The 132,156-nt window shown below is 35.7% G+C and overlaps 1 long non-coding RNA gene and 1 pseudogene across 1 annotated transcript; one reads left to right on the forward strand and one right to left on the reverse strand.

Moving 5' to 3' along the window:
- Positions 1-48,218: 48,218 nt before the first annotated feature.
- On the reverse strand, positions 48,219-108,483 carry LOC141490226 (uncharacterized). The gene is made up of 4 exons (XR_012469098.1): positions 108,384-108,483; positions 99,319-99,486; positions 64,199-64,285; positions 48,219-48,307 (listed from the first exon to the last, which is right to left on the reverse strand). It is a non-coding gene; the product is annotated as an uncharacterized LOC141490226 (long non-coding RNA).
- On the forward strand, positions 90,749-96,950 carry LOC141487984 (4-galactosyl-N-acetylglucosaminide 3-alpha-L-fucosyltransferase 9-like; annotated as a pseudogene).
- Positions 108,484-132,156: the final 23,673 nt, after the last annotated feature.

Raw genomic sequence — 132,156 nt, forward strand, 5'->3', positions numbered from 1 at the left:
GGTCAACTCACACAGTTGTTATTAATACGTACAATGTTCTCTTGGTTCTGCTCCCTTCATTCAGTATCAGTTTCCGTAATTCTTTCCATATTCTAGAGTCTGACCATTCATGGTTTCGTATAGAACAGTAGTACTCCATAACATTCATATACCATAACTTGTTCAGCCATTCCCCAGTTGGTAGGCATCCCCTGAAATTCCAGTTCTTTGCCACTACAAAAAGAGCTGCTTTGAGTATTTTGGAACATGTGAGACTTTTACCATTTTTTATGATTTCTTCTGAATATAGGTCTAGTACTGGTATTGCTGGGTCCAAGGGCATGATCAGTTTTATTGTTCTTTGGGCAGAGTTCCAGATTGCTCTCCAGAATGTTTGGATTAGTTCACAACTCAACCAATAGTACATGAATGTCCCAATCCTCCCACAAACTCTCCAACATTGATCATTTTTCCTTTTTTTATTTTAGCCAATCGGGTGTGAGGTGGTACCTCAGAGTTGTTTTAATTTGCATTCCTCTAATAAATGATGATTTGGAGCCTTTTTTCATATGGTTATACATAGCTTTAATTTCTTCATTTGAAAGTCAAACTCCTTGTCAAGATAGTAGACCTGAGGCTCAAATTAGTTCAAGGAGGTGGATTGTGGATTGATGACTGGATGGCTCCTTGGAACTCTTGGATTCCAATCATCTCCTTTTACAAGGAAGAGGAATGAAACCCAGATCCTTTTCTGACCTGCATAGTAAGCAAATTATGAATTATCATGCAAATTGGACTTTCAGATAGGGTAACATAATAGTAATACCTCTTTCTCATTTAGGAAAATCCAAATGATTAATACCTACCAGCTGACAAAGATAACAGAACAGAAAGGAGGCTTGACTATCAGTTGCATTTTGATATTGCCCAAGTTCAAAGTACTTGTCTCTTTTAATTTTGGGGTGGGGATTGTAAGACAGCTGCTTTTTAATGTTTATATTTTTTAAAGGAATTCCATTGACAAGGAAGGTAAAGAATATGCCTTGAAACACTGTCTTTATTCTTTTTCTTCAATGCATCTTAGCTTTCAAAGAGGGCATTTGACATTTACTGAATGTCTGATGAAGCTTTAATTATTATCGTTTTTATTACATTTTAATTGTTCAGACTGGAATGGTTTCATGAGCTGCTTTGAGGAAAGGATAATAATCAGTTGCCCTATTAAGTCACCTTCTCTGAAATCCATGACTTGAAACAATGACATCGCCATGACCTTGACTTAAATAAATGAGTTTCTTCTCTTTGGAGGGGGAAGAGGAGGAAAGAGGAGGAAACTAGAGCAATGATGGAAGAATAGATTGCTTTAGAATCTGAGAACTGTAGACTGGGTGGGGGCTTTGCATATCATGTGGTCCTACACCTTCATTTGTAATGAGAGGGGAAAAAAATCAGTGTCCTAAATTGCTCTGACCAAAGTCATGTAGTAGCAAAGGATTATAGGATTATAAATTTAGAGTTGGAAGGGACCTCAGAATCCATCAGAATTGATCACTTATTATCCTGGAAGATGAACTGGGACAAAAGGAGGTTATAATGACCCTCACAGGCCCACCCAAGTAGCAAGTGTCAGAGAGTTGGGATGTAAACCAAAATTCTTTTGTTCAAAAGGCAATCTGAACACATTTTTCACTCTGTAGGGAAAGAAAAAGACTTTTTCTCATTATCAGATAAGATAATTTTAATACAAAATGTGCAATTTAAAATCAAAACAAACACTAGAATAGAAAACAGGGCCAGAAAGTTAGTAGTTGAGTTACTGCATTCAGTCTGTGGAGTCTATTTCAGTCCATAATGAGAGTATGTGTAACCTTGCTTAAGATATAAGATTAGATCTTACTTTAATTCATTGCTTTCCTAATTTTAATTTAATTTATTTTTAGTAAGTTTATTTTATCTTTAGTTGTCAACATTCATTTTTGGTATGATTTTGAGTTCCACGTTTATCTCTTTCCTTTCCTTCCCTCCCCCAACTCCAGGACAACAGGTAATGCAATGCACATATGCATGCACATTCATATTAAACCTATTTCCATATTAATTAAACATATTTAAACAAATTTCTATATTAGTCATGTTGTAAAAAAAGAATCAAAGGGGAATCAAAAAGGAGAAAACCATGTGAAAATAAAAAACACACACACAACAAATTTTTAAAAGTGAAAATGGAATGCTTTGGTCTGCAATCAGGTTTCACAGTTCTTTCTCTGAATGTACATGTCATTTTCCATCATAAGTCTTTTAGAATTGTCTTTGAGCACTTTACTCTGAGGAAAAACTAAGTCAACCAAAGCTGATTATCACATAATGTTATTGTTGAGGTATACAGTGATTTCCTGATTTTGCTGAATTCACTCAGTATCAATTCATGTAAGTCTTTCTGGATATCTCTGAAAGCCATCTGCTCATGATGTCTTACAGAACAACAGTATTCCACAATATTCATTTACAATAGATAGCTTGTTCGGTCATTCCTCAATTGCTGGCCATTCCTCAATTTCTAATTCTTTGCCAAGCCAAAGAGAGCTACCATAAATATTTTTGTACATGTGGGTCCTTTCCCCTTTTTTGTGCTCTCTTTGGAATACAGACCTAGTAGTAGTAGTACTGCCAGATCAAAGACTAGGCACAGTTTTATATGCCCTTTGGACCTAGTTCCAAAATGCTCTACAGAATGGAACCTAGAGGTTTCACCTCTCAAACAGAAAACTAGAAAGAAAGAAAGAAAGAAAGAAAGAAAGAAAGAAAGAAAGAAAGAAAGGAAGGAAGGAAGGAAGGAAGGAAGGAAGGAAGGAAGGAAGGAAGGAAGGAAGGAAGGAAGGAAAGAAGGAAGGAAGGAAAGAAGGAAGGAAGAAAGGAAGGAAGGAAGGAAGAAAGGAAAAGAATTGTGGTAGAGCTTGTAGAAGGCTAGGCCCAATTATGCATCGTTGGTGGAGTGTGATTTAGCACAGTTGTACAATATGATGTGGTATTATAAAGTTCAAGTCTACAAAATAGCCACAGACTTTGACTCTAAGATCCCATTACTATGGCCCAAGGTGGTCATTTTAAAAAGAGGAAGTTTCCATATACATCAAGATATTCATAACTTTCTCTTTTTTTTTTTTGACTTAGCAAAGAATTAGAAAGAATGTAGAAATCAATCCACTGGGAAATGCCTGAACAAACTGCACTACATGAATGTAATGAGGTCTTATTGTGGTGTGAGACATGATGAGTATTATAGGTACAGATAAACAGGAGAAGGCTTCCAAGAACAAAGGCAAACTGCTATAACACAGCAAAGAAAACAACTTCAATGACTCAAGTAATATAAAGGGACAGAAGGTCAACATTGGCAACACCACAACCAAATCCATGAAATTGAATGGTACAAATTAGATCAAACTTTCCCTCAAAAAGAGTCATGAAAAGATATTAGGTGTGGGGCATTCCATATAAAGCCCTATGTTTTAAATGTATTATCTGATATGGCTAATTCGCTCTTACTCTTTTTATTTTTTTAATAAAAATCTTCATTATACAACATAGAGAGTTCTCTGGGAGTTGGGGATGTAATATAGGAAGGAATAGACTTGTTTTTGGAAGCAAAAATATCAGTAATGATCTATAATAAAAACACTCAGTAAATTGTAACTCAAAAGACAGATACTTCATTGAGTGGGTTTGTCTTACTTGTATTCTTATTATGTGCCTTAGTACCTATAATATCATGGTAGTTTTGTGTGTGTGTGTGTGTGTGTGTGTGTGTGTGTGTGTGAACATACAATATAGTATATAATTGTGTTTATAATATATATTATATGTAATATATATTATATATAATATATACATATAATACAATATAATATATTATATAAAATACAATATATTGTATAAAATACAATATATTATATAATATATACACACAATGAATATATAATGCAATGTAATATATAATATATACATATAATACAATATATATAATACAATATATTATATAATATACACATATAATACAATATATACAATACAATATAATATATTTTATATAATATATACTACAATATATAATGCAATATTATATAATATATGCACGTACAATACAATATAGTATATATACATACAATACAATGTAGTATAAATATAGTATATAATTTTGCTCATAATATAATATAAATAGTACAGTATGTTCAGAAAAATCTACTATGTGTCCATCTATCTACTATATATAGAAGTTTAATAAATGTTTGGTGACTAAAAGTATAAATGTATTCTCTAGGAATATTTGTTCAGTTTTGGGTAGAAAGACAAAGAGTTTCAATAAAAAAAATCAGTATCTTTTAAAAGAACAACTCTGAGATAGAAATGGAAAGGATTATTATGCTCATCTTACAGAGAGCAAAACTGAAGAGTTTTGGTGTTACAATGGAGTCAGAAGGCCGGAATTCAAGGCCATTACTTCCTACAATGGCCTCTCTAGCTCTCCACAGTCTCAGTTTTCTTATCTGTGAGTCAACATAAAAATGGTAGTGCTGTCTCTCTCAAAGGGCTCTAGTAAAGGAAGTGCTTTGTCGCTTGGGAAGCATTATATAAATATCAGCTCTTATCTTTGAGGGTTTTCCCAGAGTGTCCCAGCTAAGGAAGTAACATCAGCACCAAGATTCAAATCTCAGGGTCCTGACTCACATAGGTATCATGGAGAAGTGAAAACTCCAAGGGAACTGAAGTTGAAAACCCTTGGCTTAATTGAATCCTCCTTTTGCCATGAACTACCCCTATCATTTACCATCAGTCAAATAGCTTTATCAAGCAGCCAGTCACTGTTCTAAGCACTAGGGATTCAAAGGACAAAAATAAACTAAGAAACCACCACAACAAAACATCGTCCCTGTTCTCAAGGAGTTCCTTTCTCATAGAGAACAACATGAAAACATTTATAAACAATCGGCTTCCAGACAGAATACATTGATAATGCTCAGAAAGAAGACAGTAACACTGGAGAAGCCTTTCTTAGAAAGGTTTCTAGAAGAAGGTGAGATTTGAACTGAAATTTGAAGGAAGTTGGGGAAAGCAGAAGGCATAGATGAGAAGGGAGAGATTTGAAGTTTCGGGACAAGCCAGTGAAAATTCAGAATCTGAAGATGGGCATGTCGGAAACTAGGAATCACTAGGAGCCCAACATCACTGAATCCCAGAGGATATGGAAGAAAGCAAGGTCTAAAAAAAGACTAGAAAGCAAGGAAAGGTGCAGCTATGAAGGGCTTTTACAGTCAAATAAGAAATAGATGTATGTAAAGAATGATTTTATGCATTTATACATAATATACACATATTTTTATCTAATGGTAGCTATCTTGGAGGGGGGGTAAGAAAAGAAAAAAATAATGGGAAAAACCATGTAGAAAGTAGACCTGATTCTAACAAATTTGTTAAGATGAAGGAGGAGACCATTCTCCACTTCATCCTCATTTACCAGTGGTACTCATTATGCATGGGTGGTGTTCTTTGCACTAGTCTTCCCTGCCCCAAAGGACATGACCTTCAAGTCCAAAGTGACATTTTCCTATGCACTTGATTACAATAATCAAGTTATCTTTGTTTTAAGACATGCCTAATTGCAAGCACATGATCTCTAAGATCCAGGAGATAACCATAGATATTTCTAGAATGAATACAGAATAAGCAGAAAAGGCCAATGAAAAATTGAAATAATAAAATCTAAGAGAACAAATAATGGTAAGTAGGTGTTTTTCCAAGAGAACATTTCAAGGGAAAAGTAAAGGTCCCAGATTAGTACCTGTATCCATGGTCAACACCATGACCAATTCACCTTGGATGTATTGAGATCATAATTTCAGGACAGGGGAGCAACTTTAGAAATGACTAGGTCAATCCCCTTTATTTGCAGATATGGTAATTCAAGCCCAGAACTTTAAACTACTTGCATAAAAAGTCATTAAAACTATTTAATGAACTCCAGAGACTCTCCATTATCCTCAGAAACAAATACAGTATCTTTTGTTTGACTTTTAATGAAATTCATTGTATTTTTAATTTATGGAATAAATTTATAATAAATTTTAATTTATGGAACAAAGCCAGTATACCTTGTAATAAAAGAAGATGATTGCCCATGAAACTGCAAATCTATTATGTACAACTTGCTAGTCCTTTTAAATATATAAGTAATGATCTATGGTCTGTGAGTGACCATAGGCACCCTTTTTTGGCTGGAATTGATCAGAGCCCCAGCTACCCCAAAGGTCCAAGCTGTGGTGAGCTAGTGCTCCTCTACCTTGGGATTGAGATCCAGGACTTTGACCTAGACCCATATCTGGGCGATGCAACAGTCCCAATACCTGGTACCAGCAAAGGGACCCCTGTAATGTTTCTGACTAGTTAATTGACCCCTTACCCTAGGTGGGCTGAAACATCAGAAAACCACCACTGCTGCCACTTCTTGTTCAGTTGTTTCTACTGGTTTGTTGGCGTTCAACCTATTGTGAACTATGTTCCTGTCTCACCTAAGTACAACAGACCTTTTTTTTTTTTGGCTGATCTTCTAAGTTGTCTCAGGCTGGAAACTGTTCAACTCATCCTTTTATGGGTTCTGCTGCTCCAAGAATTATTTCACAGTTTTTGGAGAGGTTTTGGTGAGAGTTCATGGAAGTCTCTGCCTTTTCTCCACTATCTTGAGGATATAAATGTAGATGTAAATGTTACATCTGAAATGTTTGAGTTTTGAGGCTAATTTTCTACCTCCACAAAAGTCTGACATGGAGAGCAATGTCTGTCATAGGTAATCTGTGAGAGTAAAGAAACATGGGAAGCAAGATGAGCCAGATTGAGGCTAGTTTGACCATCATCCATTTGATTTCTGTTCATATATAATTTGTTGACACCCAAATGAAAGAAATCTACATGGTAATGAATGCTTAAGAAGAATCCAAAGAAATGGACCTAGGACAAAACCTTTAGATCTCTTGGTTTTTATTAAATGAAAGAATAAATGAAAAAATATTTAGTAAGTGTTTATCATATACAAAATCCTGGGTCATAAACTCCAAGGAGTTCCTAGTTTAATAGGAAAAAACAGTATGTAGAGAAAGAACATGGAGGTGTAAGACATTCAGAAGCTTGGGTAACTGGGATAATAAATATTAGTGAAGCCTCAACATATATCCAGCATTCCAATTCTGCAGGAAGGTCTGGTAAGCACTAGTTAGATTGCTGGGTTGAACTTGAGGCAAACCCCTTTACACTTGCTGGTTTGTCTGGGGTCTCTGCCTAAATCATTACTTCCTACTAGAAGTCTAGCTCAGGGGCAGCTAGGTGGTACAGTGGATAGAGCAACTGGCCCTGGAGCAGGAGGACATGAGTTCAAATTTGACCTCAGACATTTAATCATGACCTAGCTGTGTGGCCTTGGGCAAGCCACTTAACCCTATTGCCTTGCAAAACCCTAAAAAATAAATAAATAAAAATAAAAGCTAAAAAAAAAAAAAGAAGAAGAAGAAGAAGCCTAGCTCCCTGCTTTTGGAGCTGGGGCCATAAGAGGTTAATTAACTTACACAAAATGATACAGCTAATGAAAGAGACTAAGCTGGACTTCTTTGGAATTTTCTTTAAACAAAGAAGAAGCCTTATTTTAATTCTAATAAAGGATTCTTAAGTAATGTGGGGGGAAAAGAACCAAAGAATTATTATAAAAAGAGATATTTAAATAGCCCTCCCCATTAATGGAAGAGAAGAGAAGATTTTTCTGGCTCAGAAAATTATCAGATAAGCTTTCTGTGTCAGATGGTTTGGCTTAATTTTTTTTTCTTTGATATGAGAGAAGATTACTTTTGAATAGGGAAGTTGAAAGTGTGATATAAAGATAATAAGTATCAATAAAAAGAAAAGGGTGTTGTTCATTATAAATTCTGCTCTGAGAGATTGGGGTTCCCCTACCTCCTCCCATTCTTATCTCTGAAGGAATGGTTATTCATCTGCTAACTCCCCATCTTACCCTTTCTCCCAAATCACATTACATTATTCTAATGTTGCATTTCCAGTGTGTGTGTGTGTGTGTGTGTGTGTGTGTGTGTGTGTGTGTGTGTGTGTGCGAGTGTGTGTGTGTGTGTGTGTGTGTGTGTGTGTGTGTGTGTGTGTGTGTGTGTGTGTGTGTGTGTGTGTGTGTGTGTGTGTGTGTGTGTGTGTGTGTGTGTGTGTGTGTGTGCCGCAGAAACAAGCTTTGGAGGATAAAGTTGTAGTTAATCTTATTTACGACTGTGCACACTTCTTTTTTTCCCCCTCCCCCCACTAATGTCCTTCACCACTCATCCCTAACAGCATAAGTAACACCTAGAGCCACAGCTGCCGGCTGGCCGAATGAAGGAATTCTTTGGAAATATATAATGTGTTTCAGAGGCTGGGCAAGTATCATCCTGTCAAGGATTGGATGAAAAGGGCTCGTGTCACTTATTTTTGCTACTTGGGAAGAATGTGTCTGAAGCAATTGATTTAGTGTCTGACTTTTTGCTTGAAGAATCAGCTAGCTACTGCAGAATGACCTAGACTCAGTCCCTGATGGCAGTTGCAAAGAGCAAACAAGCTTCCCATGAAATGATTGAAGGCAAGTTACCTAGGTATTCCTTCAGTCTTTGTACTGTCAGAGCTGACCCAGATTTGGGGGTGTCGAGACATCCAGCAGGGAGCATCAGGCAGAAGGAGGAAGCCTTTGCATATGTCATAACTGATCCCAATTAATTGGGAATGGAAGAAAGGCAAGAAGGGTGCTCCTTATTTGACTTGCATTCAATTGCCACAAATGAGAATGAAAGTTTGATTTTACATGTCTGGGAAGGTTTGGTCTTGAAGCCATCTCTGGAAAAATAAGATTTGTATTTGGTCTTTTTGTGTAAGAAAGCATAGCAAAGAACCTATTTTGGTGTCCGCTGTCACCTAGAGGGGAATTCACGACACCTCAAAGAAAGTTGTTCCCTAGACAATTCAGAGAAATCTTATACCTGTCAGTGGACATGTAAAAAGTGAGAACTGGATATTTCATTTCATGGATTTGGACCATCACATTAAATTGTTTAATGTTCATTGGATCTTTGACTCTGTACTAGGAGAGATCACTCCAAAGACAGATGAAGAGTAATAGATAAAAAAGAGAATGAGTTACATATAAATGACTTATTTTTTGTGTTTTTTAAAATAAGATTTATGGTATTATTATTGTTCATTCATTTTCAGTTGTATCTGACTCTGTGATTCCATTTGGACTGAAGTGGTTTGACATTTCCTTCTCCAGCTCATTTTACAATTGAGGAAACTGAGGCAAACAGGTAAGTGACTTGCCTAAAATAACACAGTAAGCATCTAAAGCCAGATTTAAATCCAGGAAGAGGGGCTCTTCCTGACTCTAGGCTCAGCACTCCATCTACTCTTTCATCTAACTGCCCCACAGTATTATTCCCTCTTTGAAATTTCTAGTCTTAGACAGTTGTCTGAGAGGTCAGACAATGAATTTTTGTATGAATGAATGAATTAATGTATTTTTCAGGGATCGGACAGTTAGTACACATAAGAGGCCGCATTTAATCTGGATCTTTCTGGTTGTGAGACCAGCTCTTCCTTCACTATGCCACACTGGACTCTTCACTATACAGATATCTGATAGAAATTTGACCATGTGAACATACCTTTACTGTTTGGAAATTAATAAAAATAAAAGTGATTCAGCAGAATTGACTTTAAATCCTCTCTTTCTTCCAAATCTCAAGGCCATCCAAACTTTCTTGATAAATTCAAATGCAGAATTAGCTGTCATTAGTGACCATTTAGAGGGGTAGCACATTATAATGGAAAGAGTTTGACCCTTAGAGAAAATCTGGGCTCAGATTTCATCTCTGACTCTTAAATCTGATGACATCTTGGACAAGATTGAGACTCAGTTTCTCTCTTTGTAAAATTGGGGGGGGGGGGGTGATGTGATTGACCATCTCTCTCGTTTCTCTGTTCTCTTTTTCCTAGATGATATCTAAGATCTCTTCTAGTTCTGGATTTCTGTTCCTCTCTGCTAGGCAGTGTGCAGGGTACGATGATTGCTGAAGCCAAACATAGCTTTAGTGCTGGCAGGGATCTTGGAGTCCATCAAATTCAATCACTTATTTGACAGATGAGTAACTGAAATTGAGGTGGATTTAGTTCCCCAAGATCCTTTAACTAGTATATATCTGAGGCAGGATTCAGGACTCGGGTCTTTCTGATTACAAGTCTAACACTCTAACCACCATACAAGCCTGCCCGCAAGAAGCTTACATAGTCTTTGAAAAAGCTTATAATTAACTGAATGACATCTGTTCTATCTCCTAACTCCAATTTTCATGTTCTTCCATTGCAAGGCCTCCTCAAGATTCAGTTTCCTTATCCATTACATGGGGATAATAATACCTGTACTAGCCTTTTCACAAGATGCTTAGGGAGTTTGAATGAAATAGACCGTAAAGCATTTTGGAACTGAAAGATGACATGTAATAACAAGTTTTTAATTATACTTAATTTCTCAGTTTATGCATATGGGATAACTAAAAAGGTTTTGCACAAATAAAATCAATGCAGCCAAGATTAAAAGAAAGACAGAACTTTTGTGTGAGGAATATGTGGGTGTGTTTGGAATTAAAACAGATATGAGGTATCACTTCACACCTATCAGATTGGCCAGTGTGACAAAAAGAAAAGGGAAATGGTCAAAGTTGGAGAGGATGTGGGAAAACTGGGATACAAATGCATTTGTTTGGTGGAGTGGTGAACTGTTCCAACCATCTGGAGAGCAATCTAGAACTATACTCAAAGGGCAGTAAAACTGAATAGACTTTGATCCAGCAATATCAGTAGTAGTTCTGTATTCCAGAGGTTATAGAAAAGTGAAAAAGATTCACGTTACAAAAAATATTTGTAGCAGCTCTCTTTGTAGCAGCAAAGAATTGGAAATTTATGGGATGCTCATCAATTGGAGAATAGCTGAGCAAATTGTGGTATATGAATGTGATGGAATATTATTATTATTCTGTAAGAAATCATGAGCAGCCTGACTTCAGAAAAGTCTGGAAAGACTTACATGAACTGATATTGAGTGAAGTAGGGAGACCCAAAAGAACATTGTACCCATTAACAGCAACATTGTTTCACAATCAAATACCATTTGAACTTCATTTTCCTCAGCAGTATGATAATCAAAGACAATTCTTAAGGACTAATGATGGAAAATAGCATCCAATTCCAGAGAAAGAATAAATTGAGTTTGAATACAGACCCAAAGCATACTATTTTCCATCTTTAAATGTGTTTTATGCTTTAGGGTTTTTTTTTAACCTTCTCAAAGTTTTTTCTTCCTTTTGTTCTGATTTGTCTTTCACATATGATTAATGTAAAAATTAATATAGTTATACATGTATAACCTCTATCAGATTATAAGGGGGATTGTGGGAGGAAAAGAGTGGAAAAATATGGAACTCAAAATCGTATGAAAAATGCATTTTTGGGGGCAGCTACATGGCACAGTGGATAGAGCATGGGCCCTGGAGTCAGGAGGACCTGAGTTCAAATCCGACCTCAGACACTTAATAATTACCTAGCTGTGTGGCCTTGGGCAAGCCACTTAACCCCATTGCCTTGCAAAAACCTAAAAAAAATGCATCTTTGCATGTCATTGGAATTATAAATAAATAAATTTAAATTAAAATAATAGGGAATAACAACATCATTCACTACTTTTCTTCACCTGCCTCCCCCAGAACATCATGGAAGGACATTATTAGATGGTTCTAAAGACCTAAGATTTCTCCAGAAAGTAGCTTATATATTGGATAGTCAAGGACTGAATTTCTGATGCATCCAGTGAATTTTCAAAACTGCCTCACTGAGATGCACAAAATATACCTTCTTTGGGGGGTGTAGGAAAGACCATTTTTCTATGTGAAGAAATAGGAGTAAAGTCTCTGCTCCCAGATTTGATGAATAGAATCCACTGTACAGCATGTAATTAGATACAACTAATTATGCCAGTGGGGAGGGGGTAATACATGCAAGGGTGCAGACATCTCCTTTCAGTTAAACATAATCTTGTAACAAATCACCATTTATTCAGTCACTGGGGTATTTTGATTTTCTAATTGCTTTGCCCAATCCCGTGACTCAGATCTCCTACTATAATTGCTCTGTAATTTAGCAGCTTGAATTCCCTCTATCTGTCTTTCATCCTTCCTATTTTTTTTCCTTATCATTCTCACCTTTTCTAGATCCTGTCTTACAACTGGAATAAAAGATAGGTACTGGTCCTGAAACCAATGAAGTGGGCAAAAACATAAGCTAGGGAGGTATCCATACTTAAGGGTGCTTTATATACTAGCTATTCTGTTGAATATCTAGCATATATAAAAATGTATAGACAAATAAACATACAGAAATTATGCCTGGGTTCTTCATCTACTATCTCTTCCTATTCCAAACATTTGTTTCCCTTTAACCAATGAGGGCAAAGAGAATTCAGTTACTCCAGAGACCAAAACATTAGCATCAATATCAATTCAATTGTAATACTAATTATAAAATAATCTGATGAATAGAATTCCCCAGTGGGTTATTTGCATATACAGTTGTTATTCAAAGAATATTCATTTCTGGAAGGAAAGGGAGAGCACAGTCTTCTGGGAGTCAGCTATAGCCTTTCTGACTAGGAGTAGCAAGGAATGACAAATCCCCAGTCCTCCAACTACTTCTGTAGAAATGCCTAGAGGAAAAGAAAAGTGTGCCAGGCTCCTCTTGAAGAAAGGTGGAAGGCCCCAGGAGGGCACAATATTACCTTAAGTGAAGACAAAGCACAGTAGACAGGAATCCCAGAATTAAGACTTTCAAAGACTCATCTATGAAGATGCATTGCTCCATAAGATTTCAAATCAAAGAATCCCAGACTGAGAGTTGAAAGCCTCATCCCTCAATTTAATCTCTTCATTTTTATAGCGGTAAAAACTAAGCTTCATAGAGATAAAGTGATTTGTACAAGGTCAAACAGGCAACAAGTGGCAGAAGTTAACCCCAGAATTTTTTTAATCTAGTCCCTGGACCTGTTAAACCAGTGCTACTTCTGAGAGGTCATTCAGTTGCCTTTCTAGGCTACTTCGACTCTCCTCCTTTTACCCAGAATATTTCTAGCCATTGTTGATACTCATATTCCATTCAGTATCACAGTCCATAACATCAAACAGGAGGAGAGAATTTGTCTAGAAAGTTCAAATCTATCACCCTAAGGGAAACTTCCCATGGTTCTTTGACCTGGTCTCTCTTGCACTGACTCCTCAAGTCAGGGTCCCACTGCTTATTCAGAGGATCACAGGATCCCAAATGAGAATTGAAAGTGATCCCTGGGGCAACTAGGTGGCACAGTGGATAAAGCATCGGGCCTTGGAGTCAGGAGTACCTGTGTTCAAATTTGACCTCAGACACTTAATAATTACCTAGCTGTGTGGCCTTGGGCAAGCCACTTAACTCCATTTGCCTTGCAAAAACCTAAAAAAAAAGTGATCCCTGAGGATATCTGCTCAAAGTTCCTTCATTTTAATAGAATAGGAAAAGGAGACTAAGAGAGAAGAAACTTGACCAAGGTCAAATGGGGGTAAGTAGGCTTCAAATTCCTATGCAACCATAGGCATTCATTCTGAAAATGTCTGTATTTATCTCCTGGAGTCTTTGGGATCATGAGCTCATAATAGTATGACTTAAAATAAAGATAATCTGATTATGGCAAAGATAACTTGATTATACCATAGATGAGTGTTCTCCTTTTTGTCTCTGGTAAAATGGGAAGAAGGCTCCAGCATAACCAAACACACACTGCCAGACCATGTTGCAATGCTCCATTTGTCTATTCTCCTTGAAATGGTGGCACAAACCCCAGATCCCACCTGCTATCAGAGCTAAGGTAAAGATTGGAAAAGCTGGGAGGGAATAGAGAGTTTCCTCCTCAGCTTAACAAATTTATGAGAAAAGCTCATGCTTTTTCCCATGATGTTTTCTCTAATTACTCCCATGTAAGGAGGGGACCTAAGAGTTTTCAAAGGAAATGCCAGCAGCACACAAGGGAAGAGGAAGGAAACAAGAATTTATTAAATAGCTACTCTGTTTAAAACACTGCCCTAAATGCATATTTAAAAGTATTATCTTAATCATATCCTCAGATTTGATCCTCAGACAACCCTTGAAGGTAAGCATCACTGTCACCCTCATTTGACAATTGAAGAAAGTAAGTAAACAGGATCACCCAGCTAATCAATTTCTCCACCTGGTTTTGCGTGACCCTGTGGCTGCTATACTGGACCAGAACCATGTGTTACAGGATAATCAGAAGACCTGGACCAGACCTTCTTCAAGAAGAGGGCACAACTCTCTTAACATGAGGTACAGCTCTAGGAGGAGTGCAAAGTATAGAGGCATGTAAGCCTGCTTTTATCCCAGTCCTCAATGCAGTCCCCTCCCCCGGCCCACTACCTATTGGCAAAGCATTTCAAGCCTATTTGCATCATTATTCAGATCCAGTTTTACCCTATAAGAGAGATAATTCTGCATCTTTCCATATATGGGATCAATAGGACACTGTTATGTAATCTTTGGTACCCCTTGACCTTGGGGAAGGGGAAACTTTGCACTTCCTTCTGACATGGCCTTGGGGGAAAAGGGAGGATCATCAAAACCTTGAGGGAGGTTTTACTTCATTATAATCCCATGTACCAGTCCCACCCTCAAGGAACTTGCATTCTAAGGATGACTACCTAAAGGGGGATCAAATGGGAGGGAGTAAAAGGAGTGTGGAAGGCCCCAAGAGAGAAAATTTGGATAAACCTTGAGGGGGCTTCACTTATATGTATCACCTAGCTTCCAAGGAAGATTTGATGATTCATACTAACAGAGAACAGGCCTAGTGAAGGATTGTGCAATGTTTGAGAACCTGCCTTAACTAATTTCAGAAAACGTGCTGTGTTAACTGGTCGCCAAGAGATCGAATTTGAGTGAGGAAGAGTACATTGTAATATAAGACCATCTCCTGAGTCACTGACTGGTCAGCAATCTGCATGGGCAGAGGGATCACCTACAAGGACAAGGTCATGGCTATTGCATCCATACCACATCAAGGTGCTAAGGCACCCATTTATCACTGAAGCCAGCTGTCCTGCTTCAATATCTAGCCATGTGCAGACTTCAGTATATTTCATTATTCTGACGTGGCCATTTTGCACTTCTGGGTATGACCCGCTCTGCTTTTGTCAATCATCTGCCCTCACAATCCTCATGACTTTCCTGACTAAAATTGGGTTTGACTAAAGTGGGTTTGTCTCCCACTTCTTAGAACACAAGCTGCTTTAGGCAGGCTTTGTCCCTTTTGTGGTAGTGTCCTTAGAGTACCTGACATCCTCACCATAGAAATGTTCTTTTTTCTCATGTATCCCAACTAGGCTCTTATCCTCATGTTTATCATTCTTTCTGGAAGGGCTTTCATCTTCTTACAAGGATCTTCCTCAGCTGAAGGTTAGCCCTAGAATGTTGTGCAGAGCTGTCATGGAGATTAGCAGTCATTATGCACAGTACAATAGTCACCTGAAAGAAAAGTTAGCCACTAGCATGTTTTTTAAATTTTAGAATCTTAAAAAAGAATAATAATATACTTTCTTCTCAGACTCTAGCTTGGAATTTCTAACTTCCTCCACAGCTCATATAATATCACTAAGCGAGATCTTGCTTCATTTCCTCTACACAGGGGTAATACTCTCTTATTCTTGAAATTATGTCATCTATACATTGCTTATCTGTAACCTCAGAGCAGCCCACCAACATGGAATCAACTCTTCAAAGGTAAGGAATATACTGTTTCCCAAATCTTGCCTTAGACACTTAGAAGTTGTATGACCCTAGGTAAGTCACCTAACCTAATTCTACCTCTGTCTAGCATCTTCATCTATAAAAATGCGGGGGGGGGGGTGGTAATAGGACCCAATTTCCAAGGTTATTGAAGAAAGAAAATGAGATAATATTGGTCAAGAATGTTGACCAAAGTTCTATTCAAGGCTTATCCAGTAGCAGCAACAGCAGACAGCAGCAGTAGTGAAGGTAGCAGTGGTAAGAGTAGTGAGGGCAGTAGTGTGGCTGTGGTAGCTGCCACCCTTGCACTTGGCACTGTGCTGGAGAATATTTCCTTCAGTTGAGCTCATTGGGTTTAATTCTCCTTTGAATGAATTTCAATAGGTATTGAAATCATTTCAAACAAATATTTCTGAAATGGCTGATGTATGACAAATCCTGTGTGATGAGCTACCAAGTTGAGATAAGAAATCATTGGAGCCCATACTCCAGAGAGGTTTGATGGCAGTATCCTAGAGAAGCAGACACTTTTCTTGGGTTTCTTTCTGGATTTTGCCATTTTTCTCATTGAGTGATCAGTGAGTGCAAGAAAAAAAATCACTTTTTTTATTCATTTTTTTCTCTTTCCTATTTAATCTCAGCCTTTCCCTAAACTCCAAGTTAACTGAGATCTCCAGGATTTACCAGGCCCACACCAACCTTTAATTGTTCCATTTTACCTACATGATAATCAACCAATCACTAGACATCAATAAAACCCAAAGCACTATGTTATGCACTGAGGATGCAAAAATTGATCCTCTAACTCATGACCTCTGAGTTAATGGCTGTCCTTCATGAGTGAAGAAGACCATATTGTCAGATTTAGGATGTCATGACTTCCACATTATGTTTATTATAATGAGGGAAGTGTACAAAGATATCCGTCTCATTCCTTTTTCCAGAACCATTTCACTCCATGGTCTGATTTGATAAGAAACAGGGCTATCTGGATGCTGCAGAAGTCCTTGGTCTTCTGAATATAGTTCATTCCCATATCAGTGAAACACTATGATATTCCAGAATGCCAGGCAAAGTGCCAGTATGGAATTTTCTGGTGAAAAATTTGCAACAACATGGCGATTGAAACTTGTCTTTTGATGGTCCAGTCATCAATCTGTCCTTTCCTGTCAGACCTGTGACCCTATGACCCAAAAACTTAGGTTTCCCATAAACTGCCCAATGGTCATGGGAATAATGCTGCTGGATCACAAGTCAGCATTATTTATGGTCAGAACTATAATGGTTTTGATTATCTTTGAACCTCCATACATTAATCAATTTCTTGATTAATAAAAACATTTTTTTTTATATTTTTTAGGTTTTTGAAAGGCAATGAGATTAAGTGACTTGCCCAAGGTCACAGAGCTAAGTAATTATTAAATGTCTGAGGCCAGATTGGAATTCAAGTCCACCTGACTCCAGGACCAGTGCTCAATACACTGGGCCACCTAGCTATTCCTAATGAAAACATTCTTAACAAATGCTTTCACTCTGGCCCATCTTGCTCTGTTCTGAAATTTTCACCTATAATGGCACATATGAATGATCCCAGTCATCTCTGCTTCCAACCCTTTCAACTGTATCTCTACCACTTTCAATTATTAATGCTTATTTCTAGAAACACTTTTTTCATCCTTTCTCAAGTATAGAGTATATTTTTCTGCCTTTCACTTTTGTGAATGTTGTTCTCTCTATTGGAAATCCTCGACTTGTCTCCCTGCCTATCTAAACCTTTCTCAACTTTAGTTTGGTGATCATGTAGTCAGGAGACACTGTGCTGATGTCCTCTTTCAGGGGAACAGCCTGACATTACATTTAGTGCAAGTCTTGAAATGAAAAGACCTGGGTAACAATTTTGTCTCAGAAACTGGAGACAAATCTCATCATATTTCTGATCCTCAGGTGGTATGGATCATGCAAACCCCTGGCTGTTGAGTCAGGTAGACTGGAGTCCAAATCCAGTTTCAGATTGCTATGGAATGATGGGCAAACCATTCAACCTTTGTTTCAATTTTCTCATTTGCAAAATGGAATAAGAATTGTACCTTGTTGTATTTCAGTCATGTCCAGCTCTCCATGACTTCATTTGGGGTTTTCTTGGCTGTGGTTTGTTATTTTCTTCTCTGACTTATTTAACAGATGTAGAAAATTGAGGCAAATAGAATTAGTGACTTACCCAGGAGCACACAGCTAGTAAGAGTCTGAGGTTGGCTTTGAATTCATGAAGATTAGTCTACCTGATTCCACACTCAGTGTTTCATCCATTTTACCACCTGTCTCATAATAATATCTACCTCCCAGGATTGATTCTTTCAAAATCTTTAAGACATCAAATACATATATATATATATATATATATATATATATATATATATATATATATGTATGTATATATGTATATATATATATAGTATGTATGTGTATATGTATATATATGTATATACATATATATAGTATGTATGTATATATGTGTGTATATTCTGGCTATTGTGCCTATCAAAATGGAAATAACAAAATGCTTAACTGAGTTTTTGTGAAGACCAAATTAAATTATACTTCCCAATCAATACCAGACATCATTACTGCAGGTTTGTTTCATAAATGATTTTCACAGATCAAGCTGGGGAAAGGTTAAATGACTTGACTTGGATTATATGGCAAAGTGAGTTTTGTAGGCAGGATTTGAACTTGAGTCTTTCTGACTTCCACTCTAGCACAAGACCCCCAGTGCCAACGGGCTTCCCCAGGCATGGCATGTTTCAGATGGGGGGAGCAGTTGAGATCTAATGTAGAAATGAGTCAGTGATGAACTTCTTTACCCAGGAAGAAAAAAAGTTTCCTTTTGAGCATCTCTTTTGGTTTCTTTGGTGTGGTAACTCAGGACCCTTTGCAGTCAGGTGTCCTATTTGTAATGCCTTGTGGGGTTTCCTGGGGGTCACTGAGTAAGGAAGGGACTTTCCCAGATCATAGATCCTAAAAGAATCAGGGACAGGACAAGGGCTTATGACTTTCTGACTCCATGTAGGGAACTCCCCCCATTATACCAGTATTGCCTTCTCTATTTCCCCTCACAACAGCTCACTTTCCTCTGTAAAATGAAGTTAGAGATCATCTTTAAGGTCTCTTCTAACCTTCAATCATGTAGTCCAGCAGCATTTCCTAAGCATCCCTAATGGACCAGATATTGTGCTGTGAGTACAAAAATAAATGAGGGGGAAGTCTATACCCTTAAGAAATTTGAAGTATGGTGAAGATATCATACATATAAACACATGCAGAATATTAAATATATCCATACGCATATCTATATATAGATATATATGATAACTGAAAGGAATCAGCAACTAGAAAATATTGAGGACCTCCTATATGAAAATCTCACCAGTTTGCTAAAAGGTATAAAAATGAATATGTCTTTACTCGCATCCCCAAGTAGTTTTCAATCTAGAATGGGAGATGAGGTTTGAAAAGAAATAATTATATGGCAAATTAACATTTTTTTCCTATTCTATTCATCCAAAAAAAGAAGATTCAATTCTCATCAGGATTGGAAAGGTTCTACCTAAGAGCTGAAAGAGAACTGATAACTCACCTTGTCTAACCAGCTTCTTTTACAAACAGTCTGAGGGGCTTAGCTCTGCATCTAACAAATAGCAAGGCTAGGGTCTAAAATTCAGGCTTCTGTCACCCAAACCAGTGGGTCTGCCACACCCCCCATGCTGCTTCTCTAAGGGAAAAAAGTCAATGAGCAAGGATAAAGAAAATCGGGGTGGCATCAGGGCACACCTCCTGTGCATTAGGTCTTATGTGATGCACTTAGATTACAGAAGGAAAGGCATAAACTGCAAAGATCCAAAAATCATCTTATTTCTGTATGCCTCATTTCCTTCATCTGTAAAATCAGAATGGTCCATATGATGTCTGAGATCCTTTCCAGCTCAAAGCTAGGGTCCTTTCGACATCTCAAGTCATGGAACCATGGCTTGATCAATGGCAGTGAGCTGACTGACAACTTTGCTTAGAATGTAACAAGGTGAAAGGTTTTTAAAGTCAAGTTAATGATAATAATGGCAATAACAGTAAGTAATAATACCAATGGCTAACATTTATATAGCGCTCACTCTATAGCAGTCTCTTTACTAAATGTTTTACAAATATCATCTCATCTGATCCTTACAACAACCCTAGGAGGTAAATGATAGTATTATCCCCCCATTTTTACAGATGAGGAAATTGAAGTACACAGACTTTGTGATTTACCCAGGGTGAAAAAATTAGGGTCTGAGGCTAGATTTGAATTTCAGTCTTTTTGATTTCAGCTCCAATGATCTATGCCCTAGACCATCCAACTATCCCTAGAAGAACTGGGATTGACATTTTCAGAAATATTTGTCGACTCTCCCCAACTATTCTAGAAACTAAATGAACATTGAGTTCATGCCTCTTTACATTCTTAGAACCGAGATGTGCAATAGCTAGATATTGGATGGATATATACATACATACATACATACATATATATATATATATATATGTATATATATACACATACAAATATTTATATATATATTTTTTAATAAAAACTCAAATTCATCCATAATAATTGAAAATTCATTTAATTCAAGGTTCATTTTTCCAAGGTCTTTCATGTTTTGAATTAATGAGATTTCTCCCCACCTTCCCCAGTGGGAGACTTGCATAATCAAAACATGCACAAAAAGAAATGAATACAAAATGGGGCTCAAAGGAGCATTTCTCTGTTGTTTTTTGTATTTGGTTAAAATAATCTCCAGGATTTTCTGTTATTATTTTAGTAGTATTTTAAATAAATGCAGTTCCTGGTCAAAATAACTACATTTGGAACCAAGAGGAGATTATAAAAGGGAAGGTAATGACAGTCCACTGACTCCATTATCTGTAATGCTTTTTCTCCAAAGGAAATGAGCATTTAGGAACCAAAGGATTCAGAAACTCTCTATTAATTTTTCCCTCTATTTCCTACTGACTGTCTTATTATCTCTGTCCTCCACTCTTGAGGTTACCTCATCATTTATATGGAGACTGATGCCTTTTCAATATTCATATCAGTTTTCATGGCAGGTGGTCCACATTAGGAATTTTTATTTCTTTATTTTTATTATCAGACCTATACATTTGAGTCATTCCTTCTTTAGTTTAGAGGTCACCCAATGCATCTACTTTCCAAAAATGGACAGGAAGCCTCCTATATGGTTTTCTTCATCATGCATGTTTATCAGCCTGCTGGAGAATTTGTTTCACTATACACTATTTATGATCTTAGCATTTGATGTAGAGGTCTCAGAAGATGATTCACATCCTGCAGGGGATCTCATGTCTTTAGCATTCAAAGCATCAGACAACAGCCATTATTTTTCTGTTAAGAGCAGCATTCTACATTACAATATTGAAGTCTAGATTGGGGAGGGAGGCAGACCAAGAGTTTATATGCATTTCCCAATCCAGCTGGCTCAGCTCTTATTGTTTTGGGCCCCTGATTGACAGTCCTGATTCTCAGGCTTTGCCTATTTCCCAGCTGTCTTGATGAATCTGCAGATGCAGGGAGTTTAAGAGGCCTGACAGCGACAACAGAAGAAATGAGAGGTGCATGGTATACTGAGAGCCAGCTATTATCATAGTGCCTTGAATTCAGGGAGCTCTCCATCAATGCTGGTGCTAGGAAATTAAATCCAGAGAAAGGGAAACTGGTTATTAATGTCTACTCAAGATGTTGGGCAAATTCCCAAGTGGTTAGATCATCAGGTGGGAAATCACTGTTTTTCCCTCTCCTAGAAAAAAAATCTAAGACGATTCCATATTTTGGGAGCTGAGAAAGGGCTAGAAGATAAAGATGGGAAGTCAGGGAAGAAAATGCTTCCTATGATACCCTTCTTCATATGTCAAAAGGCAGCTCCCTTTAGAATCTTGAGTTTAATCTACGTTCCTCTCAGTCTGACAGTGAAGAACCTCAGTCTACCACAGCTACCACAAATGACTTCTCCACCCAAATCAGCACATTTCTCAATAAATCCCAGAAACACATGTAAGGAGGACTGACCAACTTCATGATCATATAGGCTTTATTTGTTCCCACATCTATGGCCTTTCTCATGCTACTCCCTGTGCAGAAAATATCCTCTTTTCTCTCCCCATGCCATGTTCTATCCTGTCTTCCCTTCCCTTCCCATCTCATCTCATCTCATCTCATCTCATCTCATCTCATCTCATCTCATCTCATCTCATCTCATCTCATCTCATCTCATCTCATCTCATCTCATCTCATCTCATCTCATCTCATCTCATCTCATCTCATCTCATCTCATCTCATCTCATCTCATCTATCTCCTCTTCTCTTCTCTTCTCTTCTCTTCTCTTCTCTTCTCTTCTCTTCTCTTCTCTTCATTTCTTCTTTCTTTCTCTCTTCTCCCCTTGTTCATTTCCCATCTCTCTTCTTCCTTTTCTCTTTCCCTTCTCATCACATGTCTGCTTTTATCTTCTCTTTTTTCACCATTTCTATTTCTCTATTTCATGTCTATGATATTCTTTAGAAAGTTACCCCCAATGAGATATCTCCAGCACTTAGCAGCTGTGCCTCTTTTTGATTAGCAATATTCCTAACCCCATTCTCCCCAAGCACAGTTCTTTTGATCCTCTTCAATTCTCAATATTGTCAAAACAATTCTGCACATTTTTTAGCTTTTCTTAGTAATCTTAACTCTTTCTTTCCCTTAGTATTATTGGTAATTCTGGGTGACATGCTTAACCTACCAAGAGGAGAATGTGTACCCAACATACATGGCTTGCCTTTGAACACATACACACACACACACAGAAGAGTCCTAATACCTGAGTTTTCTGTGCATTAATATCTTTAGACCACTTCTCCTTTTAATCCTTATTTCAATTATTTCTCTTTGTAGCTTCAGATTTTCACTCTTGAGAAATCCCATCCATTTGGGTTAGATTTCCCTGTAGAATATTAACTCACCAATTTTTAACCAGATCATCATCCAAACCCAATTTCTTCTTTTTTTTTAACTTTCTCACTTTTTATACTGTCGTTTATGTTTTCAATTATCTTAGCTCCTATGAAATGAGGGTAATTCTATTTGGATGACTTTTTCCTTCTATTTCTATTTCATAGCATTGTGTAGTGATGGACAAGATAACAGACAGAGGAAGATCATCCATCAGAGAACACTCATCTGTTTTCTACAGCAACCAAATGGAATAAGTTGAAAAGATAACAGATTTAAATGGGAGAAAAGAGATTAAGGGCTATCTCCTCTGCCCTTTCTTCATTTAAGAGATAAAAAAAAAAAAAGCTGAGACCCCCAAGGGATTAGTAACTTCCTTAAGTTTAAGTAAAGTAAATGGGAGATAGGGCTAGGAATCAAACTCAAGGTCTCTGACTCCAATCCAGTGTTAAGCCACCATTCTAGAGCTAGCCAGAGCAGCTTCTTAAACCAGGGTTTTATTACTTCAGTCTTAGTCATGTTTATTTCTTCAACAAAAGAAGTCTTCTAATCATTCCTGGCTATTCCAATAGCAGCCTTGACCTCAAATACGACCTTTTTCAACCAGCCTTTCCATGCTTTTAACTCTGGAACAATATAACTCTTTTCTTGGAAAACAGTCAAAATCCATTCAAAAATGTGGATCTGTTGTTCAGTTGATCCACTAAAGTCATACTCTTCATGACCCCGTTTGGAATATAGAAGTGTTTTGCCATTTCTTTTTGTAGTTTTTTTTAAATATAAAAATGTGTATTTTATCTGTTTAACTCTTCCAGGCTCATCTGCCTAGATAAATAGAAACTTTTTTTTCAATCCATCCCCTTTAAATTAATATTCTTTGGATTCTCTGTGATAATAACTGATGCTATTCACCAGTCTTTGAGCTGATTTTTCTATTTTGGCTTCCAAATATAGCTGCAGTTATTGTTTCTGGAGTTGGATTCAGCTCAAATGATTGGTGATGTGGACCAGCCTCGAGGGTGGCAGGCGATTTCTGGTTGTTAATGATGGGAAGATTTTCATTTTATAATGCAAGAAAGCACATGTCTTGAGATTATGGAGTCTCATAAACACAGAAACTGACAACAAAGAGAAAAGGTACATGATGTGTTAGACCAAGGCATGGGAAACATGATTCTTGGTTGTAGGTCTGACTCAACACACGAATCAGAGGTATGTTCTCAACATATTTAAAAAAAATGGAGACGGACCACCCCAATTTTCAAAGGAACTACATAGCAAAATTTCATTGTTATACTGGTTTGAAACTTACCATGGCAAATTATATGATCTTGGGCAAGTCAAGTCAAAAAACCATGTATTAACTTGTTACTATTTATCTGGCCATTTCCTAAGTATAATTCCTGAGTATAAATGAGAGGGAAAACAGTCTTTGCCCTTAAGGAGTTCACATTACAAAGGAAAATAACTGGTACATGCAAGATATAGACAGGAAAAAGGGAAGTACCGTGGGAAGGAATACTTGGAGCTTCCTTTCATTTGTCAGTTAGACTAGACTTAAATTCTATGAGTGCTACTATTCTAAAAGCTTTCCAATTGGATCCCCCAGTCTCTTCCCCTTTCAAATCTACTTCACAACTGCCAAAGTGAAATCCTGACCGTATCAACTTTTTTCCCCAGTAAACTTCATTACTTCCCAATTGTCTCTAGGATAAATATAAACCCCTTCATTTGACACCTCTATTCACTCTATGATACTGCTACACTGGTTTCTGTGACATTTCAAACAGAGGCTTCCCTGTCGTCCATCTGCATCCCTTTTCATTGACTGTCTTCTGTTCCTGGAATGCTTTCTTTTCCTATCTATGCCTCTTAGTTTGCCCAAGATCACAGAGGAAGTATGGTACAGTGGGTAGAGCACTGGCTCAGACACTAGTGACCTTCAGTAAGTCACTTAACCCTAATTGCCTCACATCCAAGACTATTTTGAGTCATCTGATTCATAGCTGGCTAGTAGACTCAGTTGACTCTGGAGGATAAAGTGATTCTGGTGACTTAGCACAGCATCCCCTGCACTCAAATCCAATTCATGTGCTTGACATGGCACGATCTCCCTGAAGTCATATTCTTCTTTAATAATGAAGGAAAACTATCATCATCATTATGTCTCTCGGCATAGCTAGTTTGTTTCCAGAGCAGGGTTTTGTGCAGGAGGCTTTTCCAAGTCCCCCTGGACAGCTATAATGTCTTGCCCTCTGGGCTTGTATCATATGTACTCTTTATATTTCTTGTATATTTTTCTGTATCATTTTTCTCTTGATGTTGATGTTGTTGCCCTCATAAGAATGGAAGCTTTTTGAGGAATGACACAATTTTGGTTTTTTTCTTGTCACGCCCAAAACTTTGCATAGATCAAGAAATAATAAAAGCTTAATAAAATAATTGAAGGATTGATTCTATCTTAGGCAGTGAATAAACATTTATATAACAACCACTAGGCCCCAGTGACTCTGCTTGGTACTGGTAAAACAAAAAAATACATAATCTAATGGGGAGGCAATAAGCAAACAGATATGTCCAAACAAGTTATAGACAATAATAATGAGTGGAAGAGCATTAGAAGTAAGAAAGGTTGGGAAAGATGACTGGTAGAAAACTGAATTGAATTGAAAACACAGACATCCAGTAAAACTCAATTATGGAAATGAAGAGAGAGAGAATTCCAAACTTGGGGACAATTGGAAAAAATTCCAAAGTCCACCAAGAGATGGAATATTTTATATGGATCTGCAAGAAGGCTAATGTCAGTTGATTTAAGAGAATTTGGCTGGGAATAAGATAAAAGAAAATTAAAATGATAGGACAAGACTAGGTTATGACTGTGAAAACAAATAGAGGTTTCTATATTTGCTTCCGGACGTGATAGGGAGCCACTGGACTTGATCGAGTAAGTAGGGGGAATGTTGTTGTTGAACCCACACTTTGGAAAAATGACTTAGGTGATGAAATGAAAGATGGAGTGGATTGGAGGGAGAAACAGAAAAGAGAATATCAATGCATTTCCCATGCTCCATTCTGGCTTGCAATCCAGGGTGAGCACTACCAGGAACATGGAACCTAGTTAAAATTCAAGGATGGAAAAGAGTACTTGTGGTTGCTCATAGGCCAAATTACAGGCCAAGAGAAGAGTGATCACACCTCTCCTCAGGTCATATGACCCTGAAAAAATTGAAAACTCATGTACCCTCAGAACTAGCTCTGAAAACAGCAGCTTGAAAAACATGAAACTTGAAATAGCACCCCTTCCAGCCTGGAAGCAGAGTTCAATTTTAACAGCAAGTTTAAAGTCAAGAGATAGGATTGAAAATGAGCAAAATAAAAAAAAACACCACCCAGAAAAACTCTCATCATAAAAAATTACTACAGTAACAGGGAAGATTAAATACAAACCAAGAAGAATAAACAATGTAAAAACAACTATATTCACATAAAGCCTCAAAGAAAAATATAAACTGGTCCAAGATAAAAAAAAAAAACAAGAATTCATGGAAGAATTTTAAAAAAATTTTAATAAAATAAGAGAGGTAGAGGAAACATTGGGAAAACAAATAAGAATGAAGAAGAAAATCTTGAAAACAATCAACTTTTTCATAAGTACAATGAAATATTGATACAAGTTAACACCTCTAAAAAAGAATGTCAACTGGTTTAAAAAAAGGCACACAAATCCTCTGAAGAAAAGAATTCCTTAAAAATCAGAATTAGTCAATTGAAAAAAAATGTACAAAAATTCACTTAAAAAAGATATTTAAAAATAGAATTGTGCCAATTGGAAAAGGAAAAGTCTGAAACTGGGGAAGTGAAAGCTAATGATTCATTGAGACAACAAGCAACAAGAAACCAAAATCAAGAGAATTTTTTTAAAAAGAAAAAATATGAAATATCAAAGTCAAGAACAGATAATTTAAGAATTATTGGACCACCTGGAAGCCATGATTTAAAAAAAGAGTGTAAATAGCATCTTTCAAGAAATTATCAAGGAAAACTTCCTTGATCTTCTATAATTGGATGACAACATAGGAATCACAAAATGAATACTTTCAGAAGTATTATAGTCAAATTCCAGAGATCCCAGGTCAAGGAGAAAATAGTGGAAGCAGCTAGAAGTTAAACACTATGAAGCCACAGTTCGGATCAATCAAAATTTAGTAGCTTCTAAATAAAGGATTGGAAGGCTTAGAATATGATATTTCAGAGGGCAAGGGAACTAGGATATAAATCAGGAATTATTTTTCCAGAAAAACTGAGTAGAATCATTCAAGGGGGAAAAATGTGTTACTTACTGAAACTGAGTAATTTCAAGCATTTCTGGTAAAAAAATCTTAACAGAAATTTTTACTTTCAAACATAAAACTCAAAAGAAGCATAAAAAGGTAAACAGAAATAATAAGGGATTTGATAAAACTTTATATTTTTATATGGGAAAATTATACTTGCAATGCCTAAGAATTTTATCAGTATTAAGACAGTTAGAAGGAGTATACATAGAAACAGGAAATGGCTATGAATTGACTTGCATGAGATGATAAACAAAAACAAAAATAAATAAAAATAAAATTAAAGAGTAAGGAAGAGGGATTCAATGGTAAAAAGTAGAAGGGAGAAGTAGAATGAGGTAAATGATCTCCTATAAAAGAGATATGAAATAGTTTTTACAGTGGAGAGGAAGATGAGAAAGTAGAAGATAATGCATATTCTCATTAGAAATGATTCAAAGAGGGAATAACATCTCACTCAGTAGGGTGTTAAAAATCTATCATAATATATATCAGAAAGTTGGAAGGGAAGAGGATATGAGAAGAGAGTCCTGATAGTAAGAATGGCATTGGCATTTGGGGGAGGCAGTGGTCACAAGCAAAATACTTTGGGGGATGGGCAGGAGAGAGAGAGAGAGAGAGAGAGAGAGACAGAGAGACAGAGAGACAGAGAGAGAGAAAGAGACAGAGACAGAGATAGAAACAGAGGATAAGCAGAGCAAACAGAATGGAGGGAAATAGTCATTACAATTGTTGGGGAAAAAATATGAATTTCTCAGATAAAGATCTCATTTTGCAAATAAACAAAGATCTGAGTCAAATGAGATCCCAAGAATATGAACAGGCAATTTCCAGATGAAATAATCTAAGCTATTTATGGTTATATGAAAAAATGTTCTAACTATCATTGAATAGGGAAATACAAATTAAAACAACTCTGATGTACTACCTCATATCTATTTGATTGGTTAATATGACATAAAAGAAAATAACAAATATTTGAAAGGATGTGGGAAAATTGGAACACTTATGCACTGTTGGTGAGTTGAACTGATCCAACCATTAGGAAATACAATTTGGAAAAAATAGTGCATACCCTCTGAGTCAGCAATATTACTATTAGATCTCTATATTAAAGAGGTTATTTTTAGAAGAACAGAAAATGACATCTGTACACACACGTGCACACACACACACACACACACACACAGACACAGTTGGTCTTTTCTGGGGGAGAAGAATCACAAATTGAGGGAATGCACATCAATTCAAGGCATCACAACTGAAGAAGTTGGAATAAGAATGCCACAGAATATCATTGGGCTCCAAAAAACGATGAGCAGAATGCTTTCAGAAAATCCCTGGAAAGACTTAGATAAACTTCTGCAAAATTAAAGGAGCAGAACTAGAACAGTGTACACAGTAACAGCACAATGATGACTATGACTGAATTAGCTATTCTTAGCACTACAATAATCTAGAAAATTTTGAAGGACTTATGCTCGAAAATACTATCAACCTCCATGGAAAGAACAAATTATAGAATGCAGAATGAATCATGCTTTTTTAGCTTTATTTCTCTTTTATTAGCATTATTTCAGCTTGTGTTTTCTTTATAATATGACAAATGGGGAAATATGTTTTACGTGACTGCACATGTATAACATTTTAAATTGCTTGCATTCTCAGTGAGGGGGAGAGGGTGGGAGGGAGAGAATTTGGAACTCAAAATTCAGTAGAACAAATGTAAAATTTTGTTTTTATACATAATTGGAAAAAAATAAAATATTTTAAAACTCCTCCCAAAATATAGACGTTACTCCATTTGGGACATATATAGTCAGATTTGATATTAATCCATTGTCAATTTATTTGCTTTCTAATTATTTACATTGGTAATTTCTACCAAACTTTTTTTGCAACATTTTGAATTTTACAAATTTTTCTCCTTCTCTCCCTCCCTTCCCTCTCCCCCTCCCCCTCCCCCTAACAGAAGGCACTTCAATAGAGTGTTTACATTTGTTTCCATGATATGCATAGATTCAAGTTGAATTTGCTGAGAGAAAAAACAGATCCAAAAGGAAGAAAGAGATAGCAAAATTACATTATTTATATGACAACTTTTAAAAACTGAAGATAATAATCTTTTGTCTTCATTCAAACTCCACAGTTCCTTCTCTGGATACAGATGGCATTCTCCATTACAGATCCCCCAAAATTGTCCCTGAGTCCTCTCCTCCCCTCTTATAATTGTGGGGGAAAATTTATGAATTTCTCAGATAAAGGTCTCATTTCTCAAATATATAGAGACCTGAGTCAAATTTATGGAAATAAGAAGCTGATAAATGGTTCAAGAATATGAACAGATAATTTCCAGATGAAATAATCTAAGCTATCTATGGTCAAGGTTTTATCAGGGCCCTATGTTGTTGTTAAGATGTGTAATGTTCTTTTGGTTCTGCTCATCTCACTCAGCATTAATTCATGCAAGTCTTTCCAGGCTTTTCTAAAATGCCACCCCTCTGATTTCTGAAAGAACAATAGTGTTCCACCACAATTTCTTCAGCCATTCCCCAATTGATGGGCATCCTTTCCAGTTCTTTACCACTATAAATAGAGCTTCTATGAATATTTTTGTAAGTGTAGGACTTTTTACACTTTGTCATAATCTCTTCAGGATATAGACCCAGTATGGTATTGCTGGATCAAAGGGTATACACATTTTTATTGCCCTTTGGGCATAGTTCCAAATTGTTCTCCAGAAAGGTTGAATCAGTTCACAACTCCAATACATTAGTGTCACATCTTTCCCACATCCTCTCCAATATTAATCATTTCCTTTCTGGTCATATTCGCCAATCTGAGATTTATGTGATGGTCCCTCAGAGATGCTTTAATTTGCATTTCTGTAATCAATAATGATTTAGAACAATTTTTCATATGACTATAGATAACTTTGATTTCCTTGTCTGACAATTGCCTTTATATATCTTTTGACCATTTGTCAATTGTGGAATGACTTGGGATTTTTTTTTTATAAATTTGACTCAGTTCTCTCATATATTTTAGAAATGAGTCCTTTGTGAGAAACACTACTTGTAAAATATATTTCCCAATTTCCCATTTTCCTTTTGCTCTTGGTTACAGTGGGGTTTTTTGCGCAAAAGCTTTTAATTTCATGTAAATAAAAATAACCAATTTGTTTTTTATAATGTTCTCTGTCTCTTCTTTGGTCATATACTGTTTCCCTTTCCATAGATCTGACAGATAAACTATCTCTTGTTCTCTAATGTGCATGTAATAGTGTCTTTCAGAACTAAATCCTGAACCCATTTTGACCTTATCTTGGCAGAGGGTGTGAGATGTTGGTCTAATCCTAGTTTCTGCTATTCTATCTTCCAGTTTTCCCAGCAGTTTTTATCAAAAAGTGAGGTCTTATTCCAGAAGCTGGAGGCTTTGGGTTCATCAAACAGTAGATTACTATAATCATTTCCTGCTGTCTCTTTTGCACCTAATCCATTTGAATAATCCACCATTCTATTTCTTAGCCAGTACTAGAAAGTTTTGATAATCCATACTTTATAATATAATTTTAGATCTTGAATGGTTAAGCCACCTCCTTTTGCATTTTTTTTATTAAATCCCTTGATATTCTTGACTTTTTGTTTTTCCATATGAATTCAGTTACTATTTTTTCTAGCTCACTAAAATAATTTTTTGGAAGTTTCATTAGTATGGCACTAAATAAGTAATTTAATTTAGGTAGAATTGTCATTTTTAGTTTATTAGCCCTGCCTATCCATGAGAAGTTCCTATTTTCCTGGTTATTTAGATCTGATTTTATGTGAAAAGTGATTTATAGTTGTTTTCATACATTTTCTGAGTCTGCTTTGGCTGGTAGTCTTCCAAGTATTTTATGTTGTCTGAAGATATTTTAAATGACATTTCTCTTTCTACCTTTTGCTGCTGTATCTTATTGTAATATATGGTAATTCTGATGATTTATGTGGTCTTATTTTATATACTTTGACTTTGCTAAAATTGGTAATTGTTTCCAGTAGTTTTAAGATTATATTTTAGGGTTCTCTAGGCATTCCATCATATCATCTGTGAAGAGTGAGAGTTTTGAATCTTCCTTCCCGATTCTAATTCCTTCAATTTCTTTTTCTTCTCTTACTGCAAAAGCTAACATGGCTAATACAATATTGAATAATAGTAGTGATAACAGGCATTCTTGTTTCACCCCCGATTTTATTGGGAATGCTTCTAGCTTATCCCCATTGCATATAATTCTTGTTGATGGTTTCAGATACTCATTATTTTAAGAACTCATCCATTTATTCCTTTATTCACTAGTGTTTTTAGTAGGAAGAGGTGCTGTATTTTATCAAAGATTTTTTCAACATCTATTGAGATAATCATGATTTATGTTGGGTTTATTATTGATATAGTAAATTATTCTGATAGTTTTCCTGATATTTACCAACTGTGCATTCCTGGAATAAATCCTACTTGGTCATGGTATATTATCACAATGATAATTTTCTATAATACCTTTGCTAATATTTTATTTAAAATTTTTGTATCCATATTCATTAGGGAAATTGGTCTATAATTTCCTTTCTCTGTTTTGATTTTTCCTGGTATGGGTATCAGCAGAATATTGGTGTTATAGAAGGAATTAGGCAGTTTCATCTTCACCTATTTTTTCAGATAGTTTATATGGAATTGGAGCCAATTGTTCCTTATATGGTTGATAGAATTCACTTGTGAATCCATCTGATCCTGGAGATTTTTCCTTAGGGAATTTATTGATGGTATGTTGAATTTCTTTTTCTGAGATAGGGTTGCTTAGGCACTTAATTTCCTCTTCTTTTAACTTTTACAATTTATATTTTTGTAACTATTCAGTTATTTCACTTATGTTTTGAAATTTATTGGCATATAGTAGGGCAAAATAATTCTGAATTATTACTTTAACTTCCTCTTCATTGGTGGTTAATTCACCTTTTTAATTTTTTGACACTAGTAATTTGGTTTTCTCCTTTCTTTTGTTTAATCAGATCAACCAAAATGATGCATTTTATTGTTATTTTTTCAAAAAACCAACTCTTGGTTTTATTTTTTAGATAAACAGTTTTCTTGCTTTTCATTTTATTAATTTCTCCTTTAATTTTCAGAATTTCAAATTTGGTATTTAATTGGGGATTTTTTATTTGTCCTTTTTCTTTTATTCATATAAATATTTAGAGATTTAATATATCCCCTAATAACTGCTTTGCCTGAATCCCATAAGTTTTGTCATTGTCTTGAAGTCATTAATTCTTTCTATGATTTGCTGTTTGATCCATTCATTCTTTAAAAGTTATTTAGTTTTCAAATAGTTTTAGGTCTATCTCAGTATAGCCCCTTATTGCATGTCATTTTTATTGCATCGTGGTTAGAAAAGGATGCATTTAGCATGTATGCCTTTTTGCATTTGATTATGAAGTTTTTATGCCCTAGTACATGGTTAATTTTTGTGTAGGTGCCATGGACTACAGGAAAAAAAAAAGTTATAGTGCTTTCTATCCCTGTTCAATTTTTTCCAAAAGATTTATCATGTCTAAGTTTTCTAACATTCTATTCAACCTCTTTAACTTCCTTCTTGTTTATTTTATGGTTAGATTTATCCAATTCTGAGAAAGGGAGGATGAGGTCTCCCACAGTAGAGACTATGTCTCTCCTATGCTATGTCTTCCTGTAGCTTTTTCAGTTTCTATCTAGGAATTTGGATGCTATACTACTTGGTGCATATATATTTAGTATTGAAATTACTTCTTTATCTATGGTTCCTTTTGGAAGGATATAGTTTCCTTCCTTATCTCTTTAAATGAGATAGGTTTTTGCTGCTGCTTTGTCTGAGATAAAGATTGCTACCCCTGCCTTTTAAATTATATATTATATTATTTATGTTATATATATATAAACTTTATATATAACATATATAATATAGTTTTACATAAATAAATAAGTTATATGATATATTCTGCTCCAGCTTTTACCTTTACTGTATATATATATATATATATATATATATATATATATATATATCTACTTCTAATGTGTTTCTTGTAAGCAGCATAGGATAATAGTTTTTGGGATACTGGTTTTTAATTCACTCTGCTAATTCTGTTTTATGGGAGAGTTCATCCCATGCATATTCAAAGTTATAATTACTAAGTGTTTATTGCCCTCCATGCTATCTTCTCTTCAATTGTATTTCTCCCTTTTTTATATACCTTTTCCCTATTTCCCAGTAGTTTGCTTCCGAGTACCACTTCTTTAAGTGTATTTATCCCCTTCTATATACTCCTCCCATATCTTTTCCATTTCCCTTTACCCATTTTTCTTTCCCTTTCTTCTGTAAGTACCTCCTTTCCACCACCAACCCCTCTTCCCCTCTTAATATTTGAAAGATAAGATACATTTCCAAACTGAATGTGTCTGGTAATCCCTCTTTGAGGCAATTCTGATGAGAGTAAGATTCAAGCTATTCTCATCTCTGTCCTTATTCCCCTCTATTGCAATAGGTTCTTTGCACCTGTTCGTGTGTTATAATTTACCCCAATCAATCTCCCCCTTCCTCCCTTCTCTTTACTATCCCCTCCTTTTTAAAAAGTTTTATTTATTTAATGCAATAGGGTTAAGTGACTTGCTCAAGTTCACACAGGTAATTATTAAGTGTCTGAGGTCAGATTTGAACTCAGGCCCTCCTGATTCCAGGAGGGGGCTGATGCTCTATCCACTGCACCACCTAGTTGCTGTCTCCCCTTTTTAATGAGATATTATTGTTGAATCATTCCATCAAATTCATAGATATGTTATGCATGTCCATTCCTTCCAGCTAAGTATATTCCCTCTAATATAATTACAATTTTCAAGAGTTACGACAATCTTCCTCCTAGGTGGGGATAGAGCCAGTTTAATCTTATTGGATAACAGGTTTTTTTCTTTTCCCCTGTTTACCTTTTCATTTATCTCTTGAGTCTCCTGTTTGAAGGTCAAATTTTCTGTAGCTTTGGTCTTTTCATCAGGAAAAGTCTCTTATTTCATTAAATGTCTATCTTCCCCCCTAAAAGAGAAGGCTCAGTTTTGCAGAATAGTGAATTCTTGGTTTTATTCCAAGCTCTGCTGCTCTCTGGACTATCATTTTCCAGGCCTTCAGTCCCTTAATGTTGATTCAGCCAGGTCCTGTGTAATCCTGACTGTGGCAGCTTGGTGTCTTAATCTTTCTGGTTACTTGTAGCATTTTTTTCCTTGATCTGATAGTTCTGAAGTTTGGCCACAGCATTCCTTAATGTTTTCATTTTTGAATCCCATTTAGGATGGGATTGATCTATTCTTTCAAAGAATATTTTACCCTCCAATTCCAGGATATCAGGTCAATTGTCCTTCACTATATCCTAAAGTATTAGACCAGGCTTTTTTTCCCTTTCCATCAAAGATTTCAGGAAGTCCTATGATTCTTAAATTGTCTCTCCTGGATCTATTTTCCAGGTGAGTTGTTTCTTTTATTTTTTCATTTTTAAAATTTTTGCTTAACAGATTCTTGATATCTCATGAAGTCATTAGTTTTCACAGATTCCAGTTTTTATTTTAGAGAAGATTTTTCTTCATTTACCTTTTGAATCTCCTTTTCCAATTGGTCAATTCTTTTTTTGAAGGAATTGTCTTTTTCCATTTGCCCAATTGTGTTTCCTTGAGAGAATCATTTTCTTTTTGCACTTGTCCAATTGCATTTTGAAAGGATTTGCTTTCTTGTAAGATGTTAATTTTCTCTTGCATTTCTTTCCCCAATTTTTCCATTTGATTTTTAAACTCCTTTCTGATCTCCCAATCCATTTTATAGGTGAGTTCATCCCATTCTTAGTCATAGTTATGAATTCTAATGGTTTACTTTCCTCTGTCCTTTTCTACTAAAGCTTCTCTCTTTTTTTTAAACCCCTTTTCCTTCTTGAAAATTCTGATTGTTTCTACTCACTGGCTCCCTTCATCTGCTCTCCCTTTTATCCATCCTGCTTTCTATTAACATCTTTCATTTTCACTTTCTTTTTGGATAAGATGAATTTCTTTACTGCATGTCATATAAAGTATTCTTTCCTCCTTACCAATAGTATAACTGAGAGTGAGGTAAAAGTGTTTCTCATTCCCTTCCACTATGTGAATTCTTCCTTGAGCGCTCCATTTATGTAAGACAATTTTACCTATTCTTCCTCTCCTTTCTTCCATCTTCCATCAACCCACTCTTCTATTGCTGTTTTTAGATTACTTAGAGTTGAATCTTATTTAGGCTCTCCATCTTTGTAGGCTTCCTCTAAGAACCTTGGTGGTGACAAAGTTCTGAGGAACAACATGTATCATCTTCTTATGTAATATTGGAAAGAGTTTAGCATTTTTGTCCTTTGTGATTTCTCACCTGTATACACATTTTTGTTTCTCTTGAGTCCAATATTTGAATGTTAAATTTTCTAATTAACTTTGATCTTTATCAGAAATGCTTAAAAGTCCTCTATTTCATTAAATACTTATTTTCCACCAGTAGGATTATACTTGGGTTTTGCTAGGCACATTGTTCTTGGTTAAAATCTCAGATCCTTTGATTTCTGCAATTTCATATTTTAAGCCTTGTGTTCCTTGAGATTTTGTGACTTCTAAATATTGTGTGATCCTGAAAGTGACCTTTTGGTATTTGAATTCTTTTTTATTGTCTTTTTTTTTTGCCTTGACCTGGGAGTTCTAGATTTAACTACAATATTCCTGAAAGCTTTAATTTTGAAGTTTCATTCAAAAGGTGATGTGTGTGTTTTCATTCTAATTTATTCTCAGGTTCTGAGATAGGGCAGTTTTCCTCTCTTATTCTTTGAGTTATGATGTCTAGACATTTGTTTTTTGGTTCATGGCTTTCAAGAACTCCAATGACTCTTTCTTTCAAATTTAATATTTATTTTTTCTCAATTACCTATAAAAAGTTTTTAACAATCATTTTTTTTAAATCTTTGAGGTCCAGTTTTTTCCCCTCTCTCCTTTCCCTTTACCCATTGAGAAGGAAAGCAATTTGATATAGGTTGTTCATGAGAAGTCATACAAAAACATATTTCTATATTAGTCAGGTTATAAAAGAAAATATAGTCAAAAATAGACAATTAAAGAAAAATATGCTTTGATCTACATTCAGATATAAGTTCTTTCCCTTGAGATGGATAGCAGTTTTCTTCATAAGGTCTTCAGAATTATTTTAGATTATTGTATGGCTGAGAATAGCTAATTCATTCATAGTTGATCATTAAACAATAATGTTACAGTTTACAATGATCTCCTCAATCTGTTAGCTTTACTAAGTATCAGTTCTCATAAGTCTTTACAGATTTTTCTGAACTCTGCCTGTTCATCATTTCTTATATCCCAATTGTATTCCATCATATACAACTACCTTTTCAACCTTTCCCCAACTGATGGAAATCCCTAAAAGTTTCAATTCTTTGAAATATTGTCTATAAATATTTTGTATATATAGGTCATTTCTGTTTATTTGAATTTCTTTTAATCTCTTTGGGATACAGGCCTAGCAATGATATTCTTTGGTGAAAGGTATGCATGGTTTCATACCCCTTTGGACATAATTCTAAATTGATCTATAGAATAGTTGCATCAGTATACTACTTTACTAGCAGTACATTAATATCTCAATTTTCCCCACAACCCCTCCATTTGTCATTTTTCTTTCTGTCTATAAGTTTATCTGACAGGTGTAAGATGTTTGCTCAGAGATGTTTTAATATGGATTTCTCTAATCAATAGAGATTTAGAACATTTTTGCATGTCTGTAGGTAGCTTTGCTTCATCTGGAAATTGCCTATTCATATCCTTGAACAATTTATCAGTTGAGGAATGTCTCTTATATTCAAAAATTTGACTCAGTTCTCTATATAATTCAGAAATTGAAAGCATTATCAGAGAAATTTGATGTAATGCTTTTTTCACAATTATGATTACTTTGCATTTTTTTCATCCTTTTCCCTGCTACCTCTTTATCCTGTCTGTCTCTGTCTCTGTCTCTCTCTCTCTCTCTTTCTCTCTCTCCCTTCACCCTGACCATTCCCAAAAGTATATTGCTTCTGATTTTTACTTCCCCAATTTTACCACATCTTTTATCTCCTCCTCCTTTCTTTATGCTTTGATAGATTTCCAGACCCAAATGAATATGCATGTTATTCCCTTTTCAGTCAGTTCTGATGAGAGTAAATTTCATGTCCTGCAAGTCACAGCGTCTACTTTCCTCTGTACTATACACATAATTTTATGCCTTTTTATGTTTGATAATTTACTGAATTCTACTCTTTCCCCTTACCCAATGCATTCCCTTCCCACCTTAAATTTTACATTTTTAGATAATTATGCCTTCATGTTCAGCTCACATATTCTCTATGTAGATTTCATCTAACTATTCTAATAATGAAAATTTTTAGGAGTTATTAGTATTATTTTCCCATGTGGGAATACAAATATTTTAACTTTATTGAATCCAGTATGATTTTTCTTTTCCACTTATCTTTTTATGCTTCTCTTGAGTCTTCTGTTTGAAAGTCAAATATTCTGTTCAGTTCTGGTTTTTTCAAAAGGAATACTTGAAACTTCTTTAACTGATTATCATTCCCCCCCCCCCCCAAGGATTGCATTCAGTTTGGGGGATTAGGTGATTCTTGTTTATAATCCTGTAATTCTAGAAAGTCCTCCACTCCTTTGATGTGGAAACTACTAAAGTTTGGATGATTATGACTGTAACTCCATGTTATTTGTTTTGATTCTTTTTGACTGCTTCTTCTATGTTTTTCTTTGATATTGGGGCTCTGGAATTTGGCTATTTTATTTGTGGGAGTTTTCATTTTGGGATTTCTTTCAGGAGATGATTGATGGATTCTTTTCATTTCTCTTTTACCCTCCAGTTCTAGAAGATCAAGGGAGTTTTCCTTGACAATTTTTGCAAACATCATTTTTATGCTCTTCATTTTATCATGGCTTTCTGCTACTCCAAAAAATCTTAGATTATTTCTTCTAGATCTGTTTTTTTCCAATGAGATTTCTCACATTTCTTCTATTTTTTCATTCTTTTGACTTTGTTTGTTTCTTGATGTATCATTGAGTTATTAAGCTTCTAATTTTTTTTTCAAGGCAATGGGGTTAAGTGGCTTTCCCAAGGCCACACAACTAGGTAATTATTAAGTGTCTGAGGCCAGATTTGAAGTCAGATCCTCCTGACTTCAGGGCCGGTGCTCTATCCACTGTACCACCTAGCCACCCCTACCTCTTCTGACTTTTAAAAATCAATTGAGTTCTTCATGACCTGAGACTAATTTGTGTTTTTTTGATGCTTTGGATGTAGCAGTTTTGACTTTGTTTCCTCTGAGTATGTGTTCTGATTTGCTCTATCACTATGTTAACTTTCTATAATTAGAATATTTTTCTTTTGTCTACGTATTTTCTAGTCTATTTTGAGGTTTTTATCTGTATGATAAAGTGGAGCCCTACTTAAGGAGAGCTGTCCCAAACTTTGAAGCTGTGTTTGTGAGTGTCAGTATATGTGTGGGAGAGCTTGTGTGTGGATGTGTGTGGGTAGGGTGCAAGCACACATGCAGTTGTTTTCAGAGATAATTCTTGGCATCTATAAGTTCTTGGTTCTTCCAAGATGTTATGATCTAGGGAAAGGTGTATTTGCTAATCTCCTGACCTGTACTCTGGTCTATGAGCAACCACAAGCATTCTTTTGTACCCTAGAACAATGACCAAGATCCCAATTTCAATGTGACTGCAAGTTTTTGTGTGTATATATTCCTCCTCATCCTAAGACTGAGACCCAATTCCAAGTATAGGCAAAGCAACAGAGACCTGCCTCTGGAGCTAGCAAAATAACTCTTGTTATCTCCTGACCACATGTCTAACTCCATCTTTCAGCTGAATGAAAATGTCACTTCCATCTCTCCATTGAGTCACATCTAATGCATATTGATAGCTTGGTGGGATTTGGTTTTCTCTGGACTGAATTTCATTCTTTCACTTTGATGCAATATATCTTTCCTCCTAACCTTCTAAGTTGTCTTGGGCTCAAAAATGAATTCACCTCATTATTCTGTGGGTTCTTTCACTTCAGAATTTGTATTAGGCATTATTTAAAGTTGTTTTGAGGGGCAGCTAGGTGGCATAGTGGATAGAGAACTGGCCCTGGAGTCAGGGGTACCTGATTTCAAAGCCCACCTCAGACCCTTAATAATTACCTAGCTGTGTGGCCTTGCGTAAGCCACTTAACCCCACTGCCTTGCAAAAAAAAATAAAATAAAGTTGTTTTGAAGGGTTTGGGGACCTATTCTCTTCCATCTTGATTCTATCCTTTCCAAATGACTTTAAAATTTTCTTTCTTTTATATTTTTTTAATTTTAAAAATTTAAAAATTTAAAATTTTCTTTTTTTATATTTTTCAAGATCAGTTTTTTGTCATATATTTCATATTTTCTATTGTTTCAGCCTTTTGAATCTTTTTCATTATGTCTTTATACCTCATGGGGACATTCACTTTCATTTTTCAAATTCTAGTTTTTAGTGATTATTTACTTGAATAAGATGTACCTTTTTGTCAAGTTGCTAAATCTTTTTTCATAAACTCTCTTAGATAGTTCTTATTACTTTTTACTTTTTTAAAAAACTTACCTACTCAACTCATTTTTAAAATTTTCTTCCTTTTTATTTCTTTCTTTATATCTTGCTTTAACTCTTTTAGGGATTTTTGTTGGATTTGTGTCCAATTTGTATTTTTCTTTGAGGCTTTCATTGTTGACATTTTAAAATCATTATTTTCTTTCATGTCTGTGTCTTCAACTTCCCCTTCATCATGTTATTTCTTTATTGTTGGGTTCTTTCTTCTTTTTTTGATTGCTCATTTTCTTACTCTATTACTTGGAATTTATGTTAGTGTACTGCTACTCAGGTCTGTGTGGATATCTGGGCTTAGTGTCTGTTACCTTCACAGCCCATTCTGGGTTCCTGCTCTTTTTCAGTTCTTCCACAGTGGCATGCTTCACAAGAGGATAATTCACTGCCCTCTGAGCTCTGCAAGTTTCTGATCCAGGTTTGGGTCTGTTGACTTGTGTTTGGTTGCATTTCATAGATGGTTGCTGGAATCAGCAGTTGTCAACCTCTGTAATGTCCTGCAGGTACAGAGAGATTGAACTATTGACTTCCCTTTGGTCTTGCATTTGTGGCCTGATTTTCCATTGTAGGCTTATGTCTGGACTAAAGATTAGAAGTGAATTAACTTTGCTATTGTGCCCAGAGACAGATAGATAAGTTTCTGGGATGTGTTTTATGAACAGTATTTATTTGGGATCCTTTGCTCAATCATAGTCATTCCTCTTTAGCCTGGATCTGTGACCTGAAACTACTAAATGGGTGTCACATCTGCCAGATGGAACTCATTCCTGCTCCCAAAGTTAGATCAAGATTCTCCAGGGACCTCTCTCCATTCTAGTATTCCTTTCCACATTCCCTTTCTGTTCCTGAATTCTGGAATATAACCATTTCCCCCACAATAATGACTACCATGTTTTGCTACTGGCCAAGCCCCACCCCAATGGTGACAGAGCTTCCTGTGTCTTTTCCTAAATTTCTCTGAACTGAAAGAAAAAAACACACACTGTGATTTTTATTGATTTTCCCAATGAGAATTCTGTTTAATGCATTTTCTAGGTTGATGTGGAAGAGGTGTGTTACCTAGATGAACTAGGTAAAATCACTGATTCTTACCCACCATCCTGACTATACTTCTTCAAATGATTTAAAAACTGTTTCCAAAACCCCCACTCTGTGATGAAGGTATTCATTGTGACAGGTCATCCAGGGAGATAAGACCAAGCCCTCATGCTCAGAGGGCATCCAGGAGCATTAGGATGATTCCACCATCCAAAACAAACTGGAAAGTCAGCCCTTTCCTTACATGGCCAGGATGCTGCTGCCTTGAGAAGCAGAGCTGAGCCAATGCCGCCCTCTGGTGTTATTATCATCATCTGAGCAGCACAAAGTAGTCTGGGGATTCAAATGAAAATCATTCAGCAAGCTCTAATTGAGTGCTTCCTGTGAACCATGAACTGTGCTGGTTACTCTGGTTACAAAGAGGAAAAAAAATGTTAGCACACCCTCAGAGACCCTGAATTCTATGAAGGAAGAGAGCAAATGCACATATACATATATTTGCAATGGAGAAATGGGCACTAGACATGTGATTTTATTGGTTTAGGGAACTCCCTGCCAAGGAAACTCCTTTTACAACGGCCTTCTCAGTAATGGATGATCCTAGAGAGAAAACACCAAAAGTTACATAGAAAAATAAAGCCAAGATAATGAGATGTGAGGAGCAACCAAAAATGGGACTGGAAGTTGGGAGGACTAAAAGTAGCTTGATGGAGGAAATTTGAACTGAGATTTAGAATAAATTAGGAATTTTAGGAAAGAAGAAAATAAAATGTATTCAGCAAAAAATAAATCTAAGACATGGAATAGTTCTGGAGATGGAGATGATTATGGACCAGTAAGAAGATTAATATTTCTAAATTATAGAATGTCATGAAAAAAGGAAAAGATAATAAGACTGTAAAGAAAATACCAACAGTTCATACTTTGAGTTTCTTGTGCCCAAAAAGACAGGGTCAGAGCTGTGCTTCGGGAAGATACTTTGATACCTTTGGAAGAAAGGAATAAACTGGAGATGACCTAGAAATAGAAAGATTAATTAGTCTAGGAAAGAGGTGATGAGAATCAGGACTAAGATAGGGGTTGTGTGAATGAAGACAGAGAAAGAAAAGATGTGAGAGTTTCTGGGGAAGCTGAAGCAGCAAGATATGGCAAATGATTGGGTATTAACTAAATCATTCAGTGTTTGGAGATACAAGCTTCTCTTTCCTCCCTGCTAATTTTTAGATGAACTGATTGCTTCAAAAATAACAATAAAACCTAAACTAGTGGAATGAAGTCTCAAAATAGATCCAAAATGGACAGAATGCATCAAAAAGAAATGGTGAACCAACTTTTCAACAAGATACAGCACTTATTCCTATTAAAAACAAGAGAGAACACAGGAATAAATGCAGTGTTACTTAAAACCACAAGCAGTATTTATCTAAAACCATTAACAAACATTATATGTAATGGAGCTAAGCTAAAAGCATTCACCATAAGGTCAGGGCAGAAACAAGGATGTGCATGATCACTGCTATCATTCAAAATCAAAAAGACAAAAAAAAGGGGGCGGCTAGGTGGTGTAGTGGATAAAGCACCAGCCCTGGAGTCAGGAGTACCTGTGTTCAAATCCGGGCTCAGACACTTAATAATTACCAAGCTGTGTGGCCTTGGGCAAGGCACTTAACCCCGTGCCTTGCAAAAACCTAAAAAAAAAAAAAGAAAAAAAGAGATTGAAGGAACCACAGTAGGTAATGAAGAAACAAAACTCTCCCTCTTTGTAAATGACATGATGGTATACTAGGTGAACTTTAGAAAATCATCTAAAAATCTATTTGAAACAACTAGTAATTTTAGCAAAGTTGCAGGTTATAAAATAAACCTACAAAATCATTAGCATTTCCAATACTATTAACAAGGCACAGTAGCAAGATAATAGAAAGATAAATTCCATTTAAATTATGTGTAGGGAATGGAGACAAGATGGCTACATGAGAACAACTTTTCCTAGGAGTTCTCCCAAAAATATTCCCAAAACCTTACAATTAAGGCTTTCACTAAATTTTTGAGAGATAGAACCCACAGAAACATTCAGTGATTCTCCAGCCTGAGGTAATCTGGAAAAATATGGAAAAGCTCTGTTCCATAGGGGTGGAGGGGGTGGCAGTATGGCATTGAAGTGAAGGAGTTCCAGTCTTCCTGGAATAGCCTGCTGGGTACCTAGATGCCTGGATCACAGAGCACTGCTCCTGGCAGTAGAAGTAGTTTCCTGACCTGGCAACCCAGTGAACACCAAACACAGTTTTGAAGATCATTGGGGAAACCTCTACCAGAATGAGTGGAAGCCAGTGTGGTCCTCAGCACAGCTCAGATTACAAGAAATGGAAGCAGGCACCCAGAGCCACCTGGCATTAGTCCCAGAGTGCTCAGACCACAGAAGAGAAGGGGTTTGAAGGAGACTATCAAGGTCTCTCCTCTGGCACTGGGACAGGACTCTCAGGCTTTGTCCATATTTAGACCCTGGTCACAGTCTGGGGGCCCCCTATTGCCATCCACAGACCAGAGCACAGGTAGGAGAGCAGTCAGAGCCTCACATAAGACCTTGAAGAAACTGAGGTCCTTGCAGAGGTGTCTCAATAATTCTCAAAAGTTCTGAGGCATCCCAAACCAGGCACAGGCTGGGGAAGTGAGTCAACAGAAAGGAAAAAAAAACCACCAGGAACCTGACCATAGACAATTACTTTGGCCCCATGGATAACCAAAACAAAATCAGAAGATGAGAAGGTTCCAGCTTCTGCATCTAAATCCTCCAAGAAATACAGAAGTTGGTCACAGGCTATTTCAGCACTCAAAAAACGATTTTGAAAATCAAGTAAGGGAGGTAGAGGAAAAATTGGGAAGAGAAATGAGAGAGATGCAGGAAAAAACATGAAAACCAAGTCAACAGTTTAGTCAAGGAGATACAAAAAATGCTGAAGAAAATAACATACTAAAAACTAGTTTTGGTCAAGTGGGAGAAAAAACAGTTCAAAAAGTTAATGAGGAGAAAAATACCTTAAAAAGCAGAATTGGCCAGATAGAAAAGGAGATAAGAAAACCCTCTGAAGAAAACAAATCCTTCAAATGTAGAATGAACCTAAAGGAAACTGATGACTTTGCAAGGAATTAAGACACAATGAAACTATATCAAAAGAATGAAAAACTAGAAGAAAACATGAAATATCTCATTGAAAAAAACAGCTGTTTTGGAAAGCTGATCCAGAAGAGACAATTTAAAGATTATTGGGCTACCTGAAAGTCATGATCAGGAAAAGAGCCTTGACTTCATTTTTAAAGAATTTCTACAGGAAAATTGTCCTGATATCCTAGAAGCAAAGGGAAAAATAGAAATTGAGAAAATTCACCAATTTTCTAATGAAAGAGATCCAAAATAAATAAATAACCCCCAGGAATATTATATCCAAGTTCCAGAACTCCCAAGTCAAAGAGAAAAATACTACAAGCAGCAAGAACAAAACAATTCAAACATTGTGATGCTATAGTCAGGATTACCCAAGATTCAACAGCATCCATATCAAGGGCTCATAGGGCTTGGGATATAATATTCCAGATGGCAAAAGAGCTTGGAATGCAACCAAGAATCAACTACCCAGAAAAACTGAACATCTTCTTTCAGGGGAAAAGATGGATGTTCAATGAAACAGGAAAATTTCAAATGTTCCTGTTTGAAATGACCAGAGCTGAACAGAATGTCAGGTGAAGCATAGAGATTGAAGGAGAAAGGTAAATTATGAGAGATTTAATGATGAACTGTGTGTATTCCTGCATGGGAAGATGATACAGATAATACTCAAATGAACCTTCTCATTTAATAGAGCAGTTAGAAGAAGCTTTTATAGTCAAAATACAGGAGACAGACGAAATTGAAAGTATGATATATTCTTAAAATGGAGTCAAGGAGTGAAAAGGAAATGTACTGGGAGAAAGGAGAGACAGAGTAGACTAAGGTATTTCATGTAAAAGAGTCAAGAAATAGCTTTTGCAATGGTATGGAAGCGGGGTGGGGTAGGTGAAGGCTTTGAGGGAGCCGTCATTCTCATCGTAAATGCTTCAGGAAGGAAACAACATATTTATCCTTAATAGGGCATAGAAATCTAGAAGGAAAAAGGAGAGAAAGGGGATGGGGGAAAGGAGGGGAGAGGTAGAGAATAGAGGAGAGGGTAGATCATGGGAGAGGATAGTCAGATATAATACATTTTCTTTTTTACTTTTTTGCAAGGTGGGATTATGGGGCTAGGTGGTTGCTGGGTCTCTGGGGTGGGATGTGGGCTTGGGGCCTCTTGTCCCTAGGGCTGGTGCTCTGCCTGCTGTGCCACTTGGCTGTCCCCCAGCTGGACAGAGTGAAAGGAGTGAGAAAATATAATAATTGGTAGTGGGGAAAAATGGATGGAGGGAATTATAATCAGCAACATCAGCTATGGGAGTAACTTCTCTGATGGACATATGATAAAGAATTGATCCACTACAGAGACAGAGCTGATGGTATCAGAACACAGACTGAAGCACAATTTTTTTTCTTTCTTTCACTTTATTTCTCATGAGCATTTTTATTTTTGTGGGGGGAGGGGGATTATGTTTACTTTTACAAGACTATTTTAGTAATGTGCAAATAAATTTTTAAAATATAAATTAGATTGCACCTTAGAAAAATCACTTTGGAGATTATATAAGAAGATGAGCATGTTAATTCTTTGTTGGTTGAGTTCTAAAATAGCACAACCATGTTGGAAAGCAATTTGTGGTTGTGCAAATAAAATTACTAAAATGTGAAAATAAATAAAGTACCTATAAAGACAACATAAAATACTTGGGAGTCTACCTGCCAAGACAGACTCAGAAAGGATATGAAAACAACTATAAAACACTTTTCACACAAATCAGATCAGATCCAAATAGCTGGATATATGTCAATAGCTCATGAGTAGACCAAGATAATAGAATCAAAATCACAATTCTATCCAGATTAAATTACTTGATATTCAGTGCCAAACCAATTATACTTCCAAAAAATTACTTTAGTGAGCTAGACAAAATAGTAACTAAATTAATGTGGAGGACGAAAGATCAAGAATATCAAGGGAATTATTGAAAAAATGCAAAGGAAGGCAATCTAGCCATACCAGATTTAAAATTATATTATAAAGCATGTCATCAACACTGTTTAGCTAAGAAATAGAGTGGTAGCTTAGTGGAATACAATAAATACAAAAGAAAAAGCAGTTAATGCCTATAGTAATCTCCTGTTTGGTAAACCAAAGAATCCAGCTTCTGGTATAAAACCTCACTTTTCAATAAAAACTTCTGGGAAAACTGGAAGATCATATGGCAGAAACTAGGCACAGACCAACATCTCATACGCTATACCAAGATAAGGGCAAATGCCATGCAGAATTTGGACATAAAGATAATTTTATAAGTCAATTAGGAGAACAAGGAATACTTTACCTGTCAGATCTATGGAAATTGGAGCAGTTTATGACCAAAGAAAAGATAGCAAACATTATAAAAAACAAACTGGATAATTTTGATTACATTAAATTAAAATATTTTTACACAGACAAAATGACCACAATCAAGATTAAAAAGAATGCAGTAAGTTGGAAAATAATTTTTATAACTAGTGTTTCCAACAAAGAATACATTTCTAAAATAAATGGGTAACTGAATCAAATTTGTAAGAAAACAAATCATTCCTCAATTGATAAATGGTCAAAGGATATGGAAAGACCATTCTCAAAGAAGTCAGTTATTTTTAGTCATAAGAATTGTTCTAAATCTTTATTGATCAGAGATTAAATTAAAACAAATTAAAACAACTCTGAGGTATTACCTCATACCTATCAGACTGGCCAATATGAATAAAAAGGAAAATAATAAAGGTTGGAGGAGAAATGAGTAAAATGGGATACTAATACGTTGTTGGTAGAGCTGTGAACTGATCCAAACTTTCTGGAGAGCAATTTGGAATAATGCCCAAAGAGCAATGAAATGGTGCATACCCTTTGATCTAGCAATATTACTACTGGGTCTATATCCTGCAGAGATGACAAAATAAGGATAAAAATTCTACATGTAAATTTTCAAAGCAGCTCTTTTTGTAGTGATAAAGAATTGTAAATGGAGGAGGATACCCATCAATTGGGGAATGGTTGAACAAATTGTGGTATATGACTGTGATAGAACATTATTGTTATATAAGAAATCAGGAGGTAAGGAACTTCAGAAAAGTCTGAAAGGTTTGTAAGAACTGATGATGAGTGAAATGAGCAGAACCAGAAAAACATTAAACACACTAATAACAATATGGGTTGATGGTCAACTATGTTGTACTTGTTCATTGCAGCAGTACAATAATCAAAGACAATTCTAAAAGACTTGGAATGGAAAATACCATCCCATATACAGATAAAGAACTGTGGAGTTTAAATACAGTTAACTATTTTCAATTTTTAAGTTATCTTTTGCATTGTCTTTTTTTCTTTTAGTTTTTTCCTTCCATTTGGATTTGATTCTTTCTTTTCAACATGAACAATTTGCATCTATGTTTATCATGGTTACAAGTGTAGAGCCTATATTAGATTGTTTCCTGTCGGGGGGGGGGGGAAGAAGGGAGGGAGAAAAATGTAAAACTCAAAACCTTGAAAAAAAGAACCATTGGTAAAAACTACTGTTGCACATAGTTGGAAAAAGAAATGTATAAAATATTCAAATAAAAAAGGCATGTTGGAGGAACTTCAGGAAATGTTCTGTCATGTAGGTAAAATAGAAGTATAGCCCAGTGTAGGTAAGAGAGCTGGGAAATCAAGTCTCTGCATAGCTCTACCCAATATAAGGTTCCCCACCCCAGATCAGGGAACAAGGATTAAGGTCCTAGGAAACTATTGTGGCACTGGTTCACCCTAGGTCCAAGAACAAACTGGTACACTAGAGTAAAAAGTCAGAGACAAGAACCCTGGTCCCCAGGGGGAAAAAAAAAAAGCTTGGGAATATATACCCTATACCACAGGAATGGAGTTAACCTAAAAAAATAAACAATTTTTTTAAATGGCTAACTATTGGCAGCTATTTTTACGATAGGGATGATAAAAATGCCATCTCAGAAAAGGAAAGCAGCGACAAAATGCTTACATTTGAAGCCTCTAAGGGGTTGATGAATTGGTCTCGATTCCATCTCCAATCCTATCTCAGCCCTCTTGGATGAGTTCTAAAAGAATTCTAAAAATCAAAGAAGAAAAGAAGAAAATTGAGAAAAATGAGAGTCTTATAGGAAAATTATGAAAATTTAACTGAAGAAAGTAATAATTTTAAAAGTAAAATTGACCAAATAGAAAATAAAATTAATAACTAGTAAAGGAAACAAAAAAAGCTAAGTGAGGAAAATAAAACCTTTAAAAACTAGAAATGGACAATTGGAAATGAATGACTCTGTGAGACACCAAGATTCCATCAAAGAAAACCAAGACCAGAAAAAATAGATGAAAATGTAAAGTACCCCTTATGAAAAATGATTGACCTGGAAAACAGAACCAGGAGAGATGATTTATGAATTATTGGTCTGCCTTAAAAGCCACAATCAGACAAAAAGCTGCACAGCATCATGCAGAAAATTATTTTGGAAAACTTCCCTAACATCCTAGAACAAGATGATAAAATAGTCCTTGAAAAAATTCATTGATCACCTCCCAGAAAGAGATCCTCAAACAAAAAACTACAAGGAATATTTTTTCTAAATTTCAGAATTCTCAGCAAAAGAGAAAATACTGCAAGCAGCTAAAATGAAGCAATTAAAGCTCAGGAAGCCATAGTCAGGATTATACAGGATTTATCAGCTTCAGTATTAAAGTAATGAATGGTATAGAATTTGATATTTCAGAAAGCAAAAAAGCTAGAATCAAGTACCCTACAAAATTCAGCATCTTCTTTCAGGGAAAAGATGAACTTTCACAAAACAGACGATTATCAAATTTATCTGACCAAAAAGACTAGAACTGAACAACAAATTTGATCTTCAATTATAAGACTTAAAAGATGTACAAAAAGTAAATGGAAGTAAGGGTGGTAATGCCAGTTAAAAAATAATTGTTGGGGGCGGCTAGGTGGCTCAGTGGATAAAGCACTGGCCCTGGAGTCAGGAGTACCTGGGTTCAAATCCGGTCTCAGACACTTAATAATTACCTATCTGTGTGGCCTTGGGCAAGCCACTTAACCCTGTTTGCCTTGCAAAAAACCCCAAAAATCCTAAAAAAAAAAATAGTCTACACTCCTATACAGGAAGACAATACTTGTAACTTGTAAGAACTATATTAAGGGGGCGGCTAGGTGGCATAGTGGATAAAGCATGCCTTGGAGTCAGGAGTACCTGGGTTCAAATCCAGTCTCAGACATTTAATAATTACCTAGCTGTGTGGTCTTGGGCAAGCCACTTAACCCCATTTGCCTTGCAAAAGAAAGCCTAAAAATTTTTTTTTTAATTTAAAAAAAGAACTATATTAAGAAAGCTTGAAGGAGTATATCTAGACAGAGAGTGTGGGAATAAATTGACTGTTATGTGATCAAACTTTTAGCTCTATTGGGTCAATGGAAGGAAGGGTACTTGCAAAGGGGATGTGGGTATGAATTGACTGTGATGAGAACAAATTCTTAACTCTTCACGGTTGTGTTTATATTGGGATGGTTAGAGGGGTTATTCTTGAAAAGAGTGTGAGTTTAAATTCACTATGATGTAAGGATGATTATCTTTCTTGATAACTGGACTCCTATCAGGACTTTGATAAGGGGAAACATAAAGCAATTAATACATTAGAAAAAAAGATTATGCTGAGATAGGAAGGCAGAGGCAGTAGATGAGAATTTTATTTCTAATGGGACAGTTGAGTAAGGGTACTTGGATAGAGGGTGTCAGTATAAAGTGTTTATAATGTGATGAAGCCTATAAATCAATCAACCTTGAGAATTCCATACCTATAGGGACAGATAAAATGAGCATACTTTGACAGAGGTTTTAATATGACAGGCATAAAACAATTAAGAAATGAAAAAGAGGACTATTCCAGGAGAAGGCATTACAGGATAAGTATCACATGATGAAGCATAAAGAACCAATTATAGAAAAGGAAAAGAAGGGAGGGTAGGAACACTGAGCAAATCTTACTCTCAACAGATTTGGCTCAAAGAGGATATCACAAACATTCCTCACTGTGTTTATAAATTTATCATATCCTATAGGGAAGTAGGTGGGGGGGGAAGAAAGGAGAAGGGGAAGCTAACAGGGAAGAAGAAAGCAGAGGTAAAGGTAAAATCAAAGTAAAAATACAAAGTAAAAGGAGAAATTGAGAAGAAAAAGGAAGATGAAGGGAGAAGTGAGGACACATTGAGAGATGCAGCAAAAAATTGATGTGGAGGGATAAGGGGAAAGGAGAGAGAGAGAGAGAGAAAAGTAAAAAAGGGAAAGATAGGATGGAGGGAAATATGGAATTAGTCATCCTCACTGTGAATGTTATTGGGACGAACTCTCCCCTAAAACAAAAGTGGATAACAGAGTGAATTAAAAACCAGCGTCCTACAATATGTTGTTTACAAGAAACACATTTGAAGAAGAGATACATACAAGGTAAAATAAAAATCTGGAACAGAATAAATTATGCTTCTGATGAAATTTAAAAAAAAATCAGGCATAGCAATCCTGATCTCAGAAAAACAAAAACAAAAACAAAAACAGATCTAATTTAAAAGGAATAAAGAAAGAGAAAGACACTGTAAAGTTAAGGCAACTAAAAGATGCAATTGTAAAATTTTGCAAAGTATCCTTTTAATGCCCATCAACTGGGGAATGAATGAAGAAGCTATAGTATATGAATATTCTGGAGTAGTATTGTTTTGTAAGAAAGCATGAGCAGTCTGAATTTAGAAAAGCCTGGAAAGATAGGGTAAATTGATGCTGAGTAAAGTGAACAGAACCAGGAGAACACTGTACATATTAGTAACAAGATTGTGAGATGATGAACTTTTAAAAAATTTCTTTCATATCTTTTCTTTCTCAAGGTGTTTTCTTCTTAGTCCTAATTCTTCCATCACAATTTGCCTAATATGGAAACATATTTAAAATGATGTACATTTATAGCCTATATCAAATTGTTACTACCATAGGGAGGGAGGGTAGAAAAAATGTAGGATGCAAAAACCTGTTAAAGGATGAATGTTTAAAACTATCTTTACATGTAATTGGAAAACAAATAAATTAATGATTAAAATAACCTAGCTAAATATAAAGTGAAATTGAGTGTTTGTCCTGTGCATATATGTCAAATGGATGTCAATTAATTATTTCATGTTAATTATTTCTATTTTTAAAGGAAAATGAGAACAGTTTTTAGAGATTCCAATGACTTACTGGTCAAAGCTGGGTGATTTTTTTCAAGGGCATGCTTATTATAATATCTCCCACTAGCTCAGAAAGCAAAGCTTATAGTAATTATAGCTTTCCTTGGATAGAATAAAATGAACCATGATCTCTAAAAGACCACTGAACTGACACAGACCTTTTTTTTTTAATTCTTAGTTCTTACACTAACTGTGTGACTTTGGTCAACAAATTCAATCCCTCTGTGCCTTTATATATAAAATTAAGGATTTGGTCCCTCCCATCTCTCACTAAAATAATCTATATTCCTAGCACCCTAATTTAATTTTCTTCTAAAAAGAGGACTTTTAAAAGTCAATTACACTTGATATGAGCCATGAAATTCAAGAGAAACACATGTTAACAGGATCCAGATGAAATTAGGGAAGGCCTACAGAAGAGAAATTCAGTAGCAGTTCTAAAAGTCAGCTTGGATTGGCTAGACTCTCTCTACTATTATCTTATATTTATAAATATATATATATTATATATATATGCTACATATACTCTACTATTATATTCATTTTCCAAATGAGGAAACTAAGCCTCAAAAGAGTTAAATGACTTATCCAGATTCATGGAGCTAGTAAGTATTAGAAGTGAAATTCAAATCTAGGTCTCTCTGATTTAAAAATACAGCCTTCTTTCCACTGCTGCAGAGGATCTCAGTTCATCATGTTTTCAATTATGAATTGGTAGGCATTTTCATATCCTACATAAATAAGTTTTGAGACTTGTTAATAGTTTTATATGTTTCCATATAATATTGGGTTTTTGAAATATCTTTTAGGATGACATGGGAATGATGTTCCTCTAAGGAGTGAAATTAAGAGAAAGATGCAAAATCAAAATTAAGGACAAGAACTAAAAGTTTTTCATTAAACGAAGTACTAGAGGTATGTAAATATGATGTTTATGATGCTTCAAAGAGATATTTGGGTTTTGATTTTGTTCTAGTAATGATTTTTCAGCACTGGATTAATTTTTTACACATAAAACTACATGAATAATTATGAAGAGGGTGAAATTTGAAGTATTTTTGAAGTATTATTTGTAATATTAATCTGATGAATTTAAAAGAAAGAAAGATCCATTTCACAAATCAGACCCTCAGAGATTCTTTTCTAAGATTCTTCCTTCATTCAGTTGTTATCAAAATCTCTATCACAGGGGGCAACTAGGTAGCACAGTGGATAGAGCACTGGGCTTGGAGTCAGGAGTAGCTGTGTGGCCTTGGGCAAGGCACTTAACCCCATTGCCTTGCAAAAAAACTAAAAAAAAAAATCTCTATCACAAGGCTTAAGTAAATATAGAAGCAGCAAATGTTATCTAAAAAGTAAAAATTCTCAGACGTTTCAGACAAATTATGAGTTCCTAATTTTATGGTCTCCCGCCTCAGGAACTAGTTATTGCAAAAGAAACATTTGGAGGTTGTATTAAATTGCATTGTGTGTGTTGTTACTGGCAGGTTTTAGCAAAATTATCTAGGAATCTCTGTAACTAATTTTGAACCAGAGTAGAAAATCCATTTAGGAGGAGGATCCTTCAAAGCTGCCTTGAAAACAAAAGTTTTTCCAGAATGTCAAAGAGAAGATGATAACATGGCACACTGGAATCCAAGATGAAAAGTGCTCATTAAATATATCTTGGGCTACTATGATACAGGGAGACATAAGGTAATTTAATATGGATATCATAATTGTATTACTTTGACTTTTTGTTTCATGGTATCTATTTTTGCTGAATTTTCTGTGTTACCTTGCTGACATGTGAATTTCCCTTCTAAAATTAGTTCATGGTTTTAAACGTCCTTACTATGATTTGGGATGCAAATATTCAAATTTGACAGTCTTTCTTTAACTAGTTAGGAGAAATTATTATCAATATTCATAAATTTTGACAAACGACAGCAGAAATGATCTCTAATGAAACCCTTCATCTTGGTACATTTGGCTTTAGGAAAATGGAATCTTTTGTTCTCCATCTTATTTTGTTTTTAGATTTTGCTTTAGATTCTGTATTAAAACATATTCTACACTTTCTCCAGAAAAATTTAAGTTAGTTAAGGTAGTGATTATGTTAAAAATCTTATTGAATAGTTTATTGATAAGTGTTTTATGGAGACAAATCTACTATCCATGGAAGTGGGGAACTGAGAAAATCAAGGAACTGATTTCATTTTGTGATTGATTTTATTTTGTATCACTACCAACATTATGTATAACATCCAAAAGTCACATTACTTTGTTCAATTCAGAAATTTTCAGGTTTAAAGATTTCATCTTCCTCTCTAATTTGAATTGAAAAGTTCAGATTTTCTATTAAAACACTTAAACTAAAAGAAGTTTTCTATCTTTAAGTTTAAGAGTTCAGTTTACCTATAAATCACTTTTAATGGAAGGAAATCTCTTATCTCTATAGCATTGGTTGTCCTTGGACAATTTGTGGAAATGTGTTATTGCTTAGGTTAAGAAGTTTAGCTTTCCTGTGATTTGCTCCACTTCAAAGGATTCTCCTATCCCTGTTCCACTAACAAGAAGATGGACTCTATGAATCAACTTTACCTTTCAAATGAAATCATTCAACTAAATGAACCTAGCTTATTTTTTAGGTTCTTTTTTTTTGCAAGGCAGTGGGGTTAAGTGACTTGCCCAAGGCCACACTGTGTCTGAGGCCAGATTTGAACTCAGGTACTCCTGACTCCAGGACCAGTGCTCTTTCCACTGCGTCACCTAGCTGCCCCATGAACCTAGTTTATTTTTCATTATATCTGCTGCAATTTTTACCTTATATAATATTGAGTTCAACAAATATGTATTAAGCATGTACAGCATATAAGTCTTTGTACTGACCTTTAATTGGAGAGAGGGCTACTGAGGTTTTTTCCAATTCTAAATTTATGATCCTAAAGCCACACTGATGATAACTTTAAATATCCACCTATCTTACCCTAGAGAAAAACTGAAAAGAAAGGGATAGGATAAGGGGGAGGGGGAAGGAGGAGGGAGAGTAGGTGATAGGAGAGGTGATAGAAGATCATGGGAGAGGGTAGTCAGATACAACACACTTCTGAGGAGGGACAGAGTGAAAGGAGAGAGAAAGAATAGAATTAATGAGAGTAGAGAGGAATAGAATGGAGGAAAACAAAGCTAATGATAGCGACTGTGGGAAAAGATATCGAAGCAACTTCTCTGGTGGATTTATGGTAAAAAAAAAAAAAAAAACTTATCCCAGAGAAAGGCCAATGGAATCTGACCATTAACTGAAGTACACTTTTTTTCTCTCTCGCTATACTTAAGATTTCTCTCTTTTTGGGGGGAGGGAGGTTTATGTTTACTTTCACAACAAGGTATAAAATGAATAAACCATAAAATTAAAAAAAGTTTGGGCCACATGGAAAAAGAAGTCCAAAAGTTCAATGAAGAAAAGGATGCCTTAAAAGAAGCAGAATTGGTTAAATGGAAAAGGAGATACAAAAGTTCTTTGAAGGGGTGGCTGGGTGGCTCAGTGGATAAAGCTCGGGCCCTGGAGTCAGGAGTACCTGAGTTCAAATCCGGTCTCAGACACTTAATAATTACCTATCTGTGTGACCTTGGGCAAGCTACTTAACCCCATTTGCCTTGCAAAAACCTAAAAAAAAGTGCTTTGAAGAAAATTACTCCTTAAAAAATAGAATGGAGCTAAAGGAAGTTGATGATTTTATCAGAAATTAAGAAACAATAAAAAAAAGGAATGTGGGGCGGCTAGGTGGAGCAGTGAATAGTGCACTGGCCTTGGAGTCAGGAGTACCTGGGTTCAAATCCAACCTCAGACACTTAATAATTACCTAGCCGTGTGGCCTTGGGCAAGCCACTGAACCCCATTGCCTTGAAAAAAAAATCTTTAAAAAAAAGGAATGCAAAACTTGAAGAAAATATGAAGCATCTCACTGGATAAACACCTGGCCTGGAAAACAGATTCAGGAGAGATAATTTAGAAATCTTTGCTCTACCTGAAAACTATGACTAATAAAAGAATCCAGATATCATTTTTTAAGAAATTGTCTAGAAAAAAATGCCCTGATATTCTAGAAGCAGAGATAGAAATTGAAAGAATTCACCTATCACCTCCTGAAAGAGATCCCAAAATGACAACTTTCAGGAATATTATAGCCAAATTTCAGAACTCCCATTCAAGGAGAAAATATTGCAAGCAACCAAAAAGAAACCATTCAAATACCATGGAGTCATAGTTAGGATTGCCCAAGATTAATAGCTTCTATAACAAGGGATCATAGACTTGGAATATGATTTTCAGGAAGTCAAAGGAGCTTGGATTACATCAAAGAATTAATCATTCAGCAAAATAGAAGATAAGCTTTTGGGGAAAAAAGATGAACATTCAGTGAAGTAGGGAATTTTCAAAATTCCTGAACAGAACAGATAATTTGATCTTCAAAAACAAAATCCAAGAGAAATATAAAAAATGTAAACAGGAAAAAGCAAAGCATATGGGACTTAATGATGTTAAACTGCTTATATTCCTGCATGGGTAGATGATACTGATAATTCATATGAACTTTCTCATTTATTAGGAACATTAGAAGGAGCCTGTCTAGGCAAGGCAGAGGGAGGAGTTTAATTTGAATGTATACTATATTAAAACAATGGATTTAATGAAGGAGAAAGAAATGTACTAGGAGAAAGGGAAGGAGAGGTAGAATGAAACGTTTTTCATAAAAAGCAAGAAAAAGATTTTACAGTGGAGTAGAAGAGGGGGGAAATGTAAGAAGAAGTGAGAGAGCCTTACTCTCATCAGAATTAACTCAGAGCAGGAATAACATACACATTCTATTGGATATATATCTTACCATAGAGAAAAGTAGGAGAGGAAAGAGAAGGGAGAAAAGAGTGAGAAAAGGAGGGTAGAGGGTACAGATGTTAGAAGGGAGGGAAGATTATGAGGGGAGTATTTAGATGCAAAACACTTGAGGAGAGACAGGGTAAAAGGAGAGAGAGAATAGAATAAATGGGAGGGGAATAAGATGGAAGAAAATACAGCTAGAAACAGTAACTGTGGGGGAACTATTGGAACAAATTTCTCCAATAAAGCACTCATTTCTCAAATATAGAGAACTGAGTCGAATTTATTTTTTAAAAAAGTAAGAGCTATTCCCAGTTGATAAATGATCGAGAGATATGAACAGTTTTCAGATGAAATTATCAATGCAATCAATTTAAATCATTTTTATGAGTTAACTTTTTTTAAATGTCATAACTCACTTTTGATAGGAGAAATGTAAGTTGGAACAATTCTGAGATACTACTTTATATCTATTGGATTGGCTAATAGGACAGAAGGAGAAAAATGAAAATATTGGAAAGGTTGTAGGGGAAAATGTTGGAAGAATTGCGAAATGATTCAACAATTCTGTAGCACAATTTGGAACTATGCCCAAAGGTCTATAAAACCATGTCTACACTTTGATCTAACAGTGCCAATAGTAGGTCTATATGTCAGAAGAGATGAAATACATGAAGAAAAGAATCTTTAGCAACTTTTTACTGGTGGTGGGGAACTGGAGATTGAGGGGGATGTCCAGCATTTGGGGAATGGATAAACAAATTGTTGTATGTGATTGAGTTGAGATGCTGTTCTATTATGGGAAAATTTCAGTATTATCAGCTTTTTCCAGTATGACCACCTTTTCTGAGCAATGCTGTGACCCAAAAGAACTCTGAAGGATTTATGATAAAGAATGCTCTCCAGCTCCAAAATAGAGTTGATATTGTCTGATTGCAAGCTCACTTCATTTTTCTTGAGGTTTCTCTTTTTTGGGGGAGGGGGGTTATGTTTACTTTCACAACATGACCATTGTGGTAATGTTCTTCATGTCTGCACATTTTTAACTTGTATCAAGTAACTTATTTTCTCAAAGAGGGGGAGGGGTGGGAGTAAAGGAGAGAATTTGAAACTCAAGGTTTTGGTGAATGTGAAAATTGTTCTTCCATGTAAATGGTGGTGGGGGGAATAAAATAAAATAAATTTTAAAAATCTTTACTAATAAAACATACATTTGTGCTTTCTTTTTGTGGATATAAAACCACCCAAACCCATGATTATTAGAAGTATCTATTACACATTTCATGCAAGTATTCATCACATAGTTTCACTTGACTACTGAAGGGTTTATATGTTGCTCATTACATTTTTATATTGTGTTGAAATACTTTTGTTTTTTTCTAAATCCAATGTAATTATTGGGAATTTTGTTTCCAAGATGTGTCTTCTTTCCTCTTTTTTAGTTCAGACCAGACCTCTAGTAGTTCTCTGATATTTTCTATTCATCATTCCTTATAGGATAGTAACATTTAATCATTTTTATATACCAGTTTATCTAGTTTTTCCATTTTCAAGCACATTTTTGTTTTCAGTATTTCGTTATCACAAATCATCCTGGGTATTTTTGTACATATGGGTCTTTTTTTTTTTGCTGTCATTAACCTCCATCTGGTACAGCTCTGGAACAGGGCGCTCTCGGTTAAATAGTAAAAACAATGTAGTAACTTTCCTGCTTAATTGTATTAATTTGTTGTTCAGAATGATCACCAATAGTAAATGAACATACCTATTTTCCACAGTCATGTTACAACTGATTTTTTAAAAATCATCTTTGGGAAATTGATGAATATTACTTTTGCCTTAGGGATGTTTAAATTTGCATTTCTCCATTATTAATTATTTTTTTTAAAAACTTCCCAGATGGTTGCTAAGAGCATTTTTTTAAACCATTTGTTCCCATATTTTACAAGCCTCTTTATGTAACAAAGATTTGTCCAGTTGATCCCTGTATTTCATGAATTATGCCAAATTAAATAAGTTACCAATCACTGCCAAGGAACAGCATCTCCTAGACTAACATAATTCATATGTACCACCACATCCCATACCCCTGCTTTGTCTACAGCTCCCTCATTTCATATAGGAGGAAACAAACTGGTGAGAAAGGTGATTCTGGTGAGTTCAGATGGGAATGCACTGAGTAGCATGGCTGGGGGGGCCTGACCAATAGCATTCTGTACAGTCTCAGCAATGAGAAGAACCGGACTGCAGATGAAATCATTCAAAGGAGAGCAGGGTAGTTCAAGGAGGGGAGGAAAAATACCTAGCCTCAAGCTGTTTACAATGTAATAACAACTCACAATTATGCAGTATTTTAGGGATTGCAATCTACTTTAGAAGAATGATCCTACTTAGACTTCACAAACACTACATAAAGTTAATGCTATGATTACCATCATTTTATAAATGAAGAAATTAAGGATGGCAGTATTGGAATGATTTGCCTAGGGTCAAATTTTCATGTATGAGAGGTCCTTCGGCTCCAAAGCTCCACTTCCTGGTTCCAAGTCCTAGGCTCAATCCAGTAGATTTCAGAACCACTACATTTTCACTCCAACCTCCCTTTACAGCCTTATTTCACATTGCTCCTGGTACCCTATATTTCAGCCAAATGAACTATTGTTCATTCCTTCAGTTTGCTATCTTCCAAGTCAATGCATTTGCAAATCCACCAATGGACTCTTCCTCACTGCAGTATTTCAGAACCCTTTTATTTCTTTAACACTTAACTCTGGTATTATCTCCTTTTCATTGTTTTCCAAATTCTTGTTTTGAAACTGGTGAAAAGTTTTGCTCTGTTGCTAAAGATTCAGAACCCCCAATATCTAGCAAAGGGCCAATATGTAAAGCTGGCTAAAATCGACAGGAATGTGAAGGGAGGATTGTCACTTTACATTATAGAGACTGGGGTTGGCCTCTATTGTTTCCTATGGGCAGATACTGAGTAAGGATAAAAGATTTAGCCTCCATTTGATCAAAAGTTGCCCCACCTGTTTTTAAGTTAGCTTAGTCTTGACCTCCTTTGTGCATGGTCAAGGAGATAGCTGTTCTTGGTCATTAGTATAAGAAGCAGGGCAGGGGAACTGTATGGGGGATCAATGAGATGGGTCCACTTAGATTGTGACCCCAGCCTAAGGTTGTCATAATGGGGCAGGAACAAAGCCTTTCAAAGTGAATAAGAGACCTTGCATTTGGGGATTCCCCCCGGCCTCTCTTTCCTATCTTGAGAGGTGCACCATTTTGTTAAGATATCTTAATAAAAATCATTTTAATCACTCTGGACTAAGTATTCAGGGGTGATTTATAATGCCTCTAAGTCCCATATTGCTTTAATCTTCCCTGAATCATACCTTGGTACAAGATTAGCTCTAAGATTGGATGGGAAAATTTTAAGTAGCCCCAGGCATTGGAGCCACAGGTTCTAATACCTGTGCTCTGGTTTGTTTCCCTGACCAAGTCTTGTTTTGTGTTTACATCTCTTGTAACTGAAGCCTTTCTTGATTCTTTATAACCAGGTCTCAATTTCTCATTCCTCCATCCAGGGACCCATTCTTATTTTTTGTTGTTGTTGTTGCTTTTGCAAGGCAATGGGGTTAAGTGGCTTGCCCAAGGCCACAGGGTTAAGTCATTATTAAGTGTCTGAGACCAGATTTGAACTCAATTCCTCCTGACTCCAGGACCAGGGCCCTATCCACCGTGCCACCTAGCTGCCCCCTGACCCATTCTTATTGACTGATTACTTGCTACCTTCTCTTCATTCTTAATGACCAAGCCTTTCTCCTATGATAACAGCATGCTAGAAAAATTTCTTAGAGCTGGGAGAACTCAGAGATCATTCAGATCATAACATACAGGCTGTGAGGTCTGAGGCTTCTACACACAACAAGGGAAAGAACAGCTCTCCCAGTCTTTGCCTGGTGCTGGCCAAGTTCTGTACAATTGTTGTCTCAGTTTGTGCATCAGTAAAATGAGCACATCAGACTGATCCCTCCCAGCTCTAAGTCAGTGATTATGCAATCTCAAAGATCTCAGCCTGGGCCTGAGGTAGGGAATAGCACTTTTAGCCAAAGAAATCAGGACCTGCTTCATGGTCATTTTGCCATTTCTAGGATATCCTGGTCCGGCATTAAAGATGGGACTCAATAGAAGACTATGGCTTTCCACTTTTAATCAGGGTCTTCTCTCTGATGAAATGTAGAAAGCAGCATTTTACAGTAAAAAGAGTGCCAAATTTGGAACCAGAGACCTGATCTTTCCCTCTCTGCCACTGCTTCCTGGGTAACCTTGAGCAATTCATTGAACTTCTTTGACCCTCATTTCCCTCTTTTGTAAAATGAGGAATGTAATTAGGTGTATTCTGAGATTTCTTCTAGCTCTAAATCATTGTAATGGGAGCACAGTGAAACAAGGGTACAATCCTTCAAACACATCCTGCCTGTTACCAATCCATGTGGAAGACTGATTAGTCTGTTTATAGGTATATGCAGTGGCAGAGCCCTTCTCTCTACATGAGAGCATGTATTTTCTGTTGGTTTAATGGTGGTAAGGAAAATCTTTTAATTGTTCATGGAGATAGAAGTACAAGGCAAAATATTTAGAAGTAGCCTCCCTCTTTAATTGTGATCTTTGAGTAAGGAAGAATAACTTTGGTGACAGAGACCATTCAGCCTTCTATTCTACCAAACATCTCTGTGGATGGGAATGTATCACACCTCTGTTTTTGTCACTGTGCTGATTCTTTTCAGACCATACGTTAATGGTTATCAAAGTTGGAATAGGTCAATACTCTTATGACCTTCAGAAGGTGGAAAGAATCACAGGAGTTCCAGTAAAGGGAGTTGCTATCAGAGTCTGTAGTTAGCTAGAATCACTGAATCTAGTGAGGAGCCAGATACTGATCAAGGATGGCACTTGCTTACTGGCTATGGCACACATACAAGTGAACTTAGGGTGGGCTCCTTAAGGGTAAAAAAGAACTCCCAGGACCAAAAAGTATCACCTCCACCTTTGGGGCAACTTTTTAATTAATAGTCAGTCATTTCAGGTTTTAGCTTTCTTTTCCCAAAGATGAAATGAAGTTTAAAGGGGAGATGGTTCCCCCATTTGGGGGGATGTTGTTATACTAGCTACACTTTTTTCAGCAAATATCTCTCCATACAAAATTATTTGATATTCATTCCTACATGGATATTGAGGGCATATTGTTAAAATTATATCAGGGAAAATGCAGGAAAAAAGCAGGGGGTTAATGGTATCAAAAAATCTTTCCAACCCTTCAAGATTATCCCAGGACCTTAAGAGCAGTTAACAGTCACTGGGCAGTTAGGTGGTGCCACAGTGACTATAGCATTGGACTTGGAATGAGCAAGATTTATCTGAAAGAATTCAAATCTGGCCTTAGAAACTTACTAACCATGAGACCCTGGACAAGTCACTTAACCTTGTTAGCTTCAATTCCTCATCTGTAAAATGAGCTGGAGAAGGAATAGTGAATCACTTCAGGATCTTGCCAAGAAAACCCTCAGTGTAGTCACAGAGAGTTCAATATGACTGAAGCGATCCAACAACATCAGCCGAAAGTCAATTACTATTTGGTGCCCCAAGCTTTCAGTATTGGTGATGGTTTGTAAATGGTTCTAGAGCCTATTATCTGGGAAAGAGCAGTTAGGTGGCACAGTGAATAGAGCACAGATTTTGGAGACAAAAGGACAGAAATTCAAATTCAGTCTCACACACTTGACAATTACTAGCTGTGTTACCATAGGCCACATCATTTGATCTTGATTGCCTCACATCCAGGGCCATCTCCAGTTGCCATCATTCATATCTGGCCACTGGCTCCAGATGGCTTTGGAGGAGAAAGTGAGGCTGCTGACTTAACACAACACCCCCTCACTCAGATCCAAGTCATGTGTTTATCATGACACTCCCTCCCCGATGTCATAGTCTTCTTCAATAACAAAAGACAAACATCATCTGGGAAAGGAACCTATCCCTGATTTTTAAATAACTATAACAAAAATGTAAATTGGAAGGGACCTTATAGATGGCTTAGGCCATCTCTAAGTTCTGTCATTCAAAGTGGCAGAGTGATATTTTTTCAAGTAATATGTTGATGTTTGTCTTTTGGACAACTCTTATACTGCTGTTGTTGAAATTGAGGTTCTCTGACCTGGATATCTGAATTCTTCCAAGTCTGAAGGTGATTGTTGTCTTTTGTAATCAAAGAAGGACATGATCTCGAATGAATGTTGACATGATGTGCACATTATGTTCATTATGATGAGGGGAATGTTGTGCAAAGACATCCTTCTCACTCTTTCCAACAGGACCTAATTTAATTGGAAACAAGTGATGGCCTGGATTCTGTAGGCATCCTTGGTCTTAACAATGTGGGTCCCTCCCATATCAGTGAGGCAAGAAGTCTTGCCTTGATTATCACTGACCTTTTCTACTTCATTCTTGATGTCTGGGTTTCCACCTACTTGCTTCCTGAGCTCATCTTCCTGGTATCGTGACCATGTTTAGTTATATGACCCCTAAAGCAGAATCCAGCAGCTTGTTGGATTATTCATTTTCAGCCTTTTAGACAGCATTGCCTGTCTTTCTTAACTTTGTTTTAATTATAACAAGTGTCTAGAACCAGCTCTAAGGACTGATAGAGATTTAGAGGTCATCTAGCTCAATCCCCTCATTTTACATATAAGAAAATTGATTTATTGTATGAATCTGGGACTATCGTTGATAGCCTGTCCTGAGGCTCATCCTAGCCATCTCTGTTTGGATGCCCTATAGGAATTCATGGATATAATATCCAGTTACCTAGTTTTCTGCATTATTCTTCTATCATCAAGCCTCTGACAAGTTTCCGATTTCCCTAGTAATTTGTCTTACAGCCAAATATCTTTGATTATGATTTCAGTTTCTCCAGAAACTCTATTTCTGTCATCTTAACCTTGGTCTTTGCACTATTAAGTCCCTTTGCGGTATGTTTAAGGAAGACTAGTACCTCTGGTATGAGGGCTTCCAAGTCCTTTTCAGGGCTGCTTTTCATCTTTGATGTCCACCTGAGTCACCTCTCCCCTGTGGCTCCAAGGTGCTGCAGCATGCATCTTGGCCACACCCTGATAAACCATTTTGGCATATGGGTTAAACCAGTTGGAGAGTAACGAAGAGAGTCTCAAACTCATCAATGAATTGTCAGGAGTGTTCACTTCAAGCATGTGAAGAAAGAGTTGAGGAACAGTTGATATGATGTTTTCTGCCTAACAACTCCAGGAAGACTGCCAGACACAGAATAGAGGTCTATATGCAATGTTTATAGATCTGACCAAGGCCTTTAATACTGTCTTTTGTGTGGGCTTATGGAAAATTATGTCAAAATTTGATTGCCTAGAGAAGTTCATCATTATTGTACATCTGTTCCTGATGGCAAGCTTGCCTGAGTTCTGGAGAGTGGATGATGCTCTCAAGATTTTGGTCACCAATGCAGTGAAACAAGGTTGTGTCCTTGCTTCCAGTCAGTCATGTTATCAATCAGCTTCATTAAGGATGAACACAGCATCAAGGTCAACTACCACACTGAAGGTGAATTGTTTGACTTGAAAAGGCTATAAACCAAGACCAAAGTGGAGGAAGTGTTAGTGCAAATGATTGGACGCTCAGTGCAGCCTCTGAAGCCGAGATGCAAAAAGTATAGATCAATTCTTTGCTGCTTGTGCTCATTTTGATCTAATAACTAACACCAAGAAAATACAGATGCTCCACCAGCTAGCACCAGATCATCCATATGTGGAATGGAGAAAGCTTGAATACCATGGACTTACCTTGGCAGCGTCCTTTCCAAGGAGGGACATATTGATAATGAAGATGACACACACACATTTGTCAGAGTTGGTTCATTTTTTTGGAGACTACAAAAGAAAGTATAGGAGAGAAGAAGTATTAGGCTATGGAACTGAAGGTCTACAGAGCCATTGCATTGCCCTCATTGCTATATGCCTACGAAACCTGGACAGTGCCATGTCAGGAAACTGGATCACTTCCATTTAAATTGTTCTAAGAAGTTTCTGAAGATCACCTGAGAGAAGCAGATATCAGACCCTGAGAACCTTTCTCAAGCTAAACTGCTAAGTGTATTAAGGTTACTACAGAGAGTGCAACTACAAAGGACTGCTCATGTTGTTAGAATGCCAGGCATGGCATACACTTACCAAAATGACTATTTTATGGAGAAGGGCAAGGGCAAGCACTTACAAGGCAGTCAGAAGAAGTGTTATGGGACACTCTGAAGGTCTTTCCTAAGAACTTTAGAATTGGTTGTAAGCATGGGAGACACTGGCATAGGAGTGCCTGGCATGGTGTGCCCCCTTCAGTGAGGATGCTGCACTCTGTCAGGAAGGTAGAATTGAAGCAGTTCAAACAAAGCATGAGATACATAGGTTTACAGAAAGCACCCTAGGTGTTCACATGGATTCTTTGTGTCTGACCTGTGGTAGAGCATTCCTAGCTCATATCTGTCTGATCAGTCACATACTGTAATTTGTCTCAATCATAGTGATGCCAATTTGTTCTTCTTTGATAATGAAGGACAAGAACCAACCTTCCAAATCACTTATGAGTAATGTCACAAACTTTGACTACCGATCACATTACCACTTTGTTTCTCTCTTACTCAAATGGGTACCATGAATCTGAGAGCATAGACTGATCTGACAGTATGTGTAATGTTTCATATCCACAACCCCCAACTCTCCATTGTAGAGAGATGGGTATACTCAGTTTCCTTTGGGACCAATATGGTTCCATGGTTCCATGGCATTATTTAAAAACAATTCCATTTACATTGCTTTAGTAGTTGTGCAAATTATTTTCATGGTTCCTTCCCCTTGTTTGAATCTGGATCAATTCATATAAATCTCATCTTCTGTGAATTCTTCATATTCATCATGTGTTGTGATACAAAATTAATATTTCATGTTTAGTTACTATAACTTGTTTGGCTATCCTAAAATTGGTGGGCATTCCTCATACTCTTTGTAGCAAACCTTTCAAATAACATATTTAAAGTAAATTCTAGAGTAAAGCTATAACATGGAAAACACTCTGAATATTGAAATATTAAACCGCGGCATATTTTTTTGTAAATGAGCTATAAATGAAACCCATCTTTCCTTGAATTGTTCAATTTTAAAAGGTTTACTTTATTATTAAGCAAAATTTATATTTGATCATTGAGTTAATAGTAATCTTAATTTTTATTATGGAAACCAATGCAAAATATGACTTAAAAGAAATATATTCTAGAGTCAGCTTCACTAATTTTTAAATGTAAAATAAAGTACAGTACTTATCTCTGTGGAAGCCTATTCTCTTTTTTTCTTTTATTAAAGATTTTATTTGAATTTTCCAATTTTTCCCCCAATCTTACTTCCCTCCCCCACCCCCACAGAAAGAAACTTTTCAGTCTTTACTTTGTTTCCATATTGTACATTGATCCAAATTGAGTGTGATGAGAGAGAAATCAGATCCTTAAGGAAGAAACATAAAGTATGAGAGATAACAAGGTCAGACAATAAGATATCTGTTTTTCCTAAATTAAATGGAATAGTCCTTTAACTTTGTTCAAACTCCATGGCTCTTTGTCTGGATACAGATGGCATTCTCCATTGCAGACAGCAAAATTATCCCTGATTGTTGCACTGATGGAATGAGTAAATCCATCAAGGTTGATCATCACCCCTATGTTGCTGTTAGGGTGGCCAGTGTTTTTCTGCTCATCTCGCTCACCATCAGTTCATGCAGATCCCTCCAGGCTTCCCTGAATTCCCATCCCTCCTGGTTTCTAATAGAACAATAATGTTCCATGACATACATATAACACAGTTTGCTAAGCCATTCCCCCAATTGAAGGACATTTACTTGATTTCCAATTCTTTGCCACCACAAACAGGGCTGCTATGAATATTTTTCTACAAGTGATGTTTTTACCTTTTTTCATGATCTCTTCAGGGTATAGACCCAGTAGTGCTATTGCTGGATCAAAGGGGATGCACATTTTTGTTGCCCTTTGGGCATAATTTCAAATTTCTCTCCAAAACGTTTGGATGAGTTCACAGCTCCACCAACAGTGTAATAGTGTCCCAGATTTCCCACATCCCTTCCAACAATGATCATTATCCTTTCTGGTCATATTGGCCAGTCTGAGAGGTGTGAGGTATTATCTCAGAGAAGCTTTAATTTGCATTTCTCTAATAAGTAATGATTTAGAGCGATTTTTCATATGGCTATGGATTGCTTTGATCTCCTCATCTGTAAATTGCCTTTGCACATCCTTTGACCATTTGTCAACTGGGGATTGGCTTTTTTTTAAAATATGACTCAGTTCTCTGTATATTTTAGAAATGAGTCCTTTTGTCAGAATCCTTAGTTGTAAAGATTGTTTCCCAGTTTACTACATTTCTTTTGATCTTGGTTACAGGGATTTTATCTGCGCAAAAGCTTTTTAATTTAATGTAATCGAAATCATCTAGTTTGTTTTTAATGATGTTCTCCATCTCTTCCTTGGTCACAAGCCACTCCCCTTTCCATAGATCTGACAGGTAAACTAGTCCTTGATCTTCTAGTTTGCTTGTAGTATTGCTTTTTATGTCTAAATCCTGTATCCATTTGGATCTTATCTTAGTAAAGGGTGTGAGGTGTTGGTCTGATCTAAGTTTGTTCCATACTAACTTCCAATTTTCCCAACAGTTTTTATTGAAAAGAGAGTTTTTATCCCAATAGCTGGAATCTTTGGGTTTATCAAACAGCAGATTACTATAATCATTTCCTACTAGTCTATTCCACTGGTCCACCACTCTATTTCTTAGCCAATGCCAGACAGTTTTGATTTCTGATGCTTTCTAATATAATTTTTAGATCTGATAGGGCTAAGCCACCTTCTTTTGCACTTTTTTAAAGTAAATCTCAGGAGATTCTCAACTTTTTTTTATTTCTCCATATCAGTTTATTTACAACTTTTTCTAACTCATTAAAGTAATGTTTTGGAATGTTGATTGGTAGGGCACTAAGCAGGTAGTTTAGTTTTGGTAGAACTGTCATTTTTATTATATTAGCTCGACCTACCCATGAGCAGCTGATGTTTTCCCAGTTATTTAAATCTGATTTAATTTGTTTGAGAAGTGTTTTGTAATTGTTTTCAAAAAGTGTCTGAGTTTGTCTTGGCGGATAGACTCCCAGGTAGTTTATATTGTCTGAGCTTACTTTGAATGGGCTTTCTCTTTCTAGCTTTTCCTGCTGTATCTTGCTAGACATTTATAGAAAAGTCGAGGATTCATGAGAGTTTATTTTATATCCTGCAACTTTGCTAAAATTGCTAATTGTTTCCAGTAATTGTTTTGGATGATTTCTTGGGATTCTCTAGGTCGACCATCATGTCATCTGTAAAGAGTGAGAGTTTTGTCTCCTCCTTCCCAATTCTAATTCCTTCCATTTCTTTTTCTTTTCTAATTGTTGAAGCTAACTTTTCTAATACAATATTGAACAGTAGTGGTGATAATGGACATCTTTGTTCCACCCCTGATCTTATTGGGGATGTGTGGCAGCCTATTCTTTAGTGATATGCTTTACCAAAGATGTAAATACTACTTCTGGTATGCTCTCAACATTACTTCATTTCTTCACTGGTCAGACTCTTCATTGTGAAGTCCAATGGACATTTCAGAGAATGACTGAAATCCTCAAAGGTCGAGACAGCGCTCTCTAAATATTTACAGTTATGTGAAGGAAAAAATAGTTTTATGTAGTTTAAAATGCTGATAAAGAATTGATTACTTAGAGGCAGATTCCAATCCCAAATAAGCATGTGCTTTCTGATCATGAGAGCTCTTCAACAGTGAAATCTTCCCATTATTGAAGCAAGTCAAGTTGAGTCCATCTATCAAAAGTATTAAACAGATATGCTTGTACTGGGTGAAAGTTGAAAGTTGTTAACCTCTAAGAAGTAATTCATAAACATCTAAAAACAAAATGGTAGATGAATGAGAAGAAAAGATGACTTTGTAATATATCCTAGGGGCAGCCATGGTAGATCTGGAAGACACCTAAGAGATAATCCAGTCCAACTCCTTCATTTTGCGGCAGACATTTATTAAATATCTACATTGTAGATTGGGACCTGGAATATAAAGACAAAAATGAAGCCTCCCTGCCCTCAAGGAGCTTACATTCTATCGGGGGTAAAATATTCATTTATTCATTGCTTCAATATTCATTTTTCAAGTGTTTACTATTCTGATTATGTCTTAGATCCTGAGGATCCAAACACAAAAATGAACCAGTTACTGCCTTCAAGGAGCAGCTATTCTAGCAGAAGATCAAACATTCATTCATCAACCATTTGCCATGTGCTCAATCTGTTCCAAGCTCTATGCTAGGTGTTGGGGTATAAAAGAAAGCAGTTCTTGCCTTGAAGGAGCTTGTGTTCTATAGGTAAAGAGGAAGGAAGTCAACAAACATGTATTAGTTGCCTACAGTGAATCAGATACTGTGCTAAATGGTTTATGAACATTGTCATTCTCACAAGAACCCTGTGGGTGAGATATTATTATGGTCTTCATTTCATAGTTAGAGAATTCAATCACTGGCCCAGGATCCCACAGCGAGTAAGTATCTGAACCTAGATTTCAGTTCAGATTTTCCTGACTCCAGGTCAAGTACTCTACCCCTGAACCATTTGACCACCACAGAAAATGACATGTATGGGTATAAGTAAATTTAAATCTATAAAAAATAATTTCACAAAAATGAGAACACTAAGTTAGGGGTAAAGAATGGAAGGATGCCTTGAAGAGGTGACACTGATCTTTGCTTTGAAGGAAACATATGAGACAAGAGGGAGGAAGTATTCCAGGCATGAAAGACAACAGTTTCATTTATTTCCTTGGAATTTTAAGGAGCTTTAAAAGTAATCCTCATTTCTCTGCTTTAATGTATTTCTCCATAATCTTTCCCTCTAGATATTAAAATACCTTTTGATGTCTTAAGACGAAGGGGAAAATAATCATGGGAATTTTGGCTCCAGAATAATAGGAGAAATATATTAGGACTGGAAGCCTTTCAAGGGGCCCTGCAAATATCACTACACATGAAGAAACCTGATGACTAGAGCAGCTACTTAGTGAATAATCTAGATCTTACAGCCAGGTATTAGCCTAATCATGTTCCTATACTTGGGAATCAATGAACATTTTGGAAGAGAAAGGGCATAATCCATTCCCCCTTTTTCTTGACACTAACACTTTGTGGGAAATTTCTGATCCTTTTTACAAAGAAATCTGAAATAAGAGCCATTCTTTTGATTTCAAGACAAACTCCCAAGCAATTAGATCTTTGACATGCCCTGGAGATCTCCAAGAAGGAGCTGAAATACCATTTGTAAGGAATGTTGCTAAAGAGACTCTTAAGTACAAGTTATAATGCTCTGCTTGGAAGTTTCACCAAACCCAGCAATTCTCTGAATGAAGCCCTGGCTGGCAGTGTTCTCCTTGCACTAAAATTAGCCATAAAGGAAGAAGGCAAGTCTGAGCTGAACAATGAGCTGTCCAAGGTAGAGAATGGTTTAATTACCCTGTAATGACTTTATTAAGAATAGAGACAAAACATTCATTTGATAAAGTTATTCTAGAAACAGGAGACTTCCTTTCAGTGAGCTGTGGATTCCTAGAATTTTTTCAAACACCACAACTCAGGGACACTTAAAGAAAATAAAAGGGGAGAGAAGAGGTCTTGGAAACAGATGTTTTACCACAAAATATAAATTATTAATGAGACTGTGATCCTACTGCCCCATAGTAGAAAAGGCCTTTCATTTGTACAGAGCTCCCTGGATTTAGATCTGACTCAATCTCTTGTAATTTGTGTGACACTGGGCAGGCTGGATTCTGTTTCTCTCAGATGACAAAAGAAGAGATTATATTGGATGATATTCCTAGTCCTAAAAATTATGAAAATCAATCAAGAAACAATATTTAGTACCTACTATGGGCTTAACCCCCATACTAAATATGGAGTATAAAGGTTAGAAATAAAATGGGTTATTCCCAAAAGGAACTTTTACTGGGGGAGGGGAAAATGCCTAGCATCTTTTTAAAAAGTATTGACATGTCTACTAGATACTTTAGAAAGAAGGTCACTAAGCCAAGAGTGAGGACATGACCACTGGCCACTGAGGGGGGAGAATACAGTGGAAAGAACACTAACTCTTAAGTCTGAGAATCTGGGTTCAAATGCTACCTCCACTGATCACAGATGGGTACATTGCCCTGCCTAGTCTTCAGTTCTTATCTATAAAATGAGATATTGGTCTAAATAACCTCTGAAGTCCTTAATTACTTTAAATCTATCAGTCTATCCTTTTTTGTTCTTAGTTTCTTCATCTGTAAAATGAGGGAGATGGACTAAATGGAGTTATTAAAATAATTGAAAAAATCAAACAACTGAGATATTTCCTAAAGGCAATCCTGTTCACTTTCCTGCTCCTGTTGAGTCCCAAGTCCAGTTCAATGTTCATTTGTAGTGTCTAATATATGTTATCAGATAGCTTCATTCACTATCTGCATCGTGTCATTCACCAGGCATGTTGCTTCCAGGACAACATGCACCTGATGATGCAAGGAATAGAATCACAGTTGAGAGAAATAGAGAAATGTGGTGAAAATAAGGAGGCATCCATAGATAGTAAATAAAGAATTTTGTGGGAGAAGGGATATAAAGGTTGGCAGAGATATGCAAGGGCAAGGGAAAGAGTTGCATAAGATGAATAGATATGGAAGGGTTTCAATCTTCATCATTAATTGAAGTATCCACATGGTGGAGATTAATGCTTATATACAGTAAATAATGCATTTCCTAGCATATAGCAGGTGCTCAATGACTGCTAATTTTTTCTATCACTGATGAAGAGATTTAAATATTAAAATTATAAAATGATTTTTCCAATGGCCAGGTCACTTAAAAATGACTTGAAGTTATAGGTACATGAAGGCAATGATATTCTTAGTGGTATCAATTAGGAGTGGTTTATTGATTGGCTATTATTTATGTTATTATTATTCTCATCCTCCTCATCATCACTATCATCATCATCACAGGGCTATTAAGCTCAGTGGATTAGTTGGATCCCAGAGAGGATCTCCCTCTACTGATTCAATTCTACCTCTCTGCAAATTGTCTTAGAAATTTTCCTGTAGCCTTGAGAGTTCAAGTAATTTATCATTACAGCCAAGAGCTATAAGAAGCAAGACTTGAAACAAAGTTTTCATGACTCCAACACTGACTCTCTATTTACCATGTTCTCAGACTGGTTATCATAGATTTTATTTAAATATTTAATTTAATTTAATTAATATTTGATTTAATTTAAATATTTAAAAATTTAAATATTCATTCATATCTTCCAAAATTGTAAATGCCTCTGGTGTTCAAGGCATTTTTGTTGAATCTGATGTTAAAATAATGGTTCTTGCCTTCAAATAAGTTTCAGTCTAGTGGAGAAGTCAAATCGTATGCATGAAAAATTCGGCTCCCATTCTTTGCCTATGATAATAGAGACACTAATGGGGAAATGCAGGAGGAGAGGAAGAAAACACCATGGAGGTTTGGAAAGATTCCTTCCATCTGAAAAACAGGGAATGGTTCCCAAATTGGTGGGTTGTCTTTGTCCAATGAGGTTGTTTTTGAATGAGTGCTAAATAATTTCTGGTCATGATGCATCTTCAAATAAAACCTTTTATCTTTTTAAATCCAGGAAGAACAGCTGTGAGTAACAGACTTATCTGAGACATGCTCAAAACAAATCTCTTGTTTTACCATCCTTTATGCCATATCATTTTGTTTTCTGGACACTAAATGTAACTCAGAAAATGTTCATATATTGGATAGAGATCTGGCCTCAGAGACAAGAAGACCTGAGTTCAAGTCTTCCTTATGATATATTAAGACCCTAGACTTGCTTGACTTCTTAATACTACCCAAGGCACTTTCTAAGATACCATTTGTGAAGCACCTGTCAATTTGCAATGGTAGGTCAAGTTTCCTTAATAGGAATTCCTTGTACCAACGGAATAATAGGTCCGATACAAAAGTAATAATACCTAAGCATCTAAATGATGATATGAGTAAAGGTGTTTTTGAAAGTGTTTGTGCTGCTATTGTGTAATCACTTAATGAAGAGGACTTGGATCCAAAAGATTCCTGAGGGCTACAATATTAAATGATAAGGTTGGTCAAAAAAAGAAAGAAAGAAATCTAGCATCACATTCAGTGCTACTCATCTCTACCACTCCACAGATCTGGCAAAAGAAAATAGCACTAATTGCTGAAACATTAGCATAAAACCCACTGTATCCCAGCCTGCTTTGGACTAATGAAGGTATCATCTTTTCAAAAATAATTTTCAGTTTCCAAATGTGAAATTTAACATTAAAGAATAAATACTCATATGGTCTAATTTTTTTAAAAAGGCAGTTACCATATTGGAAATTTTATTTTCTCTGAGAATGGCCCACAAAATATCAGATAAAGCAATAAATTCTATTTTTGTGGAACAAATGTGCTGAGATCATTTCTTCATAACCAGAACTTTCTGGTTATGAATTAGATTTCAGTTCCTTTTTTTAGAAAAGGTTTCCTTTAATCTCAGTAGGAAGTCAGTTTTTATTTTTAGACGACAGCTGAACCAAAACTTCACCATTAGAAATTTACAAAAAGCAACTTCATCGATGAATTTTGCTTCCATTTCAGCAGAAAGGTCAAATTACAATTTGTGCTATTTTAAATATACAATTGCATATATATTTATAGAAGTATGAGTTTTGGCATTTGTGTGTATGTAAAATATTTGGAGAACAACTGAGGCTGAGAAAAGTCAAGTGGTGATGGAAGGCGTAGGAAATAGGAAAAGTGAAATTTGAACTCAAATCTTTGAACTCAAATTTTCCACTCTCTATCTAATTCTTTTGGGATCTAAGACTTGAGAAGGATAATTAGGTCATCTCTTACTGTATCCCTGCTGATTTAACCTCTCAACTTTTAGACTTCTTACTTCGTTACCCTTTCCAACCCAAAGGTTTCCTCCATGATAAACAGAAGCAAAAGAAGAACTGTAGCAGCATCTAGTAGCATTTACTCATAATACCCTAAGCAGTTATCAGTTACCTCCCTTGATCCCAGTCATTTCCTCAACAGGCCTAAAAACAGTATCTTCTGGTTGCTTTCCTATTCTCTCACCAGCATCAGCCCATTCTGATCTCTAGCACTCTTGGTGGTGCTATTGCCCCAAATTCACCTTAGTGAATTTAAAATTTGTGAGACTGTCTTGCAGAAAATTGATGATGCTTCTTTCTGCTTTGCCTCAAAAGGGAGAGGTGGAAGCAATGGGTAAAAGTCTCCTGGGGCATCTTTCAGGTTTTTGTTTATTTCATTTCATTTCATTTCATTTTATATTTTTATTTTATTTATTAGAAGAGACTTCCTAATAATTAAAGCTTTACAACAATTGTAAAGGGCTGCCCCCTGGAGGGGTCTCTGTGATTATTAGAGATCTTCAAATAAGTTGGATGAAACTTGTCTGAGATGTTGGAAAAGGGAAACTTTTCAGGGTATGGCTTTTGCTTGATGAACTGGTGCTAAAAGTCTGGACTCTTAGTGCCCGAGATGCAACTTGAATCCAGGTCTCCTTCTCTTTGAGTCCAATTTTTTCATCTCCTACTTTGGCCTACCTCTCTGACCTATACAACCCTTGATAATTTGTAAAATCCAGTTTCTTAAGGAGAAAAACACAGGTTAATCAATCAATATTCTTTTATTAAACTTCTACTTTGTGCTAACCATCAGGCTAGGCACCTGAATTACAAATGAAATAATGAAATAGTTTCAAGTTTACCTTACGCTTGGGAGTTGAGCAATTTATTGAAGGTTTGTACTCCAATCCGTTTTCTTCAATCTCATAACAAAACTATGGAATGGACATGTAGGTCCATTTCACAGCTGAAGAAACTGAGGAAACCACTGCTCAAGGGTAAAACCAATCCAATATTATTTCCAGGAGATCACTCTCATATCTACTTTATATAATAAAAAGTAATCATAGGAGTAGGAGCAAACAATAACACTTAATATCACTTGACCCTTAACAACCTTGTGGGATGGGTTCTATGATTATAGATAACAAGGATTTTAGGGATAAGGCAAATAAGGTTTTAAGAGATTAATGGGAAAAAAAGAATTATAACTTTCCCAAGATCAGGCAACCAGGAATCGTCTAAGACCCCATTCAAACTCAATTCTGAGTCTACAGCCTACCCACTACACTGCCTTGTTGTCTTAGTATTATGTCCATCACACCTGTCCACAAGCATCTAACACATGACTGTTGGAAAATGGAATTCTACCTTGAAAAAAGCCTTTTCAGATACCACCAGGGATCCCAAAAAACCAAATGAATAGAATGTATTTCATCCTATCTCTTCTCAATCTGAAGCCTGCCTAACAATGAGGCTAGTTCTTTAAAAACAAATGTTTAATTTTTGATTGCATACATATTCACATCCTTCCTTAAATTTAAGAATCCTCTGGCTTTCTGACTCTATTCATTTGTTATTTTTATACAGAAATTGAAGACATAGTATAGTATAATGTTTAGATCCTCTTGTTTTACTAAACAGTCATAACACTTCAACTGCATTATGGAGAAATGTATTTGTATGTAATATATACTTAGACACTGAATGACATGATACCCCATTCACAACATCTCCATTTACATCACATGGCTTATTGCCCTTCCTCACTTTGACCAATATATCAGAACTGAAGCAGGTCAAATTAAACATGGCATATTTAAGTTTAGAGTACCCACCCCAGGTGTACAATGGACCATTTGTGCCCAGCCTGTGGTAGAGTATCCTGAGCTCATATCGGTCTGATCCACCACAGTTGGACACATTGTAATTTGTCCCAAACATAGCGATGCCATTTTGGTCATCTTCGATAATGAAGGACAAGAATCAAAACAAACAAAACAAAAGATGCCTTTGGATTGGAGACCTACTCCCATTCCACTCTGGATTCTGCCAGTCTGATCAGCTTTAGCTGATACTAGGTTGTGGGATGATATCTATTAAAGTTTGGAATTCTGTTATTTTCCAACCTGGTTTGAACTCAATTTGATTAGCACTCTGCAAATTCTACTAATGGCACCATCTGGCCCCAAGTGACATGGTTTCATTAAAGGAAATGAGTTAATGAAAGAAATTCTAAGAGCTAAGAAGGGACTGGAGCAGACCATGATCAAACAATGTTCCTATTCCTTTCAGCTTGCACTCAGCTAGTGCAAAGAGAAATTTCACTTTCTCCACTTCTCTGGGCTCCAATTAAACACTAGCTCTAGATATATAAAGAGTAGACTCTGATTAGTGCTGAACTGCAATTAACGTAATGCCCCTGCAAAGTTCCATCACATCTAGACTCTTAAAAAATAAACCGTCAATCTAAATCAGAGTGGTAATGGCCCCTTTAACGAGTCTTCCTCCAATCTGCTGAGATATGCACTGGGTAAATTCTAGCCACTTTCTTCAAGAAAACAAAAATTCAATGAAAGCATCAGAGGCACCAAATAGCAAGGGAGGCGTTATAATATTCCATATAGATCCAGAAAACCAAAATGGCATTTCACATAGAGAGTATAAAGAAAATATTTTGATTTGGACAAATGGGAATATAACCAAAGCCAAAATGTACTGTCATCCTTATATTAGATATGAACCGCATCCCCTCCTCCCCTTCCTCATCATCATTTATTACTACATTCAGGAAGACCTAGAAATTGGTCTGTGAAGCAGGAAGGTAGCAGTCATGGAAAATTACAATAACTCTGAGGAGAGTGTCATGCTGCGATCTGTACTCCAAGATGACAGAATTGTTAAGACACAGCACACATCTACTGGGACTGTCACAAGATCAGCAATATTTATATCATTGAAAATATCGAATCTCTCTGTTTCCCCAGTCATCCTTCTGATAAATGCTTGAAGAATTCTGGTACCTAGAGATCCTGGCACCATGATGAAAAATCAAATATTAATCTTTCTCTAAATAGCTTTCTCTTCAATATACTTCAATGCTGATCAAGCCCCCACTGTGTTCACATCACTGCCACTGGGAGATGTGTGAAATACAAAATTCAGAAAAAACCATGTTCCTTGACCTCATGGATCTTACAATATGCAGAATAGGATACATACTCAAGGAAATATAATATTCATTTTTTTCCTGTTTGGACTTGGGATTTCATTGTGTAGGAATCATCCAGTATGAAAATTTCCTCTATCGATACACATAAACAACCCTCACTAGAAATTTGAGGGGGTAGTTTAGGGTTATGACAGTTTTTACAAATTGATCATGCGTCTATGGAATTTGCCTGCTAATGTGGGCTAAAAGCAAGGCTTTGATTCCAGGTCTCTTGGATGCCAAAGCTGACTTTCTAACTACTATTTTGCTACCTCTGATAATATAGAGAACATATGTTAGTAACTAGAGTTGGCATCTATGGAACTGGATCATTTGAGAAAACTTCCAATTAGATCAAATAGGAAGAGACAGCATCTATTAACTATAATATGACGATGTGAAGAAAAGTTATAAAGGATTTGGAGAAGGGATTGACTGGTGCCTGCCATGATGAGATCATGGATCCCTAGTTCTGAGTATGACCTAAATTAACCATTCATTACAGATGTAAGATCTGTGTCCATGGCTGACAATTACACAGAGTCCATCCCTCATCCTCAAAATCCATATGATCTCTCCACCCGCCACTCTCCATTTCTATTCAAGTCCTGCTTTCTCATTGGCTCTGGAATTTCCTTTCTGTCTAGGACAAAGCCAGAATGTGATCAAATATAATCCAGGTACTTAAAGTTTTCCTGGTTTTGCCAGACATTTGAAACTGGGGCCTCTAGAGAACAATATTTGAGACTCCTCTGAATTGAATCCTACGTGAATTGAATTTGGAGAATTGAATTTAGAGAATTGCTTTAAATGAATACCATGATTTGTAGTTTTAAATAAATGTTTGCACCTATGAAAGTAGATTAGTCTCTATACCTCCATCAAATCAAACACAACACAGCAATGTTTTCCCCAAAAGATGAATGTTTGTAGACTTGCCTTTGGTTTGAATTGGTTTTACCTCCCTGGACTCTGAGAACATTGGAAAATGAGCTAAGAACATTGGGGAATTAGGTCAAATGATTGAATACAGTTGATGTTTCTCCCCCACAGTTTTCTTCCTATATTTAATAGTGGAGAGAAAGTCTCAGAGTAGTTTAACTCAGCTTGGGGGTACAGGAGGCATTGTTGATCTGAGATTGAATTGTCATTATAGACTACTATAATTGTCATTATAGACTACCAACTGGTCAGTGGTTTAAGTAGTCCAGACCTCAATTCTCTCTAACCCTTAATAGTGCACTCTAGACACATAAAATGAGCAAAGAGTAATATAGGACAATTCCTTTTTTGGAAACAGAAAACAGACCATGTCTACCCAAAGAAAAGATCCACATTTATGACTAGGATATAAGCACACTCAACCCTCCCCCACAAAATAAATGACATGGGGATCAAGCATTAGACTTTTAAGTTTAGAGTATGTTTAGGCATCAGTGACAAAAGCATAACCATCACTTCTTAAAACTTTATAAATGTCTACTTGCTTGGAATAATTTGTTTGAAGTAGAGTAATCTTATGACCCCAAGGCAGGGCCTGACAGTCAGTAGATCTGAGGAAATGGTGTATTATGGAGTCATTGTGGTGAGGATTGGCCTTTGTGGGCCAGAATTTTCCTCACTATTCTCTAGCCCATAAGGCATCATGGTATAGCGAGGAAATGACGATACTTGAGGTTGAATCTCAAATTCTATTGGTTGATTTGCAAAAGGTTTTAAAAGGTCTGATTAGAAAGGGCAATTGGGAAAACCTATTCCTCTCTGTTTCTCACTGCAGTTCTCTGATAGCTCAGGTACTGTGTATGCCCATTCACCCTGGTCCCTCAGAGCCTTATTTTAAAAATAAATATTCCAAAATTATTTATTACAGAAAATTATATATTGCCTGATAAACATGAGTCAATTTTTCTTTCCATTTTTAATGATTATATATACATATATATTATACATTATTTTCTTAATTCTGCTTGCATCCATTCCTTTACAGTGGGACATATGAGTTTTTCCCATCTTTTTTTTGTATTCATAATTTTCATCATTTCCTGCAGCATTATAATATCTATTATGGACACTGCATATGATAATTTGTTTTCACAATCCCCCAAATGATATATATGTTTCCAGTTCTTCCCTACCACAAAAATAAATATTTTCTAATGTCCTCATTTTATAGATGATAGAACTAAGGCCCAGAGAGGTTAAATAATTTCCCTAAGGTTCAATATTATTTGATTCCCAAAGAATATTTTAATTTGTCCAAATCTTTTCTGAACATTGGGTCTACCCTCCAGAGATTATGATCTTTCCCAACATTGTTCGTCTGCAAATTAGATAAGTCTAGTGGGCAGCTGGGCACTACCGTGGTTAGAGTGCCAAAACTCTCTTCCTGAGTTCTAGCTTGGCTTCAGACATTTATTGACTATAAGATGCCGGGCAAGTCACTTAACCCTGTTTACTTTAGTTTCCTTATCTGTAAAGTGAACTGGAGAAGGACATGGCAAAGAACTCTGTATTTTTGCTACAATCACCTTAAATGGGATCATGAGGACTCAGATACAACAAACAACTGGATACAAATGAACAACAAATATCATCCAAGCATTTGTACGAGGACCACCTAGGCAGCACAATGCTGAGACTGGAGTCAGGAAAACCTGAGTTCTAAGCAGAGTTGCCTTTCTAAATTAAATGTCTCATCCCAAATTTTGGGAAGGGGCAAGGAGAAAGACAGTGTAAGAGATGAACCAAAAGGGTGGAGTGTTCTTATGTGAATTTTATAGGCATATCTTGTCAAATTTCCTTCAAGCCCGGACAAAATTTGGAGAACAGAGATCAAGGGTTATTTGTATTTTGTCTTTGCAGCCCCAGAGACTATCACAGTTTCTGGCAGATAATGCTATGAAATATGGGTTTATTGAATTTGGATTGGAAATACCAGCAGCTGTGATCCTGGGATTGTTGGTTCATCTATGATATACCTATTTTTTTTAAAGGTTCAGGGTTAGGTCTTTGAATTCAGATCCACTGTCAGTGACAAATTCATTGCAGAACTCACTCTTCTCCCCCCTAGTTGCTTATAATTCCATAAAGCACATCAAGCCCCTTTCCCCTTTCCTTTGAATTGACCCACTGTCTATCCTTTCTGCCATTTCCTTAATTCCCATGATTAAACCATGTGCTCAAATCAGTTCAGACTATTTGCTGTTCCCTAAGCAGAAGAAAATGTAAGATAAATCAAGGAAAGAACAAACTAAATGCCCACTGTTTTATCAGCAAAAGAAGCATAAGAGGAAGGATCTCCATGCCTTTATGTTGCTCCCTTTTTCTTGAATGTCCCTCCCCCAGCCTATGATACCCCTCTCTATTCAAATCATGACTGTCCTTCAGGACCCAGCTCAAGTGTCATCTTTTCCCTAAAAATAATCACATTTCCCCTTAGTTGATTGTAGTCTATCTCCATGTTTTCAGAGAATTGTGTCTGAACCTCACTAATTTCTTTTCAAATTATTTACTATATTAAAGCAGCTTAGTATCTTAGAGCTAAAGGGATCTTACATTGACTCCAAACATGAATTCTCATTGTCCGGATGATCATAGCTGTACAGCTTTAAGGGTGCTGAGAGGTCATCTAGTCCAGCTTTATTTTACAGCTAAGAATACTGAGGCACAAGGAGGTTTTGTGACTTTCTCTAGATCACATAAGTAGTCAGCATCAAAGGAGACATCTAAGACCAATTCTTTGTCTCCAGTGCTGTTTAGATTGTACCAAGTTTCATGCTTTTCTTTGTCTACACTGCACAGATTTTCAAAGAAGACCAAACCTTGGAATTTGTAAACAGTTTGGGGTTAGAATAAACGGTAGGTGCAGTAACCTCATTTACTCCATCCTCCCATCCCTAGAAAATGCCAGACTAATGTATTAGTTGCCAATCTCTGAGTCATGAATTGGCTCTCTCACCAGTCAACTCCAGATGCTCCAAGCTCTAGGGATCCTTTGTGTCTGCTTTCATTGCCACAACAAGAAGCTATGCACCATTTAAAAGCAGAGAAAATTAAAGGATTTAATAACCCTCAGTTAGATGATAATTTGCAGACCATTTTCACTCTTTGCAATCAGCCTTCCCTGTGCTAACCCCATTGAAAGCACACTAGTTTCTTTTTATGACTGAAATTTGGATAATTAAAAAATACATTTTCATTAGAAAATGTAAATCATGTGGTGTGATTGTATGTTCATTCTGCTGAAATCAATCCAAAACCTCCTTGGAAAGACACTGAGAATGTCTCCGAATCTGAGATTTGCTCTGTATCCTGCTGTCTGATGAGCATCAGAAGGACCAGCTACCTTCATTTGCAAAAGCCAGAGTTGCCCAACTGTTTCTCACACATTTTTTTTTTTACAAATGTGACTACTTTGCAAAAAGACACTGCCTTTCAGGACACACTGAGAATTTACAAAAATATATGAAAAACAGTTATTATCCCCAATAGTTACATGGTCAAATATATTAATGGATTCACAAATATTGCTTACTAATGACAACTACATAAAAGGATGATTCAAATAACTAATCACGCGTATCACATCAATGCCAATGAAAATAATACTGAGATTTCACCTCAGAGCCAGCAAATTCACAAAGATAACAAAAGACCCAATAAGCAGTTTTGTAATGGTTACAGAAATATGGGGACACTTATCCACTATTGGTGGAAATTCGAATTAACCCATTCTGGAAAGTAATTGGGAAATCTGTTAAGGAAGTGATCAAATGTTCATGCTCTTTGTCCCAGAGGTCCAGCTGCTAGTTAAAGATCAAAGATGGAATGCAAGATCTCATATACAATAGCAAAACCAAAAAAAAAAAAAATAACATTTTTGTGGTAGCAAAGAACTGGAAATAACGTATATACCCATCATTTAGGAATAGATTGAATAAATTATTGTATATCATTTTTCTATAATGTAAGAAAAGGTAAGCATGCAAAATTCAGAGAGGTATGGGAAGATTTATGAACTGAAGAGTAAAGAAAGTAGATCCAGGAAGATAGATGATAGATAGATAGATAGATGGATAGATTAGATAGATTAGATAGAAAGATAGATAGATTATAGGTAGATGATAGATGATAGATAATAGATAGAAACAAAGTAATAGAAGGGAAAATAGGAAAATATTTGCTATATTAATGTCATGAACCAAATAAGGAAGGTGGAAGTTCAGCTTCTCTGCCTTTATCATAGTCTATATTTTATGTATGGAAGACTTTATTTTTAAATTTAGTTCATATGTTCATATAATATTTTCTGAGTTGCTTTCTTATGTTTATTTTTGTCCTTTGTTTGGCTTGCTAAATAGGGGAAGAGGGATTATTCAAAAATGAAGATGATATAAAACCAAAAGATCAATGATGCTTGAGGAAATCCTCTCAACTTTCAGCTGGTTTCTTTTAAGGAAAGAGGGAAATAGGAAAAAAACCAAAAGTCCTTTCAGGCAGAGAATCATAGAACCCCAAAGTGAGAAAAGACCTTAGAGGTCATCTGGTCTAATCTAAAGGGCATGAATACTGACTTGGGCTCCTGAGTCTTCTCACTTCAAATTGTAGAAATTGATGGTACTGCAGATATGACCTGTTTTAATGTAAAATGAAAGTAAGCCTGGGCTTTGTGAGATGAACACTTGGGCTAGGATGAGACAAATGGTGAAAGAACAAAAATGAAAATCTGTATTGTGTATTAATAAATAATTGTTACACAAGGGAGAAAAATCTATGCAACTGCCTTCATCTAAGTAGAATTGAAATAGAATGCAAAATTAAAAAGAAAAGGATGCTGTTCAAGACAGGCATATTGTCTAGCTATGTAAATCAATGTAGAAGACTTGGGGAAACTGACTTCCTACAGCTAAAATTCCCAGGAGTCCCTTCTATTCCCTTTGGCTTTAGTTTATTGCCCAAACAAAACAAAACCCTGATAACAAAAATGACAGATCTCCAAGGACAAGTTCATCATTCATTCAACAGGCACTAATTAAGCACCTACTATGTGGCAGTTGCTGTAACAGAATGGTGGTGTTACTCAAAGAAAAATTAAGGTCCTTTTCCCCCATCAAACTTCCTTTCTATTGAAGAAACCCATCCCATATGCAGAAAAATAAATCTAAGACATATCCCAAATAAAGAGGAAGCCCTGGGTTAGAGTAGCATCCCTGATTGTGTGATACTAGGCAAGACTCTATCTGAGCCTAGATTTTCTCATTTCTGGATTAGGAGAATGAACTAGGGCATTTCTAAATTCCCTCTCAGCTTTAGAGCTAGGATATAGGATCTTACCTCACTTGAGGCCCAAAGTTTCCAGCAATTCTATAACAATTCTCTGTAGAGAATCAGAGGATTTGTAACAAAGGGATGGATTCTGATTGATTCCTGCCATTCCTATGACTCTTCCTATAGGGTTTTAAACTATCAGGTCAATGGACTCTAGAAAGATCAAACATGAATGAGCCTTGTCAGACAAGCCTCTCTGTTGCATTTATCCAAGGAGAGTCTCAATAACTCAGAATCACTGAACAAAAAGAGATCAGCAAAAGTAGCTAGCATCTGATCTATATGAAAGAAAATGATAGCATCGAATACATCTCTACTCAAAAACCCATCATAACTTCTTTGACTGATGTTAAAAAATTAAATGAATTGAAAGACCTTAAAAATTCATCTTTTTATTTTATTTTATGAAATAAAAATATTTCCATAACATGGTATAATAAAATAGATGATTTTTCATGGAACTGCCAATCTATTATTCACAACTTGCTATTCCTTCCAAATATACAACAAAATTATCAGATAAATTTCTCCCTCCCCATTAGACACACACACACACACACACACACACACACACACAGAGAGAGAGAGAGAGAGAGAGAGAGAGAGAGAGAGAGAGAGAGAGAGAGAGAGAGATGGAGAGAGACAGACAGAAACAGAGAGACAGAGAGGAAGATAAATGGGGGAACTAGGATGCTAGGATGGAGGAAATAAAAATAATTGTAACTATAAAGTTTCATAGATAAAGACTCAATTTCTCAAATAGAAAGAGCTGAATCAAATTTATTAAAATAAGTCATTCCTCAGTTGTTAAATGGTTCAAGAATATGAAGAGGCACATTTCAGATGAAATAATTAAAATAGGGGCGCTTAGGTGGCACAGTGGATAGAGTACTGGCCTTGGAGTCAGGAGTCCCTGAGTTCAAATCTGACCTCAGACACTTAATAATGACCTAGCTGTGTGGCCTTGGGCAAGCCACGTAACCCCACTGCCTTGCAAAAAAAAAAAAAAAACAAACAAACAAACAAACAAAAAGAAATAATTAAAGTTACCTATAGTCATAATAAAAATACTCCAAAATCACTTTTTTCTACAAGGCAATTAGGGTTAAGTGACTTGTCCAGGGACATGCAGCTAGTAAATGTCAAGTGTTTGAGATCAAATTTGAACTCAGGTCAGTCTGACTCCAAAATCTGTGCTCTATCCAGAGCACCACCTAGCTGGCCCTCTAAATCACCTTTGATCAGAAAAATGTCAATTAAAACTAATCTGAGCTCTCAGATTGTCTGATATGCCAGAAAAAATTGACATATATTGGAGGAAATGTGAGAAAAGTTGAGACACTGATTCAATCATCCTGCAGAGCAATTTAAAACAATGTTCACTGGGCTATAAAATTATGCATACCCTTTGACCAAACAATACCGCTCCTCCATCTCTATCCAAAAGAGATTAAAAAACAAAAAGGAGAAGAACCTACATGTACAAGAGTATTTATAGCAGCTCTTTTTGTGGAGGCAAAGAATTGGAAATTGAGGGGATGTCCTGCAACTTGGGAAGTGAACAGGTTGAATATGACGTGATGGAATCCTATTATGCTATAAGAAATGTCAAACCAGATGCTCTCAGAAAAATCCAAAAAGCTGAAAAGTGCAGTGAGCAGAAGCAGATCATTGCATGAAGTAATGGCAATATTCCATGAAGATCAGCTGAGAATAACTCATCTATTCTCTGTGATCCAATGATCCAAGTAATTTCTGAAGGACTTTCAAAAAATGTCCCCCATCTCCAGAGAAAGAAGTGATAAGAGTCTGAATGCAGATCAAAGCACACTTTTGCTTTACTTGATTTTTCTTGAGGTTTTGGGGTCTGTATTTTCTTTCCACATGTGAATAAATTGGAAATATATTTCACATTACTACACATGCATAACATATCAAAGTGCTTGGGTTCTCAATGAGAAAGGGAAGAGAGGGAGAGAGAGAGAGAGAGAGAATTTGAAACTCAAAATTTGGAAAAAGGGAATGCCAAAATTATTTTTATGTGTAATTGGGGAAAAATAAACTATTAAACTTAAAAACTTATAGGGCAAATGTATAGACTTCACTTCCTTTATACAAACCAACCTAAACACTCACACTCATAACCCAAGAAATTCATTTCAACAGACATTTTTGAGTTTTCGCTAATATTCAAGGGTCTGACTAGATAATGAGATTCCTCATCCCTCAAGACTCTACCCTTAGGAGTTGGCCATTTAATTGCACTTTCTATTACTAACTCTTCATAAAACTTCATAATGCTCTCCCTGTTTAAGAACATTTTCCCCAATTTTTTGCAGCTGTTCTGTACATTAGGCATTAAATGATTTGAGGAAGAATATATCTGGTGGAGAAGGAGAGCAAGGTTGGAGTGGGGAGCTCCACTCCATGGAGACAGTGTTCCATAGTTATGACCTGACTGTTTTCTGTTTTATACTTTATATAAAAACATATGTAGAATGCTTTAGGCAGCTCAAAGGAGATGTCTGGCACTTATTTTAACATCTCTGACCCAATTTAATTTTCACATTTGCAATCATTTCTTGAGGGCACATGCATATTTCAAAATACCTCAACAGGAAATATTCTCCTTTGAAACATTACTACCTTGGAAAGCTTTAGGTGGCCTATGCAAAATCAAATCCAACCAAGCAATAAACATTTTTTTTAACCTTGGTCCAAACTCTGGCTCTGCTCCCTATGATTTATGGAATGTTGAGCAAAGCAAATCTCTTTTCTGGGTTCATTTTCTTTGTCTATAAAAAAGGGGGTTGGAATAGATGACCTCTGCTAAGTCCTTTCCCACTCCTAGAGCAGGGAGTCTGTGCTCTTATGATGTGAGTACAAGTCATCTGACCCCAAAGGAAGGCTTGTTTCTTCCATACCACAGCACCTCCTAGAAAACAGCTGTTCTCTATGAGTCATAGAAGTGCTGCAAGGAGAAAGTAAGACCTTAGGGAAAAGCTTTCTGACCATAAAATGGTGCATAAATGCAAGTTGTGCAAGAAAACTAGCAGGGGAGAGTGAGTAGGAAGAAATCTGTGGAACAGAAGTTTTAGGTTCATGGCCCAACTCTGACCCTTACTGGTGCTGGGACCCCAGGGAAGCTCCTGGTCCTCTCCTCTGAACTCTCCAAGCAATCCTTCAAGGAGACTAGTTGAGAAGCATTGGCAGAGGGAATTTCTTCATTGGGAGCTTCATAGAGCAGAGACATCTCATATGGAAGACAAAGGATTAATAATTAACAATTAACTAATTAAAATACTACAAATACATACCAATTTGAATTTATCTAGTTCCTGGAAGTTTGCACTTTACAAATATGATCTCATTTTGTCCTCACAGCATCCTTCAAAGATAAGGGCTATTACTTCCATTTTATAGATGAAAAAAACTGAAGCTAATGGAGGCTAAATGACTTGCCCAAGGTCACAAAATTCAGTCTTGCCTTACTTAAGAACAAAGATGGTTTCCTATTGCTGGTTTTCTCAATGAGGAGGTGGGCTGGGAAGAAGGGAGAGAATTTGGAACTCAAATCTTGAAAAAGGAATGTTAAAAATTTGTTTTTCTGTGTAACTAAACTAAAATATTAAATAAAAATAAAAACCAAAATGGCTCCCTATTGATTCTATGACCACATATAATTTTACCTTTTTCTCATTTTTTTCGTATTTCTGAAAGATTGTATCTATTTTGAGTTTTACTAATTTACCCCTATTCTTGCTTCCCCCCCCTCCCAGAAGGCGGTCTGTTAGTCTTTACATTGTTTACATGGTATACATGGATCTAAGTTGAGTGTGATGAAAGAGCAATCAGATCCTTAAGGAAGAAACATAAAGTATAAAAGATAGCAGAATTACCAAATAAGATAATGGGCTTTTTCCCCTAAATTGAAGGTAATAGTCTTTAGTCTTTGTTCAAACTCCATAATTCTTTCTCAATTTTTTTTCTCAATTTTTTAAAAAAAAATATGTTTTTATCTCCAGTTTCATGAGGAAGTTAATTATTAGTAGAATAATACATTGCTCTCATTTACAAATACATACATTTTCGGGGTACATGCTCACATTTTATTTTTGCTGATAGGAGGGCAAAATCAGAAACTTGGAGCCTAATGCCTATAACAATATGTTCACATATCTGATTTTCTTTAGATCTCCCCATGACCTCATTGCTATATCTGAACAGCCAGCAGTTATCCTTTCTCCCTGTTTAAAGGTGACCTACTTCTGATAGAAATCAGACTTTAGCTTACTGCAGATAGACTCCCATTCCCAGGTTTTATTGATGCCTTCCCAAATGGACAGGAAACTGCACACCGGATCTGGAGGGAGGCTGATTGCTGAGTGAGATGGTGTGAATAAGGCCCAATCTAGGGAGGGGGGGAGCCCATGAGCGATCAAGAATGCTGAAGAAATATCCAGATGCTCTTGACTGTCAATGAGTCACATTGTCCCTAAAGCATCACAAGACTCTTGTGAGCCTCAGTTCAGGTGCCTCCTTCCGCCAGAGGTTTGGTGCTACTGCTAGAATCTTTTCCACTCCTCCCCCACCATCACTTATGGATGCTTTTGTATCTAGCTAATTAATAAATTTTTGTCAGTCATTCTTATTTGAATTGAAGCTTCTTGAGAACAAGGTCTGCCTCATTTTTTTTGTATTCACAATATCTCAAACAGGGCCTGGTACTTAATAGGTGAGCAATAAATGCTCATCAATTAAATAGGTAGGAACTGGAGAAGAAAGAGACCTCTGAGACCTCCACACCCAATACCCTAACATTAAAAAAGGTATAAGTACTTGTCCAAGGCACCCTAGGCTACAAGGGACATCAACTCCATTCTAACCATGAAAACTCTACAAGACGGGCCTAGACCATGGCACAAGGAGGTTAGATTCCTCAACAGTGACACTGTTTCCAGGAAAGTTGAGGTGATAACTTCTCAGAACTGAAAGCTAACAAGAGGATTCCTGATTAAACTGGAGTTATACTAATTCATTTCCAAGGTTCCTCCCTCCAATTCCTCCAATATTGTGATTTCTATTTCCTGGTAACAAAATTGACACTGAGTCCATTCTCAAATTCAAGCCTATTACATCCCAGCATCTGTGGGTTATCAGGTACTGAGGCATCTAGACTGGTCACGTCTCCTCCATTTGAGGGGTCCAGTGACTAGCACTTTCATTTTATTTAACCATTTACCATCAGCTTAACTTGTCCAAAAAACAGTTACTTAACAGATGTAGGAAGAATACATATATAAATCGTCTCCCCAACACTTTAGAGGCATAACCCCTCCGCGTATACCATTTGTGTCTTAGGTAGGACCAGGTAGAGATTAGCCTCTCAGTTTACCTCATTTCCTCCAAAGTGTTTGCCTCACCCTACTCCATTCTGCTGCACTGCCATCCTGGGAGTCCTGGCTTCTCAGATCATCATTTCTGGGCTGGTTATAACATTCAATCTAGATTTCTATAGATTTCCTGGCTAGATGAGAGCTTATGTTCCCTATATCTAAGACATGAAAAGAATGAATGAAGAGTCCAAAGACTGAGAACTCACATAGCTTAGGGCAAGGGAGAAAGAAGTGCTAAGATGATGCCCCTTACCAGACAGATGGTTTCTCCTGGCTCCAAGTGAAGGAATCTTTTCACTTTTGTAGAGAGGCTGACAGCAAAAGCCATTGTAACTCTAGCCTTTCAAAGATTCCATCAGTTTGGGCCGGGCACCTGTTGGGAAATTGTTTCTCCTAACTACAGGGTAGTCAAACGTAGAAATGACATGCATACTCCAGTCTTCCAATCTTTGAGGTGGATCTCCTTAGTATCTTCCACATGCATGAATGTGGAAGCAGGGAGCAGAGCCCCATTACAATTTTATATTTCTAGCACTTTTTCATTTTTTCCCTAGTGCCCAGCAAATCATAGGTGATTAATAAATGCTTATTGAATTGAAAAAGAAATATCTGGACAGCTTGGTATGACAATGGATGTGAGCCAAAAGTCAGGAAGACTTGAGTTCAAATCCTACTTTAAACATTCATTTAGCTGTGTTGACCTAGGATTGTGATGACGATCCAATGATGTAGCACATATAAGGTTCTTTCAAGTCTTAGAGTCACAACTGAGAGTTTATTTGAAGGACTGCAATAGAGAAAAGGGAGGCAATGTGTTGTGTGGCCCCAGAAAGTAGAATCCGAAATCATGAGTTGATGCTGCAAAATGGCATATATGGGCTTAGAATCTGGAACAATTCTCTAACAGCTAGAATTGTTCCAAAGTGGAATAGGCTTCCTTGAGGTCCAATAGCCACCCTTGCTTGGGAGGTCTTCAAGTAGAAGGGGAATGAGGGAGATAAGGATAGACTATGGTAGACTAACTCTTCTAACTCACCAGTTCTCTGGCTCCAAGGATTTGGATTCTGGAACTTTAAAACAACAGTTGCAATGATAATAATAATAATAATATTCAAAATATCATCTTCATTGATGTAAGTAGTCACTTTGCTGATGAAGATGAAGACTCTTTTACCTTAATAAACATTCTTAATGAGTTTTTGTGGCCAAAATCTATGTTGGTGGCCATGAGAACAAGAATAGCATATCTGGATGTTCTCTTGAAGTCACAAATCAGTTCTCTTCCAATAGCTCAGAGAGGCAGTTGAGGAAATGAAATCCTAGGGGGGCTCATGTTCACCCAGCAGGGGAGCCTCAACTTCAGGCACTAAGCCCATTTCTCTTGATTCTCAGGTCACTGGGCTTGTCTTCAATAGCACAATTAATCTACAAACACTTATGATGCATGTGCCAGACTCTGGGAATACAGATGCAACAAAGGAAACTAGAATGCCTGGCAAAGAGCTGATAGTTGAACATGGAAGCAAACAAAAACATGTTAGTTTCTCTTGTATGCTTATGTCTATGAACACATTACATATGTACATGGTTATAAATCGATGTGTTTAGTGACAGAAAAGGACAGGAGAAGAGAGAGGGACACAAGGAGGGAGGGAGAGAGAGAGAGAGAGAGAGACAGACAGAGACAGAGAGAGGAGAGAGACAATAAAGAGAATAAAGACAAAATAGGCACATACAAGACAATAGAAGGTAGCTTAAAAGGGAGGACCCAAGAAGGTAAAAGAATAGAAGTTGCTCTAAGGCTCCTTCCCCATTTTCCACGTCCATGGTGGATTGAGTGTCAGAGCAGAGTTGAACATTCCTCCCCTCAAAATCTATTAACGAGTCATTTTGAGAAGCTGGGGGGCAGGGAGAGAAAGCTCATTTTGCTTACAGTTCCCATACGCTATGCTCCTCAATATCAGTAAAGCAACATAATTCTGTTATTTTTTAAAAGCTGTTTATGGGGCTTCTATAACAAGAATATTGTGGCAAAAAGTAGCCAGGGGGGTACTCCAAATCCTAGACACACACACACACACATATATATTTAGACAGATATGTATGTGCAAACATATACATCTATACATGCACTTGCACATAAAGTAAACAGCCATGAAGGCATGTATATGTGTGTTTCTATATGTGTAAACATACCCACAAGTTCCTAGGAGTGTGAATTCAAACATAAAATATTATGTGAGTATGGAACTGGGCAGAACATGTAGGACTATGAGAACTCGTATGACTAATGATCAGACTATTCCAAGGCTTTGGTGCTATCATCTATGATGTCAATTGTGTGGATTGTGTTGGCCTGTGCTGATGCATGTGACCACTACCCTCAAAAAGACAATGTACCTGAAGGGGAACCTACCCACCAATGACCGATCATCTCCTTCCTGCCAGACCTATCACCCCATTGAAGCAGAACGGACAGAGGAACTGAAATGCAGGAGATCTTTGTTATTTGTATTATTTGTACATGTACATTTGAGATTATTTGTACATGGCAAAGGGCAAGTAGTCGAGGACCTGAGGCCAACTATTGACAGCCATGCCATACATGTGCTACTGCCTTACCCTCTCTTTAGTTTTTCAGCTGAATGTTCTGTGAGGACAGAATTGCAGGGTCTTTTCCCCAATACACTTTGTATTGTTTTCTCTCTTAAATAGCCTGCCTCAGTGTTATCTTGCTGCCAAGAAAAGTGCTGTCACATTTAATCAACAAATAAAAGGTTTCATGTACCTTATCATAGTATATTAAAAAAAAGAGGACTGGCACTAAAGTCAGGTTCCAATCTAGCCTTTGGTGCTTATATTAAATGACAATGGCAAAGTTGCTTAACTTACTTGTGCCTCAGTGTCCTCATATGTAAACTGAGTTACTGAATTAGAGAAACTAAGAGGTCCCTTCTAGCTCACTCTACCTTTGAGTTTTAATATCCCTTATATCCAAAGCCCAGGCACATTTTCTATTTCTTCACAAATTATATTCTCAGAGAGTGGACGTGAGTGGAAGACCGGCTATCACCGGACTTAGCTCTGCTCTCATCGCACTCCATGGAAAGAGAATGGTCTCAAGAAAGAGAATTAAACAGTCAGGGGTAAGTGAGTTTTAAGTATGTTGATTGTTAGCATTAATTTGTACAGATCTCCTGGATTTCAGATCCTCTAGGCCATTCATCAGTGAGCATATAGAGAGATATAGATATAAATACATATATATTTGTGTTTACATATGTCTATATATACACATAAAGATAGAAAGAGACAGATATAGAATCTAAAACATACTTACACAAATAAAACATAGGATCTGGAGTATGTAGAACACCCAGAAGAGTTATGGCACATTCAAGTTATTCCAATATGCCACATCCATTCAAAAACCAAACTCCATTAACATGTCTACTTTGAGCAGTCAGCCAGAAGAGACAATTAGTACAAAACAAAGATACTTAGCAAAATAGCACAGTAAAAAAAAAGCACAAAATTCTTTAGTCTACAATCTCATAAAGGGAAATATTATCAGGGGAATGTAAAGAATTCCTATAGGCATGACACATGAGGGAATGGTTCATAAGGCGAAGCAAATGAAACCTCCAATGCTTCCGAGACGCTGCCAGTGTGCTGCTCCTACTTGGTCTGCTCCTTCTAGACTCAGCTTGCTAATATGTTTAATATGACTGGAATTGCTCTTTCCCTGTCTTACATGTTCATGGTTTAATGGCTGTGGGACTCTTGTGGACTTTTGATGGTAAGCTTTTCTTTGCCATGAACTTTTGTTGTTAATTTTGCCATCTTGTTGCCCATATATTATCATACCATTTGACAACTCCAATTCCAACAAGTCTAATCTGACAGATTTTTAATCATAGTCAACATTACCACCCACCAAAGCTATTTAAGGACCAAAGCTCAGGCAAAGAATCTACAGATTAAATCTGTCTTTTCAACTCATTTGTTTGAATAGAAATCATAACCTAGTGCAGACACTATCTGACTTAGAGTAAGAAATTCCAAAGTCCTTATATCACATGTAATAAATATTCATTTGAACCAGAATAAAAATCTAAAGAATGAAGGAAACGTACCTAACATTTTTTCAGCCCATTGTTCTGTGCCTTCATATGCTTTAGAACTGTGGAATCTCTAACCTTATTTTTACTCCCACACGATAACAAATTTATTCTAGGTCCCTAATAACTCCCATCTAGATGATTTCAGATACTTCCTAATTGGTCTCCTTTCCTGCAAAGGAGTTAAAAATTCATTTCAGCATTCATTAATCCTTCTATTGTCTCAGCATGGGAAGAGAAAATACACTGTTGCTTCAGACTTTATATGAGACTTGCAAAGATTGCTAATTTTTTCACTGGAAGATTCAAATGTATGCCACCCCTCTAGTATATTGACTATTCTACAAGCTATTATGGGTCTAAAATAATATGGGTAGTGTTGTATATTTAGACATAAATGTACAACACAGTGCAATTGTTGCCCTTTTTATTCTCAGACCATCATGTTCATGCCCTGTAGGAAAGAGTCATAAGTTTAAACCTATGATATAAGATGATCCCACTTCATCACTTAAGAAATAAATCAGATCATGCATAAAATTCTTATATTATTTAACTGATGAATAGTTCATTTTAGTGAAACTGCTCTGGCTTATTCATTGAGTAAATTTAATTGTCAATATTTACATACAAAACCATGTTAACATTTTAGGGACGTTGGAATTAGAGAATTCCCTTATAGCATGAATCATGTAATTAACCTCTGTAAACATATGCACTTATACTTTTTCAAAAGGAATCAAATAAGAAAAAATTATTCAAAATATTAAATCTAATTCATTTTAATTATCTTCTACCCAGAGAGGAAATTTAAGGTTTGCTAAGTGTGTATCATTGTTGTCAGGCAATGTAGATTGTTAACATTAATTTTGAGTTACTCTTATGGATGAGCCCACTGGCTCGCCATTTTCCTATCTAAAGCAATCATTTGTGAAAAAGAAACAACAAGGTGAATGATAATAAGAAAGTTTGAAAGGTCAATGAGCAACAAATGATGAATATGTTTTCTCGCTCATTCCTGTTCTCTCTACATCTCTCCTTCTTTGTCTTTTGTCTCCTTGTCTCTTTCCCTCTGTTTTTTTCCTCTCTCTCCTTATCTAATTCTGTTCCTCTGCCTCTGTCTCTATTTCTCTCTCTCTCTTTCTCTCTTTTTTGGACTCTGTGCTCTGTCTGTCTGCTTCTCTGTTTCCGTGTGTGTGTGTGTGTGTGTCCCTCTTTGTCTCTGTCTCTGACTCTTCATCTCTCTATCTCCCATTCTTTCTCTCTCTCACTCTCTTTCTCTATCTATCTATGTCTCTCACTCTTTCCCTCTGGCTCTGTCTGCCCCTGTTTCTCTTTCTTTCTCTCTCTCCCTCTCTCCATCCCTCCTTCTGTCTCTCATCTTTTTATTCTCATTTGTTGCTTGTCCAATGTCCACTTTCAAGTGTTGTCTTACCCTACAGAAAAGATGCTTCTTGTGGCAAGGAGTCTTTGTATTCTCATCATTGCGAACAAAGCACAAAGCACAGAGTTACTGCTTAATAAATAACTTTACTATTTCTCTGTCATCTCTCTATAACTTTGGAGGTTTTTTTTCTTCTGAGAGTTTATTAGCTTAAGTAAATTATTTTGTCTAAGCCCATCATGTTTAACAGCCTTTCCTTGTAGATAGAAGCTGTTTCTTCCTTTTGTTCATTTGGATTCGATTCCATAAGCCTTTACTGAAAGATGGGCATTGTGTTAAATACTGAAGACATACTTAAAACCAAAATGTCCCTGACATCAAGCGTTAACCTTGGGGTAGCAAGTGGGGAAGAATGTCTGCCTTCAGAAGGGGAGTTACATTTTATCCTTTGATTCTAATATAATGTGTTCTGAGCTTTATTAAAGAAATTTTCAATGTTTTTTATAGTTGTACCTATTGCATTCTACATAATTAAAACTTCTAATAATTCTAATGATTGGACAATGACAAAATGAAGCCCCTTGACTATTTTTATTGTGGCTCTATTGGCTTTGTTGTAAGGATGAAGGAGCAGGATGCCCTGACCAGGTTTATAAAATTGATATTTGAAAACAGAACTTGGGGGAGGCGTGTTGTGGGCCATGATATTTGTGGGACTGGGGATATATGAGCTAACTCCACCCATACCCACCAAACATGGCAGGAGAGCAAAGTTGTGATGGGGCAAAACTGGGGCAATTTCAGTGAATGTTGGCCCTCCCAATTAATTGACATAACTGTGCAACTTGTTTTGCCCTTCATTCTAGACATTTAGAGGAGTACATTATTGTATGTAGGAATTTGAGAGGATCATGAGACCTCAGGGAACCTCCTTTAAACCTTCTTGTTTGGGCATTTATCAGTATTTGGGTATATTTGTATACTGCTTTTAAACACTGTGAAATATTTCTGCCCAAAAATATTGAAAAGTCATTGTAATTTCAGGACTGTTTATTTGAACTCATGGATTTGGAGTGGTCCATTGCACTGGATAAAAAATACCAACTGAAGTTCAAGTCCATTCTGTCTTTGTTACTTTGTAATCCCATTAATGATCTCTGTAATATTCTAGATCAAAGAAGTCTCCCCCGATTACCACTCTCTTAAGCAGATTCAATCTCCCATGCCCCCATTATAGTGAATGATCTTTGATGCTCTTTGCTTTTGAACTTACCTTCTTACAACTTAGTAAAGTGCATTGCCTTTTGGACTTTTCACTGTTCCACACCACTTTCTTGGTTTTTTTTAAATTGATTTGATTTTTTTAATTTAATTTTTTATAGTTATGTTTAATATATTTCCATATTAGTCATGTTGTAAAAGAGGAATTAGAACTAAGGGATAAGCAAAAACCATGTGAAAGAAAGGAAAAACAAAAAAGAAGTTTTAGAAAGTGAACATGGTATGATTTGCTATTCATTCAGTTCCATAGTTTTCCCTCTGGGTGAAGATAGCATCGTCCATAGCAGGTCTCCCAGGATTGTCCTTGATCTCTGACACACCACTTTTTTTCAGAATGATAATAATGTTTAATCTTAGTATTGTTAACTATATAGAAAGGAGAAATATGCTGTTTTCTTATAGAGATAAAAACTGTTCATGTAAAATCCACTCAAAAGTATACACAAGTGTGTGAGTTGTAACCCCAGGGCTGGCAAGGTCCCCACATGAACTAGCATCTGTACTTGAGTAGACTCAACATCCCTATAGGAAGTCATCCAGTTTTTACTTGAAGACTTCTATTGATGGAAAACTCAGATCCTCCAAAGGCAGTCACATTTTTATTTTTGGGCAACTCTGAGGAAATGGAAATATAGACACATTCCTTTGGTCCCTCCTCTGCAGCTCATCCTCTCTCACTTGCTTCAGTCTTTTTCTCTCCCCTTATTTATAAGCTCAAAGATGATGTACCATGTCAAATGATTGCAGTTACATCCTGGTTTTCTTTGTTTGTTTTGGGTTTTTTAGGTTTTTGCAAGGCAATGCGGTTAAGTGGCTTGCCCAAGGCCACACAAGATAGGTAATTATTAAATGTCTGAGACCAAATTTGAACCCAGGTACTCCTGACTCCAAGGCCGGTGCTTTATCCACTACGCCACCTAGCTGCCCCCAGTTACAGCCTGTTTCTCAGGTCTGTAGTTCTGTAAAACACATAGGATCTATGGCCACAAATATCATATACAGAAGGAATTCTTGAATGAAATACGGGAAAAATTTGCTCAGTTACCTATTCACAATAAATATAATAATGCCCATTCAAGTTCTTTACCTGTATTGACACACATCTTTATTTGGATGTTCCAGAAGGGGATTTAGATGAACTTGGAGTCTCCAACTCACCCCCCCCCCCCCCCAGAAGAGCGGCATTGAACACCTCTTCAATCTAACTCTGACTTATTGCGGTGACTCAGATACACAAATGCCTCATGGCTTCATGACAGTAAGCACAAGCTCCTCTGTGTTTGAAGTGCCCAACAAGAAGAAGCTGGTGTGTTGGGTGGACAGTATTGGAATCCCCAGCATGCAAGAGTTAAGTATCACAGCCAACTGAGTAAAAGCATTGAAATCCATACCTGTAGACAAGCCTATGGAGAGTATGTGAATGATAAAAGTTTGATTCCTACCATATCTGCTTGTAAATTTTACCTTTCTTTTGAAATTACATCACTGAAAAACTCTACAATGCTTTTCTGGCTGATACAGTCCCTGTTGTACTAAGTCCATCTAGGGAAAATTATGAGAATTATATCTGAGGGGACTCTTTCACTCATGTGCAAGATTACAGTTCTGCCAGCAAGCTAGCCAATATCTTAAGGACATAGACAAAAATGATAAGTTACACCTTCGTTATTTTGACTGGATGAAGATTTTCAAAGTGAATCTCTCAAGGTTGTGGGGAACACACATGTGTTCTGCTGTGACCATGTCTGTTGGCAATCAAGAGAAATGGTTTTGGAATTAGCCCTGGCCATCTCTTGCATACTTAGCAGAAGACTTTGATGGAATTTATTTCAAGCTGTGATAATAAAAGAAATAAAAGAAAAACACCAGTCTGTGTTCTGAGCCACAGCTGACTCAACCATCCTCTCTTGGGTACCTTATTTATATTTTGCCATAGTTTTAAGAGATCAACAGCAGCAGTCTTCAGCACTCGATTTTAAATTATACTGTATATAGCTAATTATCTGCACTGAAACATAATTTATTGTTTACTATCATTTTTTAATCAATGTTTCCTTCTTTTTCCACATTTGGGTTAGGTTGTCCTAAATATAAATTTGTCACTTGATTGTAGCAGTTCTACTATGACCAGTTGCTTAAACTATTTGGAAAGAGATGGCAGAAATTATAATATCTTGGAGGATTTTTAGTTAATTCTTTTCTATTTAGTTTAAATTTTCCACAATTTAACATGGAAGAAGTGCATCACAAATGGATTAAAATTAACCTTTTTGTATTCACAAATTTAACAACGGGCATAGTTACCTCTCTTTTCATCTTATCTACATAGTGTGTTTATGAAAACAGTTATTTATGTATTATAAAGGGAAAAAAGAACAAACTCTAATAGAGTATTAGCATGTTATCCAGAAAGCCAACTGACTTACTATTTCTTTCATTATGATAATCTGTGGTTGTATATTTTTAATCTCATTATCTTCAGATAAAATTTTGGAGTACTATGAAAAAACCTATTCGTTGGATGGCTAGGTGGTGCAGTGGATAGAACACCAGCCCTGGAGTCAGGATGACCTAAGCTCAAATCTGGCCTCAGACAATAATTACCTAACTGTGTGACCTTAGGCAAGTCACTTAACCCCATTGCCTTGCAGAAAACAAAAAACCTATTCATTCACATTCTTGTGGTCCAGGAAATAGCATTTTAATAACTTTTAAATGAGATACCAGACTCTTTCCACCTTGACAAAATAAAAATTCACTTTTCCCTACAACAGGAAAAGAAAGGTGTATATCAGACTGTTTCCACCATGATGGAATAAAAATTAACTTTTCCCTACAACAGGAAAAGAAAGGTGTATAGAAGACATGCCAATAATAATTATCTTAATGTAAAAAAGCACCACTTTGTTTTTTTAACAATAACACTGTGAAGCAGAGAGTAAAGAATTTTCCCCCATCTTTTGTACAGGAAAATGACCTTTAAGAGATGTGACTTGCCCAGAACCACAGGATTAGTAGGTTTCAGAGTTCAAATTCAAATCTAGTTCTCTCAAGGATGTCTGACAATTCAAGAAATGTTTATTAAAAGCTTTCTGGTTTGTGTGTGTGTGTGTGTGTGTGTGTGTGAGAGAGAGAGAGAGAGAGAGAGAGAGAGAGAGAGAGAAGACAGAGACAGAAAGTGACAGAAAAACAGAGAAAGTGAGCACATTGAAGAAACAAAACCCTTGTTAGCACTTGCCCTGTATGAATTCCCCATAAAAGTCTTTTTGGCAAGTGGACATCTGGTATTTTAATAACATGACCAGATCATCACAGCTGCACCCTGTAGCAATGTTGGCATGCTGGGAAGTTTAACTTGAGAAAAGACCTGCCAGGTGATCTTCAGAATCATCCTAAGACAATTTAAATGAAAGCAATTCAGTTTTCAGTGTCCTGGTGGGGAGCTGTTAGACGTGGCATACAGCCATGAGGTCAACACAATGTCTCTGTAGACCTTTAGTTCAGTAGTAAGTCTAATACCCCTTCTCTCCCATATTTTCTTGTCCAGTCCCTCAAATACTGAGCTAGCTCTGGCAATGTGAGTGTCAGCTCATTGTCAATGTGTACCTCCCTGCAATGGACACTGCTGAGGTAAATGAACTTGTCCACAGTATTCATATCTTTTCCATTTGCTGTAATTAAAGTCCCACACATGGAATTGACGGTTCCACCATCACAGTCTGTAACCCAAGACAAGTTGCCTAACTTTTCTAACTTTCAGTTCCACCTCCTATAAGACAAGTATAACTGGATACAAGCCTATCTTTGGGGGGGAGGGGTTGCTTCTGGGAGGATCAAGCTCATTTGAAAATCATACCACTGCATGAACATGTTCTGTCATTGTGATTAAAATATTATTCTGGGGTGGCATCCCATGTACATAAATAAGTAAAAGCTTGACTGAGTCTAATAGACAGACAAAAATCTCTCTCTAGTCTCATTAATTAGCACTTCTGTAATTGTGCTCTTTTTCTGCCATTATATTTTACAAAGAGAGTGCCAAGAGAACCGTCTCTGGAATTAGAGTACCTGCATTAAATCATACTTCTGATGGTTTACTGCCATCACTGCGCAAATCATTTTACTTTCTTGAGTCCTCAATTCCTTACCTGTCGCATGAAGGCTATATATCATCTCTGAAGGTCCTGCCATTTGTAACCCTTTGGTTCTAGCATTTTATGAATGTCAGGCTTTCTTGACAGTTTGTCAACTCGATTTCAGAACTTGGACATCTCACTGAAGAGTATAAGGTCAAACGTCATTCCGCTTGGAGTGTCCTAAGGAAGCCATGAGAAAGCAAAAAACCAGGGTTCTTTAAGCTAGTATATCAAATGCCATTCTAAAAGATGATCAATACCAGTTTGCACCTGCACATGTTGCTTAGCAACAGAATTGAAGAACATCTCATAATTTTAAATTAGGTTTGAAATATGCAAATAATATTTCAGGCAAAAGAAGCCTGTGAGAGGCACTCACCTCACTGCAATTAACTATTTTCTTATTGCATTCCAATTCATTTGATTTCATTTGATTAGCTACCTCTTTAAGAGGTCTCAATCATTCACCTGGGGTGGGGCGAGCAAAATTAGCAAACTCTGGATTACTAAGCATTTTATCAGATTTAGATATGAAATAGTCATAAAAACAACATTATCAGAAGGCTAGGGACAGTCAGAGCAGAAAATAATATGGTATTTAGGAGCTCACTTGGTATTTTATCTCTTGCTTTTTGAATTTTGCAGATAAACAAGTTGAAAGCAAATGAACATTAGCTTTTCACAGATTAGAAGCATGAGATCAGGGACTGGGTTAAGATATTTGCCCTGAATAGTTAGATTTCTATTCTTCATGTAAATAATGCTAATGAATAATTAAAAACCAGCAGCTGATACGTCCGGCCCTTAGCTGAAACAGATCACAGGAAGACTAAACTTCGAGATGAAAAATGGAATAGGTGTGATCCAATAAATCTCAGCACATTAATGTTTCATTTTATTGTCAAAGACATGGAAAAAATAGATATGCACTCAGGGATAGAATTTCATTAGATCAATGGATATCAGAAATTGTGTCTATATATTGGTCTTGAGCCTGTCCCTTTTTCATTTTTTTCATTTATTATTTTTTATTTAGGGAATAATACTATCATTTCCAAAGCATAATGTAATAAAAATGATTACACAGGAAATATATCTTATGTACATTATTATTATATTCCTTTAAAATATATAATAAAATTACCCTGTAAATTTTTTTCTTTTTTTCTTCTCCTCAGAATTAAGAGATGATTAACATTAAATGCACATATGTGTTTACATATATACATACATATATATACATAATTCTATACATACTTTTATTTATCAGGGTTTTGTCCCTATATGCCAGTAGCATCTTCTTTCCTTATGTTTCTTTGTAGCTAATTTGTGTATTTATAATCAAAATGACTTCAATCATTATGACTTCAACCAAAATGACTAGTCACTCAAAGTTGTTCATAAAGCAATATTGCTGTTACTAGATACAACATTCTCTTGGCTCTGTCCAATCCATTCTTCACTATTTCATGCAAGTCTATCCATTTTTTTTGAAGATCATTGAGATCATCATTTTTATAGCAGAATAGTATTCCATCACAATAAAATATCACTTGTTCAACCAAACCCCAAATAAAAAGTTTACCTGCAGTTCCTACTTCTTTTTTTTAATACAAAAAGAACTACTAAATTTCTTTTCGAATATAGAGATTCTTTTCATTTTCCCTAAGCATCTTTGGAAATAAACCTAGTAGTCTCTGGGTCACATGTGGGCAGTATAATAACTCCTCAGACATAATCCCAGATTTCTCTCCAAACTGGTTGGATCAGTTCGCAATCCCACCAAAAATGAATTAGTGTACCCATTTTGCAACATCCCCTCCAAGATTTGTTGCTTTCCCCTTCATTCATTTTATTCGGACTGATGAGTATGAATTCATATCTCAAGTTTATTTAGTTTCTCTAAATAATAACGATTTAGATTATATTCTCATCTGACTATAAAGTTTTGATGTAATTAACAAAAAACCTACCTATTCATATATTTTGATCATTTATAAATTGCAGAATAATCATCTTCTTATAGATTTTATAAAGTTGCTTATGTATTTGAGATATATATCTGAGAAACTGTCTAAAATTTTATCCTCAATATTCTTCTTTCCTTGTGATCTTGACTACATTTGTTTTATTCTACAATAAATCTTTTTAACTTAATGTAATACAACTAATCTATTTTACAACTCACTCTATTCTCTATCTCCTCTTTATTTATAAAATTTTCATCTATGCATGTCTGATATGTAATATATTTCATGTTCTCCATTTTTTTTTGTAAAATCTCTCTTTACATGTTGCTCATGCATTTATTTTTACCTTATCTTCATAAATGGCATAATATATTAGCCTATGTCCAATTTCTGGCATACTGTTTTTCAGTTTTCCCAACAATTTGTCTAAATAATGAATTCTGATCCTAAAATCTTCTCTTTATACTTGGCACATATGATTGTTGCATTTATTTGTTGCTGCAAATTGTATATCTTTCTAATTCTTAGTCAGTACCAGAGAGTATTAATAATTATTGCCTTATGATTAATGTAAGATCTGGTATCATTAAGCATCCTTTATATTTTTATTAGCTCTTTGATATTTGGGGGATTTTGTCATTCCAAATGAATTTTATTTTTATTTTTTCTATTTCAGTAAAATAATTTTTGGTAATTTAATTGAGATGGCATTTTTTCATGCCAATTCATTCACCTATGAATACATACATTAGTTTAGGTAAAATTGTCATTTGAATTGGTTCTACCTACCCATGAACAATGAACATTTCTCCAATTAATTAAATCTGATTTTATTTGTATGAATATATTTTTCTAGTTTGTTTTGGCAGCTCTACTCCCAGTAGTTTATGCTGCCCAAAGTTACGTTAAATGGAATGTCTCTTATTATCTCCTCTTGCAGAGGTTTTTTTTTTCGGGGGTGATATAAAGGGATGTTGATGATATATGTGCATAATAATGATACATAATTAACTTTTTAGTTGACTTTATGTAATTTCCCAAGTATATTATCTTACTTTCTGCAAAAAAGAGAAAGTTTTTTGACCTCATTCCCTTTTCTGATTCCTTCAATTTCTTTTTCTTCTTTTATTGTTATATTTTCCAATACAATATTGGAAAAATATTGATGACAGTGGGCATCCTTGTCTCACATCTGATCTTACTGAGAAGGCTTCTAATTATCCCCATTATAAATAATACTTACTGATCATAGTAGAAAATGCTTTCTATCAGGACAGTTAGGTGGCACATTGGATAGAGCACCATTCCTGGAGTCAGTAGGACCTGAGTTCAAATTAGAGCTCCAACACTTAATAATTGCCTAGTTCTATGACCTTGGGCAAGTCACTTAAACTAATTGCCTTAAATAAACAAAATTTTTTAAAAAAATATAGAAAATGCTTTTTATCATGATAAGGAAAAATCCAATGATACCTATATTTTCAAGTGTTTTTTTAATAAAACTGAGTTGTATTTTATCAAGAGCTTTTCTGTTTCTATTGATATTATATGATTTTAATTTTAATTATTGATGTACTCAATTATGTTCATAGGTTTCCTCAAGTTAAAATACTTCTACACTCCTGGTATAAATGCTACTTGGTCATATTGTATAATCTTTGCAATATGTTGATATTTTTCAGTCAGGATTTCATTTAGGATTCTTCATCCATATTCATCAAAGAAATTTGTCCATAATTTTCTTTCTCTGTTTTTACTCTTCCTGGTTTAGGTATCAGTATTATATTTGTTTCATAAAAGCTATCTGGTGGGATTCCTTTTTTGTCTGTTATTCAAAAAAACTTTTGTACTATAAGAATTAGTTCATCTTTAAATGTTTGATAAAATTCAGTTGATTCTAGTGCTTTTTTTCTTCAGAAATTTATTTATGACCATCCTAAAACAGATCTATTTAGGTATTCTAGTTCTATTTCGCTTATCTAGGTTAATTATGTTTATAAATATCTTTGCATTTCACTTTAATTTCTTAGCATATTATTGTACAAAATTACTCCTTAAAATTACTTTAATTTTATTTTTGTTAGTGACATAATTATCCTTTCCATTTTTAATATTAATGATTTGGTTTTCTTCTTTCTTTTTTCAATCAAATTAACCAATAAATTGTCTAACTTGTTTTTTCATAAAACCAACTTTTCATTTTATTTAAGTCAGTAATTATTTGCACTCAATTTTAATAATCTCACTTTTAATTTTTTAGAATTTTCAATTTGGTGCTTAATTAGGGATTGTTAGATTGCTATTTTTCTAGTCTTTTTAATTGCATACCAATTCTTTGGTCTTCCCCCCTCAATTTTATTGATATAAATATTTAGTGATATAAGTTTTCCTCTGCTAAATGCTTTTGCTTTATGGCATAATATATACATGCTTAAAAGTACATAATCTCCTTAGATTCAGGGACTGGTTTGTTTTAGTGTATTCTAGATGTTTGGCATGGTGCTCTGCATTTTGGATACATTTTAATAAATACTTTCAAGAAGGAGGGACAATGAAAGGGAGAAAGAAAGGGAGAAAGAGAGGAAGGAAGGAAGGAAACAATGAAGGAAGCAAGAAAGCTAGAAAGAAGCAAGCAAAGAAGGAAAAGAAAATTCATGAGAAGTTGACCGCTCTGTAACTCATTCAAAGAAATCTTTTAGAAAAACCTTGATCACAAAAGATATACTTATTTTCAGTAATATTTTCTAGTAAGAATAACTTATTATAAACATTAAGCATTGTCAGAATGAAATTTGCTTATTAATTCCACATTTCAATTCAGTAATTAGTCATTAAAATTCAGAAAATATAATTTTCAGTCATTTCTATTGTGTTTCCAATAGATTTTTTTTGTTGGACCATGCATTTGCTTGTATTTTCCCACCTTACTTTATATTTGAGAGATGAGATGTTTATCTGAGAAAACCGTTGTAATTGTTTCACTCAGTTTCTTGATTTTCTTCTAATTTTAGCTGCATTGGTTTGTTTATATAAAAAACTTTTTAAAGTTTTTTATTCATTTGAACTTCCATGAACCTCTTTATTTCTTTTCTTGTCATGAACTAGTTACCTATCCATAGGTATGATAGGTAATTTCTTCTATAATTAAGATTTTACTCACTTTTGCCCATAATATCATCCTTAATGTCTAAATTATGTACATTTTGAGCTTATGGTTCGGAATATTAGTCCATGCCAATTTTCTACCAGATTATTTTCCAGTTGTTCTGGAAGTTTTCATCAAGTAGTGAGTTTTTGCCCCAGTAGCTGCTATAGTGGAGGTAATGAAATATTAGCTTATTTGATTATTTCACTGGTAAGAGAATTCCCTTCGTGCTACTGGTTTGAATTTCAGCTTTTCCATGGAATCTCATCCTATGTGATTCTTGTCCACAAATACTCTACAAATCCTTAGGAAATTGTCATCTGATTCTTCTGATATTCTGTGGGCCCTAGCTTAGCTCTTGACCTTTCCATCTGTAATCCTTCCCTTTCACAACCTGACCGGCAGAATTCTTTTTCTAATGATACATTTTCTGGATAACATCTTGACACCACATTTGGAGCATTTGTTGTTGATAATGATGCATTAATTCAATAGCCTTGCAACTGTCTTTTGCCCTCTTTTATCCATATATTTATAGTACCTGGCTCAATTAGTCAGAGTCTATCTTGGTTTTATTTTAATAAACAAATTGCTATATTTTCACATGGTTCACAATTCAAGGACAAAAAAGAAGAAAACTGTTATACATTACTTTTTCTTATACTGATAATTAATCCATAATATGTATCCTGAGTCCATGTGGAAATGATATCTACTACACTGTGTTTGAAATGATGACTAGCAACCAATCCTTACGTTTAAGAACTAGCACCAGTAGCATGGGAATGCTTGAGGGCAGGAGTGATTTCATTTTTGCTCTGTCCAGCACCTGGCATAGTAGCTTATACATAATAGTTATTTCATAAATGCTTATTGAATGAGTGGTGGCAGCTTGGTGGCAGAGAGTACTGGTCAAAGTCAGGAGGATGGGAATTCAAATTTGACCTCAATAGCTGTGTGACCTTGGGAAAGTCACTTAACCCTGATTGCTTCCCATCTAGGACCATCTCCAGTCGTTCTGTTTCATCTCTTGCCAGTGGACCCAGAAGTGGAACAGAAAGTGAGGCTGACGACTTAGAACAGCCCCCTCTCACTCAAATCCAATTCATGTGCATGACATGGCATCACCTTTCTTGATATCACAATCTTCTTTGAGAATGAAGGACAAACATCATCATCATCATCATCATTGAATGAGTGGATGAAAGAATTAATGCATCTCAAAATAAAAGGAAAAAATTCCTTAAATATTGAATAAAAATCAAATGGACTCACACAGAGATTGGGAGGAAGAAGATCTGCAAGCAATGGGAAACTTCAATCAAAAACCTTTATTAAGCAAATTTCTCTTATTTATAAATTAATTTCTCTTTCAGTTTTCTAGCAATAATCCTCTGCTATTATGCTTGTAGTAAAAAAGGAAATCCACATTCCAGTTTTCTGACAAAGTTCTTAGAGTCTCCTGTGTCAGAACACAGGCTGCTTTCATTTAAATTATTTTATTTCTGGCTAGATATTTAATGTATTTTATTACACTTTACGGGTAACATAATGGACTTTCAAGGGTCATTAAGACTATATTAATTTTTACTTTATTGATTTTAGAATTTAACCACCAAGTAAGATCCAAATGCACTGTTTTAACATAGTGAGTGTCCTATTTCCTTACAGCAAATTGACATCCTATCAAGTCTGGCTTAAGGATGGCTCACACAGAAATCATGATTAGATTTACTAAGGAACTTTTTAAGGGACTGAACAAATGATAAAATGTGTCAAATGGTATGGGAACAGATTAGCAAGTAACATGCTGACATCATGATGGGCAGTAGAAAAAGAAAACATAGAGGAGATCTCATCTTCAAGTATTCCAACCAATAAATACTAACTGAATTAAACTGAATTAAAGTCAGGTAAATATTTTTACATTATTGACTATGAAATCAATTCTCTTCTCCTAAATCCTTCTAGCACAATGACGCTATGCAGGGGAGATCATAAAAGGCAGCATGATGTCATGATTAGAGGGATGTGCTGGGAATCAGACACACCTGAGTCCAGATCTGACCTTTGACCCTAACTAGTTGCATAGTCATGAGCTAACTGGTTTTTTCTCTCTGAGATTCAGTTTCTTCAACTGAAAAATAATAATCATAGCTCCTTCTCTCTATTTCACAGGGTTCTTGTAAGACTCTAGTGAGATTATCTCCATAAATAATTGTGTAACCTTAAAGGGATATACAATATAGATTTCCTATGGTGTGTGAGTGATTCTAGATGTAATACATCTCAGATGCTTTCATCTCCCCTCTATTCTTATTCGGCAAAATTTTAACTTAAGAATTGCAAAGATAATTTAATGGGAATAGTCTATAATATCCTCAGTAATTGTCAAAATTACAGAGATTAGCTCAGTTCCCATCCCACAATTAACCAAGAAATATCCTTTAGGTTACTTTTACCTTTCTTAGGCTCAAACCTCAAAGTAAATATCAACTCTCCTTCTAATGTTAGTTCACAATCCATTCACATCACAATATATTCTCTAGGAAAACCATACAAAGTCATTATATTCTTTGAGAAGTACAGTGTCAGTATTCAAAGATTCTGAGAAATTCTGGAATATATAAATGTTGAGTATTGTGTTTAAAGTAGAACACTTGTTGCTGATCACCCCTGATAAGGAAAAGGTGATAAGAAATAGGACAGACTAGTTTTTCTACTGGCATATACTTTCCAGTCTTCTTAAGGGCAGGGCAAAGAATCTGATTAATAGGATCATCTATATGAACTGAAATCAGAACTGTTCTGGAGCCAAGTCACAGAACCCATTCACAGAGCCAACTGATAATTTTTTTTTGTGAGTAGTTAGGCCTTCAAATTGGCAAATACTAAAAAGTCAAGACTGGGTGTTTTCAAGATGTTGCTTCCCTGTGTTGGTTGAGGAAGTTTGTGACAGAATCTCCCAGGCCTGCTGCAATCAAAGATACTTTTCAAAACCTTGGTTCTTGTAGCAGCAAGTATCACTCAACCCTGATTTCTTCTCTTTCAGGGTCATTCCCAGTCATCCTGATTCACATCTGGCCACTGGACCCACATGGCTCTGGAGGAGAAAATGAGGCTGGTGACTTAGCACAGCCCCCCTCACTCATGTCCAACTCATGTGCTTGCCATGGCAGCACCTCCCTGCTGTCTAAAAATCCTTGGGACAGAAAGAATTGAGTTTCAATGCTACATTCTTATGAGACTCTGAGCAAGTCATTTCTCTTATTGTCCTCAGGTAATATTTAAACTTTTAAATTGCCAATCTATATTGGGAGAGGGAGTTCTTCATATCAAGGAAGCTGAAGGTCCTGTTCCTATCTCTATAATTATATTGAGATAGAAATTTCAGTGGTTGTAGTTTTGAATGCTTATGTGTAGTAATTGAGAAGATGCTATCAATTGGGAAATGGCTAGATAAGTTGTGACATATGAACAAGAGGGAATAATATTGTGCTACAAGAAATGAAGAGCAGTATACTTTCAGAAAAATCTGGAAAGACATTTGTGAAGTGATGCAAAATAGAGTGAGCAGAACCAAGAGAACAGTATATACTGTAATAGTAATATTGTGTCATTATCAATAGCTATTCTCAGCAAAACAACGATCCAAGACCTTTCTTGGGATGAAAATGCTATCCACCTCCAAAGAGAGAGCTGATGGAGCCTGAAAGCAGATTGAAAAACACTATTTTCACTTTATTTTTAGTGGGGTTTTGTCTTTTTTCTAACATGACTAATCAAGAAATACATTTTGCTTGATCTTACATGCTTAAGATGTCAAATTACCAACTCAGAAAGGGAATGGGAAGGGTTGGAGAGAATTTGAAACATATTTCAAAAAAATATGTTATGAGTTACTTTACATGTAATTATTAAAAAGAAAAATGTTGTTAAAGAATAAAAGAATTTCAACATACCCTCATTTCCCTACCAGTCTAGACTTGTCCACATTTCTCCTCTCCTTTCTTCTCATAGTCTATTCACACTGACTTCTTTGTCCTTCATATATGACATACTACTTTCTTTCCATACAGCTCTGCCTTGGTTCTTTCCCATCCTATGTACACTGTTCTGTAACAGCTTCTAAGAATCTTGAGTTTTCTTCAGAACTTCATGTACTGCCTTCCACATTGAGCCTTTCTTCATCTGGACACAACCCCCCACCACTATCTTCCTTGACATGGTTTCCTTGTATCAAATTTATGTACATCCTGTATGTGTCCCCTCAATCAGAATGTAAGTTCCTTGAGAACAAAGGCTATTTTACTTTTAGGACTCTGTCCCAGGATACACACTTAGAATAAATGTGAAACGATTAAAATAGATCATGTACGTTCAGCCTACTTAAGACTAAAGGGAGATGTTTTGAAAAGCAGAAGGGAAAAGCTGACATATTGTCCTATAGCGGTACATATTGGTACTGGTCCAATAAGATGATTTTTTTTATGACAGCCTCCCACCCAGAGCTTTGTTGTCTCCATTTTGAAAATTTTGAGTAATGAGACAAAAATATCATCAAAGTATTTCATAATTTACTTGTCTCCTAACAAGTAACAGATTAGCAACCTCAATCTTCACAATTCTGCTACAACTGTATTAACATATTTTTCATCACAAATAATTGATCTGAGTAATAGAATTTAAATGGCAAAAAGTGTAAATGTATTGGACTTTGAAATTTTTACTTTTTCCATGAAAAATAAAGCACATAGTAAAACAGGTACCATACCAGTTAGGTGGCACAGAGGTTGGAGTGCTGGGATGAGTCAGAAAAACTCCTTTTCCTGATTTCAAATCTGGTCTCAGATCCTTACTGGCAGTGTGACTCTGGGCAAATCATTTAACCCTGGTTGTATCAGTTTCTTTATCTCTATAATGCACTGGAGAAGGAAATGGCAAGCCAGAATCTCCGACAAGAACACCCAAGAAAGGTTTGGACACCTCTGAATAACAACAAAAGAGGGCATCAGATCTTTGTTCTAAATTAGAATGGAATCCAATTTGTTTTCAAGGATGAGATTTGCAGGAAAATAATTCTCTTAATGTTATAGATTTTTAGCTGTCACATTTTTAGTTTATCCTTACCTTGAACTGAATCAACCAATTCATTATTAGGCTTTATTAAGCACAGTTTCAGAAACTATGCTAGAAACTGAAGAAATAAAGAATAAACAAATCCTACATTCAAGGATATGTTTACAAAATCTATATGTCAGAAAAAAATAAGAAAAATCCAAAGGAGGGAAGTAGGACTCAATTTAATCTTTATATTATTAAGACGAATCCATCTCTCTGTTAGAAAAAAGACAAATATTGCCATGGGCTTAAGGTTTATGTGTTCTTTTAAAGGAGGAGTGTGGCAAGCAACTTTAATATAGAATGCTACATTGATCCAGTCATTTTGGAGAGCAATTTGGGACAATAAAACTGTGTTTACCCTTTGATACAGCAATGCCACTACTAGGTCTATATCTCAAAGAAATCATAAAAAACAGGAAAAGTCTCACATGTTCAAAAATATTTACAGTAGCTCTTTCGTGGTGGCAAAGAATTGGAAATCTGAGGACTGCCCATCAATTGAAGAATGGCTGAACAAGCTATGGATATAAATGTTATGGAGTACTATTGTTCTATAATTCATGAGTGGCCAGACCTTATGGGAAGACTTTTATGAGCTGATACTGAGTGAAGTGAGCAGAACCAAGAGAACGCTGTTTCCATTAACTAAAACATTGTGAGACAGTCCACTATGATAGATGCGGCTCCTCTCAGAAGTCTAGTGATCAAAGACAATCCTGAGACACCTAATAAGGAAAATGCCCACCACATCTGGAGGAGGGAAAAGCAAAAACCTATGGATTCTGAATAGCAAATGAATAGCAAAGCATACTATTTTCACTTTAAAAAATTTCTTTTATGTTTTCCTTTCTTTCTCATGAGTTTTTCCTCTTAGTTTAAATTACTCTTTCACAGCATGACTAATATGGAATTATGTTAAACATGATCATATAAGAACAACTTTTACCAAATTGTGTGCTGTCATGGGGAAGGGGAGGGAAGAATGGTAGAAAATGGTAGAAAAATGTGGAACTCATAAATTATCAAATGGATGAATGCTGAAAACTACCTTAGTATGAAATTGGAAAAAATTAAATTAAATTTCAATTAAAAAGACAACAAAAAAAGAATGTTACAATGAGGATCTGTTGGGAAAGAAAAACTATCTCTATAGTCATAATACTCCCCGTCTTGAGAAGTCTATTCAAGTTGATGAAGATGCTTGTCTTTCCTTCTTGAATTAGACGATGGCATCAGGGATGACAAGCACATGAACTGAATTTGAGGGTGTGCCATACTAAGACACCTGCCTCACTGTCTCCTCCAGAGTCACCTGGGTTCAGTGACCAGATATGAATCAGAATGACTGGAGATGGTCCTGCATGGGAAGCAATCGTGATTAAGTGACTTGCCTAAGGTCACACAGCTGGTAAATGTCAAATATCTGTGGCCAGATTTGAAATCCCATCTTCCTAAATTCAAGTCCAGTGGTCAACTAATGTCCCCAGTTGATTCAAGTAATTTATATCCAATGGGACTGGATGGAATTTGAACAATAAGGTTCAGTTTCATTATCATTAATGCCCTTCAAGAGACTGAACTTAATAAAATTAGGATTTTAGGAAAACTCTAAATCTCCCTAAATCATTGGTTGTTCCTAATCATTTTTTTCTCAGAGGACCAGTCTGTGTGCAATAAGGATTATAGAGTGCAGTAGGGAAAGGCTTTCATTGAGCTTGGAAGGCAGAGTTGGCATCAGGTTTTCTTTGCTGTCAAAATATCAAATACTTATTAAACATCATCTATAGGAATCATGTGCTTTGCGGGCAGGAGAGGTCAAAGGTAGCATGAAATGGATGTTTCCCACCATTGAGTAATTTAGAACAGAAGTATTGTCCAACAGGAATAATACTGCATTGCCCCTTATGATTTTATTGGAAAGTAGAAATGCTAATATTGACCTGTCCAAAGATTATAGAAATTAGTAGATTTAAGATTTTGGAAAAGAATTCATTATTTATTTAAAAAAATAATGTTGGAAAAACTGGTAAGCAATACAGCAGAATTAGAGCAAAGATCAATATTTTGCATCATTTATTGAGATGAGGTAAAAAGGGATACATGATACAGATATCAGGAGAAAGATTAAAAGAAAAATTAAAGAAGGTTATATATTAGCTATCAGACATAGATAGGTGAACAATTTGGGAATAAACAAGTAATAAAGAACAGAGTGGGTGTACAAAATGGACGATTTCAATTATATCCAATTTTAAAAACCTTTTGTACAAATAAAACACATGTATTCAAGGTCAGAAGGAAAGCAGAAGACTGGGAGGAAACATAGACAGTTCTAAATAAAGGTCTCATATCCCAAATAGGGTAAGAAATTTGTATAAATTCTTATACAAACTCAAAGAAGATGTGTCATTCCCCATTTGATAAATGATCAAAAGAGATGAAGAAATTATTTTTTTCCAGTAATGAAATCAAAATAATTTATGGTTATATGAGAAAATCCTCTAATCATTATTTATTAGAAAAATGTAAATTAAAACAACCTTGAGATATCATTGCAGATTGGTTAAAATGGTAGGAGTGGAAAGCAATAAATTGGGAAATTAGAACATTAATTCATTACTGATGGGCTTGTAACTCAGCTGACCATTTTAGAAAGCAATATGGAGGGGTGGCTAGGTGGCACAGTGAATAGAGCACTGGCCCTGGAGTCAAGAGTACCTGAGTTCAAATCTGGCCTCAGACACTTAATAATTGCCTACCTGTGTGGCCTTGGGAAAGCCACTAAACTCCATTTGCCTTGCAAAAAAAAACCTAAAAAAAAGAAAGAAAGCAATATGGAACAATGCCTAAAGAATTATTAAACTGTCTATTCCTTTTCCTCTATGTTAGATGTTAGACCTATTTCCAAAGATGATTAAGGGAAAAGAAAAAAGAAGCAATGTGTTCTAAAATAATTAAAGCAGCTCTTTATGGTGACCAAGAACTAGAAATTACAGGATTACCCATCAACTGGAGAATATCCAAACAAACTGTGCTGTATGATTTTGATGAGATGCTAGTATTCTGTAAGAAATGATGATCTTCGATGATCTTAGAAAACCATAGATAGACCTACATGAAATAATGAATAGTGAAATGAGGAGAATCAAGAGAACGTTGTATATAATAATAGCAATAACATTTTAAGAACAGCTTTCAGTAATGAAGTCATTTTGACTTTTATAAATTCCTAAATTAATTTCAAACAAGATATGAAGGAATATGCTATCTGCAATTAGAGAAAAAAAATTGAAGGATGTATATAATGATTTTTTTTATGATGATAGCCATCTCTGGGATGGGGGAGAGAAAAAAGAAAATAAAAACAAATTTCCATGTTAAACTTTATTATATATTTGAAAGGAATAGAAGGTATTCATAATAGATTGGTCTTTCATGTGCAATAATCTTTTTGTTATGCTATGTTATGGAAAATGTTGCTTTATTCCATAAATTGAAAATAAACTAAATTTTTATACTGCTTGCTACTTCACTTTTCAGAAAATCTGACCTATGTACAAAAGAAACAGAGTGAAGAAAGCAATTTTTCGAAAACTCCCCCCAGTTTTCACTCTTTAAAGGCTTATTCTAACATGGTTATGAATTTTTCCATCTTCATGTCATTATGACCTATGATAGATCATCAATGCCCTAACTGTCTAAAGTACAAGACCATGGGCAACTAGGTGCCACAGTGGATAGACACCAGCCCTGGAGTCAAGATGACCTGAGTTCGAATCTGATTTCAGACACTTTTGTGACCTTGAGAAAGTCACTTAACTCCATTTCCTTGCAAAACCCTAAATAAATAAAGTACAAGACCAAAAGACCTGAAAGAATAGGGTTTATTTTTATCTTTAACTTTTTATTTATTTTATTTTTATCTATTTATTTTTAATTTATGAAATAAAACAAGCATTTCCTGCACATCATGTAGTAGTGATCGTGATGAAGCAAGCCACATAAAAAGAGCAGTTTCATTATATTGCTCAAAGAAACAATACAAGTGCAGTTAATTATACTCAACATAGAGAATTTCTAAATGAAAGATTAAGGGATTCCCATGGCACTCATAAACAAGGATGGGGGCAATTTCTAAATGAAAGATTGAAAAATTCCCACTACACCCATTAGCAAGCAAGAAACAATTCTGAATACTGGGACTTTAAATGCACATGGTGGAGACAAATCCCATATTCTAATTAATGCCTCCCTTTGGTCTCCACCCAACCCTTCCAATGTCATTTAAGGTGAAAGAACAAAAGCTGTTTGATCAGTAAGTTCTGTCATTGGTCATAAATCATGGAATACTCAACCATCAGCTTTTGTATTCTTATATTGACACAATATTCCAAAGAAGCTAGAACTTTTATGATGATAAAGAATGAGAAATGAAGTAGATACCCATCTGGAGGGAATGGTTAAATAAATTCTATTAATATGATGTTTTTCTGTATTGTAAAAATTATGGAAAAAACAGAGAAACCTAGAAAGACCCTTATGAACTAAGCAAATGGAAGCAAAGAAAGAAAGGAAACAGCCTGCATACTGACAACCAAAACACCCAAAGGTAGAAGTACATTCACAAAACTATCCAAACTGAATGCTGAAAAATAATATTATTTTTATCTTTACTCTATTTTTTCTTTTTTTTATTAATTCAGATTGAATGTCAAAGAAGAAGTAGGAGAAATTATTCCCCTCAACAATATCATACAGGTGAGGGTCAATGATTTTGATACAAAGCATAGCATATTAAAGCCTATTTGATCTATTACTGATTTTGCTGAGCTGCCTTACTTTTTTTTCCCTTAGCCCCTTCTTGAAATGAATCTTTATCTTAGGGATGGTTCTCTGGTTCTTGAATAATATGGGGAAAAGGTGGGATGTTTTTTAAAAAGATAGTAATATTTATTTTTTCACTTTTCATTTTATTTTTTCTAATTACATGCAAAGATCAATTTTAATGAGAATCAAATGGTTCACATTGCACTTTTAGCAGGCACTCTATAGCAAGGTTTAGAAAGTTAGGATAGTATTGAAACTATCCTTTTATTTTCCCAAAGTCCATGGGGAGCTTGCCAGTAGTCCACTAAGACGCCCAGGCTCCTTATTCTTAAGGGACGAAGTGTCATTGAATTCCCTATATATTTTTGTGGTCTGCATCACAAATATGTTTGGAAATATGAATAATCCAGTTAAAAATAACTTAAAAGAGTAAAAAGCATATCTAATCAATAATGATTTAGAGTATTTTATATGACTTTAAATTGTTTTATTTTCTTTATTGGAAAACTGCCAGTGCATATCTTTTAACCCTTTAGCAATCATTTATCGACTTGTATTTTTGCAGATGTGGCAGTTCTTTATATATTTGAGATATGAGATCTTTTTCTGAGAAACTTTCTATAAAAATTTTCTACAATTTTCTGATTTTCTTCTGATCATGGTTATACTTGATTTATTTGTACAAAACTTTTTTTTAAATTTAAGGTAATCAAAATTAACTATTATATACCTAACTTTGCTCTTAATCCCTTGTTTATTCGTGAATTGTTCACCTATCCACAAGCTGGATCAGTAATATGCTCCATGTTCTTCAAAGTTTCCTTTAATATCTCTCTTTTTATTGAGATCATAAATATATTTTGACCTTATCTTAATAAATAGTATAAGTTATAGGGCAGCTATGTGGCATAGTAGATAGAGCACTGGTCCTAGAGTCTGGATGACCAAAACCTGGCATTACTTCTCAAATTTAACTCTTTCTAATAGACCTCTCTAAGTCCCTCCTTCCATCTCCAAATGTATGTATCCCTTTGGGCTAATAGATAATGAAAAACCCCTCCAAATCTCATACATTTGAATGGTTCCTACAGGAATTGAAAATCTATCCCCTTCTATTCTCCTCAAGAGAGTTATTAGTAACTCAGTCAGTAAAGGTCTATGAAGCCAAATGGTCAAAGGATATGCAAAGGTAATTTACAATTGAGGAGATCAAAGCAATCCATAGTCATATGAAAAATTGCTCTAAATCATTAATTATTAGAAAAATGCAAATTAAAGCATCTCTGAGGTACCACCTCACACCTCTCAGACTGGCCAATATGACCAGAAAGGGCAATGATCATTGTTGGAAGGGTTGTGGGAAATCTGGGACATTAATACATTGTTGGTAGAGTTGTGAACTCATCCAACCTTTCTGGAGGGCAATTTGGAATGATACCCAAAGAGCAACAAAAATGTGCATCCCCTTTGATCCAGCAATGCCACTACTGGGTCTATACCCTGAAGAGATGATGAAAAATGGTAAAATCATCACTTATGCAAAAATATTTATAGCACCCCTCTTTGTGGTGGCAAAGAATTGGAAATTAAGTGAATGTCCTTCAGTTGGGGAATGGCTTAATAAACTGTTGTATATGTATGTCATGGAACACTATTGTTCTATTAGAAACCAGGAGGGATGGGAACTGGGGGAAGCCTGGAAGGATTTGCATGAACTGATGCTGAGTGAGATGAGCAGAACCAGAAAAACATTGTTCACCCTAACAGCAACATAGGGGTGATGATCAACCTTGATGGATTCACTCATTCCATCAGTTGAACAATCATGGACAATTTGGAGCTGTCTGAAATGGAGAATTCCATCTCTATCAAGAGAAAGAATTGTGGAGTTTGAACAAAGACCAAAGACTATTACTTTTAATTTTTGGGGAAAAAAAACATTATCTTATTATGTAATTTTTCTATTTCTTATACTTTATTTTTCTTCCTTAACGATATGACTTCTATCTCATCACATTCAACTTAGATTAATGTATGCCATGGAAACAATGTAAAGACTAACATACTGCCTTCTGTGGAGGGTGGGGGGATGGAAGCAAGATTAGGGGGAAAATTGTAATACTCAAAATAAATAAATCTTTCTTAAAAATAATTTTTAAAAAGACATAGGGTTGGAAAATAAAGGGCCATGGATCGCTGGGTTGGAAAGGAGGTAGATGAAAGGAAGGAAATACTGAAAGAAGACTCAAAAGGTAAGAAAGAGACAAGTTGAGAAGGAGACTTTCTATTTGAAACTGAAAATCACAAGGAACTACTGGAGTATTTTGAATGAGGGTGATATGGTCAGATCTAAACTTAGGAAGATCAGGTTGATACTTGAGAGGAAAATGGATTGGAGTAAGGCAAACTTGAGAAAGGAAACAAAGCACAAGACTCTGGCTCTAAATTCAGAGGAAAGCTGAAGAAGCCACTCAGCAGATTAATGCTAGTATAAAGGAGAAAACAAAACCTATTTACAAGATATAAATGTAAAGATAGAAAGATTTGGCAAAATACTGGATATGTAGTGTGAGTAAGGATAAGACAAAAGGTAGGAGATGGGGTGACCACAAGGATGGTAGTTTCATTAATAGTGATAAGAAAATTCGAAAGGAGTACGGTTTGTAGGAAAGATGATGATGATCTTTGTCTTTCATTCTTAAAGAAGACCATGACATCAGAAAGGTGATGCTATGACAAGCACACGAATTGGATTTGACTGAGGGGATTTGTGCTAAGTCACCAGCCTCACTTTCTCCTCCAGAGCCATCTGGGAACAATGACCAGATATGAATCAGGATAACTAGAGATGGCCCTTGATGTGGGGCAATCAGGTTTCAGTGATTTGTCCAAGGTCACACAGCTAGCAAATATCAAATGTCTGAGGTCAGATGCAAAATCTCATCCTGCTGACCCCAAGGCCAGTGCTCTATCGACTGGTCACCTAGCTGCTCTTAAAGAAGGGATATTATTTTGTTAATGTTTAGTTTGAAATGTCTACAGAAAATCCAATTCAAGATGTCCAGAGGTAATCAGATGCTAACATTTGCCAGAAAAAACTAATTCTGAATATATTGCTCATGGAATCAATTTCAAAGAGATGAAAGATGATAACCTATATATTGCCAGTTTAGATAGCATAGAAAAATAATTTTTAATCTGGGGTTCAAATTCCCATGGATAGAGTGGAGGGGTGTCCTAATAAGATCACCAGCTTAGATAACATAGAACGGGAGTTTTTTCCTGGGGTTCATGTTCCCATGGATGGAGTGGAAGGGTTCCCAAAACATGGATGGAAAGAAAATTGCATCTTATTTTCACTCACCTCTTTAATTTAAATTTAATATTTTGTTCAATTTTGAATATAGACAACAGACTACAGAAGTTGTAGTAGCAACTTTATATGACTTTCATCATTTAAAATTATAGATATTTTCATATCAGATTATAGATTAAAATCAATTGGATGTGATGAGTGTGATACGTATTCAAAGATCCCTCCCTCCAATATATTCAAGCTAAGCAAAAAGTCTTTTCATTGTTATCTTTAAAAGAGAATTTCCCTTAACTTTCCTATTTTAAAATGCATTGAAATGTAATTGAATGGACAAATAAACACATGCTACCATATGACATTTTTGATATTTTAATAATTCTATTTCCATATAACTGATTTCTTTTACAAACTTATTTATTTTATGCATTCAAAACCTTTTTTTTTCTCTGAAAACTGCCCAAAGAATCTATGAAACAAAAAAATATGTTAAAAACCTCTCCTGAATAAAGAGAACATAAGAAAGCTGAGGGCTAAGCCTTGAAGGACATCCATGGTTAATAGGTATAACCTAGAGTCAGCAAAAGAGACAGAGAGCATTGCTTCAGACCTGTCCACTCCAGCCTGTTCTCAATGCTATTTGTTATACTAAAATGTTTTAAGATATACAAAATGCTTCTTCTTTAAGAACCTTGGGAAATAGTAGATATGATTAATCCCATTATACTGAAAAAATATTGAATGGTGATGTTCAGTGATTTCTTTTATTGAAGTGGAGCTATGATTGAAAGGCAAGGCTTCAGAAACCAAGTCCAACAATTTCTTTAAAGGTTTTTAGTGGCAGAACCCTACTGGGCGGTGTAAATTCTAATGGCCATTCATTGCGAGTAATACTAAAACTTAGGAGAAGGTAGTTTTGTCTGCATCGAGCACATTGTGGATGTTTCTCTTTCATTCATTGATTAGGAGCTAAAAGAACCCCATGGAATGTCAGTTCCAGGAAAGCAGCTTGAATAAAGGTACCAATTTTCATGTCTGATATAGTTGACTGGTTTTAATTTTCATTTTCTAAGCCATCAAAATATTTGTGATTCCGCAATGACTTCATAAAAGAACAGAGGTTATCTGTCCATGACAGAACAGACACTGAGATAATGACAGTTCCATCTCCATGATCCAGGAGTTGGAAAGTCCTCTCTCTCACTATGACCTTCACTCTCTCTCAAATCACTCCTGCTACCACCTTCTCTTAAATCCGTCATTCAGCTTCATGACAGAGGGTCCTGCTGACCCTCCCTCTTCTGCCAGGTCATCACTGGCTTACACTTCCCTCACTTTATACTTTGGATCTTTCGGTTAGGCTGTTCAATCTTACAGATGTGCTATCTTTGAATCCCTTTTCACGTCCAAACACCATGGCTATTCCCAGCACCATGCCCATTACACCAAATCTTAGCCAATCCCACTTACATTCCTACTTACAATATTACTTGCTTAGAAATGGGTAAGGGGGGGGGAGGAGAAAGAGGAGAAGAAAAGGAGCAAGGGGGAAAGAAAGGAAAAAGGAGGAGATGGAAAGAGAAGATGAAAGTGGATGAGGATGATGAAGAGAATAAAATTCTACCAATGTCCTTCAGGATAGTTGCTGATTGAAAACAATAAAAAAAACCCTGAAATTATAGTTTTCCATTCTGCTTTCCTCCCACACTAACTTAGCTTCCTGCCAAATGAAACTGCAGTCATCTGCCACTGCTATAAAAGAGAATGATTGAGAAGCCAAAGATTAATTCAGAAAGAACTGAGAATTTGCCAGGAAGCATAATGTTTACTACTTTCTACCTTAGAAATAGCTATAAGCAATAAAACGATTGGTCGATGAAAATGATGTTAAAAAATATCTATTTGCCCAAAGGAGATTATGCTGATGGAGGGAGAAAAAGAGATCAGATCAATGTTGATGTATCCAATATCGTACTCTGCAGTTTAATCCAAGAAGAATGATTAAAGTTCTCTTTGAGGGAGAGGCTTGTCCTACCCAAACTTCAAGGAACACTCTCCCAGGTAGGGCAGAAGAGGCAAAGTGAGACTCCCCTGCCTGATGAACAGGGGACAATTTCTTTTGTAAACATTTCTACCCAGAGCACAGAGAATATTGATCATTCCTTGGTTAGGCCTGGTTCAAGAAATGTCATTGTTGATGCTAATAATAACTGATAATTGTATATCTCTGAATGTGAGGAGAGGCCCCAGACCAAAGATTTCATCAGGAAATAGAATTCTTCCTACTAATGGAGCTTGGAACCTACTCTGCAAATTCTGGTTTTACAAAGCTACATAGGATCACAAACAAAACGACAGCTAAAGCATCATCCTTTAGCTCTAAAACTAGAAGGAATCTCATAGATCATCTAGCAGAATCCATTCATTTTACAGATGAGGAAACTGAGACCAAGAGACTGGTTGACTTATTCAACATTACATAAGTAAGTGACAGTGCTGACATTTGAGTTCAAGTCTCCTGACTACAAATTTAGTTCAAAAATAGGATTATTTTAGAGGTGAGACATGAAGCCATGTCTTTCTGATTCTAAAGATAGTTCTGTATCTACTAAAGCAGACTTTCTTGCATTTATATAGCTTTTAGAAGCCTGTTCTATGAGATAGGGACTATAGGTGTTATTGTTTCCATTTTATAGATAAGGAAACTTTCTATATATAAGAATTTTCAATCAGAGGAGAAACATTTATTTTATGCCTAATATGGACCAGGCAGAGGCAGCTAAGTGACTCAGTGGATAGATAGATCAATGGGCTAGAAGTGCAAAAAGACTTGAGTTTAGAATTGGCCTCAGACTCTTATGAGTTATGTGACCCTGGATAAATTTAACATTTGTTTTCTATAATTCACTGGAGAAGGAAATGGCAAACCACTCCAGTATCATTGCCAAGAAAATTCATGGATAATATAGTCCATGGGATCACAAAGAGTCAGACATGACTGAACTATTGAACAACAAATGTTCCAGATGCTATGCTAAGTGCCAGGGTCAGAAAGAAAAAGGTAAGACAGTCCCTGCTCTTAAGAGACAAAAGGTAAACAACTATGTAAAAGGAGACAGAGCCAAGATGGACTGAAGATCATTGCAGAGATAGAAGTGACAGGATTCCACAACTATTTGAATATGGGGGGGTCAAAGAAAGGGAGAACTTGAGGTTGCAAGGATAGCATCCTGGCTACTAACAGGAAAGTTCAGAAGAGAGATCATGGAGGGGGCAGGGGGCGATCTTTCTGGACACGTTGCATTTCAGATGTCTATAGTATATTTGAGAATGAACTGCATTGAAGTGATAATTCAATCCTTGGGAGCTGATGAGATCACTAAAAAATTAAAGAGACAAAGAAGAGAGAGTACAACTCAGAATATTGATGAACATTCAGTATTGGGGGACTCTTAAGATCCAGAAAAAAGAGTGATCATACAGGTCATAGGAGAGCCAGGAAAAAACAGCATCATGAAATACCTAAAAATAAAAGGATTTGTGGAGAAACAGATGATCAGCAGTGGTAACAACTGCAGAGGGGGGAGAGGGAACCTGAGCACTCTGTTAAGCTCTGTTTTCCTATACTGTAAGAAATAAAAAGGGAATCAAATGTAATCTTGAGGCTTCCCAAATGGCTGGTAAGTATGAAGGGGAGATGATCAGGAAACTGAAGTGAATTCTGATGCCTCAGTAGCTGAGACTCTGAAGGATGGCAGTCCTGGGAGAGCTTTAAGGGAGTCAAGACCCAAAGCAGCTTCATCCATCCCCAAGAATTTCTGTTTCACCCTAAGCCAAGTCAGCTCAGCTTCCCTGAGCACACTTGGGCAGGTCTTACTCATCTTCTGTGTTCCTGTTGCTTATAGGAAGAGAAAGAGAGAAAGGGGAGGCAGAGAAACAGAGACAGACTCTTACCGAGAGAGAGACAACAGAAAGAAATACAGAGCCAGAAAGTTGAGTTAGTAAGACCACCTGATGGGCAGAGGACTCCAGCCTCTTCAGCCAACCTTTCAAGGGAGGGCACATGATCTTCTATCACAGCAATCAGCTTTTGCACCCCTACCATTATCTTTCTATTCCAGCTCCTAATTGCCCTTAAGTAAAAGCCCTCCCATGTAACAAATCAACATAATCGAGAAAAACAAATCCATACACTGGTTATGCCTAAAATGTATACCTCATTCTGCACCCCTAGTCTACTACTTCTCTTAGAGATAGATGGCACACCTCACCATCACTCTGTCATTCAGTCAGTCAGCATTTATTAAGCACCTATTGTGTACCAGAGTCTGTGTTAAGCACTGGGGATACAAAAAGAGACATAAATACATATGGGTGTATGTATGTATGTATATAGACAAATAGACATATATGTGTAAAGGATAAATACGAAATAATGACAAAAGGAGGCCACTAGAATCCACAGGGGTTGGAGTCTTTTATTTTCAATTCTTACATTTCATTTTTTATATTATTAGTTTCTGACATCATCCTAATATCCCATATATTCTTCTCCTTTATCAACACTGAAATCCACTGTTGTTGCCCAGAAGTGCTCGACTCTTCACTGACCCCATTTGGGGTTATCTTGGCAGAGATCCTGGACTGTTTTTGCCATTTCCTTTTCCAGCTCATTTTATAAATGAGTTGGTAAATCGCTAAGGCCAGATTTGAACTCATGAAAGTGAGTTTTGTTGATTCCAAGCTTAGTGCTTTATCCACTGCACCACCCAATATCCCTCTTTTAGATACATAGAAAAATACAAAATCATATGTAGACCTTCACCTCCACAAAGGGGGAGTTTATATATGTCTTCTCATATCTTCATTTGAGTCCTGTTTAATCTTTATAATTTTTTTTACATTTGGTGTGTGATTGTTCTTTCTATCTACATTGTTGTAGCTATCATTTTGGGTGTTTTCTTTACTCTGCTGACTTCACTCTGCATCAGTTCCTATAGATCTTTCCATGTTTCTCTGTAATCAGTATAGACATTATTCCCTTACATTCACATTCCACAACTTATTTAGCTATCCCCCAAATCATGAACATCTACTTTGATTTCCATTCCTATCTACCACAAAAAGGGCTGCTACCCTGGGCAGCTAGGTGGTGTATTGGATAGAGCAATGGCCCTGGAGTCAGAAGGACCTGAATTCAAATCTTGCCTCAGACACTTAATAATTACCTAGCTGTGTGACCTTGGGCAAGTCACCCCATTTCCCTTCAAAAACCAAAAAGATTAAATATAAATTAAAAAGGTGTGCTATAAATATTTTGAAGTATATGGAGACTGTTTTCTTTGCAAGGATTTCTTTTGGGTAAAAGACCTGTAATGGAGTCTCTGGTTCAAATATGAATAGTTTAGTCACTTGTTTATAAAATTCCAAATTGCTGTCCAAAATGTTTGTATCATTTTACAGTTCCACCAGCAATGTATTAGTGCCCCTATCTATCCACAACTTTCCAACATTTCCTGTTGTATTTTTTTCATTTTCTCAATATGAGGTAAAACCACAAAGTATTTTTTATTTAAATTTTTCTTGTTATTAGAGACTTGAGGCATTTTTAAGTGATTGTGAATACTTTGCTTGTTTTGGAGAAATATTTGGTCACATCTTTTGTCTATCTAGTGGGGAATGGCTATTAGTTATATGAATATGTTTATATATCTACTATATATCTATGTCCGTCCATGTCTACATCAACATTTACGTCTATGTCTATATCTATCTGGGCATATATATATATATATATATATATATATATACACACACACATACAAACATACATATGCATAAATGTTTCTATAGACAAACATTTATAATTATAGATCTCAAATGCCAAAACCTTATCAGGGATATTTGACACAAAGTTTTTTTGCCCCATTTTTAACAATTCCCTTCTCCTACATTCATTGATATTGTCTATAGCAAAGTTTTTCAGTTTCAAATAAACAAAGATATCCATTTTACCTCTTGTAATTGTCTCTATTTTTTAACCTATAAATATAAAAAATATATGAATGATTTCTCATGCTTTTATAGTTTGATTTTTAATATTTGGGTCATGAATACATTTAAGGTTCTTAGATAATGGTCTAAGTCAAATTTCTACCAAACTTTCCCAGTCAAATAGGGAAAGTTACCAAATGAAACTTATGTTTTCCACTTCAAGTTATTGAGTTCTATTGCATAGTCCCTTCTATTGCTTTTTCTCTTCTTTCGCCAACGCCATCCATAGATCTCACTATTCGATAATAATGAATGATTTCTTAGTTAAAATGCTATAATCTAAGAGGATTTTGAGTCAATCTTCATTAATGATATTGGTCTAGATAGTTTTCTTATCTTTGCTTAGGTATAAAGATTATATTTGTCTTTTAAAAGGGTTCTACTAAGGTCAGCTTCATCAATTTTTGAGAATAATTTGTGAAATATAAGAACTAATTGTCCTTTAATATTTTGATATCCTCCTTTAAATACCTCAGAAAAAAGGGGTTCTCTCCCCTCCTTGGTAATTTCTTTATAGTCATATCTATGTCCTTTTCTGAGACTGGGTTATTTAAGATCTCTAATTGTTCTTCTGGTAGTTGACACATGTATTTGAATATAACACTCCACTTCTTTTGTGTTCTCAATTTTTTAACATATAATTGTACATAATATTTTCTGATTATTCTTATTTCTTTTAATTTGTTATAATTTCATCTTGCTCATTTGCTATTATATTGATTTGATTTTGTTTTTTAAAGCTTGTCTTGTATTTTAAAACATCACATTAGGGTATGTCAATTTTAATCTGTCGTATAAAAAAATCAGCTTTTATTAAACATTTATCATTTCCAACTTATCTATCCCTCCTCTAATTTTAATATCCTTTTAATGCTTATTTTAATTTTGATTATTTGTTAATGTTCTAAATTTTAAATTTCCATTCAGTTCATTAGTTTTCTATTTTTCTAATATTTAGTAGATGATTGCAAGAATATGACATTTCACATGGGGAATTCTGTAATTTAATTTAAGGAATTTGGTATATTATTTCATCATTATCATTTTTATGTAGCTAGTAATTGTAGCTATAGTTCATTCTTTGACTGGAGGGGTACCTTTTGGTTTTGATCCCTGAACTAATTTTTATTCTTATTGAATTATTATCTATAAATGATATATTGATCATATCTGCCTTTTTATATTTATTGTCAGCATCTCTTTGCCCTAGTAAATGATCAATTTTTGTAAAAGTCCCATGTGGTACAGAGAAAAATGTATTTTGATGACAAATTTATAAAGTGCCTTAAATTTTTTTTTACAAATTTGATTATTACTTTATTTTCCTTTTTTTAAAAAATTCATCCAGGTTTGATAAAGGGATACTGAAGTCTCCTGTAACATATTATTGTCTATATCTTCTTGAAATTCAATTGTTTCCTTTATAAAATCAGATGCTGGAGCATTTGGAGTATATAATTTTCTTACTGATATTAGTTTATTTTCTATGATTTCTTTTAGCATAATATAGTTTTTTATTATCCTTTATACTTTTTGAATATTTCCTCTAATAGATAATGATTTAGGGCATTTTTATGTAACTCGATTATTTTGATTCTTCTGAAATAACATCTTTCCAACTCCTTTGAACTGCAGAATGTCTCATTTTTTTTAAAAAAAATGTGCTTTAATTCTCTATATATTAGAGAATTGAGACATTCATCAGAGAAACTTGCCATAAGAAAATTTTTCCCAATTTTCAGTGTTTTTTCTCAATGGGACTTTAATAGTTTTGTTTCCTCAAAAGCTTTATAATTTCATGTAATTAAAATGATCTCTTTTACTTCCCATGGTGGATAAAATGTTGGGTATAGAGTCAAGAGTTTGAATCCAAACTCAGACACTTACTTAACCCTGCTTGCCTTAATTTCCTCATTTGTAAAATGAGTTGGAAAAGGAAATGCCAAACTACTACAGAAAACTAAAATAGGGTCAGAAAGAATTGGACACAATTGAAATTATTTAATATCAATCTTCTATCTCCTGTTTGGTCAGAAACTCTTCCTTTATCTATAGAGCCAATAGGTACATTTTTTCAAATCTTTTCTAATTTACTTACAATATCAGTATATCTAAACCACTTATCCCTTTCAATTGTATCTTAGTATATAGTGTGAGATGCTGTTCTGCTAAATTGCTTTCTGGATTTTACAGCAATTTTTGTAAATATTGAGTTCTGACAGCCAAAGTTCAGATCTTTGGATCTATCAAACATTAGATTATCATTGCCTTTTATTTCCAAGGTATTGTAGTAATATAATTAATCCATCACTCTCATTCTTAGTCAATACAAGATTGTTATGATTATAACTCCTTTGTAAAATAGTTTTAAATCTGAAGCTACTATGCCCCTTTCTTATCCCTTTCCCCATAGATTATCTGATATTTTTGAACTTTTGTCCTTTTGGATAAATTTTACTACTTTTTTCCAGCTCTATAAAATAATTTTAGCAATTTAATTGATACAGCACTAAATAAGTAAATTAACTTTATTAGAATTAACTTATTATATTTGTTTGACCTATCAATGAAAAAATACTATTTTCCAGTTGTTTAGGTCTATCTTTATTAGTGGGGAAAGTGATTTGTAATTGTGTTCATACAGTTCCTGGTATTCTCTTGTCAGATAGACTTATAAGTATATTGAATTATCTACAGTTCTTTTAAATAGAATTTTGTCAAAGACTTTTCTACATCTATTGAGATAATTATATAATTTTTGTGGCTTATGTTATTAATATGGTTGATTCTTTTTTATATAGGAAAGGAACATAAATGACAATGAAGCTAACTCAACTTCAGAGGTAAAATTACACTAATGGATGCAGTATGTTTATATATCCCTGAGAAGCTAACCTAATCCCTTGAATATAGTAGAGAGGTTGAGAAATATTTTCAAATAATAAAAACTCTTTTCTTTTTTTTTAGATTTGGGAAACAATGAGGGAATGATCTAATGTTGATGGCACTTGATGTTTCTGAGCCAATTTTCTTCTCTTCTACATTGCAGGCACACATGAGTAGTGCTGAGTGCTTTAGACATCTTTGTGATGTTATGCATGCTCTTGGATTAATTTTACACATAGCACAGATATTATCCCATTGTTTGCATTTTAAACTTTGTTGCATGAATTCTCAAGTTTCATTCAGGTAGAACTACAGTTTGTCTTTAGAAAATCTAGGCTGCTACCTGATGTTTCAGTGACTGTGGGCTCATTTATGTATGCAATAGACATTTACTCAATGCTGATTATGAACTGCATCTCTTGAAGTTATTTGGAATGCAATATTAGAAGAACTCAACTGTACAGCTTCCTTTATTCTGACTTCCTGGTTCTGCAACCTTCATGAACTGTTTTTATTTTATATTTTCACCCCTTTCCAGAAGGAACTTCTCTCACTTTTTTATTTTACCATCTTCTCTTTCTGTTTATTATTCATCCTCACTCTTTGATTCATGGTCACTATAGCGCTCGCTCGCTCTCTGTCTATCTCTCTCTCTCATTTTCTTAATATAATAAAAGCTAACAACACATGCATTCTACACTGGCCCTGCCTTGTAGGGATTACCCCTATTAATTCCTTTTGTTCATTGTGCCACACTCTCAGAAAAACACCAATTAGTTCATGAGTCAGAGTGTTCTGACTCCTCATCTCCACTTCTTTGAATCTCCAGTTTCCTCCAAAACTCAGTTCAAAAATTACCTTTTACAAAAACCTATTCTGATGTCTCATTACCCCATTAACTAGTGCCTACTCAGGGGAAAAATAGCTAGTATATGTAGACATATAAATAAATAATACACATAATATCACATAAGATCCTTAAAAGCAGATACTGTTTCATTTCTGCCTTTGTATCCACAGCAAATTCTCATCGTGTCTGGCACATAATCAACATTTAATAAATGCCTATTGGAAAAATGAATGAATCCATTTGCACTGAAACATCAGTTAGCTGTCTGGATTTTCTAAAGATAAGCTATGGTTCTACCTGAATGAAACTCAAGAGCTCAAGCAATGAAGTTTAAAATTCAATCAAAGTTACTTAATGGAATAAGATCTGGGCCGTGAAGTAAAAATAGTCCAAGAGCATCCATAACATCACAACGATGTATAAAATGCTGAGCACTACTGCAATACAGAAGGAAAAAAGCAGAAGTCTTTGGATAAGAAATATCAACTGCCCATCAACATTAGATCATTCACTCATTTTTCCCAAACCTAAACGTAAGTCATTCATTATTATTTTTTTTAGGTTTTTGCAAGGCAAATGGGGTTAAGTGGCTTGCCCAAGGCCACACAGCTAGGTCATTATTAAGTGTGTGAGACCAGATTTGAACCCAGGTCCTCCTGACTCCAAGGCCTGTGCTTTATCCACTACGCCACCTAGCCGCCCCTAAGTCATTCATTATTTGAAAAATATTTCTCAATATTCCTACTACTAACTCACGTTAACAACTGCTAGTGGATGTAAAGGCGTATTGCATTCATGAGTCTAATTATACTTCCCTAGGCCACTTAGTTGTACTGTCCTTTATGTCCTTGACTTACTTAAAAAAGAATGCAGAGCACCATTTTATTCATGTTCAAAAATCATCTGCTCAAAGGCACCAGTCTTTATTTGTGCAAAGTTACTAAGACCATCCACAAAAACTTCCTTTTCATTACACAGTAAAAGTTATTTAGCAATGATGCACTCCAATTATTGAAGGAAATCTTCAATAGGTTGTATTTCCAATCCTGTCATTTAAGAGATCAACAATGGAGATTTTATAAAGAAGGATATCTAGGGAAATATTCAAGGAAGATAAGAAAAATTAGTGGTGACGAAGATGATAAAGATAACATGGGTTTGTTTTGCTGCCTTTTGTAAAGCTTAGTGCCATATTATCTGCATTTTTAAAAATTCTCCAGGATAATACTGTAATATCTGAGAAACTTCAAGTTAAAAAAGACCTTGAAAATCCAAGAATCATGGAATGTTCAAAGTGGAAAGGACCTAAGAAATCATCTTGGCAACAAGCATTATATGCAATGGGGATAGGCTTGAGGCATTCCCAATATGATCAGGCGTGAAACAAGGATGTGCACTATCACCACTTACTATTCAAAATCGTATTAGAGATATTAGCTTCCACAATAAGAGAAGAAAAAGAAATTGAAGCAATTAGAATTGGGAAGGAAGAGACAAAACTCTCACTCTTTGCAGATGACATGATAGTATACTTAGAGAATCCCCAAAAGTCATCTAAAAAACTACTAGACACAATTAGCAACTTTAGCAAAGTCACAGAATATAAAATAAACCCTCATAAATCCTCAACATTTCTATATATGACTAGCAAGATACAGCAGGAAGAGCTAGAAAGAGAAATCCCATTCGAAGTAACTTCAGACAATATAAAATACTTGGGAGTCTACCTGCAAAGGCAAACTCAGAAACTTTTTGAAAACAATTACAAAACACTTCTCAAACAAATAAAATCAGACTTCAATAACTGGGCAGATATCAACTGTTCATGGATAGGCTGAGCAAATATAATAAAAATGACAATTCTACCAAAACTAAACTACTTGTTCAGTGCCCTACTACTCAAAATTCCAAAAAAATTACTTTAATGAGTTAGAAAAAGTTGTAAGTAAATTGATATAGAGAAAAAGAAAGTTGAGAATCTCCAGAGATTTAATAAAAAAAAAGTGCAAAAGAAGGTGGCTTAGCCCTATCAGATCTAAAATTATATTGTAAAGGATCAGTCATCAAAACTGTCTGGTATTGGTTAAGAAATAAAGGGGTGGACCAGTGGAATAGACTAGGTGTAATAGCAGGAAACAATTATAGTGATCTGCTGTTTGATAAACCCAAAGAGTCTAGCTATTGGGATAAAAACTCTCTCTTCAATAAAAAATGTTGGGAAAATTGGAGGTTAATATGGAAGAAACTTAGATTAGACCAATATCTCACCCCCTATACCAAGATAAGATCCAAATGGATACAGGATTTAGACATAAGAAACAATATTATAAGCAAACTAGAAGATCAAGGAGTAGTTTACCTGTCAGATCTATGGAAAGGGAAGCAATTTATGACCAAGGAAGAGATGGAGAACTCCATTAAGAATAAACTAAATAATTTTGATTACATTAAATTAAAAAAGCTTTTGCACAGAAAAAAACACTGTAAGCAAGATCAAAAGAAATGTAATAAATTAGGAAACAATCTTTACAACTAATGCTTCTGACAAAAGGACTCATCTCTAAAATATACAGAGAACTGAGTCAAATTAAAAAAAAAAAGACAAGCCATTCCCCAGTTGACAAATGGTCAAAGGATATGCAAAGGCAATTTACAGTTGAGGAAATCAAAGTGATCCACAGTCACATGAAAAATAGATCCAAATCACTAATTATTAGAGAAATGCAAATTAAAGCATCTCTGAGGTACCACCTCACACCTCTCAGACTGGCCAATAGGACCAGAAAGGACAATGATCAATGTTGGAAGGGAAATCTGGGACACTAATGCATTGTGGGTGAAGCTGTGAGCTCATCCAACCTTTCTGGAGAGCAATTTGGAATTATACCCAAAGGGCAATAAAAATGTGCATACCCTTTGATCCAGCAATACCACTACTGGGTCTATACCCTGAAGAGATGATGAAAAAGAGTAAAAGTATCACTTGTACAAAAATGTTCATAGCAGCCCTGTTTGTGGTGGCAAAGAATTAGAAACTGAGGGATTGTCCATCAATTGGGGAATGGTTTAACAAACTATGGTATATGTATGCCATGGAACACTATTGTTCTATTAGAAAGCAGGAGGGATGGGAATTCAGGGAAGCCTGGAGGGATTTGTATGAACTGAAGCTGAGCAAGATGAGCAGAACCTGAAGAACACTGTACACCCTAACAGCAACATGGGGGTGATGATCAACCTTGAGGGACTTGCTCATACCAACAGGGCAACAATCAGGGACAATTTTGGGCTATCTGCAATGGAGAATACCATCTATATCCTGAGAAAGAATTGTCGAGTTTGAGCAAAGACCAAAGACTTTCTATGTACCTTTAATTTAATTATAAAAATTGTCTGATTATGCAATACTGCTATATCTCATACTATATATTTCTTAAGGATATGATTTCTCTCTCATCACATTCAATTTAGATCAATGTATACTATGGGAATGATGTAAAGACTAACAAACTGCCTTCTGTGGGGGGTGGGGGAGAGAAGCAAGGTTGGGGGGGAAATGTAAAACTCAAAATAAAGCCTTTCTAAAATTAAAAATTAAAAAAATCATCTAGGCTCTTTTTTTCATGCCACATTTGGGAAGAACCATTAAAAGATTAGAGAGTTTTCAAAGAATGACAACTGTTATCGTAAATAGCCTCAAAAGCCTGCCTTCTGAGCATAATTTGGAGGCAATGGTCTGCTCAGTCTGGAGAAGAAAAGACTTAGGAAAGGCATGATAGTTATCCAAGTATTGGAAAGGTTACCTTTCTGTGCTTGGTCACAATTAGAGGAGATGTGGAAAAACAACCACATTAATATCTTGGTGTGTGAGCTATAGATTTGTATAACCATTTTAGAAAGCAATTTTCTGCAAATTAAGTGGCCAAAATGTCCATATTCTTTGACTTAGAATTTCTTTTAATATGTAAGTAATCCAGGGAGATAATTGACCAAAAATAAAAATTGCATGCAAAGTATTATTAACAGCATGTCACAGATCAAAGAATAAAAAAACAAAATAGATATCATATAGAAACAAAAGGTATTAATAAAACATATTAAAAAGAAATGATCTAATGTGACCCCAAAATTTCACAGGTGCAGAAGTGAAGGCTTAGAAAAGTAGCTTGTACTAAGTCACACAGTGAATAAGGGAAAAAAACCAGAATTCAAAGTAATTTCCTCATGGATAGCCCATTCCTATTCCCAATATATCATGCCTGCTCTTTAACATATTATTTTATAATATGAAATTCTTACAAAAAAGATCCAAAATTATTTTTATTAATATAGCATATTTCTGTATTTGTGTAGATATTCATATGTGTGTAGATATGCTTATATATGATCCACAAAAATTATGCACAGGCATGCTATTATATATAATATACATATATACAAATTTTAGACAATTCTATATACAATTCTAATTATACAGCACTCACTTGTGATACTTTAGCTATTTGTCCATATACTCTTAATTATATAATATATACATAATATAATTTATTCATAGAATAAACACACATAAACATCAACGTACTTGAAATAACATATATAACAGTGTACGAAAGCTCTGATTTCAAGTCCTATTTCTGACATACACTGAATTTTTCCCCTCTGGACTAAGCCCTTAACCTCT

Source organism: Macrotis lagotis, chromosome 5, assembly GCF_037893015.1.
Source record: "Macrotis lagotis isolate mMagLag1 chromosome 5, bilby.v1.9.chrom.fasta, whole genome shotgun sequence".
NCBI lineage: Eukaryota > Metazoa > Chordata > Mammalia > Peramelemorphia > Peramelidae > Macrotis > Macrotis lagotis.